The 121,884-nt window shown below is 41.5% G+C and overlaps 1 protein-coding gene across 2 annotated transcripts; it reads left to right on the forward strand.

Annotated features, from left to right (window-relative positions):
- The first annotated feature begins 11,706 nt into the window (after nt 1-11,706).
- Nucleotides 11,707-102,943, forward strand: LOC134852258 (endoplasmic reticulum resident protein 44-like). Of its 2 annotated transcripts, XM_063868536.1 has the most exons (15): nt 11,707-11,714; nt 91,092-91,130; nt 91,495-91,570; nt 91,653-91,762; nt 91,828-91,873; nt 91,937-92,124; nt 92,200-92,315; nt 92,389-92,449; nt 97,424-97,540; nt 97,953-98,064; nt 100,393-100,534; nt 100,727-100,832; nt 101,645-101,737; nt 101,977-102,015; nt 102,163-102,943. In XM_063868536.1, exons 2-15 carry the CDS (start codon nt 91,101-91,103, stop codon nt 102,247-102,249), a joined length of 1,323 nt encoding a protein of 440 aa, XP_063724606.1. In that variant the 5' UTR covers nt 11,707-11,714; nt 91,092-91,100; the 3' UTR covers nt 102,250-102,943. The 2 variants fall into 2 exon arrangements, with proteins under 2 accessions (XP_063724606.1, XP_063724607.1); XM_063868537.1 differs by lacking the exon at nt 101,645-101,737.
- The last annotated feature ends 18,941 nt before the right edge of the window (nt 102,944-121,884 follow it).

Below are 121,884 nucleotides of genomic sequence, written 5' to 3' on the forward strand. Positions count from 1 at the left end.
AGCCTTTGCACCAGCTGCTTTCTTGTCGAATCTTTTCCTCTGCCTTGCCTGTGCCTGCTGAGTGTTCCGTCTACACAAATCGTTGAACTCCTGTTGGCGTTTGATCACATCCCTCACGTAGACCTGTGGGGACGTTTTCTTTCCCTCATATTCTGGGTAGAAGAATGTCAAGGGTAAAGACTTCTCGTGTCCCGTCAGCATCATGTGTGGACTAACTCCAGTGGTGGAGTGTTGCGTGCTATTATAAGCTCCCATCACCTGTGGAAGGTATCTGTCCCAATCGGTCATGTACCTGGAACAATATACCCTCAGCATCGACACTAACGTCCTATTCTGTCTTTCCACTAAGCCATTCGTCTGAGGGTGGTATGTCGTGGAGTGAGCCTGAGCGACTTGTGACCGTCTCATAAGCTCTTTCGTAAGCTCGCCTACGAAAGCCGTTCCATTGTCCGATTGAAACGTCATTGGACAACCATGTCTTGCTATCCACGTATTGATCAGGTGGTCGCATGTCTCTTCCGCCGAGGCCGTTATGCAGGGCACGGCCTCTGCATACTTCGTGAAGTGATCTATCATGACCAAGACTTGGTTGTAACCGCTGTCTGTCATGCATATCTTCTGGTGATCTATCTGCACCACCTCGTTGAATTCAGACGACTCAATCGATTGTAAAGGAAATCGCAACTTCCTAGGATCCTTGACCTGTTGGCATGACAGACATGCTGTCACCCATTTCTCGCATGCCTTTTTAATCCCAGGCCACTCAAAGCGCTTCAGGATCCTCTGATACACTTTGTCGATCCCTTGATGGCCCATCTGATCATGCGACCTGAATAATAGTTCTGTCTGATAGAGTTGCGGCAACACTATCGCGTTATATTTGTATAAGACCTTGTCTTCTTCTCTTCTCCTGCAAGCCACGATCCCGTCCTTGTTCAGATATAATCTCCCCTCCTTCTGCATGAAGTATTGTCTCAGGATCCTATAGCTGTCTTCTTCCAGGTCACCTTTGTCAGGTGCACCGTTTTCTATCCACCTTTTTAGGTTGCTTGTCATGCGATCATTTCTCTGCGCCCTTAGAAGGTCCGAGAGTCTGTATCTCGCCTTCAAGTACGTCTTCATGACCCTCATCTGACTATTCAGCTCGTTGGGCTGATGTGTGTCTTCTTCCATCTTAACGCACCAAATCTTCGCCAACGGTTGTGTTTCTTGCTGAAACGGTTGAAGATCAGTCCTGACTACCTCTTTCTGCGGCAACAGGCTTATCGAACGTTTCGATACCGCTATCGTTTCTAAGTCATCCGCTGCGTTGTCAAAGACTCTTTCGCTTGGTATTAGGTAGCGATCACTGTCAGGATCCTGGTACACCTCTCTGTCCAGGTCTCTCGCCCGAGTTTCCACTAGTAGCGTGTGTATCGCCTGTTCTGACAGTTCGGATCCCGAACTCGAGTTCCTGTCTGAATAGGTGTCCATTCCTGAGTTTCGGGAATCATCATCCGTCGAAGAGGTTGTGCTGGAGACTGCACGCTCCTCCAGATCATGTCTGTGCTTTCTTCGCATCCATCTGAACTCCCCGGACAAAACCTTGTTCTCTAGGTCCTGTTTCTCATCAGGAATTTTCCCGTCTATCTCGGACTCCCCGGACAAATTTCCTTGTCCCGGGTGTTGATCTTGTGATCGCTGGTTCTTCTCATCATCCTTCTCCCCGGACGAATAGTCTCGCAGCAGATTTTGTTCTACAACTTCACCCTCTTTATCCCGGTCTACAAAGGTGACGGTTTTCTTTCGCTTGCTGCTCCCCTGTTCTTTCTGTCCGTAAGAAGTACTTGTTAAAATCTCCTGGGGTATTGAGGATACTAGTTGCTGAACTATTGTCCTACAATCCCTTTCGTTCTCTTCGTGCTGTCGTCTGGACGGCATGATCTTCACCTTCTCACTGACTGTTAGCGATGCCATTGCTGCTGTCCACTCGGGGTCATCTCTGGTCACTTCTCTTTCTAACAATCCACCCAGCATCCGCATTACTTGTGGTGTGACTTGCACCGTTTTATCCAATAATGAGAGGCTGTTTATATTCATGCGAGAGAGTTCTTGCTGGACCAGGTTCGAGCGCAGCAACAAATCCAAGGGGACCGAGTCCTCCTTGCTTGGACAGGATCTTTATCTCGGCTGCTTTCTCTACAGGTAGCTCAGGGTGCCCTGGAATTGGATGTCCTGATTTATCCAACCATCTCGTTAAGGGAAGCGCTTCATAAGTTTCTTTGTCCAGAAACGAGAATCCCTCCTTTATTTCCGCCTGATTGGCCTGCTTCTGCTCCAATCTTTCATAGAACTCAGTTTTCTTGCTGAGGCTGTCAGCATTCTGGTGTTTATCACGCATCCTATGTTCGATTATCATGTGGTAGCCATCCAGTCTTACTATCCATCTACCAATATAACTCTGATCCATCGAGTAGGTCTTCAACAAGGATAACGCTCTGTTGTCCACGCGTAACTTGAAGGGAGCGCTCCCCAAGTATGCACGGTACTTCTCCACAAAGGTGACTACTGCAAACATTTCTGCTTTTGGTGCGCCATATTTCATCTCTGTGTCACTCAAGACTTTGCTGCCGTATGCAATGGGACGGAGAACTGTTCTTCCGTTCCATTCTTGCTCTTGATGCAAGATTCCTGAGATGGCCACCACCGATGCGTCTGTGTCGAGAACATACATGCCCTTTTCTGTAGGCATGCCCAGCACTGGCGCTTCGCACAGTTCCCGCTTTATGTTCTCGAAAGCAACCTGTGCCTCATCTTTCCATTCGAACTTTTTCCCTTTGGTGCGCATCAGCTTCTGCATCGGGTACACCTTGTCCGCATATCCTTTAATGAATTCACGGTAAGATGTCCGCCTTATGTTTTGAAAATACCTCGGCGTTCCGATTTAGGAGGTCCCGCAATTTTTCAAAATCTCCCTCACCTATTTTTCCTTTTAAATGTTCTATTTCTGGCAAAACCGGTTTGTCAGAATCTAGTTCATATGACGAGGGGCGTTCCGGAAAATTCGAGCAGCTTGATAAGCCGTCGTCCGTTTCGGATTTCATTGAAAACAATTTATGAATAGATTTTAATTCATTAATTCTCTTTATGATTTTATCTTTATTTGCATGATAAGGACAGTCTTTCACACTATATTTCTTCAAGTTTTCTGTCTCCTCATAGTCGGTCCTCATCGGCAAGGCGTAGCCAAGCTTCTTTCCACGCTGGATTGAAACCGTGGTGTCCAGTGTGTTCAACAACACACTGACACACAGTCCGTTTCGCGTTACCGAGAAGCTCCGGCCTAAAATCACCGAACTCTGACTCTTTGGATTCGGTACTAAGCAAACCTGTTTACTATCACTCAACGAATTTAGATTTCTCATTCTAAAAATTGCTACTACAGCTTGTCCTGGTTGTAATTTTACTTTTCTATCCAAAAAAACTGGTACCTTATTTTCGTCTGTTATTATCCTATTAATTGGTCTCTTAACATACTTTCGGTCCGGGTTTCTAATCCGTATCAGACCGTTGTTCAAATCAATCATCACGTCAAAATTCCTGACAAAATCTCTGCCCAAGATGAATTGGTCGGCATCGTCCAGATTCTCTACCACCAGGAAGCTCATCCAAAGATCCCGTCCTCCCATGTGGAGGACCGTTATTGGTGTTCTTCCGGCTACGTAGATAGCTCCTCGATTGGCTGCAGCCAGTCGGAGATTCGTTGGAATCAGATCTTCCCGCGTGAAGCCCATTCTTTCCCAAGTTTTTATCGGCATCACACTCACTACCGCTCCTGTGTCCAGAAGCCCTGTGACTCCGATTTTTGTTCCGTTGGTGTCGAGCAGATGTGCTGTCACATCTGCTTCATATCCAATGTGTACTGCGTCTTGTTCCATCATGGCGTCATGGCCTATCCTGCGGACCTTGAGTTCCTCTTCTCCCAAATAGATCTGCCCTATTTGGTCATCATCTGTTGTTACATAAGTCCTGGTGTAGATGCTGATCCCATCCACGTTCAGCATCACTTGATACGGCCCATAGACTTCTAGGTAGCGTCCATGAAGTTTCTTCATGCGAGGGCCACCCGTCGTCAGTAGTGCCCTCACAGCCCTCGACTCGGTGCGTGGCTCCATCTGCCTCAGATAGTCTGCATATGTGTCCAAATGCATCAAAGTGAACTCAGACGGTTCACTCAGATTTCTGATTACCTGATGACCTGCCACCGAGATTATCGACTGTATTTTACTTCCTTGGGGTGCCATACCGAACCTCTGACCAGAGATAACATTAAGTTTCATGCTCAAGCTGCTTGGTGCTTTTGCCTCTTCAACTTCCGTTGCTTCGAAGGCGTTCAGTTGCTCCTGTAATTTTTCATTCTCCAGCTCGAGTTTCACCTTTTGTTCAATCTCTTTCGTCACTAGTTCCTGCTGTACTCTATTTATAGCATCCCTCGCAGCTGCCCTATAATCGATTTTGAAGTCATCGGCCGCAGTTGCTGGTTCCGTTTCACGTGCTTCCTCTGTTACCGCTTGCATCTTCTTTGCCACCAGCTCTTGAGGTTTATCCTTTCTGCGTGCCTCCGCTTCACTCAAAAGTCGAGCCTTGCTGGCTTTCACTCCTGACAAAGCTTCTTCATGTCTTGGATGCTTGATGTCTGCCACTGCATCCCAGAATTGCGGAAATCTGATTTAAAATGACCTTCCAAGTTACAAAAGAAACACCTCGGGCCGAATTTCGCAATTACTCCTCTCATGAAATCCTCATGATCCAACTCTGACGCATCTTCGTCCTCGAGGCTAAAGCCTATTGCTTTCATGCCTTGTTTGTAAGTTGGGCATGCTGACACATGATGGTCTGTTGAACTGCAATTAGCACAAGAACGTCTCTTGTCCATATCATCCCTCGGTTTGTACCAATTGTTCCCTTGGTTTGCTGGTCCGTTGTTAAAATTTCCATAATTGTTCTTGTAATATCCAGATCTCGAAGGAAGTTTCAACAACAGATACTCTTTTGATTTGAGCCTCAACTCCTCCGGTGTTGGCGCATTAGTTGATAGTGGTGTGTAATGCGTTGCTAGCATCGTACGAAGTTCATCATTTTTCACACCATCGATGAATTTTGAGGCTACGGCCAGGTTCATCCTTCGGTTTGACTCATCCGGTTGGCTGCGTCTTCTCAGCATTTCCAAATCATCGAGAAACTTGTCTGTGGTTTCATCCTCCCGTTGCCTCCGTTTCTCAAAGCGCATCATCGCCTGGTGCCCCTGCACCCCTGATCCGAAACGGTTTAACAAGATTTCGAAGATTTTCTCTGCAGTGTCACGTTGATACTGTTTTTTGGCCATGACACAGTTCAGGGCTGTCCCTTCTAAGTTGCTGGTGAGCGCGCTGCATTCCTGTCTCTCAGACAAGTCCTCTTCCTCGAAATGCAGCTTCATTACCTCTATCCAGGTATCAATACAGCCATTAGATTCGTCTTTGTAGCATCTTGGCTTCTTAAAGACTCTTCTGGACTTCTCACTGCGTTCATTGGTTTTAGATAACCTCGTCAGGAATGTCTCCAGAGACCTGTTCAGGGGTTCAAATGCCGTGGCCATTGCAGTAGCATCCCTTGAGTGTCCCGTTTGAGTGTCCTCACACCTCGTCGAAGGCTCTGTATGAGGTGCATCCCTGCAATCCGAATCGCCGTGAGTGTTTCCCTCTTGACCTACATGACTCCTCTTCGGGCTTGCATGCCCCCTGTTGCCGGAATCACTTCTCCCAGTCGCATGTGTGCCTTGCGTTGGTCGTTCGTTAGAGGTCTGTCTGTTCCCCGTTGAATTTGCTCTACTGTTCGGGCCCCATGCTGTATTACCCCTTGTGGCATAGCCTGATGAACTGCCCCTGCCTCTAGTGGATCCATACGTCTTCCTCCTTTGATGTTCATTGAAGTTCACCCTCGGTTCCCTGCTGGGACCTCCCGAGTTCGGCTCTCCTTCTTTTGGTCCACTCTTGCTGCTTAGTAGCCCGTCCAACCTATCCATGATAGCCTGAGTTCGCCTCTCCATCATCGCGTCTATCTTTGTGTCAAGAGACCCAAGAGACTGCTCTTGCTGAATTCTTAACTTCTCCATGTCGGCTCTTAAGCGTAACTCCCTCTGTTCCGCCTCTCTTGTCATTCGCGACAAGTTCCTCGTCATATGTTCGTCCGTTCTTTCTTTCAAGCGTTTTTCGCTTCTGCCAACTTCTTGTCTGTTGCGGTTTATTTCTTCCCGCAGACTTTCTCTTTCAATGTGAACTGCTCTTTCTAGTTCACTCATCCTTATCGACATCTGTTCATTTTGTTCTCCTAAACTGCCCACTATGTTGTTTAAGGCTTCCTCTAGTGCTGCCCCGTTATCCACGAGTGGCGTCACTAGTGGCGGTGTAACCCTGTAGGTCCCAGGTAACTTCGTGCTTGTCGAGATCCGGGCCTTGACTCTCTGCTTCAACGTCTTTTCATTATTTATTTCAGGATCCATTAAGGCATTGCCGAGCCCTCTGGTTCTACTCTCTTCAGGTTGTGGCTCCGAACTTGTCCTAATCGCGAGGTCCTTTGACTGGCCCGGTGTGTTTGCCTCCTTGCTTATCGTTGTCACTACACCAAATTTGTCCATGGTTCCAGTCTCTCTTCCGACGTGTGCCTCACTCTCCTGGATCGAACTATTGAGGCTGACTTGAGATCCAAAGTCCCCTTGCTCTTCTTCATCTTCCCCATCCTCCTGGGACTCACCATCGTTTCCTGCTCCTCCTCCCATGCTGAATGGAAAGAAGTTTCCTAAGGTGTTCTTCATTCTTTCTGAGAACGATGACGACGTTGTTTGTTTCCCAGTTCCGCCTGCCATCATAGTGTTGTCTGTCGGAGATCTTCTAGTCGCCGCTACTTCAGTTGAGATGTCGGACAGTTCCGACATCTCTTCTCGATCCAATGTCCCGGTGGAAGTGGCAAAATCAAGGCCTTGTTCTACCGGAGTAGATTCACTGGCCAGCCTTCTGCCTCTCCCTTCCAGTCCATTTACTTCCTGGTTGTCGTTCATGGTATGGTCTGTATTGACCTCCACTTCTAACAGTTCTCTTCGCTCTTCTGAGGTCTTCTGACTTCTCGTTTCAACCATTCTGCCTGAAACCGTCTCCTCTTTATCGGACCGGGATCGCTTGATCCAATCCACAAAAGGATCGGTCATCGTTTTTCTTTGCTTTTCAGGTATGAATTTCCTAGAGCTATTACCTCGTTTTGGTATCCTTGACTTGTCTAGACTCATTTTCTATTTGTCACTTTTTAATACCTATACTTAACTCGATTGCTAGAGACTTTATAGTTTTATTAACAATAATAATGACACAACACAATGAATTCCACCAGATTCTATTAAATAGTGACCACGAATCCCTGTATGTTGTCAGAGTACAGTTTGTATAAAATTTATTCACACTAACCGATTATCGGTCCAAAGATCTGGAAACTAGCACAATATGATGTTATCAGTCAATTTAAAAGATAGTGTACTCACTACCCAATCAAGCACAGTTTATGTTGATTTAAAATCAAAAACAAAAAAATATATATCATGACAGATTATGATTATTTCTATAAAAAAAACGTATGTGTCTTGTACTCTTAGTCGGTCGCAGTACAATAGTCGAACATGTCTTTTAAAGAAAAAGCTTTCCCTGCTTGGTGCTGCACCAAACAGACAAAACTTTGAAGGCAGTAATTTTCTCAAGTGGGCGTCTATTGCACCCACCGAGTACTGTGTTACCTATCTGCCTTCGGACTGCCCGAGCTAGACCTACTAAAATCCTCAGGGCAGTCACTTTTCCCAAAAACGTATTATGTTTCAATCCACACCAATGAGTCACGCTCTTTTTAATTTAGACTTAGTGTCGCGAATATCCGAGTTCGGACCTGTTTTGTATTGGTCTGGTTCTTTTTGAAAGGCAAGTTACCAGTGCAGTCACTGATACCTAGCCTGTGTATTAATAACCTAATACCTCTCGCTTTTTAGTCTTTCTTTCGTTTACCTAAGTCCTTAATAAAATAATACCCCTCCGGATTGGCACAAATAGGACCCTTCCGGACTGTCAGAATATAGACCCCTCCGGATTGGGACCCCTCCGAGTTAGTTAATAGTAGACCCCTCCGGATTTGGACCCCTTCGAATTAGCAACTATAAGACCCCTCCGGATTCGGACCCCTCCGGTTTTGTGGAAAGTAGACCCTTCCGGATTCGGAGCCCTTAGCTCTGTCAAAGTAGCTTTTCGTAGTTTTCTTAATTTCAGCATATACCCCTCCGGATACGTTCTGCGTTGCTTTTATGCTGTTTGAATTAACTGGGAAGGGTATAGGGTCCTTTCCTAGACCCCTCCGGATTGAAGTTAAGGCACTTATTTGACAATTCACACTAACGGTGAAGGGTCTTATCACTTGCCTAATTTCGACTCTATTATGGTTGTGTTGTGCCTTCAGCCCTCCCTTTTTGTCTAGAACTGTCCTAAGTTACTTAGTTCAATCGCTATCAACTTTTGGTAGGGGTATAAGGGTTTTTCAGAAAAATTTATAAAACGTGAAGGGTGTACCCCTCCGGATTTGTGTAATTTGCTGAAAACAATCTCAAAAAATTTTCTCGCTCGTTTTTCCGGGAAATTTCCCAATCCTGTCAGTAAGCTCAGCTAATCTCTGATCTATTGGTACCAAGATCAACTCGATATGCTCTGTAGTTCCAAAGTTATTAACCAAACTGTCTTTTTTCCAAACTCAAAAATTTTCTCTCTTATAGGTTCCGCCTAACTTTTTCCGCAAATCTGGTCCTTTCGACCTAAAAATTATTGATCTAAGCTCAGAAGGCCTATACTCTTCTAGTCCAATGCAAAAGACCCGATCTAAAACGCTTTTGTAGAAAAAATTTGCGAAAAACTATGCTACCTGGACCCCTCCGGATTGATGAATCCACCAAATCAAACACGTTATGTTCGATTTCTCTGCAACCCGGAAGGCTTTCGGGTAGCGGGTTTTAAAACTCGTAGATTCACTAGTGGACGTTGTCCGAACAACTATTTTTACTGTCCTAACTCAAAGATTTCAAAAAATTTTCTGATTTTATAGTGTTTCTTACTATCAAAAAATGGGAAAATTTGGTTTTTGGTACCAAACTAGTTCCAACCACTTCCGAACTAAAGTTAACCTGTTCTACTTACTACAGTAGTGCAGTTACGATGTAACACACTAACTTAGCGCTTTTTTCCGTTTCAAAAAATATCGATATCTCAAAAATCGCGACTTGTGGGGGGATCAAAATATCGCTATTTTGACCCTAAAAACCGGTCTGTTTTCGTTGTTTTTCACTGAAAAACGATATAAGACTATTAATATAGGCTATATAAGTAATAATATTAGTAATACTATACCCCTCCGGGTTTGTTTATTATCCGAATTAAGGTGCTTAACTCGGATATTCGCAGTTCGGTGAAGGGTCACTACAGTGCAGCACTGTCGAGCCCCCCACAGATTACTATCTTACTATTTGTACCAAAAGGGATACAAAACTTGTTAACGATACCCAACAGTCGATTGTTGTTGTCGTTGAGCCCCTTCTTGTTGCTCCTTGTACTGCTTGCCGGATCGGTCTTCACCCAGGATCCTTCCGAATTGAGCGCAAATCAGCTGACCCTTCCGGATTGAGCGCAATTTATCATTAACGTGCTTAAATGCTCAAATAACCCTACAGTACAAGCCTCACAAACGGGCCACAAAATTGATCGTAACAATCCTGACTGATATAAATGCCTGTAACAACAATATATCTATCAACAACAAACGGGGGGGTCGGATCACATCTTGTCTGGGGGGATGATTTCTACTGATTTTTTACTTTTTTTTACTGTTTTTGGTTTTTTCGGTTATTTTTTATGTTTTTTGTTTTTCTTGGATACTATACTATTTTTTGTTTGGTTTTACTTATATCTTTAAGTGTTTTTGGTCACCAACCACTCAGGGGACGAGGAGACGGCCGATCCCCCCACCCTTCCTGGTTCGTGAATTTTCGGTCCTAACTAGGTTAAAAAACTATTCACGGCAATCCGGAAGGCCTCCGCGTTCCGAACTACCCTTCCGCCCCGGCGGTTTAGGCCTATTAAGGGCGTTAATGTGAGCATCCGCTCGGCGCGGAGTGCTCGTTAACGGTTCCGCCGGTCATGATGTTATAAAAGAATAACACCCAGGAGCGCCATAAAAACATACATGCAACATTCGCCCGGAAGATACATATCGACGGATAACAAAACTAAGTCTTAAGACGACTGGCTAGCGTCTAAACAGAGCTTTGCATGTTTTTCACCGTCTCTACCAAGCCAGTATTTTTCGGTGGTCTTTTCCAACATCGGGTCGACAAAAACGTTACTGCTCTCCGGCTTCGACCAGAACGCTCAAATTAACTGAATTACATGCAAAAATAGTGAGCTCATGGCTGGGTCTCAGTATCCCCAGACCACGAGGTCACTCCTAAAAACAGGGCTACTACTTATTATATTACTATTATTTTTGTTCAGTAGATAAAAACCATCATCTCCATCGAAGATGGATCAACCCTTTCCCCCCAACTCTTAGCACCTCATCCTTGTTAAAACTAATCCAAATATCAATTAAATTCAAGTCAGGACATGACAGGATGCTAAAAGTTCACACGAGTCAATAAAAGTTTTCCGTCCCGAGACCCTTCCGAATTCTTGAATCCGGTGAATCAAGCTCCTTAAGTTCGATTTCACGAAAACACGGAAGGCTGGTTTCCACCCTTCACCGTTGCTCGCAACCGCCTTGCAACTATTGTAGCAGCACAATAGTTGCAACTCGGAACGTTCTCTGTAATTCGTTGTCGTCTTCTTCAATTTCGATTTCCTCAATTTCGATTAAGTTGTTCTCGTCAGCGCAACTAATGTTGTTGTGTTTTTTCTCTCGTTTCTTGTTAAAATGGCCGTTTCAGCATTTCTCAGAAATGTGACGTCATCATTCGAATTTTTGAAATTTTAAAATACTAGAATATTCCAGCCCTCACCGTTTGGCTAAACGTTCCAATAACGCCCTTAGCTCTTAAAAACCACCAATCCGGAAGGCTTACTGCTAAAATTCCGAATTCTGCAGAGATTGCATTTTTCACATTCTGGTCGAATGTCACAAATTTTCAAATGTTTAAAACCACTTATTGTTCCGACATTGCAAATGGGGAGGAACTTTGTATTCGGTTGTGTTTTAGTTTTTATCCAAGCCAAATCAGGCACCACAAATAATCATCGAACTGGGTTGGGTGATATTTCATATTGAAGCCCTTTCAGTCGTGATTCGAACTACATTTACGAATGTCTAAAAAAACCCTAGGTAGAGAAAACCGGTTTAATATTTTAATATTTCGTTTTTTTTTGTCTTATTACGACCAAATAAAGTCAAGATATTTTGATAAATTGGTCATTTAAGCTTAAAGCAACTTGTTTTTCCAAATGGAAACTAGTTTTGAAGGCTATATTTGTCTCTTCCCAGAAAACATTTTTTATCCATTTATTGTTTGATATTTTTTTCGAAGACCACTGACGCCGATTATGCCCAATTTACAAACTCATTACTCGTGTGTATAGTTTTTTCATCACACTACATAGAAAACTTATTTAAACTTATTAAACTTATTAAATAGATTTAAGGTCATATGTTTCTACGAGGTAGCCGGGGTTGCCTCATATTTCAATGATCCACATTATTGGTGCAAGTTCTCTATATCACGCCCTTCACCCGAAGAACAGTGACGATCAAGAACTCATCCAACTAGCTGACCAATTGCGAAAATACAACGATTGCAACCTGTCCGCTCTTCTAAGCAAAAAGCGAAAACAGAAACCATCAAAAAAGCAACGCGAGAAGCAACGGGAAGCGAAACAACAACGGCTAGAAGGAGAATCCCGCTGAATAGGTTAGTAGTGGTAGTAGTAGAAGCCTGGGCACAAAATTATTGTCCCAGTCTTAAACAACTGTACACAAACAAAGAACTGGACTTCATTGTCCCGGTTTTTACGTTGGTACTTTGTTATATCCTCTTAAGAACTGGACTTCAATGTCCCGGTCTTTTCTCCCCAATTTAAGAACTGGACTTTGTTGTCCCGGTCTTATACCCCCTGACTAAGAACTGGACTTTGTTGTCCAGGTCTTAGACTCTAAGACTTATCCTATCTCTATCTCTATTACTACTTCGATCTAGTATTTGTTCTATAAGTATATCACATCATCTCAAGAAAACACCCTTAAAACCTACAAGCGAACATTAATCAAAATGCGAGAAAACTGCAACAGCTGTAACAGAAAACTCAAAATGGGACCTAAGTTCTCATGTTATACATGTGACAAGGTCCTACATCTATCCCCTGAATGCACTAGGTTCACTAACGATGAAGTCAAAGTCCTCATCAAACTGAATGATAACCTCCTCCATATCTGCAATGACTGCAAACTCAAACGTGACGATCTTGTCAAAAACAAAACTACAACAAGTAACAAACTTGACGAACAACTTGATAACCTGCAACTACAAATGAAGGTTCTCACCGAAAAAATGGAGCAATCCAGCACTGTCATCACTCAAGTACAAGCCGATATGAAAACACTTAAAGAAAAACCCAACAATTTCCGAGCAGCCGTGGGAAACGTAAGCCCAGGAAGAGTGGTTAATTCGCCAACTGTACCAAAAGCTCAACTTGGTATCCGAATACGCGGTGTTCCCGAAAGCAAAGAAAAAAGCGACATTGAACGAATGCAAGAAGATCTGGGGACAATCGACAGAATACTTGCATTCCTCCAAATTGACGACCGAAAATTATCCAAGGCAACTCGGATTGGAAAATTCAATCCCGATAAGGGGCCTCGTACCCTGCTGTTCAACACCGAGAGTAGCATAAGTTAAAATTTGATCCTAAAATCGACTTCCAAACTAAAAGACTTCTCGGAACTTCGGGTCTTGATCAGTCCCGAGTTATCCAAGGCGGATGCCGAAAAGGAAAACAATTTAACAATTGTCTCAAGAAAAGGAGGGAACTGATAGGAAAAAATCACGACCCGAGCAAGATAAAAATCAGAAATCTTAAACTAGAATTGAAAGAAAACGAAAAATGGATTGTTTACGAAGAAAGTAAAACTTCCCAGGAAACCGATAATAATGCAGACCAAGCTGGTGATGTTGCCATTACCGGATGACTAGGACCGATGAAAATGTTGACATTCAACACCAGAAGTATCCTGGATATAAACAGGAGAATGAAATTGTCAAACGCAATAGCAAACTCAGAATACAATATTATCTGTCTCTGTGAAACCTGGCTCACAAAAGACGTAACAACTGCCTCGCTCTTCCTAGAGAACTATCAAGTATATCGCAATGACCGAGAAACATCAGATAACAGAAAAACAAAGCACGGTGGTGTACTCATTGCCATCAAAAATGAAATCTCACATGTCTTACATTCCATTGAGAGTCTCAAGTCTGATTATCTCTTCATAGAAATACATTCCAATAAAAGATCAATTATCTTAAGCTGTGTTTATAATGCACCCACTCCTAGCACATACCAATGGTCCACTGAAAGTTTCTTAACTTTGATGAATGAAATGGCAAATCTCAAACTAGCCAACAAAAATGACCTCTGTGACTTAATACTCACCGGTGACATCAACTTCTCACAAACATACTGGGAAGCACTCTCCTCATCTGACATATACGAGAGTCAACTACTGGACAAATTAGTTGAACTAAATCTTTCACAACATGCACCAACCCAACTAGACGTGCTGCTTTGCGACAATCCAGAATTAATTTCACAATGTCAAATCGACAGGAATATTCGAGATAAACTAACTAGTCAGTTTTCTGACCACAAACCACTCTGCACCACAATTGCCGCCTTTAGCTGCATTAACCTTCAAAAAATAACAAATCATCGATATGCTTTCAAACGAGCAGACTGGGACAGCTTAAATTCATCAATAGAAACTGAACCGTTTATCCCGTACTGCTACAGTAACGTGAACGAAATTATCCGACAATGGTACGAATGGCTGTGGGAAAAAATCGAAAACTTGTACCTAGAATAACTGAGCATCGATCAAGGTTACAACCCTGGATCACGCCAGCCACCTCCCACCTCATCAAAAAACTTCAAACAATGAAAAGAAAACCAAAACAAGGTCTCGAAAGACTATTAAAGATCAAAAAACTTGAAAAAGATATTCAAAGGTTTTCCGAAGATGACCTAGCGGAATTTGAAAAAACCGTCCTAGAAGAAAGAACTTTCAGCAAAATTCAAAAATACCTTAAATGCATACGCAAGACCCCAACAATTCCTTCGACGGTCAAATACGGAAACACTGAATCATCAAATGAAAGAGAAAAATGTGAATTATTCAATGACTATTTCGTCAGCGTGTTTGGCACAAAAGAACATCAAACCGGTATCCTCTTTCCAAAAAGTGAGTTGAATAGATTTATTGTTAACCAAAGTCAAGTTAGCGAAAAAATGAGGCAACTTAATGTCAATAAATCAATGGGACACGACAACATTGGCAATCTCATTTTGAAATCATGTCACAAAACTCTAAGCAAATCACTTACCCTTATATTTCAAACCTGCCTTAACAAAGGAATTTTTCCTGAAATATGGAAAATTAGTGAAGTAACCCCTGTTTTCAAGGAAGGAAGTAAAACCGATGTCAGTTGCTATAGACCAATCAGCCTACTCTGCTGCTGCTCAAAATTGCTTGAAAAAATAATATTTGACAAACTCTATACTAAAGTGAAATAGAGATTACATGAAAGTCAACATAGATTTCGAAAACGTAGATCCGCCACAATTCAACTTCTTCTATTTCTTGACCGAATATACGAATTTAACGATCAACAGGATTTACAAGAACTTGCAGTTCTATACTTGGATTTTGCCAAGGCATTCGACACTGTACCTCATGATATTCTGCTTACGAAGATCAAAATTTTTGGAATTGGCGGGAAATTGCTGTCACTGATATATTAATACCTCAACAACAGAAAGCAATGCGTTAAGATTGAAGACTGTAGCTCAACCCTAAAAGAAGTCACCAGCGGAGTTCCGCAAGGTTCAATTCTGGGACCGCTGCTGTTCTTACTTTTCATAAACGATCTACCTGAAACCATGAATGACACAGACAGTTTTGGGTACGCAGATGACTTTAAGGTTATTATACTAAATCAAACTTCCCATGACACTGCAATTGTTAAAATAGAGAAATGGCTACATGAAAACAAAATGCAATCCAACATCAAAAAATCAACGCTCCTCGGCATCAAAGTTGATTTAAAAGCTAGTCTCCTGAACAAAAATCTTTCCTCAGTAAACTCACAGCGTGACCTAGGACTGATTGTGTCCAACAAGCTCACATGGAACGAAAATTGCTCTCGTCGGACATCCAAAGCAATTAGTGCTCTCTTCCAGATTAAACGAAGTCTGACTATGAAAAGCAGTATGACCGCCAGGCTTAACGCATTTACTGGGTATCTAGTACCCATAGTAACATACGCATCCCAAGCATGGACTCCTAGCAGATCGAACATGGAACAACTCGAACGAGTTCAAAAGTTAGCAACAAAAATGGATTTTGGGGACAAGCAAAACTTATACTGAAAGACTGAAGGACCTGAACCTTCTTCCTGTGAACCTATACATGGAAATGCACGACATTTTAATACTAATAGCCCTGCTTGAAAATCGTTACGATGTAGAAATAGAGCGAACACCATCTGAATCATGCAAAATCACCCGACAGTCATCAAGAGGCGAATTTCAAATCCCAAAAAGCCGCTTGCAAAGAACGGACGACAATTTTTTCAGACGAGTGAAACATCTATACAACTGTCTTATCCGAGCCTGCCCAATTTTTAGCCTTAGACCAAGCAAAGCGACTCTGACCTACATATACCAGAAATACTTCAAAAAAATGTACAGTGAAGTCAACAAATGTACATGGAAACTCTTATGCAGATGTGGAAACTGCAATGTTTACAACAAACTGAGATAAAACATGGACTGTAAAAGGGGTGAAATTCCCTAGAGCTAATGCTCTGAAGCATATTCTTCTACTACTACTACTACTACTAAAAAACTACTCTAATTTCAGTACTTAATAAATTACGGAACTTTTTTTGTAGTTTTTATATGGTCGGAACAATCTCTGCTACGTACACAGCAACCGAGTATCCGTCTTAGGTTTCTTTATGTTCAGCTATGATGGACGAGTACGCAAAAACTAAAAAGATCCTTTATCATTATGGGCGATCACTTGCGACACAACGCAAGAGTAGTAGTATTTACCAAAAAAATTGTGTTCATTCGCCCGAAGTGCATACCGACGGAAAAAAAGCTAGGTTCTAAAAGGACTGGCTAGCGTCTAAACACAGCTCTACATGCTTTTCACCGTCGATGCCAAAACCAGTTCTTTTGGTGGTCTTTCTAACATCGGGTCGACAAAAACGTTACTGTTTCCGGCTTCGATCAGAAGGCTCTAATTAACTGAATTACATGCAAAAATAGTGAGCTCATGGCTGGGGTCTCAGTATCCCCAGACCACGAGGTCACTCCTAAAAACAGGGCTACTAGTTATTTATTATATTACTATTGTTTTTGTTCAGTAGATAAAATCATCATCTCCATCGAAGATGGATCAACCCTTTCCCTCAACTCCTAATTTCTCATTATCTGACAACGAATTTAGATGATTTTAATTTAATTCAGGACATCTCCAGGAAGCTAAAAGTTTGTAAAATACAGTTTTGGTTCTCCTCCCGAGACCCCTCCGGATTCTGGAATCCGGGGAAATAACGTCCATATTTCTTCCAGGAAGGCTGGACACGCAGTCCCAACACCCTTCCTTTTTCTCGAGATTCGCGTTGAAACGGTTGTAGCGGCACAATCGTTACAACTCGGAATTGTTGTCTGTCACAATAATCTTCTTAGCGTTCGTGTTTCTCGTCTGACACTTATCTGTCTAATTTTACGTTGTTCTCGTTGAGAATACTGTTTTTGTTGTGTTTTTGCCGTTTCAGTTGGTGCGAAATTTCGACATTGTCCCGTGTCTTTCTTTCTGAACGATTTTTTAAAAATTAATATGATACTCCAAATTAACCCTTCCGTGTTCGTCGAAATGGACGATTAAGACTTCTAATTCGTTGAAACCGTCAATCTACGCACACCGATGTCACAATAAAAATTCGAATTCGATTTTGCATATCCGTACATTCTGGTCGAATGTCACATACTCTCCGGACAGCCCGGTCAATGTCCTCATTGAGTCTCGTAGTCTTCCTAAAAATGGTACAGTGTCATCGAACATAATTTACAAAATGCATGAAATCACTTTTATCCACTTCATATCGACTCATGTGCCAGTCGGTCATATCTGGAAGTTTGACCTTGAGGAACACGAAACATGTGGTTTTGGAATGAAGTTTAATTTTAAACGATCTACCTGAAACCATGAATGACACACACAGTTTTGGGTACGCAGATGACTTTAAGGTTATTATACTAAATCAAACTTCCCTTGACACTGCAATTCTGAAAATAGAGAAATGGCTACATGAAAACAAAATGCAACCCAACATCAAAAAATCAACGCTCCTCGGCATCAAAGTTGATTTAAGAGCTAGTCTCCTGAACAAAAATGTTTCCTCAGTAAACTCACAGCGTGACCTAGGACTGATTGTGTCCAACAAGCTCACATGGAACGAAAATTGCTCTCGTCGGACATCCAAAGCAATTAGTGCTCTCTTTCAGATTAAACGAAATCTGACTATGAAAAGCAGTATGACCACCAGGCTTAACGCATTTACTGGGTATGTAGTACCCATAGTAACATACGCATCCCAAGCATGGACTCCTAGCAGATCGAACATGGAACAACTCGAACGAGTTCAAAAGTTAGCAACAAAAATGGATTTCGGGGACAAGCAAAACTTATACTGAAAGACTGAAGGACCTGAACCTTCTTCCTGTGAACCTATACATGGAAATGCACGACATTTTAATACAAATAGCCCTGCTTGAAAATCGTTACGATGTAGAAATAGAACGAACACCATCTGAATCATGCAAAATCACCCGACAGTCATCAAGAGGCGAATTTCAAATCCCAAAAAGCCGCTTGCAAAGAACGGACGACAATTTTTTCAGACGAGTGAAACATCTATACAACTGTCTTATCCGAGCCTGACCAACTTTTAGCCTTAGACCAAGCAAAGCGACCCTGACCTACATATACCAGAAATACTTCAAAAAAATGTACAGTGAAGTCAACAAATGTACATGGAAACTCTTATGCAGATGTGGAAACTGCAATGTTTACAACAAACTGAGATAAAACATGGACTGTAAAAGGGTTGAAATTCGCTAGAGCTATTGCTCTGAAGCCTATTCTTCTACTACTACTACTACTACTACTACTACTAAAAAACTACTCTAATTTCAGTACTTAATAAATTACCAGGAAGCTAAAAGTTTGTAAGATACAGTTTTGGTTCTCCTCCCGAGACCAGTCCGGATTCTGGAATCCGGGGAAATAACGTCCTTATTTCTTCCAGGAAGGCTGGACACGCAGTCCCAACACCCTTCCTTTTTCTCGGGATTCGCGTTGAAACGGTTGTAGCGGCACAATCGTTACAACTCGGAATTGTTGTCTGTCACAATAATCTTCTTAGCGTTCGTGTTTCTCGTCTGACACTTATCTGTCTAATTTTACGTTGTTCTCGTTGAGAATACTGTTTTTGTTGTGTTTTTGCCGTTTCAGTTGGTGCGAAATTTCGACGTTGTCCCGTGTCTTTCTTTCTGAACGATTTTTTAAAAACTAATATGATACTCCAAATTAACCCTTCCGTGTTCGTCGAAATGGACGATTAAGACCTCTAATTCGTTGAAACCGTTAATCTACGCACACCGATGTCACAATAAAAATTCGAATTCGATTTTGCATATCCGTACATTCTGGTCGAATGTCACATACTCTCCGGACAGCCCGGTCAATGTCCTCATTGAGTCTCGTAGTCTTCCTAAAAATGGTACAGTGTCATCGAACATAATTTACAAAATGCATGAAATCACTTTTATCCACTTCATATTGACTCATGTGCCAGTCGGTCATATCTGGAAGTTTGACCTTGAGGAACACGAAACATGTGGTTTTGGAATGAAGTTTAATTTTTCAAAAATTCGAATGGAGCCTGTCATGCTCAGTTTTATCGCGACAACTGAAAACATCAAATATAAAATCAGAACAACCGAATTACAATTGCGGGAAAGTTGTCAAATAAAGACAGTGGGAAATTGCTATTTGCAATTTCCGTCGTAGAAAACGAGAGTAGAGCTGTCCTATCTGATATAGGAGACAGAACAATCACAAGAGCAAATCGAAACCCAACTGAACCAGAGGGAACCTTCAATGGAAAGGCAGACAACTGAAGTCTCCCAATGGTTCAGATCCAAAACTACAATCTCAAGTTAATACTCATTTCCTTTGATTGGAATTTACTGATAGCAAACTTCTTGAGTTACATTCAATTATATTTATGCTAGAGTTACTAATTAGCTTAATTACTCTGATTCTCAAGTGTGCTGCTATGTAAGTACCTAATTTAATTTTCTCGAGTGTATTTTGGGATAAGTTTGTTGAGATAAGGCGAGTTTTAGGTTGATTCATCTCAAATGGATCAAAGTTCCACTGTCCAATAAAAAGTAACTTAACGGATTGTTCCGACCCTGTTTTTAACGGCGTTCGTGTATTTTGGGTAATTTGAGACCTAAATATGGGGACGTTCTTATTTTCTAGAGTGGGGGGGGGGGTATTTTGGTAGTGACCTTTAAGCTGTAACGGGTTCTAGTCTCATGTCGCAAGCGAACCGAATTGGCTTCGACCGTTCTTGAGGTAGAAAAACACAAGAGATAGTGTCCCTGACTCTTGAGCCAATGGTTATAGGGCCTATTTTTCTTAAGCCTCATGTGTGACTGCAGTAGACGAATGTTACATAGTGTTTTTATGGCGCTCCTGGGTGTTTACGACATCAAGACTACGGAGTCGAACCCACTTGACACAGCTCCGGGCTACATGCCCATTCTAGAGTACCGGTGGTACGGTTCAGCGGGAACGTGTAAGCCTTCCGGTTGTACCGTGATAGCTTTTTAAGAAAACTTGAGAAAACTTCCTAGTATGCTCTTCGAACGAGGCTTAGCTAACCGAGTAAGAGGGGGTAACTAAGGGGACAAAAACACGAGCAAAAAGACAAAAAGCGAAACAAAAACAAGAAAAAGAATAGAAAAAGGAACAAAAACCATAATAGTATACCCATACTGTTTTATAAGACCGATCGTTTCGATCAACCTAGCAATTTAATCCAGTGACCTCAATAAGGTGCCCAAGTGGGGGGCGTTGTTAAAGGTTTTCAGATAGCTTGCAACTTAGCTGGACAACTAGGAGACTTGACTGGAAGAGGTGACCAGCCGAGTGGGAAAGTTGTTCACAAGGATTGAGCTGAAGCACTAGGAGACTTGACTGGAAGAGGTGACCAACCGAGTGGGAAAGTGGTTCTCAAGGATCGAGCTGAACCGCTAGGAGACTTGACTGGAAGAGGTGACCAGCTAAGTGGGAAGGTGGTGCTGGTGTCAAGTGAGGTCAAGGGGACAACCAGCACGGGACCGGTACAACAAGAAGAGGACGCGCAGGGGTGTTGTCAAGTTGGACAAACGGGTATCGTTAAAATCCACATTACATTATAGGAAATAAGTGTAAAATTGGATAAGCGGAAACCCCATTGTTTTGAGGAAGTTTTTACTCAAGCAGGCCTGGAAACAGGTCTACGGTTTTCTCTCGAGAGGTTTAGCCCCCGGCGCTTAAGGGAATTTTCGGCTTAAGAGGGGGGCTAAAGAGGGGGGGCGTTAGACGGGGGGCTGGTTAGGTTAAAGGTTGGTGGTTGTAAAGTGTAAAAAGGGGGGACACATTAGAGTAACTAATTGTTCGGCATCGTCGATTTAGTTACATTAGATACTTACACGCGTTTGTGATAAGAAGCGGATATCCAAATTTAACATCGAATTAAGGTAGGTTCCTTGGTCGGATCGGTAGGGGGAACGGATATAGACAGTTTTTGTGAAGCCCTATAAGATCGCTAGCAAGGGGGAGGAAAACGCGTGGCAATCGGGTACCAGACGTTTTTTCGGACAAAGGTTGACATCTGTCAGCTTTGAATTTTAGGTGGGTTCATCTCTCTGTTTTATAATTTTTCCTGTTTAAATTTTTACGTTTTAGTGAGAATTTGTTATTGGTATTTGAACGAACAGGGGATCACAAAATACCTGCGAAGAAGTTGGGTTTCAAATTGCCTGAAACAACGAAAGGGAGATAAATACAGGGGGTCAGTATTTGAAGCTTTTGGCCATTAAGATAGGATTTTTGGGAAAATTTTTACTAGAGCTCAAGTGGTGGTACACGGTACAGTGGTTCAAGAGTCCCGACAGAGAAGAGGAAGAAATCCTACGATCCAGGCACTTGGTGACAAGTCTTGGGACAGTACCGAAGAAGTCTTGGGACAGTGCAGTCTGGGGACGGTCTTGGAGCAGTGCAGTCTTGGGACAGTCTTGGGACGGTGCAGTCTTGGGACAGTCTTGGGCCAGAGCAGTCTTGGTACGGTCTTGGGACACTGGTCTTGGGACAGTGGTCTTGGGACAGTAGTCTTGGGACAGTGGTCTTGGGACAGTGGTCTTGGGACAGCAGTCTTGGGACAGTGGTCTTGGGACAGTGGTCTTGGGACGCTAACAAGGAGTACTGGGACAGTACCGAATAGTCTTGGGACAGTAGAGAGAAAGCTTGGGACAGCACGAAGAAGTGGTGTGACGGTACTAAAGGGTCTTCAGACAGGTTGAAATAACTGAATCAAAAGCAATAGGACTAGTCGGAACGTTAAATCGCGATAGATCGGATACTGTTGGGATCACGAATTAGTAAAATTTTAATGAATCTTTTAAGGAATAGGAAAGTAGTTTTTCTTTTTATTAAATTTTTTTTTTTATTCTTAGAAGAGGATTTTGTGAGTAGCATTATTGTAAATAGAATTAATTGTAAATAAAAATCATGAGACGGAGCAGGGTACCGGTAGCTGAAAAAAGAGCCACTGAATCAAAGACAAAATATAACTCGTCGCTACGTAAAATGACATCGGTTGGCCCAAGAACAAAAAAGAAAAACTTTTCAGTTAGCATGGTCAACACAAGGAGTAATACAGAGAACAAGAAGAAAGAGGGCGCGGAAGGGAAACACGCGGAACCCGCCAACGAGATTGACCTAGAAACACCAGACCAGAGTGTGGATGAGGTGGAGAAGAAGACGACGGAGTCGACACCGATGCCGAATGCAGAGGAACCAAATCAAAAGTCGATGGAGTTCTCGCCGATAGACACTTTGGAGGACACAACAGGCAACACGCCAGAAACAGTAAAGGACGAGTCTCGAGTAAAAACGTCATTTACTGAAAGGTTGGCAATGATGGTTGGGATGAAATCAAGAGACATAGTGACGGAGGAACCGAAAACCGAGAAAGGCAAAACATTTGGAACAGTTTCCACAAAAACGACAGTGACCGACCAAGAAAAGTTAAACAGGGAGCAGCAGCCAACAGCAGAGCAACAGCTGACCATGAAACAACAACTTCTCTTGAACTGGGCGATCTGATGGCGAAGCTAGATCAGATCGACAAGAGACTAAAGCACAGCGAGGAGGATAGAGAGGTGATAAAGAAAGAATTAAGATACAACAAACACAAGTAACTGGACAACTATTTCAATCTGGCGAAAGCGACAGAGGAAAAGCTTCAGCAGATGTCAGACAAAGTAGATGCCACTGATGGAGAGCGAGGCATGAACATCAAAAAAGACATGCAAGAGATGAAGCAACGGTATGACGCAGTGAACAGCCAGTTGGGGAGTCTGGAAACGAGAATGGACACAATGAGTAGGGACCAGGCTGAGAGTTCATGTGCAATACAGGCAAAACTAGACGCCATCTTGAGAAACTCTACGTCATAGGACAGGCCGGCAGCGGAACGAACGCATGGCAAGAGAGTTGACTTCGTGGAACCAAAACGGAACAAACGGCAATCAACACCGTTACCATTAACCCGGGAGGCCTCGAGTACAGCACCGGGGGAGGGGGACCAAGCGATTATGAAAAGTGGAACAGCAAACACGACGAGTGGTCCAGGGGATTCCACGACTCACAATAATGTGGGACCAGATGTCATGACGTGGGCAAGCACCTGGGAAATGATGAACAGGACACTAGAAGCCTTCGTCACAAGGAACACCGACTCGAGTGACAGAGGAAGTAACAAATCCAGGAAAACCGAAAGAATTCAAGGATGATTCAGATGGATGCATTGACACTTGGGTAGAAGTCATGAGATTGCACTTGGAACAAGACAACTTGAACGATGAGAGGCAAGCATGCACAGCGATACTCAGCAACTTGGAAGGCACGGTATTGAAATGCGTGGTTGCGAAAAAGGAAGAGGAACGCGACACTGCGGATAAAATCTTCGAGATATTGTTGAATCGATTCGGGTCAGGCATGAAGGTTCATCAAGCAATGATGCGATTTGAAAAGAGAAGGCAAAGGGACGATGAATCGTTAGACAGGTTCCTAGATGATCTTGAGAGCTTGAGACGAAGGAGTTACCCTGAAGAGTCCACCAACAGGAGAAACTTTAGCATCGCCTCAAAGTTCATTGATGGGGTAAAGAGTGATGACTTGAGAACAATGTTAGCAACATACTATACATTGTCGAAAGATAGTGCACCGACTCCAGAAGAAATGAGACAGAAGTCGAGAGAATACATGCTAATGAAACCCAAGAAATACTCATATTCAGATAACAGGAATATGCAAGGGGGGAACCGACCACAAAGGTCGTCATGGTACAAGCCTAGAGATGACATGGACAAACGTAGATCATGCGCGAACTGCGGGTCAGCTAATCATCACGTGGCAGATTGCACAACATACAAGCAGGGCATGAAGAGTCTGGGGTACGCACCAGATGAGGAGGACATGAGCCAGATGGAAGAACACGAGTACTATAGTGGCTTAATCATCAAAATAGGTGCAAGATGCTTCTTCTGCAATCAGGAGGGGCACTTCAGGATGGATTGTCCTTTGTTTTGGGAGGCGGCCAAGAACCAGAGTCACCCCAAAAATAAATTGGCATTAGCGGCGGTGCAGAATCAGCGAAATAGACAAACCGAGTTTGAAACAAAAAATTTAGAAGCACCGAGTACGGAACTGCCAACGAAGACAGTGAAGGCTGTAACGCAGGTTAACGATGCGATAGAGGCCACGGCCAAGAACGCCCTAGAGATAAATTATGAGACAGCGGCGTCAGAGGCGATCGACAAGGTGAAACAGGACCTAGTAACGAAGGAGATAGAGCAACGGTTGAAACAAGAGATCGACAGACAGAGATTGAATGAGACGCTAAGTTGCTCGGTGCCAGTGCCAGAAGCTGTAGCAGGGTCGACAAAGAGTGGAAATTGCAACACTCTGAAAATGGTGACAGGAAAGCCATTTGGCATAACTGAAATCGGAGCCAGGATAATGTCGATAATCACTGTAGGTGGCCATGAGGTGACAAGGAACTTAAGTGAACCCAGCGACCAGACAATAATGCACATTGACGTATACGCAGGTTACTTGAGTGCGATAAGCCCACAGACGACATCTAGAGCCTTGAGGGCGCTACTCACGAGAGGTGGCTGCAAGTCGGTCCTTGTGGACAACAGATACACAAAAGCTTATGGTCCGCATGAGGTGATGTTGAATATAGATGGGATAAACATCTACACGAAAACAATGATAACATGTGATGAAGATCTAGTGGGACAGATCTACGTGGGCAGAGAAGAATTAAAGGTGAGATCGATTGGACACTGTGCCATGCTGGAGGAAGATGCAATGCACATCGGGACAGAGGCAGACGTATCAGCACACGTGCTTGACATAAGTGGCAAGAAGACTCACTTGCGTGGGTTACTCGATACTGGAGCCGTCTTGAGTGTAATACCAATCGAAATTTGGGAGCGAATGGGCTTCAACAAAGATGACTTGATAGACTCGAGAATACGCTTGTCAGCTGCTAACAAAGGGGCGCTGCGGGTGTTAGGCAGAACTCCAAAAATAGCCCTAAATTTGGGGGAACGCAATCTGTGGATGAGCTTTCTTGTGGTAGAAAACCTAGATGAGTCTGACCAGTTCAACTTAGGCAGGGACTTCATCAGGAACTTTGATGTAACAATTGATTTCAACAATGCGATGGTCAGGATAAGAAACCCGGATAGGAGGTACGCAATTAAGCCGGTAAATTTAATAATAGCTAATGAAAATAAAGCACCGGTATTCTTGAGTAGGAGGGTGAGGCTAAAGGCGAACGAGGCGGCAATCGTAAGCTTGCGAATGAAAAATTACAATGAACTAAGTGACAACAAGCAAGTATGCATAGTCCCGAATCCTAATAGTCAAAGTGCTGCTGTTTTGGGAAGAACGGTCTCTGCGTCAGTGTATTGTTGAATACTCTTGATATACCCATCACGATTCAGAGGGGGAGGAAGCTGGGATATGCTTATCCCGCTAAAACTCGATATGAAATGACTGAAAATTCAAAACAAATTAAAGTTGTTGATTGTCCCAATCATAGGGACAAAATTTGTATCTGGAGACGATTGAAGAAAATAAAAGGTTCATCAGGTCTTGTGAAATCACTTAAGTCAGAGACGGACGATGGGCTATCGAGCTGTTCAAATTCTCCGGAACGACCCACAATAGATGAAATGAAAAGTGATAAACCGGTCCTGCCGGAGATCGAACATTTAAGGGGCAAGTTGACGGACGAACAGCTCGAAGTCATCAAGGACGTACTAGAGAGGAACGAGGAAGTTTTTTCGAGATATAAGGCAGACATCGGGTGTTGTAGTTTTGTTGAGCTTGAAATAGAACTTGAAGAGAATGCGGTACCACACAGGGAGGGGGCGAGGCGCATGACACCCCACAAATCAGAGACATGTAGGAAAGAAATAGAGAAATTACTAGAGTATGACATGATAGAACCATCCAAGTCACCGTGGGCGTGTGGAGTAGTGATGGCCAAAAAGAAAGGCGACCAATTGAGGTTTTTCTGTGACTTTCGGTATCTGAACTCCGTCACGGTGAAGGATGCCTATCCCATACCTAGGATTGACGAGAGCCTCTCGAAGTAAGGTGACGCGAAATTTTTTACAACTCTTGATTTAGGTTCGGCATTTTGGCAGGTCCCGCTGAGGAAGCAAGACAAGGACAAGACGGGTTCGCTTGCGAGTTGGGCCTGTTTCAATGGAAACGGATGCCATTTGGTCTTTGCAATGCCACAGCCACGTTTCAACGGTTGATGGCACATGCGCTGATAGGTGTGACAAAGAAGTACGGCAATCTGATAATGTGCTATGTGGATGACAAGGTTAATAGCGACGTCCACACTAGAAGATCACATCGAGCGACTGGACGAGGTGTTTGCATGTATGAAGAGGTCGGGGCTAAAGTGTAAACCGTCAAAGTGCGAGATACTCAAGGATTCGATAAAATACTTGGGCAGAATGGTGGACAGGCACGGCATCAGACCGGATCAAGATGCAGTGGAAGCAGTTCTAACTTGGAAATCGCCAAAAACGGAACACCAGGTGATGAGCTTCCTGGGTTTTGCGAACTACTACAGGGAATTCTTCAAGGGCTATGCGGACAAGGTATACCCGATGCAACAATTAATGAGACACAAAAGCCAAAAGTTCACGTGGAACAACGCAGCAGAAGAATCATTCCAGAGAATAAAGAAAGAGTTGTGCGAGGCACCGGTGTTAGGGATGCCAACGGAAAAAGATATGTACGTGTTGGATACGGACGCGTCGGTAGTCGCGATTTCTGGAATTCTCCATCAAGAACAAGAATGAAACGGGAAGACAGTCTTAAGACCAATAGCGTACGGGAGCAAATTCTTGAGTGATACTGAAATGAAGTACGGGGCGCCGAAAGCAGAGATGTTCGCGGTGTTACTTTTGTCGAGAAATACAGAGCATACTTAGGCAGTGAGCCATTCAAGCTGCGGGTCGACAACAGGGTACTCAGTTGGCTGAAGACGTACTCGATGGACCAGAGCTACATTGGGAGATGGATAGTTCGCTTGGATGGGTACAACATGATAATTGAGAATAGAACAAGGGATAAACATCAGAATGCCGATAGCTTGAGTAAGAAGACGGAGTTCTACGAGAGCAGGAACAGAGGGAGGCGGATAGGCCCGAGATTAAAGATGGCTTCTCCTTCATGGACAAAGAAACGTATGACAGTCTTCCACTCACGAGATGGCTAGACAAGTCAGGCAAACCGATAGAAGATCATCCCGAATTACCAGAAGAGCCCCCAAAAGAAAACAATCTTGAAGAAGAAACGAGGGATACCGATAGAGATAATGCTCAAGTCAAAAATCGTGAGAGAGACGCTCAAGGCAAAAGGTTATGATCTCAACCAGGTGGAAACGGGAGATACTCAGGTAGATGAAGACTTGTGGAAATTACTTGAGAAACTGGCAGATGATAAAACCGTGAACGTAGGAAAGAGTAGGGAGGAACCGGAAGTCACGACACTGCGAAGGAGTGAGACAGTTGGCAATACAGACTCTCCAAGAGGAAGTGGTACTGATGGCAAAGAAGTCGTGCGGTCACTGGTTGACAAAATCCCTGATAACATACTTGAGCGGACTCAGGTTAGGAAGAAAAAAAGTGGCGTTTCCTGAACACCTGGGACTAGGTCAAGAGTCCGGGGAGTGGTCCACGTCCACGGAAGAGGAAGAAACCGGAGAAGAGAAATTGTCCGGGGAGTGATTCGGAAAAGAGCAGCGATGATCAGGATAGTCTATTCATGATACTGGCAGAGGAGAAGATGAGACACCGCGACAGGGAGCTACAAACAGATCCCTCCTCAGGAACGTACAACTCGGATGAACAAGAAGTACAAGGAGGTGAAGAATTTGAGAAAATTGCGGTATCGAGGAAACCATTTAGGGAATTATCATGCAACTCAAATGTCAGAACAAATCTGGTGCCAGAAGATGATATGAACATCGTGAAGAGGATAATATGCGTAAAGCTGAATGATGACATCCTCAACCCTGGGGAAATGAATGGACAGATCATGGCACTAAAGGAACATGTCAAAGCGAGATATAGGCTGTCGGACCTGATAAGGGCCCAAAAGAATGACAAGATGACAAGTAACCTCTCCAAATGGATCCGGACGGGGTCCAAGGAGAAAGGGGAACTCGAAGAAGACAGCTACAAGATCTTGAGCCAGTTCTACAAAGAAAAGAAAGGTTTACTCTATCACACAGCTGACGGGGTGGTAGCGTGCAAGAGAAAAGACGAGGAGAAGATATTACACAAGCACAACCTCATCATATTACCACAATTGTATCAGACAGAGGTGTTATTCAGATCGCACGATCAGATGGGGCACCAGGGAATAGACAAAGTGCAACAGAGAATACTTCACAGGTTTGATTGGCCAGGATTAAGGAAAGCTTGCGAGAGATGGGTGAATGCATGCCTGGCATGCCTGCAGGTAAAAGAACCAGGGAAGATGAAGTTCCCACTCAAGTCCGTGGAAAGCTCGGAGTTTAACGAGGTGGTGCAGATAGACCATCAAAAGATCTGGATGACGGAGTCGGGATATAACCAGATACTGGTTATAATAGATCACTTCACAAAGTTGGCAGAAGCGGTCCCGTGTCAGACAGCCTCAGCAGAGGAGACTTGTGACCACCTGATAACGCATTGGATATCACGATATGGTTGTCCAATGACTTTTCAGTCAGACAACGGCAAAGCCTTTGGGGGGGACTTGACAAAAGAATTGATGAAGAGGTCACACATTGCTCAAGCACACTCGACAACCTACCATCCTCAGACCAACGGGCTGGTAGAGAGACAGAATAGAACGTTGGTGAACATGTTGAGGGTATACTGCTCAAGATACATGACGGACTGGAATAAATATCTGCCGCAAGTCGTAGGGGCATACAACAGTACGCAACACTCAACAACGGGCATCAGTCCTTTCATGATGATGACGGGCAGGGAGAGAGCAGTGCCCCTGAAATTCTTTTACCCGGAATACGAAGGGAAGAGGACGTCGCCTCAAGCTTACGTAAAAGAAGCGATCAGGAGACAGCAGGAACTAAACGAGCTCTGCAGGAGGAACACTGCGCAAGCACAAATAAGACAGCGCAAGAAATATGATGAAAAGATATTACAGGCGAAGCCATATGAAGTGGGCCAGTACGTGTGGGTCTTCCAGAATGTCATACCGCCCAAAGGGACAAAGAAACTACTTAAGAAATGGAGAGGACCATTCATGATAACGGAAGTACATCAACAAGGACGGTTCTACCGCTTGAGTACGGGCGAGCAGCACAATATGAAAATCTGAAGCCTCGCGTCCCATCCCCATAGGACTGGTGTATACCACAGGACATGGAGGGACTAGAGTACATACTGGTTGAGCCAGCGTGTGAAGTGAACGAAAGAGGCATCAGAGAGAAAAATGATGGCAACGAGAACTTGAGTTTGGATGACTATGAAAAGATAGAAGCGGAATCTGAGGCGGAATCTTTTGTGGAAGAAGACTGGAACGATCCGGAGCAGGGTGAGGTGCCGAAGTGGACAGAACCAGACTTACCAATACCAGCCGGGACGAGGAGTGGCAATCGCAAACGGACAGACATGAGGTACAACAGGTACGGAGATGATTTCCTGATTGATAAGATACAGCCCGATGACCTAAGCAAAGAGCTACTAAGTGTGGGCGAACTGGCAGCCGATGATGAATGGCAAATCAGTAGCACAAGTCCCAGGCAAATACCTGTGCTTCTTAGTGACGAGGGTCAGTGAGAGGAACACGATCGATCCTGAACACGTGATGTTGGCACTAACGAGACTGCGGGACTTCATGATCGAAAGAAGAATAACGGAGGTCTCAATGCCGGTCTATGACCCGAACAGGGGCAAGCTGAGCCCAAGGGAACTATATGCTATCCTACACGTGGTCTTCGCAGAAACGGAGATAATGGTACATCTGCACAAGAAATACTACCTGAGTATGGCCTGAGTCATGGGCATGAAGGGGTCTCAAATTAGGCGTTGGGTTACAGAACAGGTAAAAGGATCTTAAAAATGATTGGCATCACAATTAAATTTTAAATGATTGATGGTGGTAAAACATAAAGAGAATCTGCATGCTCTTAGAAAACTTCCAATTGAATTATTTTAATAGAACGAAAAGGATAAGGTTTTAACTATAATGGCAGGGGGGTTTTAGGTTAGAAACATAGCATGTCAATCTAAGATCAGGTTTTATTTTCAGATTGATTTGGTAAAATCAAATTGACTATCCAACTATACTCTACCCAACTTGACTACCCAACTACCCAACTAAGCCATATGAAGTGGGCCAGTACGTGTGGGTCTTCCAGAATGTCATACCGCCCAAAGGGACAAAGAAACTACTTAAGAAAAGGAGAGGACCATTCATGATAACGGAAGTACATCAACAAGGACGGTTCTACCGCTTGAGTACGGGGCGAGCAGCACATTATGAAAATCTGAAGCCTCACGTCCCATCCCCATAGGACTGGTGTATACCACAGGACATGGAGGGACTAGAGTACCTACTGGTTGAGCCGGCGTGTGAAGTGAACGAAAGAGGCACCAGAGAGAAAAATGATGGCAACGAGAACTTGAGTTTGGATGACAATGAAAAGATAGAAGCGGAATCTGAGGCGGAATCTTTTGTGGAAGAAGACTGGAACAATCCGGAGCAGGGTGAGGTGCCGAAGTGGACAGAACCAGACTTACCAATACCAGCCGGGACAAGGAGTGGCAATCGCAAACGGACAGACATGAGGTACAACAGGTACGGAGATGATTTCCTGATTGATAAGATACAGCCCGATGACCTAAGCAAAGAGCTACTAAGTGTGGGCGAAATGGCAGCCGATGATGAATGGCAAATTATCAATGATAATGAACATTACCCGCAGGAAGACTACTCGACACCAGAACAGGAGACAGATTTGGAACAGAGCGAGATAGAGAGGAGGGAGAATACGAACTTGAAGATATTAGAATGGATGCGCGATGTCAAGAACGGAAGCGGCGAAAGACAAAGCATCCAACAAGTTGACTTATCAGCAGGAAAGCACATGAAAACGGAGGATCTCCTCTTCGGCTGGACAGCAACAGACAGGCCGCTCGAGATTCCACCAGATAATTTAGACCCAGCACCATCGACGGGGACGTCGATAAATATTTTTGTCCGGGGAGTGGGGGTAGGACTTACCCACACCGAAAATTTGATGATAAAGAAACTCAGGGAAGTGAGAGAAACGAGCGGACTGGAACTGGATGGGGAGGAGGCTGAGCCTACTATAGGACGGAATTTCAAAACGAAGTTTGAAATACCCAACGAATACTCGGAGAACATCCTGTTAATGGATAGTGACTTCATTCTGTCGGACAGGACTAGCGCAATCTGTATCACGGCGGACATGAGTTTCAAATCAAGACTGGAGGCCGACTTCAAGAAAGAGTACCAGAACGTGGAATTTCTGTTTAGACAGAGACCGGGGCTGGGGGGAATGGCTGCGCTTTCACCATCAATAGCACAAGTCCCAGGCAAATACCTGTGCTTCTTAGTGACGAGGGTCAGTGAGAGGAACACGATCGATCCTGAACACGTGATGTTGGCGCTAACGAGACTGCGGGACTTCATGATCGAAAGAAGAATAACGGAGGTCTCAATGCCGGTCTATGACCCGAACAGGGGCAAACTGAGCCCAAGGGAACTATATGCTATCCTACACGTGGTCTTCGCAGAAACGGAGATAATGGTACATCTGCACAAGAAATACTACCTGAGTATCGCCTAAGTCATGGGCATGAAGGGGTCTCAAATTAGGCGTTGGGTAACGGAACGGATCTTAAAAATGATTGGCATCACAATTAAATTTTAAATGATTGATGGTGCTAAAACATAAAGAGAATCTGCATGCTCTTAGAAAACTTCCAATTGAATTATTTTAATAGAACGAAAAGGATAAGGTTTTAACTATAATGGCAGGGGGGTTTTAGGTTAGGAACATAGCATGTCAATCTAAAGGTCAGGTTTTATTTTCAGATTGATTTGGTAAAATCAAATTGACTACCCAACTATACTCAAATGAAAGAAAAAGAAGGTCTTGAACGAACCTACAGTCAAACAACACTTGAAGAAGTTAATTATCAAGCACTCAAGTGGTACGGTAATTCTCAAGTGGTACGGTAATTCTCAAGTTGGTACGGTAATTCTCAAGTGGTACGGTAATTCTCAAGTTGGTACGTGCGCAAGATCATCCAGAAAAAATGGCAGATCGATTTTGGAAGTCCATGCCCGCGGCTCTGAAGAGGCCCACGCTTGATGAGCTATACAGACGCCTGAGGGATCTGGATTACACCCAAGTGGATAAGAGAATGGCGGTGATGCTGAACGCCATCCTCCAATTGGAAGAGCAGGGAGAATGCCGGGAGTCTGCAACAGAAGCGGTTCTAATGGTCGGTTACACCACTGATGGAATATCCAACCAGGAGCAAACCAGATGGCTGTCCTGGAATGTGGATGGAGGAGTGAGGGGATTCGACTTGGCGAGGAATCCTGGCTTGAGCAATAACACCGAGTATGGCGCAGGGAGTTCCCATTACCAATCAGACCATCAGCAAGATCAGCGGGCCAGAACACGAGTAAGACACCATCTATGACGCGAGCGCAACAAACGGAAGAGACGTATCCGGACCTCAGTAGTCTGAAAAGAGAACTTGACAGGACACAGAGGGAGAGGAACAAGGCGAACCTCGACCGGGATCAAGCGAAGCTCGAGAGAGATCAGGCGAATCTGGAGAGAGATCAGGCGGTCATCGAAAAGGACCAAGCGCGAAGGGAACTTCATATGTTGAAGGCCGAGCACCAGCAAGAACAAAGGGTGCGAGAGAATGCCGCTAATTGTGAACAGCTGAAGTCGGAACTTGAGAGAATCCAGCAGCGACAGCGCGAGCTCGACATGCAGAAGGGAGCCAGGCCCAAGGAGCGAATGGCCACCGGTTCAAGACCAGAGTCACGTATGGAGGTGGACGAAGCTCCCAGATCGAAGGGACGGTTTAACCTTGACCGCGCGGCTCAGGAACATATGAACGAGGGGTTGGAGGTATGGATACCGACTGAGTCAACGTCCTCCCTGCGTGGCCTAGAGACACAATCGATACGCCTATTGATGGACGTCGCACTGCCGGGGTATAATCCGAGTTCAACCCCGAGCAGCAGTCAGGTGAGCGGCAGCTCGTCACGTCTGAAAGAATTGAACGAGAGACTACAACTAAGAAATCGTGAGAGTCCAGCAAGAGTGGAACTACCCCCGACTTGGAGGGAGCAACCGATCAGGAGTGTGATAATCTCAAGTTACAAGAAGAACACGGAGGGCAGGTACCACAGGCACAATCGCATGGATTGGAGCACAGCACAAAGAGTCAGGAGGGATTGCTTCCATGACGCGGCTACGCAGCCACGTGTACCAGAGGGTGCGGTCCACCTAATCATAGGGGACAGTCTGCTGCGGGTGCTGACCCGGATTCAATCGCATTGGCACACTGGGGTCTTGAGTTTCGCGGGGGCTGCGATGCCACAGTATACACGGTGACTCTAATGATCGGGACTAATGACGTGTCCAGGGGGGAGTCAAGGAAGGTTATGAGGCTACATGACAAGATGAGCTGCATCCTTGAGGAGTTGCGGATTCAAATGGATCCTGCCATACTCACAGTGTGTACCGTTCCCTACAATATGAAGCTGACCAACACGCGATGGAAATGAATACGAAGTTACGAAACCTGAACGAAGTAATCAGGCAAATACATCAAAGAAGTGTCCTTCCCGTTGGATTGCTGGATGTGGCCGAGCAGATGGAGCGAGCTGTCTTCCCCGACGATGCATCCTCAGACGGAATCCATTTTGACAGGCCTAGAGGAATGGAATGGTTGAATGACGTTTTCCAAAGGCACATAAGCGCGTTGGAGGCAGAATTGCTGTAGACGACCCAATTCACATTCAGACTACCTCCAAATCTACCTTTCATCGCCTCAAGAACACTATCCAGTCGCCTGGGGGCAAGGGCCGATTCTAGAGACAGCTCGAGAAGTAGCCGGACCAGATTACCAGGTGCCGCGCCGATGGAGGACGAGGAAGCAACGTCATCAACACCCCAGAGTTCGGTAGTGTCCTCGGTGGTAGTGGTGGAGAGCAAGAGGGTGGAGAGACCGGCGGAGACAAGCCGGTCTAGATATCTGGAGAAGGTAAAAGAGCTGGATTTGGAAGACCTGGAATGCAGACAAGAGTTGGCGGAAGCTCTGGGCCTCGAGCGCGTGTCACATGAGGACTTAAATAGACACCAGTGCGTGGACTGGTTGAAGGCTCACGAGACGCATTTCTCAAGAGCGAGAATAATGGAGACGGCGGATCTGACTGGGATTCCCACAAGATCAGTCATGGGACCTATCAATTACAGACCTCTAAAGTTGCTGGGGAGTCCGGGACTCATAGTGGAGCCCCCTAAGCATCGAACGAGCTTAGCCAGAATCAGGTTGGCAACTCCAGCGCAGTTGAGGGTGGTGGACAAACTATAAACTATTGGATCCAACAGAAATGGAACTGCCAGACGCCTCTTATGAAGGTACGAGATTGGCGGACAACCCTAGATACGGGAAACCCTGCGGGAACGCCCAATTGGCCAAGACCTTGGCAGTTTACGACAGAGCAGACCCAGCTGCCGCGAGGGTGATCATCGTAGCGGGATCGGACTTCGAGGGAACGTCTCCCAAGTTGTTCTGGCCGGAGACTTTGATATACTCGCTGCCAGGGGCTGAGTTGAACCAAATGTTAACCCTGGTAGTCGCGATAAAATTGGAGATGCCTTGCGAGCCCGAGCTACTACTGTTTGCGGGAATGAATGACCACCTGCATGCGACTGGGTTTCTTGAGCAACTCAAGGGCGATGAGCCGGCGCCGAAGAGAATCTGGGAAGCTATCCAGACGTTATTTGCAGCAATGAATGAGTTGCAGGAGAACGTCGCCTCAACATTTGGATCTAAGACAAGAGTGGTGTTCACGAAGTCCCCTGGGTACGCGAGCATGCCTCACGCTCTGCAGTATGTGTATGCGGTTTTGATCTTAATAGCCGAGGGGAATACATGGCGGATCCTGATGGCAGCTCCCAATCGAGAGTTGGAACCGACGAACTTGAGGCTTCGCAAGCCAGAACTGGCGGCAGCGTGGGCGGATGTGTCCCACGCGTTGATGGGCTTCTATGAGTTAGCAGATATCCTCATTGTATTGGACGAGGTCCTCTTGCTAGAGATATCGAACTTCGCCAGACAACTCAAGTTCAGTCCGGCTATAAGGGACGACCACCCAATAATAAATCACTTGACGGCCAGCTTGTGGTTTCGAAGCATGGACTTGACTATCACGAGCTCCACCAGTAAATCGAGGGGACCAAGTAATGAAAGAAAGAATGTGGCTGCAACAGAGAAGCAACTGGAGTCGATGGTGTATCGACTGACGCAAGAGAGAGGCAGGTGGCCGTTCCTGACACCAAGGCTGGAAAACGCAACAGAGAAGACAAAGGAGAATGTCCCACCTCTTGTGAAGCAAATCTGGAGTTTTCTTGAAGAGCAGTTGGAAGTGGCCGAGAGTAGGGAGATGACGGTGACCAGGTTCGTCACAGCTGCAAACGAGGTCACAATCGGAGGATTCTGGAGGGAGCACGCAAAGGGCGAGCTAAAGACGAGAAGAGATCACGAGATTCTCAAGTTCTTGATTCCTTGTTGGGGGAAGGAGTTCATGGCTCGAGTGTTTGGCGCACAGGAGACTATTTTTGGAGCCTTTGTACGAGAAATACTGAGCATGCCCATCAGCTTGTTGTTGGCACTGTACCTAGTTTACCCGAGGTACCTATTCAATATGGGTCCAGCGTATATGTTCAGTCGGGGTGTGGAAACACTCCGGATTGACGGGTATCTGGCACTGGTGCTCCTGACCCATGGTGAACTAGTGTCATTTCATCGACTAACGAAATATGGGGAGCCCCGGTCGATGGTGAAAACCCACTCGAGCATTGAAGCCTACTCATACAAATGTGCTGCGGGGCTAAAGACGCTGCTAGTGGAGTACCTCCTGATGCAGAATCGACATATGACTGGTGAGGAAAAGAATCCGAAGACGAAAGATGAATGGAGGAAAGTGAATGGTGGCATGCCTCTGTTGACATACCTGTGCCTGGCGATGAGATCGGACCCAATGGGGATAATCCGGGGGCTGGAGGAGGTCGAAACCTGCATTTATGGACCGGCTGTAACATACGCGTTTCCAGATCCTCTAGTGACGGCTTACCGCAACTCCGTGACACACTTGAGCCTCATAAGTGTGCTGGATGGGACGGCGCTCAACTGGTGTCAGCAAGAGGTGCTGAGGGCGCAAATGAGTAACACGGTACTCTTCGGGAAAGTGAAGGATCCAGAGTTGATGGTATACAATTTCCGAGGGCAGCTGCAGTGCAAGATGGGAGGGAAACGTGAAGGCCCCATTGAAACTTATCCCAAGTTCTGGAACCTGAACTCCCTGACGGCGAGTGGACAAGAGATCTTGAGGATTCCCGCGTGGAAGAAGAGCTTCGAGTTGGTGAAAAGGGAGCTAGAGGCAATACTGGAGAAGGAAATCTTGCCAACAACCATTCCCGAGTTCCCAACGGTCAGGAGAATGACCCTGGGAACGAACAGTTCCCTGGTGGTCCCATCCCTGTTCGCGAGAGCAGCGGCGGAGACGCAATAAAGGGAATTCACCGATGGATGGGATCCCCTATTCATTGGCTACACTGCAGCGGTCTATTTTCACACCTGTGATATAAAAATAAACTCTTGGACGACACAAGCGAAGAAGATGAGAGGCTCATTGCCCCCAAAATTCGAGATACGAGTATGTGTCTGGAGTGATGGGGATGGCGTACAACCCTTTCCTGGACTCGGAAGCCGGAGGCGCTCATAGAAACTACGAGGTGGCGGAGAAGTTTTGGACAGAGAAGATAGTGGAAATAGACACTGTAGAGAGAGAGAGAGAGACCGAGCTTGGGCTTGATTCTCGAGAAAAAACCAGAGGTGATTAGTGTGCCGCGCTCAAGTAAAAGAGTCGAGCTGAAGATGGGTAACGGGAATGGCATTTTGGTCACGAATCTGGGAGTGGTGTGAAAATTGCTGAGGCCCTCCTGGTGTCCACATCCCCATGCGAGCCTGATCGAGGAAGTCACGGAGCGAGTGAGATTAGCACCGGCGGAGGACAAAGATCTGGCGACATTGAGTATAGTGCACAAACTGATCTTGCCTCAGGCGAAGGAGTCAAGCGAAGCGACGAGTAAACTAGGGTCGGTGAAGAAAATGGAGCCGGGCAGTTGTCTTGACTCGACGTGTGGAAATGGCGAGCACACCTGTGATGGACGGTCATGCGTTAGGATACAGTCCTTCCAAAAAGAAGATCTAGTCACCTGGTTTGAGGACATCACCGAGAGGGAGAAGAGTGAAGTACAGATAGTGGCTGAGGGTTACGCGAGTACCACGGTGAACATAGCAACAGCTCTGGGATTCTTCTCGAGAATGTGCAGTCTCCAGTCACTGGAGAGGCTAGAGTCAGAACACCACTTGCTGACCGCGTTGAGTGTGGAGTCATGGCCCGGAGTGTTGCAGGTAACCCAGAAACACACCAAGAGCTGGAAGGATGGACTTGAAGCGGAAATGGGATTTCCCATGAGCGAAGCCTATGGTCTGCCTCTAAATACGAAGTCCTTAGTGGGGTCAGTGATGGCCAAATTATGCGGCAGCCACTATCCATTGCACATGGCGATGGTGGAGGTATCCAGCCAAAGGGTATTAATAGACAAGGCTTTCTCAGTGCCCAAATGTGTAAGACTGGCTCGGATGTCGCATCACTCACACAGGTTGTTGAGGAAAATCCGAGGGACAGTGCCGATAGAACAGAGGGATGACTTGAGTGAAATCTGGGGGGAAGAATTTTTGGGTTTGGAAAGTGAAAACACAAGTGACCATGAGAGACAAAACGTGATGGGGAAACCTATGGGTGGTGCTCCAAACATGGAGGAGAACGACGCGATACACGAGAAGATGATGGAAATTGAGCCTCTCCTAGAAGCCTCGGGAGAGCGCAACCTTAAGAGTGTTGACCTCACCCATGGGGAATGTCTATGCCACTGTCTGGCACAAACGGTGTGGTATCCGGATCACGCAAATCTCTGCCTGATCTGGGATGTGGAAGAAATTCGGTCGTTAGGACTGCCCAATCATCAGCAGAAGGTGACCATCTTGGTCGTGAGCACGATGCTGGTTCTACGATGGATTGAAGAAAATGTAACGAAGTATCGGGAGTCGAAGACGCCAACGGTGGAGTCGATATACGCGATATATTACAGCAGGAGACTTGAGTTGTTTGAGACTGCATGCAAGGTATTCGCCATACCAATGGAAGTCAGACACGTATGGAGCCGCATAAGGTTCTTTCCTTGGTTTCGAGCGACGTTGACATCCTGGTCATACATGGTAACGAAGTATCACATGAGGAAATATCAAACGGAATATCGAAAGTTCCAGGCCGAGATAGGACTGGAGGCTTTCAAGAGACCTCTGCTGACCCATCGAAATGCAATCACGACGGGGTGGAAAAGAGTTGGTAGAGTGTCAAGAAACAATACCAAGGCGAGAGAGTCGATACTAGAGGAAGACTTGGCGAAGAATGTGAGCCTGAGTCTGCACAATTCCTTCTGCTTGAACCGAGAGTCGAGGGTGAAGAGTTTGCCCAACCAAGCAAAGAGATTGCAGGAACAAAGGGAATGGATGCGGTCCTATGAACAGCTGAAAGCCTGGGAAGAGATCGTGATTAGCTCCGATGATGAAGAGGCACTGTTGAAGCAGATTACGGTGTCAGATACGTCTGGGTCTGGTACCTCGAAGGCGAAGAACACGAGATGACCAGGTAGCTCAATGGGGAATTCTAGAGTCTTGAGTCTTGAGAGGGAAGGAAAGGGGCTTGAGGGTGAACTTGGATGAAATCTAGGTTCACGAAAAAGAAATTTTGACAAACGAGATATTTTTATTAATATGTTATTTCTATTATATAAATCAAAATGCTGCATGATAATTTCCTGATTGAATAGGACAAAAGAAACTTTAAATTACTAGCTTAGAAAGCGAAATTTCAAAGGTGCAGGTGTGTGCAGATTTTGATTGCTGTTTAGCGATAATGTGAAAATTTTACATGGTTGTGAGTTTTGGGGTGTAGATAAACTTAGGTCTGCTGCAAACTTCTGTAAATGACCACTGGCACTTCATCTTGAGCAACACTCAGGTTTCAGGGGATTCACTGACAGACAGCAGCACGCGATGAGGACCACGAAACACCTTGAGGAACACGAAACACGTGGTTTTGGAATGAAGTTTAATTTTTCAAAAATTCGAATGGAGCCTGTCATGCTCAATTTTATCGCGACAACTGAAAACATCAAATATAAAATCAGAACAACCGAATTACAATTGCGGGAAAGTTGTCAAATAAAGACAGTGGGAAATTGCTATTCGCAATTTCTGTCGTAGAAAACGAGAGTAGAGCTGTCCTGTCTGATATAGGAGACAGAACAATCACAAGAGCAAATCGAAACCCAACTGAACCAGAGGGAACCTTCAATGGAAAGGCAGACAACTGAAGTCTCCCAATGGTTCAGATCCAAAACTACATTCTCAAGTTAAAACTCATTTCCTTTGATTGGAATTTACTGATAGCAAACTTCTTGAGTTACATTCAATTATATTTATGCTAGAGTTTTTAATTAGCTTAATTACTCTGATTCTCAAGTGTGGTGCTATGTAAGTACCTAATTTAATTTTCTCGAGTGTATTTTGTGATAAGTTTGTTGAGATAAGGCGAGTTTTAGGTTGATTCATCTGAAATGGATCAAAGTTCCACTGTCCAATAAAAAGTAACTTAACGGATTGTTCCGACCCTGTCTTTAACGGCGTTCGTGTATTTTGGGTATTTTGAGACCTAAATATGGGGACGTTCTTATTTTCTAGAGTGGGGGGGGGGGGGTATTTTGGAAGTGGCCTTTAAGCTGTAACGGGTTCTAGTCTCATGTCGCAAGTGAACCGAATTGGCTCCGACCGTTTTTGAGGTAGAAAAACACAAGAGATAGTGTCCCTGACTCTTGAGCCAATGTTTATAGGGCCTATTTTTCTTAAGCCTCATATGTGACCGAAGTAGGCGACTGTTACATCACTGCAGAATACAAATGGCATCATACTATACTATTATAGCCTTCTAAATTTCTTCACTGACCTGCACTTTCGAGGATATGACTCAAGATAAAACATTTTTTCTGGCTTCCATTGTCTATGTCCCGATTTAAAAATTTTCTCCTAGGTTTAAAAAGTGTAGGAACGCAGGACAGTCCTGCCAACCCACAAATTAAAATTATCCTACTATGCTTCTTCCCTTCGGAAATTTAGTTGTTACTGGTCCTGAATATTAAAACTAAGGAACACTGTGGTTAGAAGGAACAATGAAATAATCTCCCTCTTCAGGAGATTACCCAAGCCTTTCATATCGCCACAAAGTGATCAGTCATCTTAGTTGATTAAAAACAATCAAGCAGGCTGAAAAATTTAATATATTCTCCACTCAAGCCTTTCTAAATAAATAGTAAGTGTCTCTAAAGCCACTAACTAAAATCACAATGCAAATTTATAAATGCAACAAATTCTTTAATTTTCAAACTCAATTAAATGTTGTCTCTTCAGTTTCAATTGCAAACTTAGTTGCATTGTTTCTCATTTCAGTTTTTCTCACATAAACAATTCTGAGTTTTAACATCTTTTCTTTCGCTACTTCTTTGTTTCTTTCTTTGTTCACTCTTCGTTTTCGTCGTTTAGAAGTTCTAAAAAATCTAAATTCCTCTAGTTTTTGTTCTTTTTGCATCTTGTTTTCCGGTCATTTGTCAATGTTCCATCTCCTCCTCATACGACCTTGACTCCGCTTTTTGAGTCTCAGTGTCTTGCAACACGTCGGTAGCTATTATGACACTGTTGGAGGCAGTCCTCCAACATTTCTGCTCTTCTACTCTTTGTTTGCAACAAGGTAGAGGATCAACATTAGTCTTCCTGTTTCGGCAGAAGCTGTTGTGGAGGCACAACGTCACGTTTCTCTCCAAGTCTTCCTTCAACTTTTCTTCTCTTTCTTTCCCGTCACATTCACTTGTCCTAGAGGTCCTCTTCACTGCTGTGGTTACTGCATTCCGATGAGTCACAAGAGCTCGCTTCAAAGCTCCTGCTCCAATGTCCATCTGATACGCACTGTACACTCTGCTGTGCTTCGACATAATCTTCTTGGCATATTCTTATAACCATGGCATCAGTCGCCTCCTGCCCCATATCTTTTTCACTTCTATCGAAATGTTCAGGTTTTTGCACGTTGTCTCCAAGAGCTCTAAATCTTTTAGAGAATCCAATTCCTACAATTGCTCTTTCGTAGGCGTTTCTTGTCAATTTTTCTCTCTTGCATGAGCTTCCAGCCATCGTATCGCCATCATAACTCCCACTATCACTATCTTTTTGGGCTGTGATGGATCTGGTAAACCCATGGAGAGCAGCTCTCCACAGTCCCAGATCAACACCAGATTAAGTGTCCTCTAGCCGAGTTTCTGTATTCCATCATCTCCATGTATCCACCAGCGGGTTCATCAATCGATACAGTTTCCGACACTGTCAGTCGGTTATGTTCCACTGGGACTAGCTGTCCTACGACGCTTCCCTTTCCATCGTTCATGGAAGACGGTTTGAAGTCTTGTAGGCTACTCTCTCCACATTGGCTGAGTATTTCCATTTCTAACGTTGCTCCAGTCAGAGTGCGGTCACTCCTCTTGGTTTTGTAACTGGCTGATTTTGATCCTGCCATGAGAATGGGTGACACCAACGCTACGTCAGTCAACATTCTGTCAATTCCAGGCAATCGGTCGTCGCCCTGTCCCATGTCCATGGCTTCTTCGACGCGTTTTCTCTTGGCTGAGTTGACGGCTTTTAGCGAGATTTCAGAATCCACCTTTGTTTTTTCCCACTTTCCTCAATGTCACTTTGCTGCCAAGTTTCATTTTCATATCATTAATCTTGTCAATCACCATCTTTGATTGCACCATCTTTGGTTCTCGACAGATACACTACTTCTTCCTTGTCTTCTTGCGGCGTCGTCTTTATAGGAGAATTTGCCTCACTTTCGTCAGTGGCCGAGTAAATCAATAACTCGCTCGATCTCCCTTCACACTCGTCGAGTTTGTCAAGGACTTCCCGCATTAGTGGTCTGTTGAGACCTATTTTCAGAATAGACTGAGTCCCGTAGCTCTGAACTACTGTCCAGACCTCTTCCATGAAGGCAACTCTGTCCATACTGCATCCCGTCCTATTCTCGTGGTCTCTATGATGAACTTCCCACTCTTCTTCGGGCAACCTTCCCAAGAAAGGTACTGTGGCAGTGCCTTCTACTCTTCTTCTCCTTGGTGATTCCATTAAGAGTTTCTTTTCGGCATTTTTAGAAAAGCTCGGTGTGCTGCTCTCCGGCAAATTCCGGTTCATTTCCATGAAGGCCGACGAAGGTTCCAGCGTGGAAGTTCCCTCTTCTGCTGCCTCAGTCGTTGCTTCTAACGTGTCTGTGCCGTTTTCAAAGTCGCTGAGGAAATTGAAGTCCAGGCTGGGTATCCCGCCTGTCGAAGCCTTGTCGTCCTCTTTCTCAGCCTGATCGGGATCCTGTTGCATAGGCTCTTCCGATCAACGGCTTCCTCCCTGCCCATCGTCTCGTCTTGGATTCTTTACGGAATTCAAGGGCCCTTGCTTTTGATCCCTTACTCCATCTGGAAATTTCGGTACAAATAGTCTGCCTGCTGACTGAACTTCCTCCTCTCCGTGCATTACCTTGACTTCTTCACAACCGAAGGGTGCTAGCATGGTTCTAGTTTGTAGTGTTCTGACCACCATTAACTCTGGTTTTACACTCGTCAAGATTAGTGAGGTTTCTTGTAAGTCTGCCTTGCCTCTCATGACCATTGGCGCCAGATCCAGTTTCGCCCATTCCTCGTCAAATCGTCCAGGCTTCGGAGTTGCTGCAATATTCATCCAACTCCTCGTTGTTTCATCCGCGTAGGCAAACTGCGTATACTGCAGCACTGCGGCGTTTCTAACCACGAAGCATGGGTCCATCATCTCGGAGAATTTTACTACCCTCCTTTCGTTAGTTTCGAAGACTCTCAACCTGGGGGTTTGTACTACGGAGTCTGCTCCGAGCAACATCCTTCTAATCAAAGGAAATTCAGGGATCTCTTCTGGCAGTTTCTTGTTGTCACCTCAGCCTTTCGTTTCTTCTCTCAATTTGTGATATGCTGCTGTCAATCGAGGAATTCAAGTAATTTCGCCGTTCGTCTTATTGTAGGGCCTTAGATTCCAGAGCTTTGGGAATACCTCGAGGTGCCCTCTATCCGCTTCTCCCATCTTATCACTGAAAAGATCATCAAAAATTATGACGGTCATCTCCTGCTCTGATATCTTCGCGAATAACAGTCCTCACTCATTATCTCTCGTAGGGCGTGCTGTTCACACCAGTTAGGTGCACTTCCGTCCACTGCTGATATGAGGTTCAGATGCAACACCGACCTCCTGTACGCATCCACTTTAAGGTCAGGGAACGCAAACGTGACTGCCGGACCGTATATCACTGTCATGAACTCGGTGGCTCCTCTGATCAGTGCTAAGGAATCGGTCCTCATAGCTAAGCTCAGGTCAGTTAGCAGGAGCATGCCCCCAGCATGACGTCGCACGTCTTCCTCCCTCTGAATCGTTTCATCCTCTTGTTCCAAAGTGATTCTGCTACAGGAGATACTAGATGAGTGTATGTCGCAAATCTCTTATCTTATTCCAGGAATCCGTGGATCGCTTCACATCGAATTTCCTCACGTTCTCCCTCATCTGCTCTGGATAGCGTGCATATCCCGGAGACAGCGCAAACACAGCTCTTGGTGTTATCTTGGGGAATGCACCCTCTTTCAGCGTGTCCATTACTTCACTCATCGACTCTAGGATATCCTTTATCGCTGGCCATACTGCGTCTTTGGCCATTGCTGGCATACTGCGTCTTCGGTCTTCGTGATCGCGTTCATTTCCGTCTGTAGTTGTACCCCGATTGCCATTGACACCGACTGCATTAGGTCCAGGTCGACCGCTTCCAACATTATAACGTCAGGCCAAAACAGGGACTTGGAGGTATGTACGAAGTCTGAGTTCGCAACTATCACAATCTTTGCTTTTCTCATTTCTGCTTAACCATACGCTGAAAAAATGGTCTCTTCTTTCCTAATCATCTTCATCCCACCATATCTCTGAACATCGCCTTCTTGAGTCACCTGTTTCGGGTACGCTCTTTCTTTTACATGACATGGGGGTGCTCGTGTTTGCTTGAACATTTCACATGTTGTCCTATTGGTGCCCTCGTTGTCAAGAATCTTCCGGGCCTTTCTTCTCGATTTCCTTCACCATGATTCAGTTTCACTTCTTGGAAAGGTCTTGAATTTACTGGATCCCTTGTGTTGTTTGAGGGTAGTCCCACTAAATCAGCGAATCTTAAGGCGGTTGTGGAGCTGAAGTTAATGCCAGCTGCTAACAACCAGTGCACACCTGCGATTGAGTACAGTCCGTTGACGGATAGTCTCGCTCCATTTAGCAACCTTATATCATTGGCTGCAAACCTTACCGTCTGAAGGTTCAATTTCATCAGGTCTTGTTTATGGACATGCCAGGGAGAAGGTAGTCTCTGATCTTGTTTCCGGTCTCGAGGTACTTGTTGTCTCCGTAGTCGGGTTGATAGAACCTAATTTTCGCCTTGGATGAATGGTTCTTCTTGCTGGCGCTTCTCCCAATCGGTCCTGTACGTCCGTTCTTTGCCCTAGCTCGCTTGAACTTTGCGGCCTGTAGGTCACGGCTGAGACCGCTTCTAGGCTAGGGGGAACGGAGGTTGAGAGCGCCGGCTCATTCGTCGTTTCTTCTTTCTTTAGCACTTCCGTGTCAAAGAGCTTGACCTCCATTTCATCCAGTCGCTCCTGGAAGACTCGGTTCATGCAGGCTTGTCCTTCTATACTATCAAAGTGGACCCCATCGGTGGTTAGTCTGGCCTGATCCATAGCTCTGAGCTCGTATTCTATGTCAAAAGGATCATCCGTCCAGCATTCCGCCTCGCCAGATTTCTCAGTATGTTGTTCCACCTGATGACTCCTTCATTATGCCTTCTTCCTGTGGATGTCAACGTCTTCGTGCTCATTGGTACGGTGCAGACGGTCAGTACCGCGCACTTTAATTTCTGCCAGAGAGTAGTGAATAGGCACACCATCATCGACTCCCATTGTGCCTCTTCCTCATCTGAGCCTCTAAATACATTGTTCGTCCCTATTAGGATCATTATGTTAGGGATCCTCCCTGGGTTCATCAGCTCCACCAATCGAAATAGCTGGGCTATCACCGTTGTTTCTTAATCGTTTCTTTGGAGAGTTCCACTCTATCCGTGTCGTCTATTCTTCCATAGAAGGCAGTCACCCCGGAACATGGCGCATTCCTATTAGCGACTAGTCGTCCAGCTGTTTCTATCAACTTCCGCACTGTCTGCTCCACGACTGGGTCACCTAGGATATCACTTGGGTCCGGGATTGTCACTCTTCCTGTGTAGTCGGGGGTCGCACCTCCGTCGTCTGACTTAGTTCGCGAGGCGTTAGGAGCTCCATCGGGGACTGCCCACGAGGAACATTCCTTGCAGCTATCGCTTTTTCCACTGCCGTCGTCAACGCCAGCCGTTCCGATTGCTCTTTATATTCTGGCCTCAAGAGTTTTATTTCCTGACCCTGTTTCTTGGTGCAATCTTCAAACAGTTTCTTCCATATATCCCTGTCTTCTTCTACACTGAGCATAGTCTTAGTCACTCGATCTAGCTCCCTTCTGGTCTTCTCCTGTTCTTCTATCGTTCCGTTGAGGTCTTGCATCGTCTCGTTCGTCTGAACTTCTTCTTCTACTCTCGCCCTCTTTGGTGGCACAGCTGCTCTCAGTTGTGAACTAGACGAGGCAGCCTCGCTGTTCATATCCTGATGCATTTTTCTCAGACCAGGCCTAGGCTTGGTTGGCAGAGGCATGTCACTGGTTGGTAGGTCCTGGAACTTCCCAATCCAGGCTCGTTCGCCAAGTCACTTCCTGAGAGAGCCCCGTTTCTCCACCTCATTACCCTCATGTTTGGGGGTCTAGTACACCTCCTCCTCCATAAGCGGCTATCAATAAGACTTCCGTGGGGCGGTCCCCACGGATATCATGCCCTAAGATGATTATTAAGGCGACCAGCAACATGACTACCTCTGGGTCCTCCAGAGCGAAGTCTCGATCCATCAGCCGACGATGGATCGCATCTATCATCGGTCCTACATATGCCTCCGCTAGTTCCATCAATTCATTCAAATCGAAGTTGTCCATTTCGTTAGATTCAGCTTGATTATCAGTTTGTTCAATTGAAATCGGATGAATAATTAAATGATCAATCAGGATCTACAAGAGAGGTAACGAATATCACATATGTCAGCATTATTCTAACTTTGAATTAAAAATTATTAAAAACAGCCAGATAAAAAGATTTTGATCTTAAAAAGTATTAAAATCAGTTTATTGCTAAAAGTTTGGAATTCGACCTAAGAATGAACAGTCCAAAGTTTGGAGCTATTCCTAAGATCGTCATTCGATTGTTCTTGGTCACTAATTCCTTCATACCCGGGGTCTTAAAACAATACACACATATCACACTCAGCACACATAGTATGACACCTTCCTGCATTCAACCTAAACTCAGCCTATACTCAAATAATATTTCTAATGTAAGTATACTTGTATGTTAGTTTTAGAAAATATTACGTGTATCAGTGCATACAGCTCCCGTGGATGCAGTCGTCCTCGGTTCGGATCGCATACTGGAAGCGAGAGTTCCTTTACCTCCCTTTCCACAAGGAAGTCTCTCAGTCTCGTCAAGGACAAGACTAAGTTTTCCGGGTCCACATGCCGCTTCTCCGTCGCCCTCTTCACCAAGAAGCATAAATACATTCCCGGTATCTGTGACGCCGCCGGAGGCAAAGCTGCTGCGCCTCCTATTCCTGGTCTTTGCTTTCAAAGAAATTCTATGTTTTTATATTCTCTCTTAAAGTCCGCTGCTAACGCTGTCCTAAGACTCATGTCCGCTGTGATCGCTAACGCGCATGTTCTATTTGTAAGTATAAAATCGCTATCTGTCAATATTATGCTACTTGGGTACTCATTTGGCAAATTAAAATATGACTCAACTACTCTCCCTATGTCCAGTTTCTTAGGGTCCTCGCCTATTTCTGCTTCTAGATTACCTGTCTTTTTTGCTATTTTTAATTTTTTTATTAATAATTTTTCAGTGTGGGTAAGTCCTACCCCCACTCCCCGGACAGAAATATCCTTCGACGTCCCCGTCGATTGCATACCGGATATTAAATCAAGGTTGGATGCAAGAATGAGTAACTGCCCTTCCTGGGCAGCCCAGGAAGGATCATCCCTTTCGGTTTTTATGTATTTCATACACTCACGATCTACATCTGAATCGTGACACTGGTCTCCTTTGGGTCCGACGTCATTTCGTTCAGCCATTCCAAGACACGCAGATTCGTCAAGTCTTGTTCGTAAGATTGCTGTTGCTCGCCGCCGAACTCTACCACGGGTTTAGACCGGTCATCGATCCACTCCTCGTCGCGGTCGTCGACTATGTCGATGTCTTGTGACACGGTTATTTCCTCTAGACCCACCAATTCTTCCACTATCTTCTTCAGATCTATTCTGTCCACTACGAAGTCATCTCCGTGAGGAATTTATTTCTTCGTGAGTCTTGTCCTGTCACTCTGTCGAGTCTGTATCGTAAACGGAAGATCTGGTTCCAAATTCTCGGGGACCTCTATCTGTTCGGGGTCTTGCCAGTCCTCTTCTGCGTAGGGTAAGGTTTCTTCATCTGTTTCAATCACCTCATTGGGATCCAGGTCCAGTGGTGGACTTGATTTTTCCTCTACGACCTCATTCCCATCATTCTTTCCCATGGTGCCCTTCTCATTGACCTCGCAGGCAAGGGTCCATCATCAGATAATCCCCCTCTTCCAAGTCTGCAGGTATACACCAGTCTTCCGTAGATGGGCTGTGTGGCTTAATATTTTCGTAGTGAGCGGCTCGGCCGGTACTCAGTCTGTAAAAACGTCCCTCCTGGTGCACTTCCGTAATCTTGAAGGGTCCCCTCCACTTTTTTTAGGAGCTTTTTCATTCCTTTCGGTGGTTCCTTTCCGAGTAAGTTTTTGCACCAGCTGCTTTTTTATTGAATCTTTTCCTCTGCCTTGCCTGTGCCTGCTGAATGTTTGGTCTCCACAAGTCGTTTAGTTCATGTTGACGTCTAATCACATACCTAACGTAGACCTGTGATGATGTTTTCTTCCCCAAAAACTCTGGGTAAAAGAAAGTAAAGGGCAAAGACTTCTCGTGTCCTGTTAACATCATGTGTGGACTAACTCCGGTGGGGGAGTGTTGCGTGCTTTTGTAAGTTCCCATTACCTGTGGAAGGTATCTGTACCAATCGGTCATGTACATGGATTAATATACCCTCAGCATCGACAACAATGTCCGATTTTGCCTTTCCACTAAGCCATTTGTCTGGGGATGGTATGTCGTGGAGTGAGCTGGAGCCAACTGTGAGCGTCTCATGAGCTCTTTTGTAAGTTTTCCCACAAAAGTTGTTCCGTTATCCGATTGAAACGTCATCGGAAAACCATGTCTCGCTATCCACGTATTGATTAGATAATCGCACGTCTCTTCTGCTGAGGCAGTTATGCAGGGCACGGCCTCTGCATACTTCGTGAACAGGTCTATCATGACCAAGACCTGATTATAGCCACTGTCTGTCGTACATATTTTCTGGTGGTCAATCTGCACCACCTCATTGAATTCAGATGACTCGATTGACTGCAAGGGAAATCGCAATGTCTTTGGATTCTTGACCTGTTGGACTGACAGACATGGCCACTCAAAGCGCTTCAGAATCCTCTGGTATACTTTGTCAAAGCCCTGATAGCCCATCTGATCATGCGACTTGAATAAAAGTTCTGTCTGATAGAGTTGCGGCAACAGTATCGCGTTATATTTGTACAGGACTTTGTCTTCTTCTCTTCTCTTACAAGCCACAATGCCGTCCCTGTTCAGATATAACCTTCTCTCTTTTTGCATAAAGTACTGTCTCAGAATACGGTAACTGTCTTCCTCCAGGTCACCTTTGTCTGGTATTCCATTTTCGATCCACCTTTTCAAGTTACTCATCATGCGGTCATTTCTTTGTGCTCTTAGTAGGTCTGAGAGTCTGTATCTCGCCATCAAGTACGTCTTCATGACCCTCATTTGACTATTCATTTCATCGGGCTGATGCGTGTCATCTTCCATCTTCACGCAACAATTTTTCGCCATTGTTTCTATCTCTTGCCTGAAGGGTTGAAGATCAGTCCTGACTGTTTCTTTCTGCGGCAACAAACTCATCGATCGTTTCGATGCCGCTATTGTTTCTAGATCATCCGCTGCGTTGTCAAAGACTGTTTCGCTGGGTAGCAGGTAGCGATCACTGTCAGGGTCTTGATATACCTCTCTGTCCAGGTCTCTTGCTCGAGTCTCCACTAGCAACGTGTGGATCGCTAGCTCTGACAATTACGATCCTGTGCTCGAGTTCCTATCCGAGTAAGTGTCAATTCCTGAATTCCTCGAGTCCTCATCAACGGAAGAATCTGTCACTGAGCCTGTTTCTTCTCCGGGATCAGTTTTATGCGCTCTGCTCATCCATCTGAACTCCCCTGACAAAATTTTATCCTCCAGGTTTTGTTCCTCACCTCGTCTTGTTGACAAACTCGCCTGTTCCCATCAACGTCCTTCTCCTCGGACAAACTTTCTTGCTCCAGGTTTTGTTCAATCTCTTCGCCTTTCTTATCCTGATCCTCAAAGGTGACGGTTTTCCATTGTTTCCCTTTCACCTGTTCTTTTTGTTTGTATGATGTACTTGTCAGGGCGTTTTGGGATATCGAGGACTCTAGTTGCTGAAATATTGTCCTACAATCCCTTTCATTTTCCTTGTGTTGACGTCTTAATGGTTTAATCTTTATTTTCTCACTGACTGTTAGCGATGCCATGGCTGCTGCCCACTCGGGGTCAACTCTAGTCACTTCTATCTCCAACAATTCACCCAGCATCCGCATCACTTGCGGAGTGACCTGCACCGTTTTATCCAGCAATGAGAGGCTGTTTATGTTCATACAAGAGAGTTCCCGTTGGACCAGGTTCAAACGTGGCAACAGATCCAAAGGCACCGGTTCCTTCTTTGGTAACTCGGGGTGTCCCGGAATCGGATTTCCAGATTTGTCCAACCATCTCGTCAAGGGATACGCCTCATAGGTTTCTTTTTTTTTCAGAAACGACAACCCTTCCTTGAATTCCGCCTGATTGGCTTGTTTCTGTTCTAGTCTTTCATAACACTCAGTCTTCTTACTTAGGCTGTCAGCATTCTGGTGTTTGTCACGCATCCTGTGCTCGATTATCATGTGATAGCCGTCTAATCTGACTATCCACCGACCAATATAGCTCTGGTCCATCGCGTACGTCTTCAACCAGGATAATGCTCTATTGTCCACGTAACTTAAAGGGAGCGCTCCCTAAGTATGCGCGATACTTCTCCACGAATGTGACCACTGCAAACATTTCTGACTTTGGTGCACCATAATTCATTTCGGTGTCACTCAACACCTTACTGCCATATGCAATGGGACGGAGAACTGTTCTCCCATTCCACTCCTGGCCCTGATGCGGTATTCCTGAGATGGCTACTACTGATGCATCTGTGTCAAGAATATACATGCCGTTCTCTGTAGGTATGCCTAGCACTGGCGCTTCGCAAAGTTCCCGCTTTAAGTTATCAAAGGCAGCTTGAGCTTCTTCGTTCCATTCGAACTTCTTTCCTTTGTTGCGCATCAGTTTCTGCATGGGGTACACCTTGTCTGCGTATCTTTTTATGAACTCACGGTAATAATTGGCATAGGAAGCTCATGAGTTGTGTGTCTGTTCTGGGAGACATCCATGTCAACACAGCCTCAACTGCTTCCGGGTCCGGCCTTACGTCGTGCCTGTCCACCATTCTTCCCAGATACTTGATTGAATCCCTAAGGATTTCACATTTCGATGGTTTGCATTTCAAGCCTGCCATTTTCATGCAACCAAAGACCCCATTGAGCCAATCAATGTGGTCTTCCAAGGTGGGTTTTGCTATGACAACGTCATCCACGTAACACATCACAAGGTTCCCGTACTTCTTCGTCACTCTGGTCAAAGCCTGAGCTATCAGTCTTTGAAAAGTGGCCGTGGCGTTGCACAAGCCAAAGGGCTTCCTCTTCCACTGGTACAACCCCAATTCACATACGAATCCGGTCTTTTCTCTGTCCTTCTTTCGCAGAGGGACCTGCCAGAAGGCAGAACCCAAGTCCAATGTGGTGAAGAACTTGGCATCATCAAGTTTCGAGAGGGTCTCGTCTATTCGCGGTATCGGGTACGCATCTTTTATTGTCACTGCGTTCAGGTAACGAAAGTCACAACAGAACCTGAGCTGTCTACCCTTCTTCTTGACCTTGATTACCCCGCAAGCCCAAGGCAATTTCGAGGGTTCTATCATGTCGTATTCGAGTAACCTTTCTATTTCCGCTCGGCACGCTTCCGATTTATGAGGCATCATTCGCCTTGCACCTTCCCTATGAGGAATGGCGCCTTCCTCTAATTCTATTTCGTGTTCGACAAAGTTGCAACAACCGATATCCGCCTTAAGTTCTGAAAATACGTCCGCATTCCGATTTAAAACCGCCCTTAGTGATTCAAAATCTCCCTCACCTAGTTTCCCTCTCAAGTGTTCTATCTCCGGCAAAACCGGTTTGTCGGATTCTAGTTCATATGACGAGGGGGCGTTCCGGAAAATTCGAGCAGCTCGACAAGCCGCCATCCGTTTAGGATATCATTGAAAACAGTTTATTAAAAGATTTAAATTCATCAATTCTCTATGAAATTTTATCTTTATCAGCATGATTCGGGCAGTCTTTCACATTATATCATTTCAAGTTTTGTGCCTCCTCATAGACGGTTTTCATCGGCAAAGCGTAACCAAATTTTTTTCCTTGCTGGATCGAATCCGTAGTGTCCAGTGTGTTGAACAACACACTGGCACACAGCCCGTTTCGTGTTACTGAAAAGCTCCGGCCAAAAATCACTGAATTTTGACTATTTGGGTTGGGTACCAGACAAACCTGTTTACTATCACTTAACGAAATTAAATTTCTCAACCTAAAAATTGCTATTACAGCTTGTCCCGGCTGAAGTTTTACCTTTCTTTCTTAAAAAAGTTGGTACTTTGTTTTCATCTGTTATTATCCTATTGATTGGTCTCTTAACAAATTTCCGGTCCGGATTTATAATCCTTATTAGGCCATTGTTCAAGTCAATCATCACATCGGAATTCCGGACAAAATCACGGCCCAAGATGAATTGGTCTGAGTCGTCTAAGTTCTCAACCACCAGGAAGCTCATTCGAAGATCGCGTCCTCCCATGTGAAGGACCATTATTGGTGTCCTTCCGGCCTCGTAGAATACTCCGCGGTTGGCGGCCGCCCATCTGAGGTTCGTTGGAATTAGATCTTCCCTCGGGAAGCCCATTCTTTCCCAAGTCTTTATTAACATCACGCTTACCACTGCTTCTGTATCCAGTAGTCCTGTTACTCCAATTTTCTTCCCATTGTTGTCTAGCAGATGTGCAGTCACATCTGTTTCGTACCCTATGTGTACTGCATCTTGCTCCACCATGGCATCATGACCGATTCTACGGAATTTAAGTTCTTCCTGACCCAAATAGATCTGCCCCATTTGGTCGCTATCTGTTGTGACGTAGGTCCTAGTGTAGATACTTATCCCGTCAACGTTTAACATCACTTGATATGGTCCATAGACTTCCACGTAGCGCCCGTGGAGTTTCTTTGTTCGAGGTCCACCCGTTGTCAACAGCGCTCGCACAGCCCTTGACTCAGTGCGTGGCTCTATTTGTCTCAGATAATCTGCATATTTATCTAAATGCATCATAGTGAACTCCGAGGGTTCACTTAGGTTCCTGATCTCCTGATGTCCCGCAACTGAAATTATTGACTGTATTCTGCTTCCTTGTGGCACCATGCAAATTTTCTGACCCGATATCAGGTTTAATTTATCGCTCAAAGTGCTTGGTGCTTTCGTTTCTTCGATTTCTGATGCCTCGAAGGCGTTTAGTTTTTTCTGAATTTTCTCATTCTCTAGTTCGAGCTTCACCTTTTAATCGATCTCCTTCGTCACCAACTCCTCTTGGACTTTGTTTAAAGCATTTCTTGCGGCTGCCCTATAGTCGATCTTGAAGTCATCTTCTGCCGTCACTGGTTCAGGTTCACGCATTTCTTCAGTTACTGCCTGCATCTTCTTTGTTGCCAGCTCTTGCGGTTTCTCCTTTCTGCGTGCCTCCGCTTCACCCAACAGGCGAGCCTTGCTGGCTTTCACACCCGATAAAACTTCCTCCTGCCTTGGATGCTTGATGTCTGCCACAGCATCCCAAAATTGTGGACAATCCGATTTAAAATTACGTTCCAAGTTACAAAAGAAACACCTTGGAGCAAACTTCGCAATTAATCCTCTCATGAAATCTTCATGATCGATCTCTGACGCGTCTCCATCCTCGAGGCTAAAGCCTATTGCTTTCATGCCCTGTTTGTAGGTTGGGTATGCTGACACATGATGGTCCGTCGAACTGCAATTTGCACAAAAGCATCTCTTGTCCATATCGTCCCTTGGTTTGTACCAGTTGTTAATTGGTTTGCTGGTCCATTGTTAAAATTGCCATAATTTTTTTTGTAATAGCCAGATATCGATGGAGGATTCAGTAAAAGATATTCTTTTGATTTGAATCTCAACTCCTCTGGTGTTGGCGCTTTGGTTGAAAGTGTTGTGTAATGTGTCGCTAACACGAAACATGGGTCCATCATCTCGGAGAATTTTACTACCCTCCTTTCGTTAGTTTCGAAGACTCTCAACCTGGGGGTTTGTACTACGGAGTCTGCTCCGAGCAACATCCTTCTAATCAAAGGAAATTCAGGGATCTCTTCTGGCAGTTTCTTGTAGTCACCCCAGCCTTTCGTTTCTTCTCTCAATGTGTGATATACTGCTGTCAATCGAGGAATTCAACGTTCCAGCTGAAAAAATCTGCCAAAAACATTGCTATTTGGACCCTTCCGGATTGATGAATCCACTAAATCAAACACGTTGAGTCCGATTTCACTGTAACCGGGAAGGTTATTGGCATACGGGTCTTGAAATCTGTCAATTCACTATCAAACGTTGTCCGGGCAACAATTTTTACTCTCCTAATTCAAAAAATTTCAAAAAATTTTCCTATTTCGTAGCGTTTCGTTCTTTCAAAAATCAAGAAAATTCGGTTTTTGGTACCCAATTAGTTCTAACTCTTTCTGAACTAAACCCAACCGGTTCTACCTATTATACTAATACAGTTACGATGTAGATCACTAACTTTGCGCTTTTTTTCTTTTCAAAAAATATCGATATCTCAAAAATTGCGACTTGTGGAGGATCAAAATATCGCTATTTTGACCCTAAACACCGGTCTGCTTTTTGTGTTTTTTACTGAAAAACGGTATAGAAGTATCAATATTGGATGTATAAATAGTAATAATAGTGATATTATACCCCTCCGGGTTTTTTCAATACCCGAATTAAGGTGCTCAACTCGGCAATTCGCAATTCGGTGAAGGGTCACTTCAGTGCAGTCACTGTCGAGCCCCCCACAGATTGATATCTTACTTTTTGTACAAAACTTGTTAACGATACCCAACAATCGATTGTTGTTGTCCTTGATTCCCTTCTTGTCGCTCCTCGCACTGCTTGCCGGATCAGTCTTCTTCTCTAATCCCGTGACCCTTCCGGATTGAGCGCAAATTAGCATTAACGTGCTTAAATACTCAAATGACCCTACAGTACAAGCACCAGAAACGGGCCAAAAACTTGATCATAAAGATATTGACTGATATAAATGCCTCTAACAACAATATACCCAACAACAACAAACGGGAGGGTCGGATCACATCTCGTCTGGGGGGATGATTTCTACTGATTTTATACTTATTACGTTTTTGGTTTTTTCGGTTATTTTTTTATGTTTTTGTTTTTTCTCATCGTTCGTATTTCTCGTCTGACTCTTCTCTGTCTAATTTTAACGTTGTTCTTGTTAAGAATACTGTTGTTGTTGTGTTTTTGCCGTTTCAGTTAGTGCGAAATTTCAACGTCGTCACGTGTTTTTCTTTCTAAATTTTTAAAATTAACACGAAACTCCAAATTAACCCTTCCGTGTTCGTCGAAATGAACAATTCAGACCTCTTATTCATCAAAACCGTTAATCTTCCAACTTCGATGTCACAGTAAAATTTCGAGTTCGACTTTGCATTTTCGTACATTCTGGGCGAATGTCACATTGACAAATCTAAAGTCAATAACAAAAAAAAAGTTTCTCTTTCTAAAAAAAAATATCCATCCACTCAAACACTGTCTTAATTATAGATGTGGTAATGTGAAAATTTCGTAACTGAACGGGCAATTAATTCCAATTTTTGACATCAGATAAAAAAGCGCTCTTTTTCCACTTTCCCGCCCACCCTTCTTCTTGGTTGCATCATTTTACGAGGAAGATCAAAATTGTTCACAATAAATATTTTGTTCCCCATGTAAAATTAATTTCCATTATGACAACGTTAAATTAAATTTTCAAAACTGAGATATTCAAACGTGAGGGGGGGTTGCAAAATAGCCAGAAAACGCTGAAATCAGAGACTGTTTTTGCCTGGTTCGATGATTTATTCTCAAATTACACATGTCTAACAAAACTAAGCGCAAACTCAGGATTTTACCCTGTAAAAAGCCAGTTTTCAATGTATAATTTGGACTGCATTTCCTTGGAAATTCAATAAAAAAAAATTTCATCGACTGGTAATGATCAGAGCTACCATCCGTGAAAGAATCAAAACTTGATTTCTATGACTTACCAATGCAATCCGGTATTTTTTCTTGTTAGAAATATATTGACTTAGATATGTAACACAATACAAACAGAAAGTAAATTTTTTCCATAATTTGGCCAATATTCAATTAATGATTTTAAAAAATTTCGAAGCCCATATCATTTGTTTTTTTTTAAAAGCAGCATTGAAATCAGGAAAACTGAAACCGTGAAAAATTGGTATTAGTATTGACAGAATCAGGTTTGATATTGGTATTAGTATTGGTATTGATCAATACCAGGTTCCTGGTATTGGTAATTTTATTGATCAATACCAGGTCCCTGGTATTGATATTGATCAAAACCAGGTTCTTAGTGTTCTGAATCGTACCTTCGCGAATTGTCATTTCGTTACTTAAGAAAACGTTTATGTTACCTTTACCAAAGAATGATTTTGTTTTATTGCTGAGTAACAAAACAAGCTACCAAAAACAACAAAAAGAAAACTAAATTTTAAACAAAAAAGTTCACTAAAACTAGTGTTGAATTCCCTCCGTTCATTGTACATATGTTTAAAAAAAAGGAAAATTATAGAGAATTCATGCAAGACATTTCGATCCAAAATCCCGTGATTTTTGCTAACCCGAGTTTTCAATAGCCTCAATGCATTTGTAAAACTTTTTTCTTGATAGAATTATAATGACTTAGATCTGTAACGCAATCATTACTAACAGAAAGTATTTTTTCCATAATTCGGCAAATAATCAATTAAGGATTTTTGAAAATTTCCGAAGGCCATATCACATGTTTTTCTGTAAAAACAGCAATGAAATCAGGAAATTTAAAACCGTGAAAAATTGGTATTAGTTTTGACAGAATCAGTTATTGGTTTTGCTATTGGTATTGATCAAAACCAGGTTCTTGGTGTTCTGAATCGTACCTTCGCGAATTGTCATTTCGTTACTTAGAAAAACGTTTATGTTACCTTTACCAAAGAATAATTTTGTTTTCTTGCTGAGTAACAAAACAAACTACCAAAAACAACAAAAAAAACTAAACTTTAAACAAAAAAGTTCACTAAAACTAGTGTTGAATTCCCTCCGTTCGTTGTACATATGTTAAAAAATCGGAAAGTTATAGAGAATTCATGAAGGACATTTCGATCCAAAATCCCGTGATTTTTGCTAATACGAATTTTCAATAGCCTGAATGCATTTGTAAAACTTTTTTCTTGTTAGAATTATAATGACTTAGATCTGTTACGCATTCATTACGAACAGAAAGTAATTTTTCCATAATTCGGCAAATAATCAATTAAGGATTTTAAAAAATTTCCGAAGCCCATATCATTTGTTTTTCTGCAAAAACAGCAATGAAATCAGGAAATTTAAAACCGTGAAAAATTGGTATTAGTTTTGACAGAATTAGTTATTGGTTTTGGTTTTGGTATTGATCAATACCAGGTCCCTGGTATTGGTATTGATCAAAACCAGGTTCTTGGTGTTCTGAATCGTATCTTTGCGAGTTATCATTTCGTTCCTTAAAAATTGTTCATGTTACCTTTACCAAAAAATGATTTTGTTTTGTTACAGAGTAACAAAACAATCTAACAAAAACAATAAAAAAGAAAATTAAACTATTTAAACAAAAAATAGATCCAATATGTCTCGTGTGTCAAACTTTTCGCAAAAGTTTTGAGTTATTCTAACAAATTATTGAGGTAACGACTGGGTTTGGCATTGGTATTGGTATTGGTGTTGATGATTCAGCTCGGTATTGGTATTGGTATTGAGGCCTTGATATTGGTTTTGTGGTATTAGTATTGGTATTGGTATTGAATTCGCTGATTGAAATTGCAACATTTCGCGTGGAGGCTAACGGTTGTCGTTCAATAGAATCTATCGTTGTAATTTCGTGGATCCTTGATTTGCGATTTTCTAAATTTAGCTTGGAATGACAGTTTGAAATCAAGAACCAAAGCTAAGTATTGGCATTAAGTTTTTTCACAATCTACTGATCCTTCAAAATAAGTCGGTCAAAAACAACCATCTGTTTGTCATTTTTTTGACAAATATTATCAAAGTTTGAGTTGGATGGATTCCAATTCAACTGAGTTTATGTTTTGGGACATTTGAGCTGAGGATGGTGTGAGGGGGGAATTGCGGACACCTATGTACCTATGTAATAACATAGGCTATAGAGTAACCACTCCGCACCCAATGAAATAACATGGGGAATAAATTTCCCAATGTATTAAATTAGGAAAAAGAATTGGTAAGGTTTCATGGTTTGTGTGATGGTAACAAAATGGTAAGAAAAGGGTATTTTTTGGATTTGGAGTCGACGTGTCTGGTTTTTTGCAAAATTTTGGCGCGTTTTTTCTAATTGGTAGAAATCATTGGTGTTTAACGTGGGAATATATTTTCCAATGTGTTAAGATTGGTTACAGGTTTCAGAATTTCAGATGGTAAGATGATAACTTTCAGAAAATGTTTTTCAGCGCCCGTTTTTACCATGTTTGAAGATGGTGACTAAGTGTGTACGGCTGGAAGAATGTCACATTATCGCACCAGTTGCTAAAGAAAATGTAGAAGGCAATACGAGGACCCAGGGTGGAGGACTTGAGTGACACCTGGGGAGAAGAGCTCTTCAGTTTGGAGAAGGAGAATTTGGGTGATTTTGAGAAGAAGAGTACGAGCGATAAATTACTGATAAACGCCTCTATTGTGCTCGAAAATGACTCTTCAAACTCAAAAAAGATGGAGTTTGAACCTTTGCTCGAGGCATTAGGAGAGTGCAATCTCCGGAGCAATAAATTGACACATGGAGTCTATCCATGCCATTGTTTAGCACAGACTTGTGGTATCCAGAGAAGTCCAACCTCTGCTTGATATCGGGCGTTGAGGAGATTCAGGCAATAGGGTTGCCAGATCATCAACAAAAAGTGACTGTCTTCGTGGTGAGCTCGATGCTGGCACTGCGATCAATAGAAGATAACGTGATGAATTACCGAGAGTCGAAAGCACCGACCGTGGAGGCGATACATGCAATTCATTATAGCAGGAGGCTTGAGGTGTCTGAGACTGCCAGCAAGGTATTCGCCGTACCGATGGAAATGAAGCGCGCACGGAGCCGCATAGACTTCATGTTCAGGACGACGTTGACTTCTTGGCTGTGTCTTGTCGAAAAATCACAGGATGAAACATCAAAAACAGTATTGTCAGTTCTTTGCAGACATAGGGCCGGAGGCTATCAAGTGGCCGCTGCTTACCCATCGCAATGGAATAACTACGGGATTGAAACGAGTTGGTAAGGTATATAAGACTAAAGCGAGAGTGTCGATACTGGAGGAAGATATTGAGAAAAATGTGAGCTTGAGCGTACATCACTCCTTGTGCCTGAATAGAGAGCCCAAGCTGAAGAAGCTACCGAACAATCCCAAAAGATTACAAGAGCAGTGAGTGGATGCGGGCCTATGAGCAACTGAAGGCATGGGAGGAGGTCGTGATCATTTCTGACGACAAAGAAGAATTGACAAGGCAGATCACGGTGTCGAGCGCATCTGCACCCAGTACATCAAAGGCAAGGGGAACGAATTAGATCGGGTACTTTGGTTAGATTCTTGAGTCTTAAGCAGGGAAAGGAATTGGGCTTGAGTGTGAACTCAAATGAAATATGAGAGAACAAAAAGATATTTTAACCTACAAACTATTGTTACCTATTACCCTATATCTGATTTTCTATGAAAATTTTGCATGACAAATTTCTGATTTGGTTGAACAAAAGAACTTTTTATAATAAATGGTTCAAAAAACTGAAATCCTGGGTGCAGTTGGATAAATATTTTGTATTGATTGCTGTTTAGCCATATAATGACTTTTTCATATTGCTGTTTTTTTTGAGGATGTAGATAATGTTGAGTCTACTGCAAACTTCTCCAAATGACCACTGGCACTGTACCTTGAGACGGACTCGACATTCTGGAGGCGGCTTACTGACATATGACGCGCGATGAGTCCGAGGAGTGTGAGCTGTTCGGTCATAATCGGAAGTTTGACCTTGATTTTGGGGGAAATTGTAACTTTTGAAAAATTCGAATCGACAATGTCATGCTCAAATTTATTGCAACGCACGAAATGAGAAGTCATTTTTTAAAAAAAGATTCGAGTTTTAATTGCGGGAAAATTGGCGAAAAAGGTGCTGGAGTAAAATTGCTATTCAATAACTCGAGTAGAGCAGTCTCGTTCCCGACAGAGAACATCGCGAGTTCATACGAGAGTGACATCGCTGGGCATAAGATAACCTTGATTGGGCAGGTAGACGGTTCTAGACGCCCATTGATTCAGAGAACAAAACTACTCAAGTCAAAACTAATTGCCCAAAACTTCCAGAGTTATCTTAGTTACATTATTTACTTGAGTCTAGAGTCATGTCAATGTGTCAGTTGAATTTGGTTTATTGAGTGTATTTGACACAGTTTGGTTGAGATAGGACGGAGTTTAGGCTGATCCATTTGAAATGGATCAAAGATCTACTGTCCAATAAAAACTAACAGTATAATTGAGTTTCCAACCCTGTTTTTAACGGCGTTCACTTGTTTTAGGTACTTAGAGACCTAGTCATGGGGACGTTTTTATTTCTAGAAGGAGGGTATTTTGGTAGTGGCCTTCAAGTTGTAACACGATTTTGTAGTCCCATGTCTGAAGCGAACCGAACTGACTCCGAGAGATTGAGGCACATAAGCACTAGAGATAGTGTCCCTGACCGTTGAGAAAACGGTTAAAGGGCCTAATCTTCTTAACCTCACATGTGACATAAGCTTACGACTGTTACACTGCTGTAATTTTGTTTCAATACAATTGTACCTTCCGCTACCGACTGTTCGTCTCGTATCCGGCTGTTGTATTTCGTGACATTGGCAGAGTAAAAATGGCCATTTTTTCCATTTCTCAGAAACAAAATTAGTCACAATCAAAAACTTGTAAGTTCACAATTCTGGAATATTTTGAGCCTCCGTTCAAAGTGGAATTCAATATTGAGACGTTAAACTTCGCTTTCAGCGTGCACTGGAAGATTCGGCTGTGACATCCGGGTGATTGGCACCCAGCTATTCAGTACAGTCAATGCTTAGGATAATCACATAATATTATATCAAAAATAGAACTTCATCTTCAAGGTATCATGGATTTGTAGCCTAGAGGTAGGGAAGAAGACCGCAACAAAATAAAAGGATTCGAACCTGGGCAAGGTCGGATGTTTTAATAAACTTTTTCGTATACTAGCAAAAATGCGCTCGCTCTAGAAAATGAGGCATGTTAGATGTTAAATTTCGTTTTTCTTTCAAATTGACTACTCCATTCAACAGTAGTTCAGTATGCCAGGAATCATCATTAGCGGAAGATTTTCTGTTGAACTCAGCAGCTGCCGATATCGCCTCATAATTTTTATTAGTTTTATATACCCGTTTGTTTCATTGTATATCTGTAAGTACGTTTTGTTGTCGATCTTGTACAGTTTCTTCTATAAATATGTGATTTGTTTTTTACTGATTTATGACGAATTAACTTGGAATTGACTGGTACTGCTAAAGCGTCATAATTGGCGTGCGTCATTTAATATATTTTGTAGACTCAAAGTTTTACTCATTCAGTTTTTCCCAGTAGGGCAACTTCGCATCTGTGTAAAAAGTTCTGAACAAAAAAATAGAGACCAGGCATATTCGACATTTAGAGAAAAATAAGCCAATTGAAAAAGTTTTTATCGAAAAATGACTAGAAAAAATGAATAAAAACTTGCAAAAAATTTTCAAAAATTTTTTCAATTTTTTTGCAGAGATTTTGACTTTTGAAAATTTTGATTTCCTAATTGGCGCCATAAAAACCAACTTTACTAGGGTAAAATTAAGTTTTCACGGCTTAAATTAAGCATAAATAAGCTTTTGTAAGCTCGCTTAGCCTCACCTGATTTGCTTGAAATAAGATCAAAAACCAAAAAATTTAGTGTTTCTTAAGGTCGTTCGAATTATGAGTGAAAGGGCTTTCAAGTTATATATCATTCCGAATATTATTTGTGGTAGCTGATTTTGTGTGGAAAACAAAAGAGGAAGAAAAAACTAAAACAGCCGAGTACAAAGTTCCTTCCCATTTTTCAAATGGTCGAAACAATAATTTCAAAAATGAAGAAATTTTTGCTAAAAAGTAAATTTCAAACGTTTTCGCAACTATGTGCATCGTCAGGATTTTTACAATAAACTACTCTAAATGACGATAAAACATCAATTTACAAATGTTATTTACAATAAATCACATACAATTTGGTTCTAAACCATCATGATAACAAATTTAGCCAATCACAGTTGACCTCTAAATTACTATTAAGATTAAAATACTTTTAACCTCTAAAATTAATTAAGCGTTTTTAAATTAATTTGTCTGGAAGTTTCTGAGTCATAATTTCGATTTAGACATGTACGTTTCGAATAAAAAACCAAAATTATTTTGGGACTAAATTTTCAGTGTTAACTCCCTGCTCCTAAACTCATCGCGCGTGATCAAGCCCGGTTTCTCTTTCCTGATATGTATTGCCTCTAGTGTTAGCAATTTTGTTTGGTTGTTTGACCTATCTATAATTTCCCAACTAAGATCTGCGCTATTTCCCTCAAGTTGGCATTGCTGAAGGTGGATGCCTACCGGTGAGTCTGCTTTCTTATGTTCCCCAATTCTAGTGGTCAAATGTCGAACAGTTTGTCCGACATAGGTGGAAGTGCATCCACTACATGACAGTTTATAAACCACTCTTGACTTGAGGTCATTAGAAAATGCTGACTTCAGTGATGGTAAACATGATTGCAGTTTTCTTGTGGTGAAAACCACTTGAACGTTAGTTAATTTTCGTAACCTGTTAGCAAAATATTGGCTCTGGTTACCTCTATATTGCACCATCGGCATTGGGGGCTTCACATCCTTTGGTGATTGAACTGACAAACCCCTGTCACTATCCAGGGGCTTGCCCTTACCCTCGATGATCTTGCACAAGGCGTCTAAAGCCACCTTTGCGGACCAATTTTCAGGGTACTGATTTGTCAGCCATTGCGCCCTATTAGTTTCCATAGCCTTATCAAATTGCTCCCAGCTAGATGTACTCGCTTTGTAGATGTACTAGATGTGCCTTGGATAACACTACGCTTATACTGAGTTGAGGCGCAGCTTCTATAGTTCAGTATAGTCCCTGTATCTGTTGGTTTTTGATACCAACTGCAAGTTACACGCCTACCCTGCGATACATTTATGTTCAAATCCAGGAACGGCAAATTCGCCTCCGAATTAGTTTTCTCTAGAGTGAACTGCAAATTTGGATGAATAGAATTGGCGGCATCGAGAAGACAACTCGACTCCCCTCTGACTGTTCTAAAAATGTCATCCACATACCTGAGGAAAATTTCACCTGGGGAGTCTCCTTCTCCTTGTTCTTAGCTTGGCAGCAGCTTTCACAGTACCAGACTATCTCGGTTATTGATGCGTATACGTCATCGGATATTTTTCTGCATTTTAGATGATACCAGTTTCGGCAACTCTCGCATTCAACCCCCTTTGATCTATATGTGACTTTCCTGCTGCAACATGGGCACAAGCCGTTTCTGTCATTAATTTGCTGTACCCCCGTTCCCATCGGTATTTGTTGTCGTAGAGCAAATTCGTATTTTTTCAGCCATAAGTTTGCCAGAATTACAGCGAGGGACGCGCCCATTGCTAAACCATCAACTTGTACATACCATGAATCATTACACTTGAAATATACTTTGCTGACCGCCATATTCGAAAGCCTTTTCATGGTTGCTCTTTGAATTTCAGGGGGAGACTCCTGGCTGTACAGCTTCTGTAAAGCAATTTCAATTGCCTCCTTCAGGGGAACGTTGGTGTACAAACTTTTCACATCAAGAGATATTATGGTTTCATCCGGATCTATAGCAATGTTTTCTATTTTTTCTCTAGCCTCTTTAGTATTGGTTTCTATATTTGCTCCATCGATGTTGTCAAAAAACTTTGCAAGCATTTTGTTAAGATTCTCATACGAGCTGCCGGGAAGTGATAGTACAGGTCGTAGGGGTGTCTCATCCTTGTGTACCGTAGCTAAACCGTACAAACGGGCGGGTTGCCCCACTGTTGATCTCATCTTAGAATATAAATGATCACTTATCTCGTCTCTTTTGTTCATGGCTAGTAATTCTTTGTTAAATTCCTTCTCAATTTTCAGTATCACCTCATCAGTGGTTGCATCTTTTTTCACAAACTGAGCAGATTGCAACAAGGATTCCAGCTTTGATTCATATGTTTGTTTCCTCATTATGCAAAAACCAACCCCCTTATCAAAAGGCACAGCCAGCAACCCATTATCTTTGAAATATTTCCTCGTTTTTTCAACGGCTTTGTCTCTTGGGGTTTGCCGTACGTTTTTTGCATATGCCTTTGCCGCGGCTTCTATTTCACATAACGTTTCACCAGATGTTTTTTGATTTTTCAATTGTGAGAGAAAAATGTCTATATCCGCCAAAAAATGTGTTTCGTTAAATTTGTCTCTAATTGGATGCTTGGGGCCCATTGATAGCACTTCACATACCCATTCAGGCAGTTCAATATTATCAAGTACCTTAACTGATTGCTCATTTCTCCCCCCAAGAGGTTTATCTTGTCTCTCGGACAGTTTTTCTAACTTTTTTCTATGGTTTTCTGATGTTGTCTTTAAGCTTGTCTCAACTTGACGCCCCACGAATCGGAAAATGGATGCCCACCACTGTTTGTCAATTTCTTTTTGCACCAGTGATCTTGCTTTCGTTAGCATCTCCTCGTACCTTTTCCTATCCTCATTTGCCCTAGAAGTTTCAGTCCTTAGTAGTTTCAATTGAAAATTATGCACAGCTTGGTTCGAAAAAAACCCCGTTCTCGGGGACCCTAAACTTCAAAAAGTCCGGTATTAGATCGTTTTTCAGACATTTTCTCAGAAACTTCAGTCTATGTACAGATACTTGAACTTTTTTAAAGAATTTTAAATAGTCTAACACAATTTTCCAAGTTAGTTTTCTTTTTAAAATTTTTCTGAGCCAAACAGCAGGCAAAAGTACTGTGGTCATTGTTTTGCAGGCCACGAGTAATGAAACTCACAAGGCACAAAGCAAAACAAATCACACTCTTCTCACCCCTGTCTTTGAAGCGCAGACACTTCCTCTGCCTTCAGCTTCTGCTCACGTCTTGCTTTCGCCTTCCTCCTTGTCTGTGATGGTCTCTGTTGTTTGCCCCTGATATTGCCAATCAGCTCTGACTGCCTTTCTTTGTGTGCCACTACCAATCGCAGAGATTTCAGCTCCAAATCAGCACTCTGGTGCAGCTTCAAATATTCCTTGAGCTGCTCCGGGTCGTTTTGCTTGCTCTTGGAGAGTAGCCGTTTTGTAGCTGGAATAATGAGCACCCCTGTGCCGAGAAGTTGACTAAACAAGTCGGGCGTTCCTTCCCTTCTGCAATTAACGATCGCCAATATCTGCTGCTTCGACTTCAAATAGTTTGTCAGCTCCTCGACACCGGCTGCGCGATAGATGTTTGTTCTGTGGCTGCTAATGGTGTTGTTCACCACTGTAACATTCGCCCGGAAGATACATATCGACGGATAACAAAACTAAGTCTTAAGACGACTGGCTAGCGTCTAAACAGAGCTTTGCATGTTTTTCACCGTCTCTACCAAGCCAGTACTTTTCGGTGGTCTTTCTTACATCAGGTCGACAAAAACGTTACTGTTCTCCGGCTTCGACCAGAACGCTCAAATTAACTGAATTACATGCAAAATTAGTGATCTCATGGCTGGGTCTCGGTATCCCCAGACCACGAGGTCACTCCTAAAAACAGGGCTACTACTTATTATATTACTATTGTTTTTGTTCAGTAGATAAAAACCATCATCTCCATCGAAGATGGATCAACCCTTTCCCCCAACTCCTAGCACCTCATCCTTGTCAAAACTAATCAAAATATCAGTTAAATTCAAGTCAGGACATGACAGGATGCTAAAAGTTTATGTGAGTTAATAAAAGTTTCCGTCCCGAGACCCTTCCGGATTCTCGAATCCGCCGAATCAAGCTCCTTACTCTTGATTTCTTGCTAATCCGGAAGGCTGGTTCTCACCCTTCACCGTTGTTGGCAACGGCCTTGCAACTATTGTAGCAGCACAATAGTTGCAACTCGGAACGTTCTCTGCTATTCTGTAGTTCGTTGTCGTTCTCCAATCTCAATTTTCGTACTGTTCGCAATCGCAGATAAAAGTTGTTCTGTTTTTCACTCGCTTTTTGTTAAAATGGCCGTTTCAGCATTTCTCAGAAATGTGACGTCATCATTCGAATTTTTGAAAATTTAAAATACTAGAATATTCTAGCCCTCACCGTTTGGCTAAACGTTCCAATAACGTCGCTAATCCTTCGAAATCATCAACTCGGAAGGCTTACTGCTCAAAATTCGAATCCTGCATAAATTGCATTTTGGCCATTCTGGTCGAATGTCACATACTCCCCGGACAGTCCGGTCCATGTTCGTAAAATGGTTACAGTGTCATCGAACAGAATTTACAAAATGCACGAAATTACTTTTATCTACGTCACATCGACTCACTGCAGAATATAAATGGCATCATACTACATCACTATAGCCTTCAAATTCTTTCATTAATCTGCACATTGAGGATATGACTTAAGATAAAACATATTTTCTGACTTCCAGTGTCAATGTCCCGATTGAAACTTTTTCTCCTAGATTTAAAAGGTGTTGGCTTGCAGGACAGTCCTGCCAACCAACAAGCTAAAATTATCCTACTATGCTCCTTCCCTTCGGAAATCTTGCTTGTCTATTGTCCTGAGTATTAAAACTAAGAAACTTTGTGGTTAGAAAGAACAATGCAACAACCTCCCTCCTCAAGAAGTTACTCAAGTTTTTCATGTCACCACAAAGTTATCAGTCTTCCTAAGTGATTAAAAACAATCATGCAGGCTGGAATATTTAAATATACTCTTCCCTCAAGCCTTTCTAAATAAATAATAAGTGAGTGTCTCTAAAGCCACTTCAACTAAAATCAAAATGCAAATTTATAAATGCAACAATTTCAAAACTCAACTAAATGTTTCAGTTTTCAATTACAACTTGGTTGCTTGGTTTCTCACTTGAGTTTTTCACACACATAAAACAATTCTGAGTTTTAACTTTTCTTCATCATCCCTTTGTTCTCTTCTTTTTTCGTCGTTTAGAAGTTCTAAAATTTCTAAATTCTTCTAATTTTCTTTCTTGCTGCCTCTTGTTTTCTCGACCATTCGTCAATGCTCCATTTCCTCCTCCTGTGACACTGACTCCGCACTTTCGGTTTCCGTGTCTTGTAGCACGTCATTGACTATCCTGACGCTGTTGGAAGCCGTCCTCCAACACTTCTGCTCTTCCACCCTCTGTTTACAGCAAGGTAGGGGATCCACGTTTGATTCTCTGTTTCTACAGAAGCTGTTGTGGAGACACAACGTCACGTTTCTCTCCAAATCTTCTTTCAGCATCTCTGCCTTCTCATTTCCACTACGCTCGCTCGTCCTGGAAATTCTTTTCACAGCGGTGGTCACTGCATTCCGATGGGTCACGAAAGCTCGCTTGAAAGCTCCTGCCCCAATGTCCAGCTGATATTCACTGTACACTCTGCCATGTTTCGACATATGCTTTTTCGCATACTCGTACAACCATGCAGTCATGTTAGCTCTGAACCATGGCATCAATCGTTTTCTTGCCCATATCTTCTTCACTTCCATCGGAATGTTTAGAACTTTGCACATTGTCTCAAAAAGATCTAAATCTTTTAGACAATCTAATTTCTGCAATTGTTCTCTCGTCGGTGCCTCCTGTCTATTATTTTCTCTCACATGAGCTTCCAGCCATCGTATCGCCATCATAACTCCCACTATCACTATTGTTATGGGCTGTGATGAATCTGGTAAACCCATGGAGAGCAGCTCTCCAGAGTCCCAGATCAACACCAAATTACTACGCTTGGGATACCACCAGGTCTGCAGCAAGCAGTGGCAAGGAAACTCGTCATGTGTCAACATGATGCTCCTCCAATTGCGTTTTCCTGAAGCTTCCAGCAATGGTTCCACTTCCATCATCACTCGGTGGATTTCATCATTCTCATCTACTGCATTGTAATCTGTGACAGTTGATCCTCTCTGTTTCTGTTTTTCAAAGTCACTGAAGTTCCCGCTCACATATCCCATGAACTTCTTTCCTAGTATTGACTCCAACTCCTCTTTGGTTCTCTCTGGAACTGCTGAGAACATCTTACATAGTAACTCGTAAGACTTTTCAGACATTCTCGCCAATCTCACGCACTTTGGCACTGAGAAAGCTTGATCCACGATCGTTCTTGTACTCTTCACGTCCACAGCCACGAAATGTACAGGGTATCTGCTCTTGCACATTGGAGCCAACGTTGAACCCACCAAATATCGTGCTCCTGATGGTCTACAATAAGTTTCGCTGTGTCTGATGTTCATCTCTGTTTCGATTGCTTCCCTCCATTTTCCTATATACTTCTGCTCAGTCTGCAGAACTCCTGGGAATACTTCTACGCTGATGGCTGTGACCATCTCATGTTTCTGTTCTAGATTCAATAGTGACTCTAAAGAACCAAACATGCTGTAGAATCCTAGTGCTGTCACTAGATTCACATCGGTTCCTCCATGGCAATCTGCTATCAGTTCCGTTTCCGTTCTTGCTTTCATCACTACACTTCCAAACAATACTGTCAACTGCTTGTGTTGTTTCTCCAGGGTTTTCACACAGTCTAGATTTCCACAAACGTGACCCTCTAGTCCACAGACTTCCGCCAGACAGCTACCAGGTTTGACCCAGTCTTCTGGTCCCCAGCCAGGCAACTCCACTCCATCTTCTCCGTTGCTCTTAGAGGCTGTTATCATCACATTATATATGATGTTGAGGTCACGCAGGTTACAGTCCGCATTCAGTTCCCTCTGTATGTCCTGTGTCGCCCGTAATATTGAGTCAGCGTTGGGACTGGGACACCATGATGGCTTCATCAATTCCCACACTGCCATCAAGCTCGTTCTCAGTAATTCATCTGAGAATCCCAACCAAAATTCCACTCTCTTGTCGGATTTTGGTATTGAAGGTGCAGTCACCTCTTCTTCCAAGACCAATCCCAATTTGGCCTGTGGATTGTTAACGCTCTTAGTCGTCACAATTCTGGACGTCCAGAATCTTAGTAACACCGCCTGCTCATAATCAAAGAAGCAATCGCGTATGTCTTCACTCAGGAAAGGATTGTATGCTATCCCTATAATCCCGGACACATAGCTATATGACTTCTTCTTGATCGGTCCACAGTATTCACTGGATTTCGGCAATGCTCCCATAGATTCTTTAGTGAGCCTCAACTCCTTGTTTGAGAATCTCCTGATCTCGTCTATCTTTTTCATGGGTTCCAATTCTTCAGGTTCTTTCATGTTCACCCTCATCGGTTTACTTTGCTGCATATCCAGCATTGCTAGTAAGAACATGGCTTTCGTTCGCTCATCGCCTTCCTTCAACATTTTAACACAAGTGCTTAATGCAGGTACTGAAATCTGCTCTATCAGGAATCGAATGAAACAGAGAGCGTCTCTCCGCTTTGCACACGCTACTGCTGCTCCCTCCTGGACTATCAGATCCCTCAGATTCGTCATAAGGAAAACTTTTTCCTCCTTTGATCTCTTCCTTTCTTCTGAATCATATTTTTCGCGAGTCAGTCCCATCATGCACCAGGCGAGCCTGAGTTGTAATTCTGTCCTTACGTAAGGTACTGCCACGAGAGCATGTATTCTTGGCGTAGTCCTCATTTCTTCTTCGAAATACCTCAATACTACTGCTTTCCATGGAAGGCTCACTAACTGCTCGATCGTCTCCGCCTCTACGTCAGACGACGCCAAAGTTCCATACGCCTTCTGCTTGAGGGTGGTGCCTTGCAACATCGTTTCCAGATAACCCTCCATGGCTTTTTCGTCTTCCAGGGCCATTACATACCCTCTAGCCGAGTTCCGGTATTCCAACATCTCCATGTATCCACCGGTGGGTTCATCTATCGACACTGTCTCTGACACTGTTAGTCGGTTGTATTCCACTGGTGTCAGTTGTCCTGCAACACTTCCTTTTCCATGATTCATGGGAGATGGTTTGAAGTCCCTCATTTTACTCTCTCCACATTGACTGAGTATTTCCATTTCTAAAGTTGCTCCAGTCAGAGTGCGGTCACTCCTTTTGGATTTATAACCGGTCGACTTTATCCCCGCCATGAGAATGGGTGGCACCATCGCTATATCAGTTAATATTCTATCTGTGCCAGACAATTGATAATCACCTTGCCCCAAATCCATGACTTCCTCGACTCGTTTTCTTTTCGCTGAGTTACCAGCTTTCATCGATATTTCCGAATCCACTTTCGTCTTTCCAATCCTCCTCGGCATCACTCTGCTGCCTAACTTCATTTTCATCGCATTGATTTTATCAATCACCATTTTTGATCGCATCGTTCCTCTCCTGGTCCTTGACAGGTACACCACCTCTCCTTCATTGTCCTGCGGTGTCATCTTGATGGGAGAATTCGCTTCACTCTCATCAGTGGCTGAGTCGATCAATAACTCACTCAGTCTCCCTTCACACTCATCAAGCTTGTCAAGTACTTCTCTCATCAAGGGTTGATTGAGACCTGTTTTGAGGATGGATTGGGTCCCATAGCTCTGAACCACAGTCCAGACCTCTTCCATGAACGCCACTCTGTCCAGCTTACATCCCGTCCTACTCTCGTGATCTCGGTGATGTACTTCCCATTCTTCTTCGGGCAGCGTTCCCAAGAAAGGTACTCTGGCTGAGGCCTCTATTCTTCTCCTCCGAGGTGATTCCATGAGGATTCTCTGGTCGCTATTTCTTGAATTGCCAGGAGAGCTGCTCTCCGGCAAATTCCGTTTCATTTCCTCAAAGGCTGACGGAGGTTCCAGTGTCGAGATGCCTTCATCCGCTGGCTCAGTCGTTTCCAACGTGTCTGCATTATTCTCAAGATCACTGAAGATATTGAAATCCAGGCTGGATGTTCCTCCTGTCGATGCCCTGTCGTCCTCCCCACCAGCTTGATCTTGTTGCATGGGTTCTTCAGTCTGACGGTTTCCACCCTGTCCGTCATCTCCTTCTGACTTGTCCCTATTCGAGTTCGATGGTCCTTGTTTGTCATTGTCAGCTTCTTCCTGGAATCTCGGTATGAGCAATGTACCGGCTGATTTATCTTCCTCTTCTCCATGGACCACTTTGATTTCTTCGCAGGTGAAGGGTGCTAGGAAAATTCTCGTCTGCAATATTCCCGCAACTTTCATCTCTTTTCTCACACTGGTCAGGATTACTGAGGCTTCAGGCAATTCAGTCCTGCCTCTCATCTTCATTGGAGCTAAGCCTAGTCCCCTCCATTCCTCATCAAATCCTTCAGGCTTGGGAGTAGCAGCGTTGCTTATTCGCCTTCTCGTCGCTTGATCCGTGTACGCAAATCGTGTGTACTGTAACACGGCGGCATTTCTCCCCACGAAGTATGGATCCATCGTCGCCGAGAAACTCCCTACTCTCCTTTCATTGGTTTCGAATGCTCTCAACCTAGGAGTTTGTACTACGGAGACTGCTCCGAGCAACATCCTTCTTATCAGAGGGAATTCAGGGATTGCTTCGGGTAGCTTCTTGTAATCGCCCCAGTCCTTCGTCTCTTCTCTCACCTTGTGATACGCTGCTGTGAGACGAGGCACTCTGGTCATTTCACCATTCGTTTTGTCATAGGGCCTCAGATTCCAAAGCTTTGGAAACACCTCGATGTGCCCTCTTTCTACTTCTCCCATGCGGTCACAGAAGTGATCGTCAAAATTGATGACTGTCATCTCTGGCTCCGATATTTTCGCAAATAACAGATCTTCACTCATGAGCTCTCGCAATGCGTGCTGCTCACACCAGTTCAGTGTACTACCGTCCACTGCCGATATGAGGTTCAGGTGCAACACCGACCTCCTATATGCTTCCACTTTAACGTCAGGGAACGCAAAGGTGACTGCTGGTCCATAGATCACTGTCACGAACTCCGTGACTCCTCTGATCAGCGCCAAGGGATCGATTCTCATAGCTAAGCTCAAATCTGTTAACAGCGGCATGCCTCCAACATGTCGTCTAACATCTTCCTCTCTTTCAATTGTCTCGTCTTCTCCGGTTCCAAAGCGATTCTGCTGCAAGAGATACTGGATAAGAGTGTGTCTCAGGTCTCTTATTTTGTTCCACGAGTCTGTGGATTTCTTCATATCCAGATTCCTCACTCTCTCTTTCATCTGCTCTGGACAACGTGCCAGTTTCATCAGTCCTCCCAAGTTTCCGTGGGTTATTGCGATCAATGTCAGAAGTCCATCTAGTCGCAGGTTCTGTATTCCATCCGTAAGCAGTATCGCCGGTCCTTTCACGAAATTCTCCGCTCCAAATGTCATGAACAAGGCTATTAATTCCACTATCGATACTTTCACTACCGCTTGGAGGAATTCCTTTATCAAGTAGTGCGAGACTTTCGGGTAGACTTTTGCCAAGAAGGACGCGGTCCATCCGGCTCCCAACCCTTCTAGCATGCTGTCTGTCCTTTCAAATCCCTCCTGTCCTTTCACTTCCTGGGTCCAGAAGGTTTCCAGAGTAATCTGACACATTCTGTTCACGAACTCAGCTGTCTTTTCTCCGGCATTTTCCGCCAGGTTCACCTCCTTCAACAAGTAGGCGTGTATCTTAGTGATCATTACTGGGCCTTGCTGAAAAGCATCTGCACCCAATGCCGCTACTCTCGGATTCAGGTGTAGCCACTGGTTTGCTTCCGGCTTGGTTCTCAGCACCATCGCTTCCAGATGAGCTCTCGTCTCCAGTGAATTCTTTCTTCTCGTGTCTTCACTCGCCACTTCCATTGCTCGGAACCACAAGTCGTTGGACATCGCCGTGATCACTCGATGGTCGTCATCTATTCCTGGTTTCAGTTTGAGTTGCCGACTGAAGTTGGACAGTTCCAACCCCAGCACTTCGTCCAACACCAACATGTGTAGCGCGTGGTCCTTGAACCCTCTCATCGCGTTTGAGATATCTGACCATACTGCAGGCAGTTCAGCCTTAAGTGGCCTCAGGTTCTCCATTTCTATCATGCGATTCGGGGCTGATATGATCACATCATATTTTCCCTCCGAAAGTAAGGCTACCATTGCATACACAAATTTCAGTCCATCCGGGAGATGTGCACTCCCGGAGACAACGCAAATACTACTCTCAATGTCACTTTGTTGAATGATCCCTCCTTTGTCGCGTCTACCACTTCACCCATTGACTCCAGGATGTCTTTTATCGCTGGCCATACTGCGTTTTCTGCTGTTGCAGGATCTCTGAGCCTGCTCAGAAAACCTCTACTGTGTAGATGGTCATTGATGCCAGCAAACACAATCGTTATCGGGTTTATTTCTGTCTGCCTTTGTACCCCTATAGCCAATGACACTGATTGCAATAGGTCTAGGTCAACTGCGGCCAGCATTATGACGTCCGGCCAAAACAAAGACTTAGAGGTGTACACGAACTCTGAGTTCGCTACTACCATGATTTTGGCCTTTCTCATCTCTGCTTTGTCGTAGGCGGCGAAGATGGTCTCATCTTTCTTTATCGCTGTCAATCCGCCATATCTCTGGGCATCACCATCTTGGTTCACTAGTTTTGGGTACACTCTCTCCTTCACATGACCAGGTGGTGTCGTCAATTGCCTAAATATCTTCACGTGTTGTCCAATCGGCGCTCTCGCCGTCAGGAATCTTCCTGGCCTTTCTTCACGATTCCTCTCATCATGGTTCAATCTCACATCTTGCAACGGTCTTGCATTCACAGGTCCTATTGTGTTGTTGGAGGGCAGTCCCTCCAAGTCGGCAAATCTCAAGGCCGTCGTGGAGCTGAAATTTATGCTAGCGGCTATCAACCAGTCTACGCCGGTTATCGAGTACAATCTGCTGACGGATAGCGTCGCTCCATTCAGCATCCTCCCTGCATCTTCGATGAAGCTCACTCTCTGTAGGTCCAGCTTCATTAGTTCTTCTTTGTATATATGCCAAGGAGACGGTATGGATCGCGACCACATCAATGAGCCTCTGCTCGGTCTCTCCTCTCGACTGGTACTCGTCGTCTCCGATCTAGTGTCCGATCTGGATGTGCCTGCTACTTCCTCGATTGGTTGGTTGACAGGTCCTATCCTTTTCCTAGGATGAATTGTCCTCCTCATCGGTGCTTCTCCCAACCGATCTTGTACGTCTGTTCTTCGACCTGGTTCACCGGAGCTTTGTTGCCGGTAATTTGTGACGGCTGGGACCGTACCCAAGCGTGTTTCCAGGTTAGGAGGTACAAAGGTGGTGATCACCGTATCACTCACCGTTCCCTCTTCCTTCAGTACTCCTGGGTCAAAGAGTTCTGCTTCCAGCTCATCCAACCGTTCTTGGAAGACTCGATTCAACCAAGCTTGTCCTTCGACACTGTCGAAGTGGATGCCATCTGTGGTCAGTCTGGCTTGATCCATGGCTCTCAATTCATGTTCAATGTCCATGAGGATCATTCTTCCGGCATTTCGATTTGCTAGGTTTCTCAAGATGTTGTTCCATTTCATGACTCCCTCGTTGTGCCTTCTTCCTGATGCTGTCAGGCTTCTTGCGTTCATTGGCACCGTGCAAACGGTCAGTACCGCGCAACTGAACTTCTGCCAGAGAGTAGTAAACAAACACACCATCATTGCTTCCCACAGTGCTTCTTGCTCATCTGATCCTCTGGAGATGTCATTCGTCCCAACTAAGATCATCACATTGGGTATCTTCCCTGGATTCATCAGCTCCACCATGCGATATAATTGGGCAATCGTCGCGCCTCCAAAGGCCATCACCGTGGTGACCCATGAGGTCCTCAAATTCGACAGCACTCTGACTAAGCTGTCTCCCAATATCAGGTGAGATGTCCCGAGTGGTGGTTGCTGCAGGTTCACAGCCGGGCTCCAGGTAGCTCGATTGAAGCAGGCTCTCGGATCTGTCTCCGGAACTCCCGTGAAATTATACTTCAATTGATTATTCTTCTGCACGTCTATTACACGAGACACTTTCTTCGTTGGCATCTTCCTTACTTTCCTCTCTGGGATTCTCGAGTTCCCCATGAGTGGTGTCACGTTACTCATCCCTTGTCTGATTACTGTCTGGGAGAGTTGTACTCTGCCCGTATCGTCAATCGATCCATAGGGTGCAGTCACCCCGGAACCTGGTGCATTCTTGTTAGCGACCAATCGTCCAGCGGTCTCTATCAGTTTTCTCACTGTCTGTTCTACGACGGGATCACCCAAGGTGTCACTAGGATCCGGGATTGTTACTCGGTTCGTCTCTGCTGGAAGCCGTGTCTCCGTTGTTTGACTCATTTCTCGAGGTGTCAAGAGCTCCATCGGGGACTGCCCACGAGGAATATCCCTTGCAGGTATCACTTTCTCAATGGACGTCGTCAACGCCACCTGCTCCGATCGCTCTTTGTATTCCTGCCTTAAGCGTTCGATCTCTTGACCCTGCTTTTTGTTGCAGTCTTCAAACAACTTTCTCCACATGTCCCGGTCTTCCTCCGTCGCCAGCATGGTCTTCGTCATATCGTCTAACTCCTTCTTCGTACTTCTCAACTGATCGTTCATCTCGTCCAGATCTTGTATGGTTTGGTTCGTCTGAACCTTCTGTGTTACTTTCGCCCCTTTTGGTGGCACAGCTGCTCTCAGTGGTGAACCAGACGAGGTCGCCTCGCTGTTCATCTCCCGATGCATTCTCGTCAGCCCAGGTTTGGGCTTGGAGGGCATTGGCATCTCACCTGGTTGGTAAGTCCTAGAACTTCCCAACCCAGGCTCATTCGCCAAGTCACTCCCTGAGAGAGCCCCGTTTCTCCACCTCATCACTCTCATGTTCGGGCGGTCTAGTACTCCTCTTTCTCCATATGCTGCCATCAACAGGACTTCCGTGGGGCGGTCCCCACGGTTGTCGTGCCCCAAGATGTTAATCAGGGCGGTCAGCAACATGACCACCTCTGGGTCCTCCAGAGCGAAGTCTCGTTCGATCAGCCGACGATAGATCGCATCTACCATCGGTCCTACATATGCCTCTGCCAGGTCCATCAATTCATCCAGGTTGAAATTGTCCATACTTTTCTTTCCAAGTTTGATTTGATTTCGATTTCAAGTTTTGACTCAAGTGAGCAATTAAATGATCAATCAGGATCTAGAAAAGGAATCACGACTGTCACACCTGTCAGTTTCACCTTAATATATATCGTTAAAATTTGCTTAAAGACAGTTCAGATAAAAAGATATATATCCTAAAATTTATTAAAATCAATTGGTTTCTAAAATTTTGGAATTCGACCTAAGATTGGACAGTCCAAACTTTGGATCTATTCCCAAGATCGTCATTTAGTTGTTCATGGTCACTAACCCCTACTTACCCATGATCTTAATAACCTAACACATAACATAACATAACGCACCTCTCACATATTACACACAACTTAGTCTTTGGCCTAACACCCTCTCGCACATCACTCAGCCTATACTTAAGTAATATTTCTTATGTAGATATACTTGTATGTTCGTATCAGAGAATATCACGTGTACAAGCGCGTACAATTCACGAGGATGCAGTCTTCCTCTATTTGGATCGTACACTGGAAGCGAGAGCTCCTTCACGTCCATTTCCACAAGGAAGTCCCTCAGCCTCGTCAAAGACAAGACTAGGTTTTCTGGGTCCACGTGCTGCTTCTCCGTCGCCCTCGTTACCAAGAAGCACAAGTACTTTCCCGGTATCTGCGACACCGCCGGAGGTAAGGCTGCTACGCCCCCTATCCCTGGTCTTTGCTTCCAAAGGAATTCCACGTTTTTATATTCCCTCTTAAAATCTGCCGCTAGCGCCGTCCTAAAACTCATGTCTGCGGTGATTGCTACCGCACATGTTCTGTTTGTGAGTATGAAATCACTGTCTGTTAGTATTATGTTACTTGAATATTCATTTGGTAAGTTAAAATATGACTCAACCACCCTGCCTATGTCAGGTTTCTTAGGTTCTTCGCCTGTTTCTGCTTCTAACTCTCCTGTTTCCCTTGCTATTCTTAATTTTTTTATTATCAAGTTTTCAGTGTGGGTAAGTCCTACCCCCACTCCCCGGACAAAAATATCCATCGGCGTCCCCGTCGATCGCATACCGGGTATTAAGTCAAGGTTAGAAGCTGGAATGAGAAGTTGTCCTTCCTGGGCAGCCCAGGAAGGATCATCTCGTTCGGTCTTAATGTATTTCGCGCTTTCACGATCTACGTCTTGAATCGTAACGCTGGTCTCTTTAGGGTCTGATGTCATTTCATTCACCCACTCTAAGACACGCAGGTTTGTCTGGTCTTGTTCATATGACTGCTGTTGCTCATCGTCAAATTCTACCTCGGGTTTTGACCAGTCGTCAACCCACTCATCGTTATGATCATCGACTATGTCAATGTCTTGTGACACAGTTATTTCTTCTAAACCCACTACTTCCTCCACTATATTCTTTAGATCTATCCTATCCACTACAAAGTCGTCACCGTAAGGATTGTACTTCTTTCTTGGTCTCGTCCCGTCCTTCCGACGAGTCTGCATCGTGAACGGAAGGTCTGGTTCCAAGTTCTTGGGAACCTCTGTCTGTTCGGGATCCTGCCAATCTTCCTCTGCGTAGGGTAAGGTCTCATCGTCCGCTTCGATCTGTTCGTTTGGATCCAGGTCCAGCGGTGTATCTGTACCATCCTCTACGATTTCGTTTCCATCGTTCTTCTGCCTGGTGCCTTTTTCATTGACCTCACAAGCAGGATCCATCATTAGATAATCCCCTTCTTCCATGTCTGCAGGTACACACCAGTCTTCTGTCGATGGATTGTGTGGCTTGATGTTTTCGTAGTGGGCGGCTCGGCCAGTACTCAGTCTATAAAAGCGTCCCTCTTGGTGCACCTCTGTAATCATGAAGGGTCCCCTCCACTTTTTTAGAAGCTTCTTTGTTCCTTTCGGTGGTATAACGTTCTGAAATACCCATACGTAGTCTCCCACCGAGTAGGCTTTTGCACCAGCTGCTTTCTTGTCGAATCTTTTCCTCTGCCTTGCCTGTGCTTGCTGAGTATTTCGTCTACACAGATCGTTCAACTCCTGTTGACGTCTGATCACATCCCTCACGTAAACCTGTGGAGATGTTTTCTTCCCCTCATATTCTGGGTAGAAGAATGTCAAGGGTAAAGACTTCTCGTGTCCCGTCAGCATCATGTGTGGACTGACCCCAGTGGTGGATTGTTGCGTGCTATTATAAGCTCCCATCACCTGTGGAAGGTATCTGTCCCAATCGGTCATATACCTGGAACAGTATACTCTCAGCATCGATACTAACGTCCTATTCTGTCTTTCCACTAAGCCATTCGTCTGAGGGTGGTATGTCGTGGAGTGAGCCTGAGCGACCTGTGACCGTCTCATAAGCTCTTTCGTAAGCTCGCCTACGAAAGCTGTTCCATTGTCCGATTGAAACGTCATTGGACAACCATGTCTTGCTATCCATGTATTTATCAGGTGGTCGCATGTCTCTTCCGCCGAGGCAGTTATGCAGGGCACGGCCTCTGCATACTTCGTGAAGTGATCTATCATGACCAAGACTTGGTTATAACCGCTGTCTGTCATGCATATCTTCTGGTGATCTATCTGCACGACCTCGTTGAATTCAGACGACTCAATCGATTGTAGAGGAAATCGTAATTTCCTTGGATCCTTGACCTGTTGGCATGACAGGCACGCTGTTACCCATTTCTCACATGCTTTTTTCATTTCAGGCCACTCAAAGCGCTTCAGGATCCTCTGATACACTTTGTCGATTCCTTGATGGCCCATCTGATCATGCGACCTGAATAGTAGTTCTGTCTGATAGAGTTGTGACAACACTATCGCGTTATATTTGTATAAGACCCTGTCTTCTTCTCTTCTCTTGCAAGCCACGATCCCGTCCTTGTTCAGATACAATCTCCCCTCCTTCTGCATGAAGTATTGTCTCAGGATCCTATAGCTGTCTTCTTCTAGGTCACCCTTGTCTGGTGCACCGTTTTCTATCCACCTTTTTAGGTTACTTGTCATGCGGTCATTTCTTTGCGCCCTTAGAAGGTCCGAGAGTCTGTATCTCGCCTTCAAGTACGTCTTCATGACTCTCATCTGACTGTTCAGCTCGTTGGGCTGATGTGTGTCTTCTTCCATCTTAACGCACCAAATCTTCGCCAACGGTTGTGTTTCTTGTTGAAACGGCTGAAGATCAGTCCTGACTACCTCTTTCTGTGGCAACAGGCTTATCGAACGTTTCGATACCGCTTTCGTTTCTAAGTCATCCGCTGCGTTGTCAAAGACTCTTTCGCTTGGTATTAGGTAGCGATCACTGTCAGGATCCTGGTACACCTCTCTGTCCAGGTCTCTCGCCCGAGTTTCCACTAGTAGCGTGTGTATCGCCAGTTCTGACAGTTCTGATCCCGAGGTCGAATCCCTGTCTGAATAGGTGTTCATTTCCGAGCTTTCTGACTTATCATCCGTTGAAGGTGTTGTGCTGGAGACTGCACGCTCCTCCAGATCATGTCCGTATTTCCTTCGCATCCATCTGAACTCCCCGGAAAAAACTTTGTTCTCTAGGTCCTGTTTCTCATCAGGAATTTTCTCGTCTATCTCGGACTCCCCGGACAAATTTCCTTGTCCCGGGTGTTGATCTTGTGATCGCTGGTTTTTCTCCTCATCCTTCTCCCCGGACAAATAGTCTTGCAGCAGATTCTGTTCTACCTCTTCACCCTCTTTTTCCCGGTCTACAAAGGTGACAGTTTTCTTTTGCTTGCCGCTCTCCTGTCCTTTCTGTCCGTAAGAAGTACTGGTTAAAATCTCCTGGGGTATTGAGGATACTAGTTGCTGAACTGTTGTCCTATAACCCCTCTTGTTCTCTTCGTGCTTATGTCTGGACGGCATGATCTTCACTTTCTCACTGACTGTTAGCGATGCCACTGCTGCTGTCCACTCGGGGTCATCTCTGGTCACTTCTCTTTCTAACAATCCACCCAGTATCCGCATCACTTGTGGTGTGACTTGCACCGTTTTATCCAATAATGAGAGGCTGTTTATATTCATGCGAGAGAGTTCTTGCTGGACCAGGTTCGAGCGCAGCAACAAATCCAAGGGGACCGGGTCCTCCCTTGACAGGATCTTTATCTCGGCTGCCTTCTCTACAGGTAACTCAGGATGCCCCGGAATTGGATGTCCAGACTTATCCAACCATCTCGTTAAGGGAAGCGCTTCATAAGTTTCTTTGTCCAGAAACGAGAATCCCTCCTTTACTTCCGCCTGATTGGCCTGCTTCTGCTCCAATCTTTCATAGAACTCAGTTTTCTTGCTGAGACTGTCAGCATTCTGATGTTTATCACGCATCCTGTGTTCGATTATCATATGGTAGCCATCCAGTCTTACTATCCATCTACCAATATAACTCTGATCCATCGAGTAGGTCTTCAACCAGGATAACGCTCTGTTGTCCACGCGTAACTTGAAGGGAGCGCTCCCCAAGTATGCACGGTACTTCTCCACGAAGGTAACTACTGCAAACATTTCTGCTTTTGGTGCGCCATATTTCATCTCTGTGTCACTCAAGACTTTGCTGCCGTATGCAATGGGACGGAGAACTGTTCTTCCGTTCCATTCTTGCTCTTGATGCAATATTCCTGAGATGGCCACCACCGATGCGTCTGTGTCAAGAACATACATGCCCTTTTCTGTAGGCATGCCCAGCACTGGCGCTTCGCACAGTTCCCGCTTTATGTTCTCGAAAGCAACTTGTGCCTCATCGTTCCATTCGAACTTTTTCCCTTTGTTGCGCATCAGCTTCTGCATCGGGTACATCTTGTCCGCGTATCCTTTTATGAATTCTCGGTAGTAATTGGCAAACCCTAGGAAGCTCATGAGCTGTGTGTCCGTTCTATGAGCTTTCCATGTCAGCACAGCCTCTACTGCTTCTGGATCTGGCCTCACACCATGCCGGTTCACCATTCTTCCCAGGTACTTGATCGAATCCCTAAGGATTTCACATTTCGATGGTTTGCATTTCAAGCCTGCTCTTTTCATACATCCGAAGACCTCATCGAGTCGATCAATGTGATCCTCCAGGGTTGGTGTCGCTATGACTACGTCATCCACGTAGCACATCAAGAGATTCCCGTACTTTTTGGTCACTCCTGTCAAAGCCTGAGCCATCAGCCTTTGAAAAGTTGCTGTTGCATTGCACAAGCCGAAGGGCATCCTCTTCCACTGGTACAACCCCAATTCGCACGCGAATCCGGTTTTCTCCCTGTCCTTCTTTCGCAGAGGAACCTGCCAGAAGGCAGAACCCAAGTCCAATGTGGTGAAGAACTTTGCATCACCAAGTTTGGATAGGCTCTCGTCTATTCGCGGTATCGGGTACGCATCTTTAATCGTTACCGCGTTCAAGTAACGAAAGTCGCAACAAAATCTAAGCTGCCCCCCTTTCTTTTTCGCCATTACTACTCCGCAAGCCCATGGTGATTTCGATGGTTCTATCATGTCGTATTCAAGCAACATTTCTATTTCCGCTCGGCACGCTTCCGATTTATGTGGCGTCATTCGCCTTGCGCCTTCCCTATGGGGAACGGCGCCCTCTTCTAGTTCGATTTCGTGTTCGACGAAATTACAGCAACCGATGTCCGCCTTATGTTTTGAAAATACTTCGGCGTTCCGATCTAGGAGGTCCCGCAATTTTTCAAAATCTCCCTCACCTATTTTTCCTTTTAAATGTTCTATTTCTGGCAAAACCGGTTTGTCAGAATCTAGTTCATATGACGAGGGGCGTTCCGGAAAATTCGAGCAGCTTGAAAAGCCGTCGTCCGTTTCGGATTTCATTGAAAACAATTTACGAATAGATTTTAATTCATCAATCCTCTTTAAAGTTTTATCTTTATTGGCATGATAAGGACAGTCTTTCACACTATATTTCTTCAAGTTTTGTGTCTCTTCATAGTCGGTCCTCATCGGCAATGCGTAACCAAGCTTCTTTCCACGCTGGATTGAAACCGTGGTGTCCAGTGTGTTCAACAACACACTGACACACAGTCCGTTTCGCGTTACCGAGAAGCTCCGGCCTAAAATCACCGAACTCTGACTATTTGGATTCGGTACTAAGCAAACCTGTTTACTATCACTTAACGAATTTAAATTTCTCATTCTAAAAATCGCTACTACAGCTTGTCCTGGTTGTAATTTTACTTTTCTATCCAAAAAAACTGGTACCTTATTCTCGTCTGTTTTTATCCTATTAATTGGTCTCTTAACATACTTTCGGTCCGGGTTTCTAATCCGTATTAGACCGTTGTTCAAGTCAATCATCACGTCAAAGTTCCTGACAAAATCTCTGCCCAAGATGAATTGGTCGGCGTCGTCCAGATTCTCTACCACCAGGAAGCTCATCCAAAGGTTCCGTCCTCCCATGTGAAGGACCGTCACCGGTGTTCTTCCGGCTACGTAGATAGCTCCTCGATTTGCAGCGGCTAGTCGGAGATTCGTAGGAATCAAATCTTCCCGCGTGAAGCCCATTCTCTCCCAGGTTTTTATCGGCATCACACTCACCACCGCGCCTGTGTCCAGAAGCCCTGTGACTCCGATTTTTGTTCCGTTGGTGTCAAGCAGGTGTGCTGTCACATCTGCTTCATATCCAATATGTACCGCGTCTTGTTCCATCATGGCGTCATGGCCTATCCTGCGGACTTTGAGTTCCTCTTCACCCAAATAGATCTGCCCCATTTGGTCATCATCTGTTGTTATGTAAGTCCTGGTGTAGATGCTGATTCCATCCACGTTCAGCATTATTTGATACGGCCCATAGACCTCCAAGTAGCGTCCATGAAGTTTCTTCATGCGAGGGCCACCCGTCGTTAGTAGTGCTCGCACAGCTCTCGACTCAGTGCGTGGCTCCACCTGCCTCAGATAATCTGCATATGTGTCCAAATGCATTAAAGTGAACTCTGATGGTTCACTCAAATTTCTTATTACCTGGTGTCCAGCCACTGAGATTATCGACTGTATCTTCTTTCCCTGCGGCGCCATGCCGAACCTCTTACCGGAGATCACTTTAAGTTTCATATCTAAACTGCTTGGTGTTTTCGTCTCTTCGAACTCCGTTGCCTCGAAGGTATTCAGTTGCTCCTGAAGCTTTTCATTTTCCAGTTCAAGTTTCACTTTTTGTTCGATCTCTTTCGTCACCAATTCCTGCTGTACTCTATTTAGAGCATCCTTTGCGGCTGCCTTGTAATCGATCTTGAAGTCATCGGCCGCAGTTGCTGGTTCCGGTTCACGTGCTTCTTCTGTTACTGCTAGCATTTTCTTTGCCGCCAGCTCTTGAGGTTTGTCCTTCCTGCGTGCCTCTGCTTCGCTCAAAAGTCGAGCCTTGCTTGCTTTCACTCCTGACAAAGCTTCTTCATGCCTTGGATGCTTGATGTCTGCCACTGCATCCCAGAATTGCGGACAATCTGATTTAAAATGACCTTCCAAGTTACAAAAGAAACACCTCGGGCCAAATTTCGCAATTACTCCTCTCATGAAATCCTCATGATCCAACTCTGACGCATCTTCGTCCTCGAGGCTAAAGCCTATTGCTTTCATGCCTTGTTTGTAAGCTGGGCATGCTGACACATGATGGTCTGTTGAACTGCAATTAGCACAAGAACGTCTCTTGTCCATATCATCCCTCGGTTTGTACCAATTGTTCCCTTGGTTTGCTGGTCCGTTGTTAAAATTGCCATAATTGTTCTTGTAATATCCAGATCTCGAAGGAGGTTTCAACAAAAGATACTCTTTTGATTTGAGCCTCAACTCCTCCGGTGTTGGCGCATTAGTTGATAGTGGTGTGTAATGCGTTGCTAGCATCGTACGAAGTTCATCAATTTTCACAACATCGATGAATTTTGAGGCTACGGCCAGGTTCATCCTTCGGTTTGACTCATCCGGTTGGCTGCGTCTTCTCAGCATTTCCAAATCATCGAGAAACTTGTCTATTGTTTCATCTTCTCGTTGCCTCCGTTTCTCGAAGCGCATCATCGCCTGGTGCCCCTGCACCCCTGATCCGAAACGGTTTAACAAGATTTCGAAGATTTTCTCAGCAGTGTCACGTTGATACTGTTTCTTAGCCATGACACAGTTCAGGGCTGTCCCTTCTAAGTTGCTGGTGAGCGCGCTGCATTCCTGTCTCTCCGACAAGTCCTCTTCCTCGAAATGCAGCTTCATTACCTCTATCCAGGTATCAATACAGCCATCAGATTCGTCCTTGTAGCATCTTGGCTTCTTAAAGACTCTTCTGGACTTTTCACTGCGTTCATTGGTTCTAGATAACCGCGTCAGGAATGTCTCCAAAGACCTGTTCAGGGGTTCAAATGCTGTGGCCATTGCCGTAGCATCCCTTGAGTGTCCAGCTTGAGTGTCCTCACACCTTGTCGAAGGCTCTGTGTGCGGTGCATCCCTGCAATCCGAATCACCATGAGCGTTTCCCGCTTGGCCCATGTGACTCCTCCTCGGGCTTGTATGCCCCATGTTGCCAGAATCGCTTCTCCCAGTCGCATGTGTGCTTTGCGTTGGTCGTTCGTTCGAGGTTTGTCTGTTCCCCGTTGAACTCGCTCTACTGTTCGGGCCCCATGCTGTATTACTCCTTGTGGCATAGCCTGATGAACTGCCCCTGCCTCTAGTGGATCCATACGTCTTCCTCCTTTGATGTTCATTGAAGTTCACCCTCGGTTCCCTGCTGGGACCTCCCGAGTTCGGCTCTCCTTCTTTTGGTCCACTCTTGCTGCTTAGTAGCCCGTCCAACCTATCCATGATAGCCTGAGTTCGCCTCTCCATCATCGCGTCTATCTTTATGTCAAGAGACCCAAGAGACTGCTCTTGCTGTATTCTTAACTTCTCCATGTCGGCTCTTAAGCGTAACTCCCTCTGTTCCGCCTCTCTTGTCATTCGCGACAAGTTCCTCGTCATATGTTCGTCCGTTCTTTCTTTCAAGCGTTTTTCGCTTCTGCCAACTTCTTGTCTGTTGCGGTTTATTTCTTCCCGCAGACTTTCTCTTTCAATGTGAACTGCTCTTTCCAGTTCACTCATCCTTATCGACATCTGTTCATTTTGTTCTCCTAAACTGCCCACTATGTTGTTTAAGGCTTCCTCTAGTGCTGCCCCGTTATCCATGAGTGGCGTCACTAGTGGTGGTGTAACTCTGTCGGTCCCAGGTAGCTTCGTGCTGGTAGAGATCCGGGCCTTGACTCTCTGTCTTGACGTTTTATCATTATCTATTTCAGGATCCGCTAACGCGTTGCCAAGCCCTCTGGTTCTACTCTCCTCAGGTTGTGGCTCCGAACTTGTCCTAATCGTGAAGTCCTTCGACTGGCCCGGTGTGTTTGCCTCTTTGCTTATCGTTGTCACTACACCAAATTTATCCATGGTTCCAGTCTCTCTTCCGACGTGTGCCTCACTCTCCTGGATCGAACTATTGAGACTGACTTGAGATCCAAAGTCCCCTTGCTCCTCTTCATCCTCTTCCTCCTGGGACTCCCCATCGTTTCCTGCTCCTCCTCCCATGCTGAATGGAAAGATGTTTCCGAAGGTGTTCTTCATTCTTTCTGAGAACGATGATGAGGTTGTTTGTCTTCCAGTTCCGCTTGCCATCATAGTGTTGTCTGTCGGAGATCTTCTAGTTACCGTTACTTCAGTTGAGATGTCGGACAGTTCCGACATCTCCTCTCGATCCAATGTCCCGGTGGAAGTGGCAAAATCATGGCCTTGTTCTACCGGGGTAGATTCACTCGCCAGCCTTCTGCCTCTCCCTTCCAGTTCATTTACTTCCTGGTTGTCATTCATGGTATGGTCCGTATTGACCTCCACTTCTAACGGTTCTCTTCGCTCTTCTGAGGTCTTTTGACTTCTCGTTTCAACCATTCTGCCTGAAACCGTCCCCCTTTTGTCAGACCGGGATCGCTTGATCCAATCCACAAAAGGATCGGTCATCGTTTTTCTTTGCTTTTCAGGTATGAATTTCCTAGAGCTATTACCTCGTTTTGGTATCCTTGACTTGTCTAAACTCATTCTCTATTTGTCACTTTCCTATGCCTACTCTTGACTCAATTGCTAGAGACCTTATAGTTTTATTAACAACAATAATGACACAACACAATAAATTTCACCAGATTCTATTAAATAGTGACCACGAATCCCTGTATGTTGTCAGAGTACAGTTTGTATAAAATTTATTCACACTAACCGATTACCGGTCCAAAGATCTGGAAACTAGCACAATATGATGTTATCAGTCAATTTAAAAGATAGTGTATTCACTACCCAATCAAGCACAGTTTACGTTGATTTAAAATCAAAAACAAGAAATATATATTGACACAATATGAATGTATATATAAAAAAAACGTATGTGTCTTGTACTCTTAGTCGGTCGCAGTACAATAGTCGAACCTGTCTTTTAAAGAAAAAGCTTTCCCTGCTTGGTGCTGCACCAAACAGACAAAACTTTGAAGGCAGTAATTTTCTCAAGTGGGCGTCTATTGCACCCACCGAGTACTGTGTTACCTATCTGCCTTCGGACTGCCCGAGCTAGACCTACTAAAATCCTCAGGGCAGTCACTTTTCCCAAAAACGTATTATGTTTCAATCCACACCAATGAGTCACGCTCTTTTTAATTTAGACTTAGTGTCGCGAATATCCGAGTTCGGACCTGTTTTGTATTAGTCTGGTTCTTTTTGAGAGGCAAGTTACCAGTGCAGTCACTGATACCTAGCCTGTGTATTAATAACCTAATACCTCTCGCTTTTTAGTCTTTCTTCCGTTTACCTAAGTCCTTAATAAAATTATACCCCTCCGGATTGGCACAAATAGGACCCTTCCGGACTGTCAGAGTATAGACCCCTCCGGATTGGGACTCCTCCGAGTTAGTTAATAGTAGACCTCCGGATTTGGACCCCTCCGGTTTTGTGGAAAGTAGACCCCTCCGGATTCGGACCCCTCTGACTTTGAAAAATTTCGACCCCTCCGGATTGGGAGCCCTTAGCTCTGTCAAAGTAGTTTTTCGTAGTTTTCTTAATCTCAGCTTATACCCCTCCGGATACGTTCTGGGTTGCTTTTATGCTGTTTGAATTAACTGGGAAGGGTATAGGGTCCTTTCCTAGACCCCTCCGGATTGAAGTTAAGGCACTTATTTGACAATTCACACTAACGGTGAAGGGTCTTATCACTTGCCTAATTTCGACTCTATTATGGTTGTCTTGTGCCTTCAGCCCTCCCTTTTTGTCTAGAACTGTCCTAAGTCACTTAGTTCAATCGCTATCAACTTTTGGTAGGGGTATAAGGGTTTTTCAGAAAAATTTATAAAACGTGAAGGGTGTACCCCTCCGGATTTGTGTAATTTGCTAAAAACAATCTCAAAAATTTTCTCGCTTACTTTTCCAAAAAAAATTTTGACCCTATCAGTAAGCTCAGCTAATTTCTGATCTATTGGTACCAAGATCAACTCAATATGCTCAGTAGTTCCAAAGTTATTAACTAAAACGTCTTTCTTCCAAACTCAAAAATTTTCTCTCTTATAGGTTCCGCCTAACTTTTTCCGCAAATCTGGTCCTTTCGACCTAAAAATTATTGATCTGAGCTCAGAAGGCCTATACTCTTCTAGTTCAATGCAAAAGACCCGATCTAAAACGCTTTTGTAGAAAAAGTTTGCGAAAAACTATGCTACCTGGACCCCTCCGGATTGATGAATCCACCAAATCAAACACGTTATGTTCGATTTCTCTGCGACCCGGAAGGCTTTCGGTTAGCGGGTTTTAAAACTCGTAGATTCACCAGTGGACGTTGTCCGATCAACTATTTTTACTGTCCTAACTCAAAGATTTCAAAAAATTTTCTGATTTTATAGTGTTTCTTACTATCAAAAAATGGGAAAATTTGGTTTTTTTGTACCAAACTAGTTCCAACCACTTCCGAACTAAAGTTAACCGGTTCTATTTATTACAGTAGTGCAGTTACGATGTAACACACTAACTTAGCGCTTTTTTCCGTTTCAAAAAATATCGATATCTCAAAAATCGCGACTTATGGGGGGATCAAAATATCGCTATTTTGACCCTAAAAACCGGTCTGTTTTCGTTGTTTTTCACTGAAAAACGATATAAGACTATTAATATAGGCTATATAAATAATAATATTAGTAATACTATACCCCTCCGGGTTCGTTTATTATCCGAATTAAGGTGCTTAACTCGGATATTCGCAGTTCGGTGAAGGGTCACTACAGTGCAGCACTGTCGAGCCCCCCACAGATTACTATCTTACTTTTTGTACCAAAAGGGATACAAAACTTGTTAACGATACCCAACAGTCGATTGTTGTTGTCGTTGAGCCCCTTCGTGTTGCTCCTTGAACTGCTTGCCGGATCGGTCTTCACCCAAGACCCTTCCGAATTGAGCGCAAATCAGCTGACCCTTCTGGATTGAGCGCAATTTATCATTAACGTGCTTAAATGCTCAAATAACCCTACAGTTCAAGCCTCACAAACGGGCCACAAAATTGATCGTAACGATCCTGACTGATATAAATGCCTGTAACAACAATATATCTATCAACAACAAACGGGGGGGTTGAATCACATCTTGTCTGGGGGGATGATTTCTACTGATTTTTTACTTATTTACTGTTTTTGGTTTTTTCGGTTATTTTTTTATGGTTTTTGTTTTTCTTGGGTACTATACTACTTTTTGTTTGGTTTTACTTATATCTTTAAGTGTTTTTGGTCACCAACCACTCAGGGGACGAGGGGACGGCCGATCCCCCCACCCTTCCTGGTTCGTGAATTTTCGGTCTTAACTAGGTTAAAAAACTATTCACGGCAATCCGGAAGGCCTCCGCGTTCCGAACTACCCTTCCGCCCCGGCGGTTTAGGCCTATTAAGGGCGTTAATGTGAGCATCCGCTCGGCGCGGAGTGCTCGTTAACGGTTCTGCCGGTCATGATGTTAAAAAAGAATAACACCCAGGAGCGCCATAAAAACATACATGTAACATTCGCCCGGAAGATACATATCGACGGATAACAAAACTAAGTCTTAAGACGACTGGCTAGCGTCTAAACAGAGCTTTGCATGTTTTTCACCGTCTCTACCAAGCCAGTACTTTTCGGTGGTCTTTCTTACATCAGGTCGACAAAAACGTTACTGTTCTCCGGCTTCGACCAGAACGCTCAAATTAACTGAATTACATGCAAAATTAGTGAGCCGATGGCTGGGTCTCAGTATCCCCAGACCACGAGGTCACTCCTAAAAACAGGGCTACTACTTATTATATTACTATTGTTTTTGTTCAGTAGATAAAAACCATCGAAGATGGATCAACCCTTTCCCCCAACTCCTAGCACCTCATCCTTGTCAAAACTAATCAAAATATCAGTTAAATTCAAGTCAGGACATGACAGGATGCTAAAAGTTTATGTGAGTTAATAAAAGTTTCCGTCCCGAGACCCTTCCGGATTCTCGAATCCGCCGAATCAAGCTCCTTACTCTTGATTTCTTGCTAATCCGGAAGGCTGGTTCTCACCCTTCACCGTTGTTGGCAACGGCCTTGCAACTATTGTAGCAGCACAATAGTTGCAACTCGGAACGTTCTCTGCTATTCTGTAGTTCGTTGTCGTTCTCCAATCTCAATTTTCGTACTGTTCGCAATCGCAGATAAAAGTTGTTCTGTTTTTCACTCGCTTTTTGTTAAAATGGCCGTTTCAGCATTTCTCAGAAATGTGACGTCATCATTCGAATTTTTGAAAATTTAAAATACTAGAATATTCTAGCCCTCACCGTTTGGCTAAACGTTCCAATAACGTCGCTAATCCTTCGAAATCATCAACTCGGAAGGCTTACTGCTCAAAATTCGAATCCTGCATAAATTGCATTTTGGCCATTCTGGTCGAATGTCACACACGTCGTGCCACAAAACCACTTTTTTCTCCTTCAAAAGCACTCGGTCAATTGCCAATAGCAATTAATCGGAGCGTTCTTTTCCTACACTGATGGTTACTCTGAATTCGGCTGCTTTGATTTGTTTCAAGAATTTTTAGTTGTTTCGGTAAAAACGAGCATGTCGGACGCAATTGAAGACGTAAAATTGCCAAACCGAATCTTAAACTTCTGTCTTTAGTGTGGTTTGGGCTCAATATGGAACAATGTAAATAACCAATGCTTCAAAAACGCTTTTTCATGAAATAAAATAAAACTAAAAGGGAGGAGTTGATGTACAGAAAGTTCAATTCAAATATCTGGCAAATATTAAATATATATTTTTTGAAAATCACATGCTTATTTCAGGTTTTTCATGAGTTTTTTGAGTAGTTTGATACTGCTGGTAAGTTGAGCTCTTACCTTATCATTAGTTAGGCTCTTCCAGCTTACGCTTTCATGTCTCTTCCAAAAGCCTAGTAACAACCCAAAAAAACTAATTGTAATGTGAAAATCTTAAAGCACGTGAGAAACCCATAATTAATGATGAGGAATATCGAACTGTCATGATTGCGATATCCCTGTGATGATGCAAATGCTTCACATTTAATCAGAATATCTTTCAAAGTAATCTAAGAATAAGGATTACGAAATTAAAGATTTTTGTTAAACTTTAGACAAGTCAGTAATTTTTTATATACAAGTCTGTCGCGATTTTCGCGACCACCCAGCAAGATTTCTAGCCTTAATTTTGATGTCTCTGATTTTAGCTGTCCTTGTTTTTTTGTTCAATTGAATGTGGACCAGCAATTGAATTGACAAACTCTGACTTCGAGGCAACAATCAGTATGTATGGCTACCTGTTCCTTCATATTTCGTCTTTCTATGTACCAATACCAAGTCAGAAAAGTATGTTAATTTTGTTCAGAACAATATGATCTCGTGCTTGTCGATTTCCATGCTAGATGGTGCAAATTTAGCCGGATGCTTGATCCAGTTTTTGATGAAGCTTCACAAGCGCTGGACAATCTCTACAAAGTATTTACTATTTCAAAAACTGAATCAGTCGTTTTATTATATGTGAAACTACCCCAATTTTTCAGGACTCAAATACAGTGAAGCTTGCCAAAGTAGACTGCGAAAAAGAGAGTGCGTATTTTTATTGTATTTTTTTTTCGTCCGTTTCACGTATTAATTTTTGAAATTGCTTAGACGAAGTTGCCAGAAAGTACGGAATCAATAAGTATCCAACAATAAAAATGTTTGAAAACGGCAAAGTTTCCAAGAAAGAATACCGTGGCTCAAGGACAAAAGACGCGTTTGTCAGTTATATCACCAAATATCTCGAGTCTCCTATCAAAGATATACCTAATCTTGACGATATCCCGGACCTTTTAGAAGTAAGTGCTTTTTCAATAATATTTTCTGGACTATCTTAAGTTCAACTGCAGGGACCATTGATGTTTTTTTTTCAGAAGCAAAAGCACAATGTCATCGGGTATTTCGACAACAAGGAGTCAGCAGATTATAAGCAATTCGACCGAGTTGCGCGGATGCTGCGACATGATTGCGGGTGGTTTGCTGCATTTGGGTAAGTCTGCAACAAAGTTCTAATTCAATTCACTCAGCGCATATTAGTCATTACACAGTATTTGATGTTAAAGAGAGGTAGCAAAGAGTCAAAAGCAAGGCGGGACCTTCCAGATAGTGTACAAGCCTCCTAATGTAAGTAGAATTGTTCTGATTCCGTAGATAGCACTAACTTGTCTATCTTTTTTCTGATTTTTTTTCGCTGTGTAAGTTTTTCTGAGAAAAAAATCTCTTTCCTCTCGCTCATCGTTTATTATGATTTGACTCTCTGATAATGAGGTTTTAAAATTCTCTTTTCTTTTTAGTTTTTCATGAATTTGTTGTTTATTAGCAATTCCAGCCACGTAAAAATTACAACCCGAAGTTTGATGAAGTTTATACACGACTTAGACAATTGGATGCCCGAGGACTGAGGTTCTTTTCAAGTAGAGAGCATTTATGCTTCAAAAATCATTTTAAATTGTTTTCTTGCCTTTTTTCAATTTTTTTTTCCAGCGAGCTCGCGAAGCGTAAAGAATTAGTACGAACGTTCTTTTGTAAATCTAACTCGCAAATAAAAGTGTTCATTAAAATGTTCATTTATTTGGTGGCACTTTTCTATAATCACGATCTGTAGCATAGGAAAGTTCGTAGCATCTGTTCTCTGCTTTCTTTGTGGCAAATTTTTGTGATCTATTAAGCGTCGGTGGCTGAGAGTGGTTAGTGCTTGAGACTCATAATATCTACGTTGCAGATCGAATCCGAGACGTAGCCGAGTTTTTACTAATTTGAGGCTTGTTTCTACTATTTCTTATTTCATCTAAAGAGATGCTTTTTGTCGTATTCTCGCTAGTGGCCGGGAAGCGAAGCACCGCCTACGTTTTTAACTTTTTTTACACTTGCGAGGCAAGTCTATTTGTACAAACCTTCTTTTTTTCCAACCTAAGTCGCAAATATTGGTGCGGCACCTTTACAATTTTTTGATAGCATGTGCTTTGATTTTCGAAAAGTAATAAGCTACCACAGTTAAATCATTTTTAGTTCATCAAATGAACCGAAAAAAGTGATTTGTTTCAAACAACATAACAATAATGAAAACTCGATTTCAGAGTTTTTTTAAACTCAATATATCTAGCAATTTTTTGAAATGCATAATTGTTTCATAATGTGGCTTTGCATAATTTATACATAATGTGGCTTGATGTTTTGCTATTTGGCATTTGCAACGTTAGTTTGGATGCTATCAGTTTGTTATATTCCAAATTGTTGCATGCAAAAATTGAGCCTATTTGTATTTGGTTCCAATTTTGCTGAATCGCATTGGCAAGTTATTGACATATGTAGCTGCTTTATTCGTGACAAGTGTTTGTCGGTTGTTGAGATTGCGTAGCTGAGTGGATAGTGCGTGAGACTCAAAATCATTTGATTGAAGGTCGCAGGTTTGAATCATACTCGTAGCAGAGTTTTTGCTAATTCGAGGCTGATTTCTACTTTTTCTTATTTTTTTTTTGATAGAGCTGCTTTTTGGTCGTGTTCTCTCAAGTGTTTGCGACGAGCAGCTTCGCCTTTGTGTTAAAATTCTAAGAACAAGTGTCTGGTGATCGGTAACTATGCGAGAGCAAGTGTCTTTCTTGTAATCGGAGCTAGAATTTTTTCCCATGAACAATTTTTCGTACAAATCTTTATGAAATTGAACTTACTTATTTTCGAACATAAGTAACTTTCAGCCTCCTTTCCACTTGGTCCAGAAGTAATGCTGATGCCTTTGTTTTTTTTCAGTCTCTATGAATTTGAATTTTTCTCAGGAAAAATTGCTTGTCAGCCTTTTGGTTGTCTTATTATGTTTTGTGAGAGTTGCCAGAGCGCGGATTTTTCTTGTTTTGTGTTCAATTTTGCATATAGGTGCAAGTGTTGGTGGTTTTTATTGTAACTAGCCTTGCAATAAGCAAGGGTTTTTCAAGGGATGGCGGTGTGTCTCGACTGTTTTATTTTTGATTTGAAATTTTTCATATATTCCAAAAAAAAAACATCCATTTTTCAATTATTTAGTTGTTTGCTGTTTTTTTTTGCCATGAGCTTCTGTGAGTTAACCATTGTTTACACAAGCAAAGCTTGTGTAATAGTAAAAATTCTCATTTTTTCCAACCTAAGTCGCAAATATTGTTTCGACCCCAATATTGTTGCGACAAAATGTGTTCATAATGAAAGTGTTCATTTTGATCAATAACCAGCTATTAAGTACAGGCAATGCTCAGGATATCAAAACAGACTATCATATTACAAATAGCACTTTAGCTTCAAGGTATCATGGATCTGTACCGTAGAGGTAGCGAAGGAGACCCGCAAATAAAATAAGAGTGTTCGAACGTGGGCCGGGTCGGATTTTTCAAAAGAATTTACTGGTTAAAATGCGTCCGCTATGAATTGAGGCATGTTAGTTAGTATTTTTTTTTTGCAAAATGACTGGTATTACTAATGCGTCATAATTAGCTTGCGTCACTGAGCATTTATGCTGACTCATAATTGGCGTGCGTCACTTGAGAAATTTTGTAGACTCAAAGGTTTTACTGATTCAGTTATTTCCTGTAGCGTTATCGGTCATATTTTTGCTGGTGTATGCGAAGTGAAACGTCGCCTCTGTGTTAAACTTCTGACAATTGCTATGCAATACAGACCGGTATGCTTAATACGGTTTGGAAATGATTCCGCACTTCTCTGGCTGAACGATTGTTTCGTTTATTTTTCCAACCATTTGGCTAGAACTACTGTGTTCGGGTGTGTTTGTGTGTTTTGATTTCCGAACGACATGAAAATTTTTCAAAATTTTTGCAAGGATACGCAGACATTTTATTCAAGCCCTGTAAACTGAGTTTTACTCCAGTAAAAGTAGTTTTCGAAGTTTAAAAATTGCTTGATTTATTTTTTTTACTTTAAAAATCATTTTTGAAGCAAACTGTTGCTGAATCTGCCTATTTTGCTGTGCATATTGGTTATGCCTAAGCTCTAGGCTTTTATAGATCCTATTATTAAGCCATATATAAAAAGACAGTTATTTGAAAAAAAAACCTTTGTAGTTTTCTAAGGAACTTTCTGGCCCGAACTTGATCGGAATTTTGTATGTTACTGGCAAAGTAATTGGCTATCCTTATTTTATTTTTGCAATTAATAAGTGTGTTGCAGCCTGATACAAGATTTTTTTCTTTTTTAAACGTTGATACGTTTTTTCGAAGCTGGTCTTAATGATGTTTTTGCTCGTTTTTTTTTCGGGAATGTTTAAAATTTGTTCATGCTCATTCTTGATTTTTAGCGGTTTGACTTTGGGCTCTTTTCAAATTTAGTTCACTATTTTGTAAAAGGAAGTTAAACTCCACCATCGATCAGCAAAATTTTAAAGTTAACGAAAAACGTGATCGAATTCTAGTTTCGAAAGTGGATTTTAATTTGCAGATTTCCAAGCGAAGTAAAAATTTTAGCTTTTGATCCAGTGGTTTTATCTGTTATTTATTTAAATGCGGGTTTGACTATCTCGCCATGTGTAAACTTTTTCAACGTATAATTTTGGCATGTTGAACGAAAGAATTTTTGCACGTTTAAGCTATATCGTATATTGCAATGGTTAAGGTTTTTTTTCGATTTTCCAGTTTTAATTCAAGTGTTATTCCACCGAGTTTAAAATAAGCAGCCCAATAGAGGGACGCTTTCAGGTTTTCTCAAGGGGTTGCAAGTTTGGCCTCCAATTGAGAATGCTCAAATCCTTTAAGTGGACGAGATAAGACGATTTTTGTGATTTTTTCAAAAAATTTCAGAAAACTTATTACAAAATAGTTTACAAAACTTGACGTTGCCAACCCTGTAGTTGGGTGCTATCAGAGAACTTTCAAGGATTGCGAATCTTGTTTCCAAATGTGACGGCTCAAATTCTTGTAGTTTTCAAGATATGACGTTTTTTTTGTGATTTTTTTCAAAAAAGTTTAAAACTTGGACGAAATTTTTCTACTTCAAAATTTCAAATTCTCAACCCTGTAGTTGGGGGCAATCAGAGTACTCTCAGGGGTTGCGAACCTTTTCTCCAATTATGACTGTTCAAATCCTTGTAGTTTTCGAGACATGATGTTTTTTTCTATTTTTTCAAAAAATTTTCAGGAAACTTAAACTTTCAGGAAACTGGGTGCGTTTAGGGTACTCTCATTGGTCCCGAATCTTGCCTCCGAAATATGACTACTCGAATATTTGTAGTTCTCGAGATTTGACGTTTTCGGGATTTGACGGAAAATTGGAATTAAAAAAAGTTTATAAAATTTGAAATTACCAACCCTGTAATTGGGTGCTGTCAGAGCACACTAAAAGCCTGGAGATCTGGTTTCCAATATATGTGGTTTGTTATGAGTTGTCAAAATATCGAAGCACCGGAGGTGCGTTACACGCTAGTTCGGTTTTATTTTAGTGAAAACGTTTCAATCATATATTGTTGTTGAAATTCATTGGTTTTATTGTTGTTGAGACAGTGGTTTCATTTTCGCAGAAAAAGCTTCAATCATAAATTGTTGTTGAAATTCAACGAGCTTCGAATCTATATATTTTTTCTTTGAAATTCGAAATTGTTTTTTTTTCAAAAAGAAGTCGATTTTCCTTGCGTTCATTGAGTCTTTTCCAAGTTTCTGTTGGCTATGTTTTATCATATACGTGGCTTATCATATACTGGTGCTGCTGATAAGAAATTGTTTCAGTACAATTTTGTAAGTTTATTTTTAATACAAGGATGTAATTTACCACTTAAGTAATTTACAAAACTAAAGGTAATTAACAAAATCAATATCATGAATTCACAACGCTCTATTTGCTGGAATATATGTGCTATAAAACTGAAAGAACAGGCTAAAAAATAAACGGAGGGGCAAAAGAAAAATCCTGATAATTGTTAAGGGGTAAACGAAGTCAGTCTCTATCTAATCCAAAATTTACCATATTGCATATTTAGGGAAATATCCGGAATTTTCCAACATTTTGAGCGCAAACAATATTTTTCGAATTCGAATCAATTTTTCTATTTTTCCGAATAAATTTTAGTTAATGTGGGCTCGATATCTTAATTCATTTTTTGTTCGAACAACGATTTTCTTTGTATTGCAGGTAGAACACGGGGAAAAATTGTTCAGTAGCAGCTTGAAGACACACGATTTGTTCTTGGCTTGGGCCACGGACAAATGCGTTCCTCTAGTCAGAGTTATCACCTTCGAAAATGCCGAAGTAAGTTGAATGCACAATTTACAATTCTCAAATGTGCTATTATTAAAAATTGTTTATTGGTTTGTGTTGCCAAAGGCCATGTGTTGTGCTTCTATTGGTGGAAAAGTTAGTTGGTTATTCGATTCCATTATGTGATGCTTAAGCTCTAGATTCATGCTGCTTTGTTTTTATTAGTTCAGAAATTTTTTGGTTCCTGACTTGAATTCTTGTTTGCAGTTTTAAAGTGAATGGAAAAGAGTTTGAATTTCACGCTTTTAATGAAAGTCAAACTATGAAATACTGTCAAATATTGCGGAATCTGAAAAGACGAATTAAGGAAACTTTTTTTGTTGTTAAATAACAGCCATTTTATACATAACTGCCTTCTGTAATTTTTTTTCGTTTTTTACATAGTGTGTGATTGTGTTTATAGGAATTAACGGAGGAGGGTATTCCATTCCTGATTTTGTTCCACAAGCCTGATGACACTGAGTCCCCCAGAAAGTACACTGAGGTGGTACAAAAACAACTTTTCAAGCGCAAAGGTTAGAAAGTGACGAAGTATAATTAATGGAAATAATAAACTGTAATTGTTTAACCTGATCCCGATTCTCACTGTTCCAATCACCATTCAACTGTAAATGAAATATGGCGTAGGTTCTGTTTTTCCGTTTTGCAGAAAAAAAAATAGATAAAGGCAGACAGGAATTTGATTAGAGGCTAGCCCCAAATTTAAATTTTTTGTATTTTTGAGTCATTTGGGCTAAAATGTATTTGCTAGTTTCAAGGAATTTTAATACTCAAAAAGAAAAAAGTAAAAAGCGCATAAAAACGTGAAAGAGTACTAATTTCAGAAGTGAATTTTAGGTATTTCTCGGAAAGCTTTCAGGGCGGGGAGTCGAGTGTATTAGCATTTTTAAGCCCTATTATATTTAATTTGGATTCAAAAAAATCAAAACTTTCTCAGTGTCAAGAAAAATTGGTCAACGTTTTCCATGTTTCTGACTAAATGACACAATGAAAGACTGAGCCAACAATTGAATTATACAGCAGTTTTTGCAATTATTAGGAGTCGATGAACGTTGTGTAAACTCGATAGGTCTTGATGGTTTTTTTTTTTCGTTTTGTTATGAAATGATCTAATGACAAAAAAGCATTCATACTTTTAAATGCACATCTGAATGCCTTTTGGTATATATGTACTTTTTGAGTTCAATTTAGGTTCATTTGCTAGACGGTAGGTAAATTGCACTCTCCAATTATGGAAACTGAAATGCCGCGAAAAAAACGTGATCGATTTCTAGTTTCGAAAGTCGAATTTAATTTTTAGATTTCCCAGCGGAATAAAAACTTGTCCTAGTAATCCAGTTTTCTGAAATTGTGTTAATTTTACCCAAAAAGTGCCAGTTATAAAGTGCTCGTGAAATTCAAAGAGCTTTAAGGCCATAATTTTTTCGAATTTCGAAATTTGAATGTGTTCCAAAAAAACAAGTCAATTTTTTTTGTTTCTTTGCGTTCATTGACTGTTTTCCAACTTTCTGCTGGCTATGATGAATCAAGAGTCATGATTGCAGTGAATAGTTTTATATAGGTCCTGGTGATTTTTTTTCAGGAACAATTCGTCCTAAAATTTGTTCATGCTCATTTTTAATTTTTTGCGGTTTGATTTTTTTAAGTTCAGTTTATTTCTTTTGTTAAAAGGAACGCTAACTCCACTATCGAAAAGCAAAAGTATAAAGGTAACAAAAAACTTGGTTGACTTATAGTTTCGGAAGTGGAATTTAATTTATAGATTTCCCAGTGGAATAAAAAGTTTATTTATTGATCATTGTTCTCAACTTGGGTAAATTTTATCAAAAAAGTGTCGATCATTTGTTGTTTTTGAAATTCAAAAGAGCTTTAAGGCCCTATATTTTTTATTTGAAATTCAATTTTAAAAGTTTTTTTACAAAGCAAATCAGTGTTTTCTATTTCCTTGCTTTGATGGCTCTTTTCCAACTTGTCGCGATGATTTCATCACGTTTTTTTCTTCAGAAAAAGTCTTTTAAATTAGTTCAGGCTCAAATGTTTGACTTTTGATTTCTTTTTTAGATTAATTCATTTCTTTTCTTAAGAGGAAGGAAAACTCCACTGTCGAACATCAACATAGTAAAGGTCACGAAAAACATGATCGACTTCTAGTTTTGAAAATGGAATTTAATTTTCATATTTCTCAGCGAAATTATAAGGTAATCTATCAATTTAGTTTTTGCAAATTGTGTTAATTTAATCTAAAAGTGTCACTGATAATTAATTCTAGAATTTAAAGGGCTTTAAGGTCAACTAGTTTTTACTTTGAAATTCGAAAGATGAAAGTTTAAAAAGAACAAATCAGTATTTTTGTTTCTCTGCGTTCATTGTGTTTTTTCCAACTGTCTGTGTTTATGTTCATTGTTGTTTTCTGTTAGGTATTTAGTTTTGCCGTTTGCTCAAATTGTGTGTCAATGAGCGTTATGAAGACTTTAAATGTTTGAGGCGATTTTTTTTCAGGAAAAAGTGGAAAATTAAATCCCGCCAAATTTTATTTTTTGCAGCTCCCCGATTATTAAAGCGGAAATAGCCCGAAAAAAACGAACGTTTTTTAGGTTCGAAACTAGATTCCAATTTTAAAATTTTGCAGCGGAATAAAAAAAGTTACCTATTGTTCCAGCTTTCTCTATTCAGTTTTCCTTAGAGAAATTTAGAGAGCTTCAATGTCATATAGTTTTATCTTCGAGATTTTTTTTAAAATTAAAAATCAGTTTTATGAATTCAAGCAATTGAATTTTCTCCTTTGAGAAATGTTTTATTCGTAGCTACAAATGGTTAAAATTGTAAACAGTGTTGTTTTGTAGAATCTGTGACATTCCTGACGGCGGACGGGGTTCAGTTCGCTCACCCGCTGCACCACATGGGCAAACAGATAAAAGACTTGCCTGTTCTAGCTATAGACAGTTTCAAACATATGTATGTGTTCCCCGACAACGACAAGATGTTGTAAGTGGTCAAGAAATTTTTGTTTCTAAATGAAGCTGTATGTTGATCCCAAACCAAACTAGTTTTAGAATCATTATTTGAGTTATACCGGACATGGCTGTCTTATTGTTGGTCGGCCACTGACCGATTCCAGCTCAGAAAACTAACTACTGCTGTGCTGTTGCTGATATTTTGTTTTTATTTTTGTTTCAGTGACGCAGATGCTCTGAACACGTTCATCAGTGACCTTGAAACTGGTAAACTTCACAGGGAGTTCCACCACGGACCAGATGTAGTCGTCGCTAAAAAGGCCATAGAGGTCAGTCACTCAATCTTTTATTTCACTGCTGCTGTTCTGACGTTTGTTCCTCCATGTGCAGCTGTTTTAATTTGCAAAAATTTGGAACTGACAGGCTTAACTAAAACGAGCAATCTGTCAGTTTTGAGCAATTTTAGTATGCAAATTTCAATTTTTAGGTAAAAAATTAGTATTTGTCTACAAAAATTGTCAGAAATGGTTTTTTTTGCTCTGTTTATAGAATTCTGTTCCAACTTTTTGTAACTATCTGTAATGTCAAATTGTTGACAATATCCTTTTCAGCGAGCCTGAACGAAATCAATTATCCTATAACTGTTCTTTTCGTCGTAGGAAATCAGTGTTTTACTAATATCAGCTCGTTAAAAACGCCTTCAAAAATTTGGTTAACTAGAAAGTACCGTTTTTTTCACCAATTAAGTTGCAGGTACTCAAGGTCGCCGATATTGTCAACAAATTGGTATTAACTATGTTTTTGAATGATTTTTTTAGTTGTGAAGTTAAACATTGTTTTCTTTGAACTGCTCGTTAATAGTAGCTACCAAATAAAGTTTCAGTCCTGGAAAAATTCGAAATGTAATAATTGAACATGCTAGAATTTCTCCAGTTCCAAAGTTTCGCTCTCCTGATTGTTTGAGCCAGCGGGGAGTATTGAATTAGTCTGAATGCCTGGAAGCAAAATGGTTTGTTTACTGTTCAGTATGAAGGCTTAATCTATCTCTAGCAAAAGTTTGTTGCTTGTTTGTTAAAACTTAAAAAGGGTATATGTGATGTGTCCATGTGTTATGTTTGTACCCAAGTGGCTTTGTTTGCAGTCGAAACCACAGGAAACAAAAGGCTCCATTCCTGTCAAGAAACTAAATGTCGAAATTCCGACGGCTACTCGAAAAGCCGAGGAAGAAGTAAAGGTTTGTGATGGCGTAGCTGAAACTGTTGTAACGTGTGCTGTTTTTACCCCTTTCATGGCTTCATGTAGTTGCTTTCTAATTAGTTTGTAAAGGTTCTTCCTTCTGATATTCAGCGGGTTTGCGAGAACTCAGATAACCATAAATACTTCTGTAGTACAGGAGCGGATGTATTTAATAGTTTTAAAAACTAAAAAACAACAGCGTTGAGTTTAATAAAAAAAGATGAGCTTGCGTTTCAGGGCAAATCAACAGATGGACGAAATGCTAGACAGGACCAGGTATCATATATTTATCGAATGCTACAAATATTTTTTCTTCTAGTTATGCAATATCTGTATGCCTGACCCTATATCAGTTAGAGCTATAAAGATTTCCGTTTTTTGTTCCATTTGTCGGCCAATTGGTTGAGAAACTGTTCTTTCCAGAAGGCACCACCAAGCACCCCGCCAGAAAGTCAGTTTGCTAAACTGGCTCCATCCGACCTTAGATACTCGTTCAGAGACGAGCTGTAACCGCAACCGAACCATGCTGCAGTATTCGAAAGCCAGTGGTGCCCCCCGCAGTCGAATCGAGTCTCATTGGGCCAATTATTGTACAAATTGAATCATATCTCGGTCCGACAACCACGGCTCTAAAGTGCTACAATACCAAATTACTAAAAATGTGGAATTCATTGTTGCAGAGTGTATTTTGATAGCAAATAAATAAATGCAATTTAGTTTTGACGAATTTCCATGGAAAATATGCGAAGCTAGCTTTCAAAACTAAATGCTTTTTATTTGTTTGACGGCAAAATTAATTAAGGATCTCTCAAGAGTATCCACATAATAAATCAAAACTGGTTGATCAGTTTTGTTTTCAGAAAGCTAAATTGCGGCCTTATGTGCTTCGATCCAAAATTCCATTTTCGATGTACAATATATTTTCATTTGTTTATAACTTGACTTTGGTTTGTACTTGAATGTAGTGAATCGAAGCTCGTAGCTGGTATACAAACTTAATTTTGACAAAAAAAAATCAAGTGAAGAAGTTTGTGAGTGATTCCCGAAAGGTTTTTTTTTTGCTACGAGGTTGAATTAATGAAACATGGTTTTTATTGGGGCTATCTCTGCTTTGTAGAATACTTCATCATTATCAAATCCCAGATGCCGAAGTTCAACCAATTAGGTCAAGTCAAGTCAAATTAAATCTGTATATTTCAATTTCATAATTTGAGTTAGAACCGAAGTGTAACTCATAGAGTAATTTCGGATAGGGTACACCGTCTGCTCGTCACGCTATCTTATTTTCGGCCGGATAGATTCGTGCAACTTCTTAGTCTAATACCGATCCTAATCTTACTCTTATACTATCTAGTCTCAGGTTGTTTAACTAGTCTCTGCTAGGCTCAATAGATCTAGGGTATACTGGTTTATTGCGGCTGCTGAAGTGCTCAGGAGAGTCCAACTAATTTCTAAGTTAAATTCAAATCTCTCTGGTGCTGAAATTACAAGTAACTTCAGCACTTACAAATAAGTGGGTTGTTAGTTAGATGGATCATGATTGGTTAATATTAAATACTTTACATTGGTAAAACATTTAATTTATCCAATCATAAAATATAGTTTAGATCAGGTTCCACCCATCCGGGTTTTACAGTGTTTTTTAGAACAGTTCTTCTGTAGTTCAAGGATGGATGATGGACGTTGGTATTTGGCGAACATCACAATTTTCTTTCGCTTCTCCTTGTGACAACGACTGAGTCTTTGCAACAAAACCAATTCTGATTTCAGAATGGTTGGCTATGTCAGGTTTTTCTGTTCTTCAGGGAGAACTTCCTTTGTATCTGATCTAGCTTGGGAATGGCGTGGAGATTGTGCGTGGAGGGGATGCCTGATTACTCGGATCTGTACGTATACTTGAACATCGAGGTGGTCATTGGTCTAGTTCAATGAAGTCCTTTTCTGCGAAGTCAAGTCGTACTCTAAATCCTTTGAGTTGTGATTGTGAGTGGCATATCGATTGTAGTTGGTCATTCTCTCTCGAGTGTAGTGAGGTCGTCTTGTCTTTTGATGTTCGTCCTTGGTGTTGTATTCTGATCTATATATTGCATCATGTGATTTTACATTTTATAAAACTTTTATTAGTTTAATATTTTTTAATCATGATTTTAGTTAGTTGTTTTCACAAAAGCTTTTTGTTTTAGTTCGGTTATTTTGAAGAGTTACTCACCCTTGAGTAGCTCTTATTAAAAATAAAGGTGTGGTCACAAAGCGTGGATGTAGCGCGGTGGGTTAGGCCGGCTATAGAGCATGCTCAGGACGTCCTTTCCTGGTGGGTTAGGCCAGGTGTGGGAGTATGATTTCATGCGGTTTTTGTGAGGGGTCCTGTTATGTGACAACGTTTTATGTTGGGTTTGTTGTGGTTTTACTTATGTTTCTTTGGTTGTGTCCTTTTTTCAAAAATCAAATTGTTTGTGGTATGGGTTTGTCTTTCGACTTTTTTGTGTTTTATTATTTCTTTCTAAGACTTTATAATAGTCTTCAAAAGAATTAATTATCCAGTTTTAAACTGGGTTAATCCGGTTTGGGTACCGTTGGTTTCCTTTTCTTAGTCATGCTGTTATTCTATGATTTGTGGTATTTAGTAAGCTGCGTTGGTTAGTTTTGTTTAGTATATGATTTCTCTCCAACCGGGTTAAAGGAAAGTTTGAAACTTGTTATCGTGTGTTAGAGTTATTGAGTGTGAAAACTTGAAACTGAAATTCATTATTTTAAACAATTCTTCGTGGGCGAGCTGTGCGAGTATGGATAGAATTTCTGTGCGAGTGAATGAAAATATCAAAAGGTTAGTACTGCAATTGCATTTTATTAATTTACTGCATAGAATTTGGAAATTTACTGCTAGTAATGGGGGAATTTTAAGATACAAATTTTCATCATATGTAGATTTACTGCTTTTGGGGGAAAATTTTATAAATTAATTTACTGCATTGGTATTGAATTTATAAATTTATATGTGTAAGAGATTAATAGAATTTTGGAAATTTGTTCGATGAAATTTGCGATTTTTTATTTGTCTTTTGTGGTTTTTGTAGGTGATCGTCGGATGAAGGCTAAAAATCTAAAGAAAACATGAATAAAGAATGGTGAGTGTTTATTTTTTAATTAGTTAGTAATATTCATTTAATTCATACTTACCTGTTAGTCGTCGGGGAAAAAACCGTGGGGGAAGATGTCGTGAATTAGTTCTGAAGTTGTTAGTAGTTTAGCTAATATGCGGATGATATTTTTAGTTTGAAGTAGTGGCCAAAGCAATTGAAGTGCCTTAATGGTGGTTAATTCTTCAGTGCCTACTGCAAACTCATAAGGTGTGTTTTGGATTAAGTTATATAATTTGTGGTTAAATGTAGTGTTATGGATGAATTCTAAAATGGGGATTTCTATAGGCTGTACAAACTCGTGCGGGATAAGGAAGGGTCGGGATTCTTCGGCGTTGAAGGTCTTGGTGATGGGACAGAAGATGTACATTTGGGTTATGGGGTCATAATTACGAAGAATACCATGAAGGTTAGTGTCTTTAATACAATATGTGAAATTTAGGAAATATGGTGAAGTGTATTTTGAATTGATGAATTGGAAACGATGGTGTGGTTGTCTAGAGGGTGTGTGGAGGTCAAAGTGATTTTGGATGAAACGATAGTAACTGTATGTATGTGTTTGTTTAGTTCGCAACATAATATCGTGTGAGCAGTGTAAATCTCTTTCGTGTGGTGCAAGGAAATGAAAGGTTAGTGAGAAGATTTGGAAGCGTTCTTTAAAACTTTCGTATGCTTGTGTGCTTGTTAGTGCTTCTGAAATAATGTGATCAAACTTTCGGTCAAAGATGTTTAGTGTAAATACATATGGTGTCTTGATGAAAAATTTCTCGGTGATTTGTGGGTTAGCGAAGCGATCGTCGTCTAAGAATTGATCTTGGTTAGCTCTTATGATGTTGTGATCGTAGTATTCTAGTGTATATTCATTAGCTCTAGGTGCAGTGTGTATTTTTAGTGATTTTTTATATCCAACGTAAGTAAATTGTCTAGCGGTGAGTGGTGTAGTTAGTCGATATAGCATGTCTTTGTTTCGGTCTATATCAATGGATGTGTTAGTTAAAGGTAAGCAAAGAGGGTTTGTGAAATGATAGTATGAGGTCCAAGAGAGAGTGGGCATTAAAACGTATTCGTCTACAAAGTTGCGTGTTTCGTTAGCGTCATGAGGGGTGTTTAAGGTGTATTGTGGAAATGAGGGTAAAGTGATGGCTAAAAATTCTCTAGTGTTAGTATGTTGGGGGTGGTTGATGTATTCTCGGGCTGTTCCTGGTTTTGCTGGGAAAGGATGGTTGGGGAACTTTCTTTTAAAAGTGCGATAAGCTCTATTAGTGTTGAGTGAGGATTCAGTTGATGTGGATGATGGTGCTAATGATTCGGTATAATTTGAAGAGGGTGTAGGAGGATTGGTTGAATTTGTAGTGGAGGAGATTTGGTTTATGGTCGGGGTGTTAAGGTGGTAGGGTTGTTGTTGGAGGGTAATAAAATTGTCTAGCTCTGGTGAGATTCGGGGGGTATCTGGAGATGATTGGTCAGAGTGGTATGAGGAGTAGGTTGGGGTAACTTGGGAAGCATAAGAGGGTGTAGGAGTGATTGGGTCAGGGTTATTTGATAATATGGGTTGAAAAGGAGGTTGAGAAAAATGAGAAGGGTTATGAAAATTATTGGATGGAGATGGTTCTGAGTCGGCAAATTCGTCGGGGGTTTCAATATTCGGGTTATTTAGCTGTGAAATGGAGTATAAAACTGAAATTTGTGAGTTAGTGTCGGAATTCATGCCTGATGTTACATTGCTAGATGGAAAATCGGGTGGCGGAAAAGCAAAAAGTGGGATTATTGGGATTGAAGAGGTAAGGTTGGTTGGATGGGAATTTGATCGATGGAGTGATCCAAGTTGGCGGCTCATCGTGGGCTAAAAAAATTATTATTTTGAGATTGAAAAGCGGTGGTATGGGGCTGTTCAATAATTTGTTCATAAGTATTATCATCTTGTGATGGATGTGTCATTATATGTTGGACGGGACTTTGTGATGTGGTGAGTCGAAAATTTGGATTATGTGTGATTGCTAAATTTCTAAAATTTCGCGGGGCTAGGGATAGTGGATGGTTATTTGGTAGGGGTGGTAATTGTGGTGCCGTTGGCTGTGTGTCGACATTGTTATGTTCTTCGTCGTATGTATTTTGTCGTGTTGTTATTTTTGTGTTATATTCTTTTATTTGTGCGTCTAAAAGAATTTTGTTTATAGATGTGGAAAAGATTCCAAAAAATCCTGCAAAGAGTATGCGTGCTACGCTTGCTTGTCTGTTTACTTGTGTGTGTATAGCACATGTATTGTAGATTCCTTTTAAGAGTGAGAAAAGAAATCCAATAAAGTTAAACATTGCGTATAAAATAGTCAATTTTTCTAAGATGTAGTAGGGCCATCCTAGAAAATCTAGGATCTCATTTTTGAGTGTAACAAAGCTAAAAATGTTAATTGGTGATATATCTTGGGGACGGTATTTTTCGCCGTTTAGATATATATAATCTTTTATGTCTTTAAAATATCCGCTATAGTCTTGCGTGTAGATATCGGCAAATCCTGCGGTTTCTGCAAGTTTGCGTAAGTTTTGGTCAATTGATTGTCTTTGTATAGTGTCCATTTGTGTTAATAATTCTTGGAATTGTTGTGTTCTAATGTGATGTTGAATATCTGATTTTGAATAGATTCCTATTGATTGTAAGTCTATATTTGGGTTTCGAGCGATAGCGCGAATGCTTTCTGGTGAAAATTTTTTGAGTGATTGCATTAATGTGGGGTATGGGGTGAGAAGATAATATTTATTTTCATCAGGGTTTAGTTGTACTACATTGTGGCTATTTTCTGATCCACATGGGACTGCGGTATCCCAGAAATAGGTTCTTCGTGAAAGTGTATCCACGAAATGTACTTTATTCTTATAAAAGATAGGGATTCTTTTATAACATCGTTTATCTTCAAAAACGTATAGTGGTGATACTTTTTTAGTACAAGTATAAAACCATAAGATGTTTCCTTCATAGTCTAAAAAATTTGATCTATTTCCTGATAATAAATATCCTGCGTAGGGTATTTTTAATACTGCTAGTGCAAGTGATTGTAATATTTGTGTTCGTTCTAATTCGCATAGTTGATGTAGTGTTTCTAATTCGGAGAGTGACATTTCTTGAAAAATGCGGCTAATTGTATAGTCTAGTTTCATATCCAAATGAATATCATAGTGGATATTACCAAAATATGTGGTATTCATTAGTGATAATTCTTGTAAGCGTGTGCTTCTGGTGTCATAAGGTTTTAGATGTCCACCAGGTTGTCCGTTGCTTTTTTCAAAATTAACTGGTATATAGGATGTTCCTTCGTTTAGAGGATGACCTGTGGCATATGGGTCGATTTTTACTTTTCCAGTGGTCATGTCGAATCCTTTTTCATATTCAACTAAAATTTCAGAGTATTGTGTTCTGTGAAGTGGATTTCTGTATTTACATGCAAGTTCTGTTTCTTGATATATTTGAAAACGTGTCAATTTATTTTCTATGTTATCTATGTTTCTAAAATCGGAACTTAGTTTTCGTGATGGATGGACTTGTTCGTAAGGAATTGATTGTATGAAATATTTTTCGTGAAATTTTATCATACGAGCGTGTATTTTTGCTACTTGAAATGTTGTACATGTGTCTTCGGGGAACCAAACAATTGTTGCTTGTGTTCTCGTTGTAGGGTCGCAATATCCTTGATCATTTTTACAAGGTAGTCGGATTCCTTGATAGATCATTGTATTATCAGATAAATCTCGTGTGAGTTGTATTTTTTCGAGTTGTATTTTCCAATCGAAAAACATTATTTCTTGATATCCTTTATTTTTTGTGTCTGCTTTGCAGTTTGATGGGTTATTTATACCAATGTGTGGTATCCAATGTTTATCATGTAGGTCATATGTTAATCGTCCGTGTGCGCCGTTATACGGGTATTTTTCGTCTAGTCTTATATGTCCTTGGTGTCTTTCAAGTTGTGATTGATGTACAGAGTCTGAAAAAACTTGAAAATTAACTAATTTTCTTTGGGAGTTTTTATTTTTTGTGATGTTTAGTCTAAGTAATTCATTTTTACAATCGTCGGGATTGAGATGTAAAAGACGTTCTATATTACTTTGGTAGAATGATTCATGGTCAAGTCGGTTTTTGTTTCCGTTCGAGACTTGTGAACAATGTACTTTCTTTTCGGAAAATGTTGCTGTGAATTTATAACCTGTAACTGTTGTTGCTCGGGCTTTTGAATAGAGTGTTGCTATTATATCTGTGGTTTCTATAGCTTGTGGTTCTGTTTCACATTGTGATACTTGATTGATTGCATATTTGTGTAGTGTTTTTTGTTCATTTTCTTCGCAATCGTAATGTGTTACTAATAAATCTTGTGGTCCTGTACGAGGGGAAGGGTTTATGTTTTGAATTGAAGTTACTAGAAAAAGGGTTTGGAGAAAATTTAATAATTTTAGAATATACATGTGTATGATAATCCTGAGTATGGATTATAAAATGTAATGTAACCAATTGTGTTTTTGGTGTATCTGTCGTATTTATATATTACTTCGGTAGTTATAAACGGTGGTGGTAGTGATTGAGCTGTGATGTTAGGTGGATTTAATGGGTAGGGATGTTGTGTAATATTGTTTAATTTAACTGTGATTTCAAACTTTAATTGTAAACTGTTTTGTTGGAGTATTTGAATATTGTGATCACGGATATCGTTGTGAATATCTTGGCGATATTGTAATCTATTAAGTGCCCAGTTATGAAGGCGGTTACTTTCGTGATGCTGTCCAAATAATGGTGGGGGTGCTGTGAATGTATTCCAATCTAGTCTTAAAGGAATATTTATTGATGATTGTTCTCGATATCTGGCGTCGAGATTATTTGGAAAATTTAAGTTAAAGGGTAGTGGTGAAAATTGACTTATTGATGGTGTTGATGGTAGTGATAATGTTTCTGGTAGTGATGAGGATGTTGTTGTATCCGTAGAAATATCTATGGGGTCATTGGCTAAATTTGGTTCACCTTGTGTAAATGAATGTGTAGTCCAATATGGTAGTCGTGATGTTAGGTTTGGGGGGTTAAAAGGGTTTTCTCGTATTTGTTCAGATGTTGGTGTTGAACCTAAGTAGTCTGAAGGTAGACTTGAAGTGCTTCGTTGTGAAAGAAGTGTAGGGGTTTCTGGTGTGATACCAGTGGTGTTTTCTGGAGTGGTTTGTGTTGGGGATTGAGGTATATCAAAATGAACTCGGGGAGTTTGAAAATTTCTATTTCGTCGAGGATGTATAATTTGTCTATTTATTTCTGTTGTGTTTTGGTTTTGACTAAGGTTTCGTATTCTACTTAGTTCTTGTGGTAGTGTTGGGTAAAGATTATATGTTGGTTCACTTAGAGGTGCTTGTCGTTGAACTGGTTCTAGTGGTTCAGATAAACGAGCGTGCCGTTCTTCAAAGGTGTATGGATTGTCTTGAAAAGAAATTCGTGTAGATGTTTGAGGATTTTGAGTAGTTGAAGGTGGTGTTGGATTATCTTGGGATGATGTCGGTGAAGACTGATTTTGTGACTGTTGGGTAGCAATTTTTGATGGATTTTTGAATTGTTACTTTAGTGAGAAGGTTTATGTTTATTATAATATTCTTCTAAAAAAAGAATTAGAAAAATTGTTGCTAGGGCAAATGTGATGATTGCTTTCTTTATACATTTACATATGGTCAAAATGAGGGATGATAAAAATGTTATAAAGATTACAAACAATAGAAAAATATCAGTTCTACTGAAAATTGTTCGTATCATTTAGACAAGTTGTTAAAATCGTACCTGTGGATATATTCAAGGGTTTTGGAAAGTTGGAGGTATAGTTCAATTATTGTGTAGAAAATTAAGAAAATATTACAAAAAATTATTATGATTATTAGAAAAGATTCGATGATATCAAAAAGAAAGATTATAAAAGCTTGGAGTATTGAAAAAAAATGTTTAAAATTGATAAGTATTTGAACGACTGTTTGAGAGAAAAGCATTTAAGAAATGATCTCTTGGTCGAATATTTTTTGCTGTTTGAGGCGATTTTCTAGTGTGGTCGAATTATTTATTAGTTTTTTGACAAGTGGGTTGAGTTTCGTAAAAATTTGTTGGGGCAATTTTCATGGTGACTGGGAGGTCGTCTTTTTCTTTATTTTTGTTTGTCAAATGATCCGGGGTATGGTGAGATTTTTATACTTTAGGCTAATTAAAATTTTCATTTTGTGACTTTAGGCTAAGTTATCAAATTTGTTTTGGGGGTATTCGTGGTCTGAGTTGGGGAAATATTGTTGATCTTTGGGTTATTAGATAAGGGAGGGGTACGGTATTATGGTGATATTTATTTTAGCTGTCAAGTTGGAGTGGTTTGCTTATTTTTAACCTGGAGGTTGTAAAGTTATAGTTAGAGATGTGCCTGGAGTTCTAGATTATTCGTCTAATTGATTTTAGTTTGAGTTAGAGAAAGTGGCGGATTGGATGAATCCTATTGGTCTATTTTGAACTAGAATTATTGCGTACTTGTGAGCATGTTATTTTGAAAAAATGAAATGAAAAATGTTACGGAGGTTTCAAGATTGTGAAGTGTAAAATTTTTTAAAATTACTTTTTAAATTCTACTTTCTTTAATATTTTAGATTGGGGGATGAACATTTTGTAGTTTTTTCGTGGTTGATTTCGGAGTCTTGTTGTTTTTCTATGTTCTGATTTGTCTATTTCTTCTTGGGGTATTATTTGTTCTGTCATTTTTCTATTTTTTCTTTGTTTTGGAGATTCTTTTTGGTTTTGTGTTTTGTTTTTGGTGGCGGTTGGTTTTGTGTTTTGATTTTCGGTGGGGTTATCATTTTGTTCTGTGTTTTTCAGATGTGGTTCGTTTTGAATAATTTTTAATCCTGTGAAAGAATATAATTGGGTTAATTCGCGGAGTGCGTATTCTTTTGGGTAATAAGGTAATAGGTTGTTTCGATGTTGAACGATTTCTTTTTTGTTTGAGTCGATAATTTTATATGTGACATCAGTGGGTTTTGCAATTATTTGGTATGGTCCTTTTCGAAGGGGTTGTAATTTTTTAGAAATTCCTTTTTGAGTATTAAAATTAGGTATTAAAACAAATGTTCCAATTTTTAAATCGGAAGCTGGTGTAAAACGTGAATTGATTTGTTCATTTATGTTTTGTCTTTGTAATAACTTTTTCGTTATTTTTTGGTAAATTTCATTGTGTTTCTTATCTCTATTTAAAATCCATTCGGTGTGTGTACCGGAGGCTAATTTAAGAATTTGTGGGTGATGAAAATGATCTTCATCGTGCGTATGTAATGGTAGGTTATAACAAATTGAGTCTTTATTTGGTTGACAATAACCTTGTGCGTTTTTATGAGAATTTGCTGTAAACATTATTGGTTTCCGTGGCTTTTGGTTAAAAACCATTTCGTATGGTGACATTCCTAAAGTTGTCGTGATTTGTGAATTATATGCTAATGGAAATAATTTTACATCTGCTGACCATTCGGTATATTTTGTATCATTTCCGTTGATGATACATCTAAGATATTCTTGTAGTGAACGGTTCATACCTTCGACTAAGCCGTTTGTCCAAGGTGCATGAGATGTACGTGGTTTGTGTTTAATGTTGTATAAATGACATAGTGTTATTATTTCATTATTTATGAATTCTGTACCATTGTCTGTGACTAAAATTTCTGGTAGTCCGAATTTTGCTATCCAGTGTTCATAGAGTGTTGTATATGCGTAATAAGCATTACAATGTGGTACTGGGTTAAGTGCTACATAGTGTGTGAATGCGTCAACAATTACCATAATGTAGGAGTTTCCTTCTGATGAGGGTGAAATTGGTCCTTTAGTATCAAATGAGATACGGTGATTAAAGTACAGACTTTGTCCTTTAAAATCTTGTTTTTGTGCTATTTGTTTTTGATTTGGGTAAGGTTTATTCAGTTGACATACTATACAATCATTGCATAGTACTTTTATCCAAATTGGTGCATTTGGGAAGTAAAAATTTTGTATAAAATTTGAATATGTTTTCTCTGATCCAGAGTGTCCTTTAATATTTTGTGTATGTGATATATTAAAAGCTATAAGAATCATACTTATAGGAAGACAGGGAACTGTAGATTCATTTAGGTTATACTCTAAAAGGTCTGTTTTTTCGTTAATTGTTGTGTTGTTAAATTTGCGAAAGTATCGGAGGAGTGTTTTATTTCCTAGAATGGTTGAATCTGCTTTGATAGGTTTAGTTTTATATTTATGCCATGATTTCAGTTGTCGAATTACTGGGTCAAGGTTTTGATATTGTTTCAGTGTTGAAATTGTAATTGTTTCTGTTGGGGGGAGAAAAATGTTTTCGATTTCTAATTTAGATAAGGGTATTGTATCAAGTGGGTCGTGAAGGTCAAAAACTTGATTTATTGTGTATTTTGAATCACTTGTTTGGGGTCCTGATAAATTTATTTTATCAGTTAAATCTTCTTTTTCAATTAAGGGAAAATGATCTTTTTTAGGCAGGTGTTGTTTTGTTCGTTTTTGTTGGGTGTTATTTTTTATCCATTGAGAATATGGGATTGGTTTGAAAGTTGATGTTCCAAGTAAATCAACTTCATAATGATTATTTTGACAATCTAGATAAAGTGGAAAATGTTGTAAATTATTTATTTGTGATTGTTCAATATCAGTTTTTACTGCATATTTGCATTCTAATCGAGGTGATGTTTCGTTTTCTGCAAGGTAGAATTTTATATTTTTGGGTATTTCAACTGTTGTTTTTCGTGTAAGTAATTCAGGTGGTGTATTTCGACTTAAGGTGTCTGGTAATGCAAGATTTTTTCCTGCAGTCCAAACTATATGTAAGTTTGGAAATTTCATTAGAATTAGTTGAAATCTGTAAACTCGGTGGTTTGGGTTAGATTTCTGTGTGAAGAGAAAAATGATTGGTTTGTGATCTGTGAATAAAACTGTGGGATGTTTTGATCCAAGTATCAGGAATTCATATTCTGTAAGTGTATAGATTATGGCTGTACATTCTCTCATTAGAGTTGAGAGTCTTAGCTCTGCTTGAGTGAATAATCGAGAGTTTGCTGATATAAGGTTCATTTTATTTGTACCATTATGTGATTGTAATAGTGCTGCGCCGATGCCAAAGTTCGAAGCATCGCACATTGCATAAAATGGTTGATCAGGGTCTGGAATTGTGTTTGATATTTGTTCGGTTAAAAGTTTCTTTATTTCTTCGAATCGTGTTTGATGTTCTGTATTCCATTCAAAATTATTTTGTTGTCTAAGGATGTTGTAAAATGGTCGTAGATATAATTGCATTTTATAAACATATTTACTTAAAAAGTTTAACATTCCAAGGAATTCTTGGATTTTCTTTTTATTTGTTGGTGGTTGAAGTTTTTGAATAGCGTCAATGCGTGATTTCAGTGGAGTGATTGTTTTTCTTTCTATGTTATGTCCTAAGAATTTAACTTTTGTCAAAAAGAAGTGTGATTTATCGGGGGCGGCCTTCAGATTTTCGTTCTGAAGTATTTGGTGATATGTTTCTAAAACTTTGAACATTTCGTCTTTTGTTTGTGATTGCATAAAAACATCGTCTAGATAGGTGATTGCGTTTTTCTTGAGTATCAGTGGTCTAAAAATTTTGCTCATAAAAGCTGAAAATGCTGCTGGTCCTATGGATATTCCATAGAATAAGCGGTTAAATTCATATTGTTGGTTTCCAATAACAAATTGTGTTAAACGTCGTGATTGTTCATCTAGTGGCATTTGATTGTATGCACTATTCATATCGGCGGTTGTGAAGTATTTGCCGTTTATTTTTGTTAAAATAACTTGTATTGGTTCAATGGGCCAATTACATTTTGATTCATCTATGAGTGAATTGAGGTATCTAGCATCGAGAACGATTTTTAATGATTCTCCTTTAGCTAGAATGATAACGGGGTTGATGAATGTGTTGCCTTTTGGTTGTTCTTCTTTGTTTACTGGTGATATAATATTGTATTGTTCTAAAATATCGAGTAATCTGTTTACTTTATCATGTAAGTGAATTGGTACTTTACTTGCTCTTTGTTTTTTGAAAACTGCGTCAGGTTTTAATGGGAGATGTAGTGATGAACTTATTTTACCAACATCGAATTTTGATGTTGCATAGACTGATGAATATTTAATTAGCTGTTTGGCTAATTTTTCGAATTCGTCTTGTGTTATTTGTGAATGTTGGAAGTTAAACATTGATAAGAATTTTTGTTGGTGCTCTGTGTAATTACTTATGTTGAATGTAGGTTTGAAATATGGAGTTTTTGTGAAATAATCCGTATTTCTGTTTTCGTTACTTATTATATTATTTATAGATAATTCTTCATTAAGAATTGTAGATTGGCATATATCTAGTAATTGGAGTATATTATTTACGCGATAGGCTTTTTCGTGTATTGGTGATATTGTAGCGTTGGTTTCACAATATCCTAAAAGTCCTAAAGGTAATGTTACTTGGTAAGGTGTGTTGTTATAAACATGTAAAGAAATTATATCTGAATTCGAATTTTTCAAATATTTTATTGAAGAGATTGTGATTTTGAAAAATTTATGAATAGGTTTGAATTCAAAATCTGACATATAAAATTTTTGTTTGTTTTGTTCTTTATCATATTGGTGAACTTGTTTGATTGAAAAATTATAGATGTTTCCTGATAGTGGTTTCAGGTGTTTTCTTTGTTGGTTATATATTGGATAGAATTTCGAAAAGAATGGTGGTTGTTTATTTAATCTTTGAAAAAATGTTAAGGATGTTTCTTTTGTTTTTGTATATTTATCTTTGATTAATATTTTACTATTTAGTATGTTAATTGTTGGTATATACTTTGAAATAAATGGTATTCCAATGATATTATATTTAATATCAGTGATATGGAATATTTGTTTGAATGGTTTATTTAAAATTTTGCTTTGCTCTATTGTTCTGGTAGGGAGGAGAAATAATTGGATTTTTCCGTAATTTATCAATGTTGATCCTTGTGCTGTTGCTAGCTTGCTGGAGGTTTCCAGAGGTGTTAGCTTTGGGTGTAAGGATTTTATTTCATTCCATGTGGGAATGTTTATTATGTTTGATTCTGCTCCTGAATCAATTAAAAAATCTATTTCAAGGTCTGGTGGTTGAAATTCTTTATTTCTTGGGCTTTCTAAGAGAAATGGTATTGTCCAAATTTTTTCTTTGGGTTGTTCTTTTTGTATATTTTGGTAGATGTGGTTTGTATTCAAGCATTTTGTTTTGGCATTTTGATCTGGTTGTGCTGTAGTATTTTTTGCATTTGTTTCTTGCGTTGTTGGTGTGGAATTTATGGGTGTAGTGTAATGATTTTGAAGAAATTCTGATTGATTTTCATATATATGTGATGGAAAGGGTTGTTCGTATATAACAGATTCATAGTCATTTTCGACTTTTATCATATTGATAGCAAGAGTGTTTTCAGTATCACTTTCTGAATCTGATGATGTACAATTTATTTGATTGAGTTGTAACGTATCGGTTACTGTGTCATCAATACCTGGGGGGTCTGATGTTGTTTCTGGATTAGATTGTACTTGATTGATTTGTCTTTGATGTTTAGGTGTACTGCTTCTATGACGATTATTAGATGTATTATAGTGATTATTATTTCGGTGTGGTGATTTGGAATAATTTCTGTAACGATTATTATAACTTGGGTGTCGATTTTGTGAATTATTTCGCGATCTGTTTTGATAATTGCTGTTTGGTCTGTTATAGTTCGATCTATTATATGAGTTATTTCTTGATCGATTGTTTGGGTAATTCTGGTTTCGGTTGTTTGAATAACTTCTATTTCTATTATAGGAGTAGTTTCTATTCCTATTGTATGATGAATTTCGTGATTGGTTGTTTGGATAGTAGTTATTTCTTGGTTGGGAATTAGATCTAGAAACAAATCGTTGTGTATTCGAATTTGATCTGGAGTAGTTATTTCTACTATTTGGTCTATTGTAGTGATTTTGTGATGAATTATACGTGTTTCTTCGTTCTGGTGATCTTCCTCTATAACTTGAGTTATATGGGGATTGATTTCTTGTATAACTTGTATTGTTCGGAAGTGGCTTTCCTGAACTGTTGTTGCTGTATACATTTTTGTTTGGTAGATTTTGATCTTTTTTCATGTATTGATAGAATGATTTATTTGGTTCTTTGTATTTTTGAGGTTTATTTTGACTATCTTGCTGTTTTTGTCTACATTCGGAAATACTATGTCCGTATCGTCGGCAATAATTACACCATTTTTTGAAAGATGGTTTGCCTTTAAAGTTCGGGTTCTTTTCGTAAATATTGAGTATTTCAGTGATTTTTTCAACGAGGTCTGTTTCTGATTCCTGTATATTATTAATATTAGTGGAAGTCGTTTCAATTTTGTTAACGTATTGTAATTTCAGATTTTCCGTTTCTTCTAGTTTCATCGTGATTTCTGCTTGTTCTAGTTTGTCTACTAGTTTTCTAAAATCTAAATCGGGTTCTCGAATTGAAGAAGGATGTGATGCTCTCTTTTTTATTGCTATTTTCCTTAATTGTGGTGTTAAGGTCATCATTAAGATTTCTGTCATCTTAGTGTTTTTATAGTCATGTGTATTTAGTGAATATGCTTTTCGAACTAGTGTTTCGATTCGTACTGCTATTTGCTTGATGGTTTCGTTTGGTAATCTGCGAATTTCATTACATAAAACTCTTTGTTGTTGTTTGTTTCTTTCGGAGTCAAACATTTTTGAAAATTCTTGTGTAAATCTTTTCCAGTTTGATTTTATTTCTAGAGGTAGTACTGAAAACCATTTTTGGGCTGCGCCATCTAAGGTTGTTTGTATTAACGCTGTGCGTCGATGTATCCAATTTTGATGTAGTGGCGTATTTATTGGTTCAGGTCCGATATTTAAAATCAGGTTTGCTGTTACTGCATTTAAATAATCTTCTACAGAGTATTCAGGGTCTGTTCCTGTGAAAACCATTAAAGGTTTGTTTGATGTTATTGATGATCCACCCATAAGGTATGGATTCATTGTCATTTGTAATGATTCTGCTGCATTTGGCATTTGAGAAAAATTTGAAAGTTGGTTTCTTGTTATTTCATGTTGTTGAAGATAATATGGTAGTGGTATTTCATTTTGCATTTGTGATGGTTGATACGAGTGTGCAATCATTGGATTTTGTTGTTGAATTGGTTGAAAGGATTGTGTATTAATTGGATTTTGTTGTTGAATTGCTTGTTGATGTTGTGCATTTATTGGTTGTGGAGAAAAATTCCTATGATTTATACGTGTTTTCTGTATTCCTTGTCTACGATATTCTTGAGTATTTTGTGCAAATATATCTGGTTGTAGGAAATCTTCATCTGAGGATAAATAATCCATTTGATAAGATGTTTGTTTTTTATTTTTATTTTGTTGAAAAAATGGGTAATTTTCACTGCGATCCTGTGGAGGATTTGGTTGAAAATTATTTGAATTATATTGGGCTGTTGGGTTATCCCAGTTTCGAGGTTTTGTATATTGATTAAAATTCCTTTGTGGTTGATAATTTGTTTTTGACGGATGTGTATAATTATAATTATGGTCTGCAAAGTTGTTTCTAGTGAATGTTTTGCGTGTTTTTGATGGTATTGTCACGGGTTTGTATGTTTGATAATCCATATGTGAATATTTAGGGGCAACCGAAGGTTTAACGGTTGATTGTAAGGTTACCTGTGTTTGTGAAGGATTTGTATTTCTTGGTGTTGTTAAATTTGGGCGTATTGGTGAAATACTTTGTTGTGTAGTTGTTGTGTGTACAATTTCTTCATTTATGAAGTGTGATGGTGTCTGTATATCTTGTTGAGTAAGATTCCTAGTTCCATTGAGGTTTTCATTGTGTATGACTGTAGAGTTTAAACTATTATTTTGTGTATCGGGTAAAAATGTATTATAGTTTAATGGTGTTGCATCAATTGTTAATGGTATTACTCTTACATAGTCTCTTATGTAAGATATTGTACCTATTGCTTGACTTGAGATTGATTGTGGGAAGCTTATAAATGCGGGATGAGACCATTCGGGGTCCCAAACATAATCTGATTGTTCTGTGATAGCGGTTTCATCGTTCGGATTTTGGGGTCTAAAATTTTTTCTTGCTTGTGCAATTAAATCAATATTGTGTGTGAAATAATCTATTATGAACCATGCTAAAATTTTTTGTAAATCGTGTCTGGTATGTTGTGAAACGTCGTCTTTCGTGAAATTTTCTTTAATGACGTTCAAATAACTAGAGAGTAGTGTGATTTCATGTCGTACTCTTAAATGTTTAGATGTGTCTGTCGGTGAGACATTTGTTAATGGTAGTTCATTTTCTAATATTGAAATATAACTATATATTATTGCGAAAACTTCATTGGTGAAAATGGAGTTTGCTCTTTGTGAGTTATGGTATTGGATGCTTTTTATATATTCTGAAAAGACTTTTGAAAATTCTAAATCGAGATCGTCTGTTTGAATAGTATATGTTCTATTATTATGGTTTGGGGAAGTGAATTCTATAGAGTAGATTCCATACTGTTGTGTTATGTTGCATATATCTTTTAGATAGTGATCTATGATTTGTCTTTTGATTTTTACATCGGGGAACTCTGTTTTACATGGACTAATTCCGGGTTCAAATAAATTTATGAGTAAATTTTGACAAAATAAGTGTTGTCCTCTATCAGTATCTGCGTCTACTATAAAGGGAAAGATTTCATCATCATCTGGAGTTTCTTCACCTGGAGTGTGTGTTGAGCTCATTTTTTCGTTCGATGACTGTTAATATGTAATTATTAATGTGTCGAATTGGTTGATTCCAATTGTATAGATGTACTGGTTTGTGTTTGTACTGCTTTTTTATTCTTCTTTTTCCTCTTTGTGATGAATTTGAAGTTGTTTCTGAGTCAGAAAAATATAATTGATCGTGAAGTGGGTAATTTTTATCTACTGATTCTTTTAGTTTGTAAAGTTCGTCTAAACTGTTGGTTTCTGATTCTGAAAATGCGTTTCGATTCTTTGAAAATCTTTTTCGTGTTATTTGTCTTTGTTTAGTTATTATTTTTCTCTTTAGTGTTTGTCGTTTTGTGCGAATGTATCCAACTGTTTGTGTATGAGGTGTGATTACAAGGTCGTATTTTTTGTTATCTATTTCACAATTGTGTAAAATGATTGTTTGTTTATTTCCTAGGTTTTTAAATGACATAAGGTTTAGGATGACGGATGCAAAAGGTTGTTAAATGATTTCTATTTTCTTAAACTGTTAGTTCTTACGATTTTTTGGTTAGCTTAACCTGGGTCTTTTTGTTCAGGGTTGGAGAGAAAGGTATATCGATTCCGAAGAATGATTTTTACTTTCTCGTGACTAGTATAAGCTAAGGTGTTAACTTACTTAATCTTACTTAGGGGTAGTGATTGTGTTCAAGGGTTGGAGAATAGTAAATCGATCCACAAGGTTCAGGTATAATTAGAACGCGAGTAGTTCGTTAGGTACTATTTTAAACTTACTAAGTCTAAGATTTATCCTGGGTCTGGTAAGAGGGGGGATCAAGTGAAGGATGAATAACCGAAGTTCTTCACTGTTTATCCTAATTTGAATGATTAGTTTTGTTTAAAAATTTCTATTAGTCTTGGGTCTTTAGAAAGGGTTGGGTAGTGAATCGACGTTTGAGGTCGTTAGACACTAATTAAGTGGGTGGGGGAGAACAAAGTTGTTCTGTTTGATCCAAGGATAAGCCTTGATGATCAAATTTAAAATGTAATGAAGTAGAAAATGATTTAAGATCCAAGGAAGCCTTGATGATCTGGTTTTTAAAATTAAGTGACTTTAAGTTTTAATAATGTTTTAATTTGTGTAAAGTAAAGATTTAGTGTTTTGATGATATTAGTGATTTGATGATTGCTGTTATGTTTTAGGTGATGAAGCTGGAACAACAGGATGGTTTATGATTACTAACCATTTATTGTCATGCTACTAATTTTTATTTTTATTTTCCAATAAATATTTTTCAAACATGTTTTGTATAATACTGCAGAATTTTAAGAAAACGATCTTAGATCTTTTTATCAATCGTTATTGTATAATATTAATTTGGTTAGCGCCTGAAATGATTTTGAAGATTAGCTTCAAGGTTTTATGTTTGCAAATGGAAATCTAAATTCATTGCAAGTAGTATTCGAAATATAAAAGTTTGTTCTGGCTTTTGCCGAACTATCATATAACTATACTGCAAGTTTCTACTTTGTCGTATGTCGTCTTTGGTTCGATGTCTTCTTCCAATTCCGGGTAGTTCTATTATGGTTCGGAATATTGGCTCTGATCTATTGAGTCGGAGAGACATTTCAATTAAATTATTGTCGTATAACATTTTGTAAATGTTTTTGTCTAATTTCTAATCTATTCTTGGTTAATTCTAATCTAATAAGGTCTTGTTCGAGACTTATGGTCGCACCAGATGAGTTAGAACCGAAGTGTAACTCATAGAGTAATTTCGGATAGGGTACACCGTCTGCTCGTCACGCTATCTTATTTTCGGCCGGATAGATTCGTGCAACTTCTTAGTCTAATACCGATCCTAATCTTACTCTTATACTATCTAGTCTCAGGTTGTTTAACTAGTCTCTGCTAGGCTCAATAGATCTAGGGTATACTGGTTTATTGCGGCTGCTGAAGTGCTCAGGAGAGTCCAACTAATTTCTAAGTTAAATTCAAATCTCTCTGGTGCTGAAATTACAAGTAACTTCAGCACTTACAAATAAGTGGGTTGTTAGTTAGATGGATCATGATTGGTTAATATTAAATACTTTACATTGGTAAAACATTTAATTTATCCAATCATAAAATATAGTTTAGATCAGGTTCCATTATGTTAGTGCTGCAGTATATACAATACTACACTAGACTCTGCTTAGATACTGGCTTTTGAGATCAACGATTGGAAAATTGCATCG

The sequence above is a fragment of the Symsagittifera roscoffensis genome, chromosome 1, assembly GCF_963678635.1.
Source record: "Symsagittifera roscoffensis chromosome 1, txSymRosc1.1, whole genome shotgun sequence".
NCBI lineage: Eukaryota > Metazoa > Xenacoelomorpha > Acoela > Convolutidae > Symsagittifera > Symsagittifera roscoffensis.

Excerpts from the sequence above, each read along its gene's own strand:
- LOC134852258 (XM_063868536.1), top strand. The coding sequence starts at position 91,101 with ATGAGTTTTTTGAGTAGTTTGATACTGCTG. Across the intron at positions 92,316-92,388 it reads GGGTGGTTTGCTGCATTTGG|AGAGGTAGCAAAGAGTCAAA; the intron begins GTAAGTCTGCAA and ends TTGATGTTAAAG. Across the intron at positions 92,450-97,423 it reads TAGTGTACAAGCCTCCTAAT|GTAGAACACGGGGAAAAATT; the intron begins GTAAGTAGAATT and ends TTTGTATTGCAG.